The sequence below is a fragment of the Nelumbo lutea genome, chromosome 4, assembly GCF_056320005.1.
Source record: "Nelumbo lutea isolate HS-2025 chromosome 4, American lotus-T2T, whole genome shotgun sequence".
Classification (NCBI taxonomy): domain Eukaryota; kingdom Viridiplantae; phylum Streptophyta; class Magnoliopsida; order Proteales; family Nelumbonaceae; genus Nelumbo; species Nelumbo lutea.
The window spans coordinates 68,522,054-68,666,232 of NC_142687.1; the positions used below are offsets into that span (position 1 = coordinate 68,522,054).

The 144,179-nt window shown below is 39.7% G+C and overlaps 3 protein-coding genes, 1 non-coding gene and 1 pseudogene across 6 annotated transcripts; 4 read left to right on the top strand and 1 right to left on the bottom strand.

Annotated features, from left to right (window-relative positions):
• The first annotated feature begins 17,993 nt into the window (after window positions 1-17,993).
• LOC148860981 (HAD-superfamily hydrolase, subfamily IG, 5'-nucleotidase) lies at window positions 17,994-88,354 on the top strand. 2 transcript variants are annotated; one of them, XM_088940897.1, is made up of 17 exons: window positions 17,994-18,518; window positions 20,553-20,650; window positions 33,053-33,172; window positions 43,206-43,295; window positions 43,408-43,523; window positions 44,191-44,290; window positions 58,108-58,179; window positions 58,266-58,313; window positions 58,392-58,469; window positions 58,554-58,673; window positions 68,254-68,359; window positions 69,824-69,987; window positions 70,552-70,686; window positions 86,901-87,031; window positions 87,405-87,467; window positions 87,574-87,652; window positions 88,048-88,354. In XM_088940897.1, exons 1-17 carry the CDS (start codon window positions 18,236-18,238, stop codon window positions 88,135-88,137), a joined length of 1,893 nt encoding a protein of 630 aa, XP_088797023.1. In that variant the 5' UTR covers window positions 17,994-18,235; the 3' UTR covers window positions 88,138-88,354. The 2 variants fall into 2 exon arrangements, with proteins under 2 accessions (XP_088797023.1, XP_088797024.1); XM_088940898.1 differs by lacking the exons at window positions 17,994-18,518; window positions 20,553-20,650 and adding an exon at window positions 27,834-27,953.
• Window positions 88,355-89,875: 1,521 nt separating this feature from the next.
• LOC148860982 (two-pore potassium channel 5-like) lies at window positions 89,876-94,401 on the top strand. Its single transcript, XM_088982595.1, has 2 exons — window positions 89,876-91,519; window positions 93,996-94,401. Exons 1-2 carry the CDS (start codon window positions 90,483-90,485, stop codon window positions 94,162-94,164), a joined length of 1,206 nt encoding a protein of 401 aa, XP_088838721.1. The 5' UTR covers window positions 89,876-90,482; the 3' UTR covers window positions 94,165-94,401.
• A 2,856-nt stretch (window positions 94,402-97,257) lies between these two features.
• Window positions 97,258-103,135, top strand: LOC148860983 (uncharacterized; annotated as a pseudogene). Its single transcript, XR_016113000.1, has 3 exons — window positions 97,258-97,321; window positions 97,412-98,099; window positions 102,954-103,135. The product of XR_016113000.1 is annotated as an uncharacterized LOC148860983 (transcript).
• A 1,914-nt stretch (window positions 103,136-105,049) lies between these two features.
• On the bottom strand, window positions 105,050-105,156 carry LOC148860984 (small nucleolar RNA R71). Its single transcript, XR_016095324.1, has one exon. It is a non-coding gene; the product is annotated as a small nucleolar RNA R71 (small nucleolar RNA).
• A 511-nt stretch (window positions 105,157-105,667) lies between these two features.
• LOC148860985 (uncharacterized) lies at window positions 105,668-108,508 on the top strand. The gene is made up of 2 exons (XM_088983209.1): window positions 105,668-106,828; window positions 108,332-108,508. The coding sequence occupies exons 1-2, from the start codon at window positions 105,788-105,790 to the stop codon at window positions 108,374-108,376; spliced, it is 1,086 nt and encodes a 361-aa protein (XP_088839335.1). The 5' UTR covers window positions 105,668-105,787; the 3' UTR covers window positions 108,377-108,508.
• Window positions 108,509-144,179: the final 35,671 nt, after the last annotated feature.

Consider the following 144,179-nt stretch of genomic DNA (forward strand, 5'->3'; position numbering starts at 1 on the left):
ACCCTCGTAGATCTCGAAGGTAGGTGCTCTGAAGTTTTTTGGCCTTAGGGCCTGGAGGATTTCCAGTGCAAGTGGAGATTCCCGAGTTATGAGAGGTTGTTCGGATGAAGCGACTACCTGGCTAACAACTTTGTTGTTTGCTTTTCTATCTGTTATGCTCCCAGTTGAGTGAGCTGACTTTTCTTTGCGGCGTGATGAGCACGTCTTCTGCGGAGCCATTTTCCACTAAGTTGGGTGTATTAATATGTTGGTTACAGAATCTATGCGGCGGTTACGATTTGCCCGAATAACTCTAGGGCGTGCGGTGCAGTAGGCCGGTCTAACGATTAAGGTATTAACGCTCTGGAGATCTCGAGATGGTAACGCATTATCGGTTCAAGTCAACAAGCTCTCCTCATAGGTTGCCGTGTATTCCTGCAACTCGGCTGATCTCTAAGATAGGTCATCACGTGTTAGGGAACTTGCCGAGTTAGTTTGCTTACTCAGCGCTGAGGTGTTACTTGAAAGCCACATGTCATGAGGTGATTTGGAGGACTAAATTACCCCTCATCAGTGAAAGAATGGTAGGATCCATTGTATGGTTGCCAAAAAGGTTGCGGAATGGGTGGGCGAATTTCAAAAATTTCCTACCTTTCTTCCAACTGGGAATCGCATTCCCTTACTTTAGAATCAAATATTCAAGGATTTACTCGAACCAAACCAGACCATATCTGAACCAAAGATCAAGGGAATGGTTATACATAATACGAACAAACAAAATCTCCCAACATTGGTGTTCACGCCCAAAGAAAGATCCAAGATCTGCTCCCGCTGAAGATGACACAGCGATGGTGGGGCATAACCAACAGTGTACGTCTCGCGTACCGAACTCTTCACAAGAACTCATTGGAAGCTTACAGCATCGAACCAAATCAGCCTTTCAGCAAAGACTGATATCAAGAACAGGTTTCTTGATTTTCCCTTCAATGGAGTTTGAACTATGCAGCAAGGTGGCGGCGGCTGGAGGAGATCCCTAAGGTTGAAAGAGGTGTGAATGCAGTTTTCTGCTTAGGGGAGGTGAGATCCTATCTCAGATTGCAGAGAGTGTAACTGCCAAAACCCTAGGTCAAATTCTTGTAATTCTCTGTTAGGGTTTCCTCCTTTCTTAGTGATTAAGAAACCTCCTGATCCCATTAGGAGTTATCTCAATCCAAATCTGTATTTAGATAGGGGATAATATTAATCTTATTTGCAGATTATATCAGCTCATTCCCGATCTCATCAGGAGGTCAACCCTATCTGCAGATTTGCCCCCTTAAGTGGGTGATCATATCAGCCCAATTCGAAATGGGCTTTTAGGCCCAATAAGTATTAAGTGCTCAATAAGTTTTCAAATTGCTGCCCAGTTGGGCTTCTTTGTATGGTGTGGGACCCAAGCATTGATCTCCACATCAGCTACATGGGTTTGGCTCAGCCTTTGTTACAAGACTTAGCCGAATTCACTAGAAAACCCAGTGAACCCCTTGAGCCCATCACAAGGAACCTATGGGCCCAACACTTACACTAAGTGGTCCTTGGGCCAAGCCATCTTATAAAAACCCAGGGATTGTGGGCAGATGCAAGATTAGCCCATCAAGTATTATCCTAAATGGCCTTACACTTAACCTCTCAGCCCATAATGATCAAGCACTACCCGACAAGAGAAGACCTCTCCCTCGACTACAAGGAGCAGTGTTGCACTCTCTGCTCACATGAATCTCGGGATTTAAAACCATTTGCAAACAATTTGAAACCGTATATAAGTATGTATCATATATATAATTTTTGCAAAACAAAATTCCAACGATTGAAATCAATTGCTGGCAGTTTGGTTTCCATAAAAGAGAGTGCATCCCCGATCATTACTTTTGTCTGGCAAAGGGGCTGATCTTGTCACTATGATCACCCACTCAAAAAAATTCTCAGACTGTCCCAACATACCCAGGTTTTGACCCCCGCTAAGGATCTCACTGAATGGCATATCAAAGACAGCCCAATTCGACATTTAGTACAGTATCATAATCGAGTCTAGGGGTCAGGTGTAACTTTTCAGTTTTGCCCATCAATCTCTAAGGTCCAGGGCAATACTGGAAATCTGGTCCGGTTCAAAGATTCAAGTAATCTTACATTGCATGTGCCTTGGGTCTCACCCTGGTGACTGAGACAATTCACTCCAACACTTGGCAGCACACTAGTGTCAGCCTTGGCAGGATAAATCTCCCCAGACTTATCCAACGGCCGTAAATGTTCTAAACTAACATGAGTCTCATTAAGTGTCCAGTTTAAGGGTCTTACACAGAAGTATACTACACAATATGAATCAAACATTACTTTATTTATTTACACTAAATGTCAAAAGTACATCAAAACTTATTGGAGATAAGGGCATACAAAACTGTCTAACAATCAGTACCCATCTCCTAGGTGGGTACATAATTTTCCCACTTGGAGAAAGTTTTCAATACTTGAATGGGATAAAAATGCCTCTTTTAATAATGGATTTTTGTGGCTAAAATGATAATTTCCTTTTATTACTTGGGAAATAAAAGAACATGGATAAATACACTTACCTATATACGTATTTCCCAGAAAAAACCTACTCAAGTAATTACATTAACTCAAATAAATAACTTACAACGGGGCTTGAGAGTTATATCCAATAACTTGTATCAAATATGTTATTTACATAAAATTACTCTATACATGGACTTGACACAAAGTCCATTGAATCCGTTCCAATTTGATTCATTGAAGTAAGAACAGTTTATTAAACCACTTCCTAGAAGAATGTTCGTGTGGGCTTGCATTTGCGTATTACACAAAGAGGGCCTGTAGTACATGTAGATTAGCTGCTAGCTAGAATTTTGTCCAGTAGATGTTTTATGTAGTATAACACTTTAGGTGTTTATTTTAAACAGATGAAAAATCTGGATATACACTCCAAGTTTAATTAACAACAAGATGATCAGGTTTTTTATTTGCAAGCAATTACTCTTTTATAAAATTTGTTTAGTTAATATTTTTTCAGCTTATCAATTAATGAATCACAAAGTGCAGGAACTGGAAGTCGGCAACTGAAATCTCTGTTAAAGGTGAGTTTTCTATAAATACAATGAACGAATAGATAAAGGGAATAAAAGGGCAAAATTGGGTTTGCAAAAAACCTACCTTTCACATGTGTCACTTTGTAATGGTTCTTGACAGATCGATAACGGAAGGGAGATTTTTGTCTGATGACACTTCCAAACAAGGGTATGTTAAAAGGAGGGGAGGTTTCAGTATTTAGGGAAAAGCTTAAGGGAGGTTTAAGTCTTTTACCCTAAATATTACTCCTAATATGGTGGAGAACTCTTTCGTCACACCCATAAATATTTAAACAGTTCCATTGTTTGTACGTTTTCTTCTTATAAATTTTTTCAAAAATAAAGAGATAATAAAAGGATGAAGAGAAATTGGTATTTCTTTCATTTTTTTTCTTTTTTTAAATATGACAAGGCCTTTCAAATTTTGGTTGAAAATAAGCTAAACCCCAAAATAATCCTTGAATGTAATTAGTCAGGACCCATGCGACATGTAGTGGAAGCAACAATCGAAGAGTTAGATATGCTGACCTGGCTCACCAAAGCTTTTAAATAGGTTGGGCTTAACTTTTCGAACTTTAAGCTAGGTTTAGGCCAGAAAGCTCAAGCCTAACCTAAACTCAGGTTAGGCCTAGATTGAAGCCTTGATTTAAGTTTGACCTATCTTAATATGAGCCCTTCTAACATTTTATGATATACATATCTACATATTCTTAATATATTCTACCTAGAAAATGGATTATAAAGCTAATCACACTTAAGCCCAAACCCAACTTGAGATGTTGGATTAAGTTCGGATTGGGCTTAAGTTGGTAAGCCCGGGCTTAACCTTGAATTGGGCCAAGCTTGAGCTCGAGGTTTGAAACTTAGGGTTGGACTTAGGTTAACCCTCAACCCGATCCAACCTACCCAAGAATGAGCGTTGTGACTTTCCTAATGGTTGATCCAATGTTTTTTTTTTTTTTCAACAAATTTGTAGTATCATTTTATCTTCTACTATTTTGTGTATTTATGATAGAGTTTGATGATTTTAGTGATAATACTGCTAATTATGTTAAAATACTGTTAATTAATTAACGGTGGTTAGTGTTAAATAATAAATACTCCTCATTAATAAATACCGGTAATATTGGTAATTATATTAAAATACTGTTAATAAATATAGTAATTAATTAATAAATGCTCTTAAATAAAATACTAGTAATTAAAATTAATTAAAAATACAGTATCAAAAAATAAAAGTACTATATAAAAATCAGTAATTCATTAATTAATCTACTGTTAAAAAATAAAGTAATTAATTAATACATACTCTTAAATAAATTACTGATAATTAAAATTATTTAACAGTATTTTTTAAAATACTGTGTTTATTAAAAATATGACATAAAAATCAAAAGTATTATTTAATAAATACCATATTTTTATTCAATAAATACTGTATTTTCATTTAAGAAATATAGTAATTTTATTTATAAAAACTGTACTTTTATTTAATAAATACCATATTTTTATTCAATAAAAACTGTATTTGTATTTGATAAAGACTGTGTTTTTATTTAATAAATATAGTTTTTATTTAATAAATACAGTAATTTTATTTAATAAATACCATATTTTTATTTAATATATACTGTATTTTTATTTAATAAATATCGTATTTTAATTTAATTAATGATGTATTTTTATTTAATAAGTTATCATTAATTATCGTTAATAAGTATAGTAATTAATTATCGTTAATTAAATAAATAAAAATTCTGTTAAATCGGGTACGGACCGGACATGGGTCGTCTGACGCTCATATCCGATTAGAACCCAGTCCTTTAACTTGAATTGCCACGTCACATCAGTTAAATGGACAGGGTTGACCTATTCAAACGCGACCAATACCTAATGCGAAGATTGTCTTCTTCGCCCGATTTAACGGAAATAGTGTTCACTTGAAAGAGCGAACACGGAAACAGACCGAACATGTAAATGTGATTTACCGATCCAAAAACAGACCGACAATGGAAAAAAACGAACACAGAAAATAAAATCCTAATAACATTGCATTTAATAGACCGAAAAACAAAAAAAATATAAAAGAAAAGAGCATAGCTGTGATTCAAATGGAGCTTCAAGGAGATCTAATAACTTCAAGCCCAACGAATGATCGCAGGAGATTCAACGAAATTCAAAGAATGGTTTGGTTCAAGCTTCGGTGCAAAGATTTGTTTCTGTTAATGAGATGTTTTTAACTTGCCCTAAACTCGTGCGAAGGGAAAGACCTTTCAAAAACACATTAAAGTTGTGGTGAAAACACATTAAAGGGCTGAGAAATTTTTTATCCGTTCCCTCCCCTGCTTCGGCCAATACGATGAGAAAAGTTGGAGTTCGTTGAAAGGAAAACAACAATGAAGGGAAAAACTATTGTAGGCCCGTTTGGCAAATTTTTTTGAGTAGATCTTCTTGTAGTTCTGATGGTCAAAAGATGCAGTTTGAAGATCATTTGGCAGATGCATGTTTTTTAAAATGTAAAAGATGTGAGAAACTTGTTTGAAACTTTCCGAAATCAGCTTAAAATGAATTTATTGTGTCTCTTTGGTGTCATCTTTTGGCGGTTAGATCTTCCGTGTGTCAAATGAAAATAGACCGATTTTTTGTCTTCCCTTATAAACAGCCAAAGGGCCATGCGGAAAAATATGCCAAACGGGCCTGACATTTTTATAGAAGACTGAAGATTTGTAAGCAGATTCCTCTCATGGTTAGGGAATGCCAGGTGGGTGGACGATGGGCCAAGCAATGATGGAATTAATTGAGAGAGGAAAAAAGGCTAAAACAAAGAGGGTATGAGAGTTTACCATTACCATAATGAATAAAGGAGAGGCCATCTGATGTGGTCTGAGCTAATTTCAGTGGATTTTAGTACTTATATCAAGTTATTTATGTTTATTTCCCGAAGACTGAAATTCTGATACCTTAGAATTTTCAAGCTGGAAATAGTTTTCAAGTCTCCTCATTAAGCTTCAAAAATACTTAACACAACAAAAAACATCGCAAGAGTCTCACAGTACTTCTAGGGGTTTATAGTCTTAGTCTCAATGATCCCATAATTCCACCAATATAGTTTAAGCATAGTAGGATCTGCTCATGAAAAAAAGCACAGTAAGTCTATAAATCAATATTGATTAATTTAATATATTTTCAGTATTATTTTTTAATTATTTATTATTTTCATTAAAAATTATTTTGAATAATTATATATTTTTTATAATTTTTAATAATTATTGAAAATTAAACTATTTTTATTCATTAGAGACTAGACTATTAATTTAACTAAAATTAATTGTTATTATTTTTGTATTATAAAAAAATGTTAAAAGTAGTATATAAAATATAAATAATTATTAATTACTTAAAATTTAAAATATAAAAAAATGGTCTATTCTTATGTGTTTCTATTAATTTACTTTCGCTTAAGGGACTTTTCAGAACAAAATCAACTAATTATAGAGAGATAAAAGAACTAATGAGGAAGAACCTCTTCTGAAATCATGGAAAAGAATCAAGAAAATATCATTGCCTCTAAAACTAAAAAATAAATTCTTCATTTGACTTATGATAAAAAAAAAAAAATAGTGTCTTCATTTCATAATTGTGACTTACAATGTGTTTTTGTTATGACAAAAACTGCTTTGCAAAATAGTCGATACCAACTCCAAAGCACATTTTTTTGGCTGTTTAAAGTCAGAAAGCACAAAGTGAAAGCTTATCCAAATACAACTACAATTTTTATGAATTGCACAGAAATCAAAACATCTACTCGGAAATTAAGGTAAATATTGACATTATATAATAAATATAAATACATAAATGCAAATAGATGTGTAGTACTTGTGGATATGGAACCATTTAATTGATCGCTGTGAGCAATCATACTCACACGAGTTGGATCTGCTGCCTGCAAGATGGCTACCCACATTACCCACAATACATTAATACAGGCTACAGCCATACACATTGGGAACATGTTTCATGCACGGTAACATTCAAGCACAGGAACATCCGGCTGGAGTATATATATACGGCCTTCACAGAAATTAAGCTATGTTTGGTTTGAAGGAAAAGGTAAGGAAAGAAAAGAAAAGATTAAAAAAAATCAATGCAAGGGTTGTAAAAGTTTCTCTACCTTTTCCTACATTTTCCTTCAAACCAAACATGTATTGCTTGTAGAATCATTTAATTCATCCTTATATCAATTATACTCACACAAGAGTTGGATCTGCTGCCTGCAAGATGGCTACCTACATTATTCACAACTCTACAAGACATTAATATAGCCATACAGATTGGGAATAGAGTCCGACATGAACAATATTGTATTGGATTCAAATATACCCTGATTCGAATCCAATTGGATCCATTTGCATCCCTAATTCACAATCATTTGCAATCATATATTAAGAATACCTCCTTATTTGTATGTTTTTATTCATGGAGAGATATTTTCACACCACAGTCTTGTGAGGACTTAGTCCGAGTTCTTGTATGGGTAAATAGATGTCCACTTGAGAACCTGAACGAAATGGCCACATGTTCAGTTTTGTAGGAAAATTTAGCAATATATCCCACTTGATCTTTGATGATTTGAAGAATCGACTATTAATAGTTTTGATTTACAAGTAAACTCATGAAAGACGGTAAAAAAGAGACCAAATCAGCCTCCCACAATGTCCCATAGCACATTCCTGTCATATATGACAAGGATGTGCTGTGGGACGTTGTGAGGGACAATCTTATTGGGCGATGATTGTGAATTTGCGGAGTTGGCATATCTTGCTAACATTTCCAAGCAACATAATTTGATACCGCACATAATTTCACGGTAAAAAGGTGGACCCCACTGTGTATGAAATGTTATACTCGAATCATGTTGGTAGAGAGTTGGAAGGGAAGGTATACCGTTGGCATATATATTCGAATATACACCACCTCACATCGTAATTTGGAGACAGGATCAACTGGCCACATAGCGCACCCCACAGCGCATCCCCTCCGTGAATCGGCAATATTTCCCATGACAAGCATGGAAGACGTTTGGAGGGGGATAGCTGTGGCCTGTGGGGCGCCTGTGAGGTACGCTCTGTGGGCGACTGACTGATCCGATCACGTACTTTGGCTCAAAGAAAGAGTGGATGTCATTTTCACGCGGGCTGGTGGATTGTGCATTAATGTATTTGATCTGGGGATATGAATTCTCAATCGCGGCATATCTCCGTAGTAAAAAGCCAACCCGTTGTCGGATCTCTCATTCACCCATTTGTCTCATTGCGTTTGGACTGCTGCTCTCACCGCCGCATTTCACATTCATGTGGTGCCTTCAATTCCATTATTCAATTGCATTCTCTGATTCTTTTTCCAGCGAAGATAGAGTCAATTTATTAAGAAGAACAAAAGAAAGGATATCAGACATAGAGGAGAGATCAGATTCGCTCCTCACACCAACAACCTTACAGTGCATCGTAGCCTTACATTGAGAACATCTTCGATGTGTGAGGCGCGCTCTGTGATGAGGAGTAAATCCGAATTCCATTGAGAGGGGGCGTTGAGACTGAGTAACGCCTCTGAGCGAGATCGAAACTCAAAGTTACAAGTGTCTGGACTATTGCATTATGACGGAAACTCGACGCACAACCGGAGATGACTACTGACTAAACGCTCCAACGAGGAGATCGCCGGATAAACATCCATAGCTTCTACCGATTCGGCACTCATCGCAGTGATAACACAGGGCGCTTCAACACTCAACTCGGGTGTAGGAGGTGTATACGAGCGGAAGCAAAATAGCGGAACAAAGCTCCATACTAAAATTGAAAGCAAAAGCAAACTCGGCGCTGTGTCACCAGGTAAGTGCTCAAACACTGTCACATTCAATTCATCATCTCGAGAATCATCCAAGATAGAATTCTTCAACCACTCATTTACATTAGGAAATAAGATCCAAACATGACGGAAACAGAAGGCATTTCCAAAAGAGATGTTTCGTCGAGTCCACTACTTCAGGCCTTCATGGGTGCTAGTGGGTACAAATGTAATAGCCATAGCATGCTCTACCGTTCCACAAACCCCTTAAATCGGATTTTGTCCTCAACCGTGCATTGAGAATATCTGGTTACTTATTTGTTTTGTTCAGGGTAGATAATCCCAATATATACGGAAATGTGAGAATGGTGTGAAAAAGGTTTTATGGGAACTGATGTAACGGTTTCTAGTCACGTATCAATTTTTTGGTTAAGTACCTCATCAGTTCGTCTGCTCCCCAGAGGCCTGTGACTTAGGGGCTAAAGTGGAGCTCCCTAGCGTAGCGAGCTGCCTGGTAGCGAGCTACCTAGTGGCGAACTGTCTGGTGGCGACTGCCTGGTGGTGAGCTACCTGGTAGCGAACTGCTTGGTGGTGAACTACCTTGATGAGCTGCTTGGAGGTGAGCTACCTTGATGAGCTGTCTGGTGGTGAGGTACCTTGATGAGTTGCCTGGTGGTGAGCTACCTTAATGAGCTGCCTGGTGGTGAGCTACATTGATGAGCTTTGTTGCTCTTTTAGAGGCCTACAAGGAACCAAATGTCAGAGTACCCAGGGTGGCTAACCCATCGAGGTCACTCCGATGCCTAAGTTAGCACTTAGTGGAGAGTTGAGAATGATATTAGAGAATGAAAAAGCTAGAGAGCAGAGGTTACCCATCCTTCCTTCACCCCTGGGGGGTGAGGTCTATATATACTGAAGTCCTCGTGGGTTAGGTGGAGTAGTTCCTGGATTCTCGTTGTGATGGGACCTGCTTTCGTGTTAGGTGGGGATAAAGCCACCAACTGGTAAGGTTACCCATTTTCGCCTGACTCGGGGAGTGGGTGAGCTAATATAGTCGTTACAAGTCACAATCCCGTAAAATGTGGGGTATGGTGGTGAGCTCCTTGGGGTTGTTAGGTTGGCGCCTGTGTTAGGCCACCAGGTCAGTGCCTAGGCCAGGCTACCAGCTCGTGCAAATGCGAGGTCGCGCTAGGGCCAGGTTGCCAACTCGTGCCAGGGCCAGGTTGCGCCAGGGCCAGGCTGCCAACTCGTGCCTGTGCCAGGCCGCCTGGTGGGACACCATCAACTTAGCAAAGGCAAGTTGTTGTCAAAGTGGTCACGGGTGTCACCTAGTTGTTCTGAGGTGCCAGGTGTCATAATGTCATTGGAGGGCCAAATCCGCCATCATCATTTGCCCCCCACTCCCGAGCTTAAAGTAACTCGGCGAAGGGAGTAGATTTCTCCTTTTGGCCCGTAAGTCGATGAGCTCGTAAGTGCTGATTCAATTCCTTAGGCTCTGGGAGTGACTTATAGTCCACTCCTTGATTTTGCCCATGCCGAAGAGGCAACTAGGTTTTATGTGGTGAGGTCTCTGTGAGGTGTCGGGCTGACCAGGTGTCGGGCTTCCTATGAGGTGTCGGGCTGACCAGGTGCCGAGCTGCCTGTGAGATGTCAGGTTGACTAGGTGCCGAGCTACCTGTGAGGTGTCGGGCTAACAGGGTGTCGAGCTGCCTGTGAGGTGTCAGGCTGACCGGGTATCGAGTTGCCTGTGAGGTGTCGGGCTAACCGGGAGCCGAGCTGCTTGTGAGGTGTCGGGCTGACTGGGTACCGAGCTGCCTGTGAGGCGTCGGGGTCTCTGCCAGTTCAGTACTATAGCCCTTAAGCTCTAGGGGCAACTTATAGTCCACTTTTGTTGATTTTGCCCATGCCGACGAGGCGGCTGGGTCATGTGCAGTATTGTGGCCCTTAGGCTTTGGGAGCGACTCATAATCCACTCCTAAACTTTGACCATGCCAAAGAGGCAACTAGGTCTTTTAAGCAGTATTGTTGCCCTTAGGCTTTGGGAGTGACTCATAGTCCACTCTTGAACTTTGCCCATGCCAAAGAGGCAACTAGGTCTTAAGTGATATTGGCCCTTAGGCTTTGGGAGCGACTTATGGTCTCCTCCTGGACTTCGCCTATGTCGACGAAGCGGCTGGGTCTTAAGTAGTATTGGCTCTTAGGCTTTGGGAGCGACTTATGGTCCACTCTTGGACTTCGCCCATGTCGACAAGGCGACTAGGTCTTGAGTAGTATTAGCCCTTAGGCTTTGGGAGCGACTTATGGTCCACTCCTGGACTTCGCCCATGCCGATGAGGTGGCTGGGACTTGGTTGCCCATGTAGAAGAGGCAATTGGGTCTTAAGTGATGCGGAAGTCTTTTATCAGTTCGTCAGTTCGCGCCTGGGCCAGGCCACCAGGTCAATGCCAGTGCCAGGTCACACCAGGCCACGCGCAGGACGCGCCAGGATGCCAGGCCACACGCAGGCCTCGCCAGGCCACCAGGTGGGCGCCTTAGATTTATGAAGCGAGAGCTTTAGTTTCTTTAATTTTATAAAAATGAAAACTATAAAGCGAGAGCTTCAGTTTCTAAAAAGGTGAGGACTTAGCTTTTTGTAAGATAAGAACTTAGCTTTTGTAGGGTGAGAACTTAGCTTTTTGTAGCGTGTTCCCACAGATGGCGCCAATTGATGTAACAGTTTGTGGGCACGTATCAATTTTTTGGCTAAGTACCTTGTTAGCTCGTCTGCTCCCTAGAGGCCTGTGACTCAGGGGCTGAAGTGGAGCTCCCTAGCATAGCAAGCTGCCTGGTGGCGAGCTACCTAGTGGCAAACTGCCTGGTGGTGAACTACTTTGATGAGCTGCTTGGAGGTGAACTACCTTGATGAGCTGCCTGGTGGTGAGCTACCTTAAAGAGCTGCTTGGTGGTGAGCTACCTTGATGAGCTGCCTAGTGGTGAGCAACCTTGATGCGCTTTGTTGCTCTCTTAGAGGTCGGCAAGGAACCAAATGTCAGAGGACCTGGGGTGGCTAACCCGGCAAGGTCACTCCGATGCCTAAATTAGCACTTAGTGGAGAGTTGAGAATGATATTAGAGAATGAGAGAGCTAAAGAGCAGAGGTTACCCATCTTTCCTTCGCCCCTGGGGGGTGAGGTCTTTATATACTGGAGTCCTCGTGAGTTAGGTGGAGCAGTTCTTGGATTCCCGCTGTGATGGGACCTGCTTTCATGTTAGGTGGGAATAAAGCCACCAATTAGTAAGGTTACCCATTTTCTGCCTGACTCGGGGAGTGGGTGAGCTAATATAGCCGTTACATGTCACAATCCTATAAAATGTGGGGTATGGTGGTGAGCTCCTCGGGGTTGTCAGGTTGGCGCCTGTGTCAGGCCGCCAGGTCGGTGCTTGGGTCAGGCCGCCAGCTCGTGCCATGGCTAGGCTGCCAACTCGTGTCAAGACCAGCTACCAGCTCGTGCCAGGGCCAGGCTGCCAGCTCACGCTTGTGCTAGGCCGCCTGGTGGGACACCATCAACTTAGCAAAGGCAAGTTGTTGTCAAAGTGGTCACGAGTGTCACCTAGTTGTTCTGATGTGCCAGGGGTCATAATATCATCATTGGAGGGCCAAATCCGCCCTCATCATTTGCCCCACTCCCGAGTTGAAAGTAACTCGGCGAAGGGAGTAGATTTCTCCTTTTGGCCCGTAAGTCGATGAGCTCGTAAGTGCTGATTCAATTCCTTAGGCTCCGGGAGCGACTCGTAGTCCACTCCTTGATTTTGCTCATGCGGAAGAGGCAACTAGGTTTTATGCGTGAGGTCTCTGTGAGGTGTCGGGCTGACTAGGTGTCAGGCTACCTGTGAGGTGTCGAGTTGACCAGGTGTTGAGCTGCTTGTGAGGTGTCGGAATAACTGAGTGCCAAGCTGCCTGTGAGGTGTCGGGCTGACCGGGTCCCGAGCTGCCTATGAGGTGTCGGGCTGACTGGGTGTCGAGCTGCCTGTGAGGTGTTGGGTTGACCAGGTGCCAGACTGTTTGTGAGGTGTCAAGCTGACCGGGTGTCGAGCTGCTTGTGAGGCATCGGGGTCTCTGCCAGCTCAGTACTATAGCCCTTAGACTCTAAGGGGCAATTTATAGTCCACTTTTGTTGATTTTGCCTTATGCCTACGAGGCAACTGGGTCTTGTGCAGTATTTTGGCCCTTAGGCTTTGGGAGCGACTCATAGTCCACTCTTGAACTTTGCTCATGTCGAATAGGCAACTGGGCTTTTAAGCAGTATTGTGGCCCTTAGGCTTTGGGAGTGACTCGTAGTCCACTCTTGAACTTTGCCCATGCCGAAGAGGCAACTGGGTCTTAAGTGATATTGGCCCTTAGGCTTTGGGAGCGACTTATGGTCCACTCCTGGATGTCGCTCATGTCGACGACGCGGCTGGGTCTTAAGCAGTATTGGCCCTTAGGCTTTGGGAGCAACTTATGGTCCACTCCTGGACTTCGCCCATGCCGATGAGGTAACTAGTCTTGAGCAGTATTGGCCCTTAGGCTTTGGGAGTGACTTATGGTCCACTCCTGGACTTTGCCATGCCGACGAGGTGGCTGGGACTTGGTTGGCCATGCCGAATAGGTGATTGGGTCTTAAGTGATGAAGAAGTCTTTTATCAGTTTATCAGTCCGCCCTTGGGTCAGGCCGCTAAGTCGGTGCTCGTGCCAGGTCGCGCTAGGTTGGCACATGTGCCAGGCCACGTGCAGGCCGGCAGGCCGTGCGTTGGCCGCGCCAGGCCGCTAGGTGGGCGCCTTAGAGCTATGAAGCAAGAGCTTCAGTTTCTTTGAGTTTATTTAAAACGGAAACTATAAAGCGAGAGCTTTAGTTTCTAAAAAGGTGAGGACTTAGCTTTCTGGGAGAAGAGGACTTAGCTTTTTGTAAGATAAGAACTTAGCTTTTGTAGGATGAGAACTTAGCTTTTTGTAGCGTGTTCCCAAAGACGGCGCCAATTGATGTAACGATTTTTGGTCACGTATCAATTTTTTGGCTAAATAACTCATCAGCTTGTCTGCTCCCTAGAGGCCTATGACTCAGGGGCTGAAGTGGAGCTCCCTATAGTAGCGAGCTACCTGGTGGTGAGCTACCTAGTGGCGAACTTGAAGGGATAGGAAATCCATCATATGGACGCCCAAGATTGCGGAATAAAGGGGGCGGATTTCAAAAATTTTTTCTCTCCCTTCAACTGGGAATCGAATTCCCTATTTAGAAAATCATATTTTCAAAAATCATTCTTGAACCATAAACTGAATCAGATCTGCACCAAAAGGAGGAGAGAGAGATAATACCTGATACAGAGAAACAATATCTCTCAATGGAGGTGTTCGCGCCCAAGGTAGGATCCAAAATCTGCTCCCACTGAAAATGGCGCAGTGCAGGGTGGAGCAGAATCAACAGTGTTCTTCCTAAGAACTTGATCCTTCCCAAGAATCACCTGTACGGCTTGTGAATACAACTCCTACCAATCTTTTCTCCAAAAGATTGGAATCAAGATCCAATCTTGATTTCTCCCAAGCAATGGAAATCGAACTGCTAGGCGGCAGCTGCAGGAAGGAGGCGGCTAGAGAGTATTTGCAGGGTGCAAAATTCTCTCTTCTGTGATATCAGCTCTGAAGACAAGACTATTGCTGGTGATTGTGCTGGATGTCTAAAGGCTGCCGCCCCCTCTTCCTTTTATAGACTTAAAGAGATCAGCTCCTAATCCCATTAGGAGTTGCTAACCCAAATCATATCTGGATTAAAAGTCCCTTTAAGATAGGGGATAACCCTTATCTTATTTGCAGATTAGATCAACCATCTCCTAATCCAATTAGGAAGTTTCCAGATCTAAATCTCATTTAGATCTTGGACTCTCTGAGTGGATAGGGTGTGGGCCCAATCCTATTAGCTGATCTTATCTCAGAATTTGCCCCTTAAAGACTAATCAAATTAGCCCAGTTCGAAATGGGCTTAAGGCCTATTTAAGGTTATGTATTCATTTAGCCTTCCAAACTGCTGCCTAGTTGGGTTTCCTTGTGTGGCGTGGGACCCAAACATTGATCTACACAGCAGCCACGTGGGTTCAGCCCAACCTTTGTTACAAGGCCTGGCCGAATACACTGTTATGGACAGTGCACCCCTTGAAACCCATTAGATGGGCTCTATGGGCCCAACACTTACCCTAAGTGGTCCCTGGGCCAAGTCACCTTGTAACACCCAGGGACTCTGGGCAGATGCAAGATTAGCCCATCAGTTATTATCCTCAATGGTCTTACACTTAACCTCTCAACCCATAATGATCATACACTGCCCGACAAGAGAGGACCTTTCCCTCGGCTACAAGGAACAGTGTTGCACTCTCTCAAGTATGGATCCCGGGAATTAAAACCTTTTGCAAATCATTTCAAAACCATAATTTATATACTTTTATATCTCATATAAAATATATTTTGCAAAACAAATCTCAACGATTGAAATCGGCTGCCGGCAGTCTTGGTTTCCATCAGTGAGAGTGCATCCCCGATCATTACCTTTGTCTGACAAAGGGGCTGATCCTATCACTATGATCCCCTACTCTGATGATTTCTCAGACTGCCCCAACATACCCAGGTTTTGACCCCCGCTAAGGATCTCACTGATTGGTACATCAAAGACATCCCAATCTGGCACCTAGTGCAGTATCATAATCGAGTCTAGGGGTCGGGTGTAACTTTGAAGTTTTGCCCATCAATTTCCAAGGTCCAGGGCAATACTGAAAATTTGGTCCTGTTCAAATATTCAATTAATCCCACACTGTATGTGCCTAGGGTCTCACCCCAGTAGCTGAGACAAGCCACCCTAACCGACTTGGTGGCACCACAGTGTCAGCCTTGTCAGAAAAGGTCTCCCCAGACTGGCCCATTGGCTGTGAACATTCTAAACTAACACGAGTCTCATTAAGTGTCCAGTTTAAGGGTACATAAAAATATACCAAGGGAACATGAATCAAATATGCACTTTTATTCATTTACAATAAACTCATAAAGTACATCATTTTGATTGAAGCTAAGGGCATACAAAAACTGTCTAACAGAACTACCTGGTGCCGAGCTGCCTGGTGGTGAGCTACCCGGCGGCGAACTTCCTGGTGGTGAACTACCTTGATGAGCTGCTTGGAGGTGAGCTACCTTGATGAACTGACTGGTTGTGAGCTACTTTGATGAGCTGCCTGGTGGTGAGCTACTTTGATGAGCTTTGTTGCTCTTTAAGAGGCCTGCAAGGAACCACATTTTAGAGGACCCGGGGTGGCTAACCCGACGAGGTCACTCCGTTGCCTAATTTAGCACTTAGTGGCAAGCTGAGAATGATACTAGAGAATGAGAAAGATAGAGAGCAGAGGTTACCCATCATTCCTTTGCCCCTAGGGGGTGACGTCTTTATATACTGAAGTCCTTGTGGGTTAGGTGGAGTAGTTCATGGATTCCCGCTATGATGGGACCTGTTTTCGTGTTAGGTCGGGGTAAAGCCACCAACTAGTAAGGTTGCCCATCTCCACCCGACTCGGGGAGTGGGCGAGCTAATATAGCCGTTACAAGTCACAATATCATAAAATGTGGGGTATGGTGGTGAGCTCCTCGTGGTTGTCAGGTTGGCGCCTGTGTTAGGCCGCCAGGTTGGTGCCTGGGCCAGGTCGCTAGGTCACGCTTGGGCCAGGTCACCAGCTCATGCCAGGGCCAGGTCGCGCCAGGGCTAGACTACCAGTTCGTGCCAGGGCCAGGTCGCACTAGGGCCATGCTGGCAGCTCGTGCTAGGCCGTCTGGTGGGACACCATCAACTTAGCAAAGGCAAGTTGTTGTCAAAGTGGTCCTAGGTGTCACCTAGTTGTTCTGAGGTGCCAGGTGTCATAATGTCATTGGTGGGCCAAATATGCCCTCATCAGGAACCAAATCCGATTTCCTCAAAATGAAATTCATTCGGATACCTACTCAATTCTCTTAGGCTGTGTTTGGTTTAAAGGAAAGTTATACAAGGTTTGTAAAAGTTTATTTACCTTTTCTTTCCTTTTTCTACCTTTTCCTTGAAACCCAACATAGCCTTTGAGTTTTCTAAAAAAATCTCTCAAAGTTTTATAACAATGGGTCCTTTAACATCGTGTAATGTATGGGAGAGTTCTAAAGTAAAAAAAATGCAAATTCTTGTTTAATTTTGTTTTTGGTTTTACTTTATTCCTATTCATGCCTTAATTTACTTCATTTATATTACAACAGGCAAAATAAACTAAAATTTGAAACAAAAATAGGTCATAATTTACACTTAAATCATTTGCACTAACATGGTTTTATGTCAATGAAAATTCATTTGCATTGCAACCAAACACAACTTAAGGGTGATTTGAAATGGATCCGTTTAAAACCAGATCAAATAATCTGATTTGCCCTAAATGTTGTGTTTGGTTGCAGTGCAATTTTATTTGCACTAGTACAAATGCATGGGAGTGCAAATATAAAAAATGCAAATTCTGGTTTAATTTGTTTTAGATTTTCCTTTGTTCTACTTCATGTCTAAATTTACTTTATTTGTACTGTAACAAAACAAAATAAGATAAAATTTGGAACAAAAATAGTTTAGAATTTACACTCAAATCATTTTCACGACCATGATTTTGCATCGGTATAAATTTATTTACATAAATAACCTAATGCTCAGTTTGGAAGGAATACAAATACAAATATGCGGAGTGAAAAGTCTTGTATTTTGTATTATTTTCTATGTATTTATATTGTATATATTTATATTTGTATTTTTTCCAAGAGAGGAGAGCCTAAATCTCACAAAAAAATTAGTTATTTTATTAATATATAATATTTTAATTTGATTTATTAATGCTATCCTTTTTATGAATAGATTTATTAATGCTTTTTTTTTTCTCTTAATTTATTAATGATATTCAATATTGCAATCCAAAATTGATCCGTACTATATAAATCCAACGGATAGTATTCGATTCGAATCATATCTTTATATCAGATTCGGTTGCAGCACTAAATGCCCGACTTCAACGGTTGTTTATATTTTTAACTGGCGAAAATGCCCTCCAAAAGCAATGAACATTTCCCCCTAAAAAATCCGATATCTGAGACCAGATAGACCCATCGCACTCATCGCAGTGAAATCCCTCTCTCTCTCTCTCTCTCTCTCTCTCTCTCTCTCTCTCGGTATTCCACCAGCGGCGGAGAAATTTCCGGTGAAACCCATTTGCCTCAAAGCGCAGAGAGATCTCAGCAAGAGGATGGATTTTATCGAGGTTTCAAGTCGATTTTCAGTGATAGTTCAATTTCCCGTCTTAGTAAGGAGTCAACTTAGAAGTCCTGCCGCAAGACCGATTTATCATCTGCGTTTTGCTGCTTCAGGCTCAGCAAAGTCAACTATGGTATGTTCCTGCACTGTCGATGCAAAGCCGGTTAGTGGGGAAGTATTTTCGGTCACTTCATCAAGCAAGTCAGATGTTGATTATCTTGGAGAGAGCACGAAAGGGGACTTAAATGTTACGAAGGAACACTTAGAGGCTTTTGGTAACGTCCACTCTATATCCTTTAGCGGATGTTAGTTAAAGTTAAACAGAGTATTTCCTTTGTTCTCAGTTTGAGCACCTGTGCTTGTAACTTGTTATTTGTAATTTAATGTTGTCTTTTCATCATAAATGCTGATGCTGTTTATTTTCTCCCTTACTCGCGAACCAAGGAAAAATATACTTTACTCGGTAGCTTGTGAGCCTCTGGGCAATGTTTGCTCTATGAAGTAATACATGAAGTAATGAACTAATGGGGTTCCAGTCAACAATAAATTCTAGCATATTGACGATACCTTCTAAAAGTAATGGCTGCTACACAAGACCCAGTTATTAAACAACTAGACCTTTTAGAAGGATAGTCAGACCGGTTGTATGACCTCAGTATAGTTGATCCAGAAGAATGGGAGCAACTGAGAGTGAACTCAGGAAGGATGATGGACGTGATATAAGTTGCAACATGTTCTTGAAATTGTTCACTAAATGGAGTTCTAAAGTTGATATGTTGGACCAGAATAAACTTAATGGTTCATTTCGGACTTATCATCATTTAGGTGAGATTTGAAATATAGTTACAATCCTTTATATTTTCTTTCAAACTGATGGATAAAATTTTCTAGTTGATGTTTGGAAAGTATGTTATGAAGCTTTGTTGAGATGTAGTATAACTTTTTTTTTTTTCTTATTTTTCTTTTTGAACTTTTGTAATGATACTATTGTATTGCAGTGTTTTTTATTTTCAATCTATATTACACTGCATGGGGCAAGGCCCATGTAAATTTTTTGCTTTATTCGAAATTCATATCTGATCATATTTCCATTCTGGTCATCTCTATTTTGTCCATGGGTTTCTCTCTCATATTTAACAAAGTCATTACTGGTAAAACATGAGGCCTAATTAATTGAGAAAAGCAGAATTCTCCCTTTGAAATAGTTGATGAGAGATCTCTCCGAACTTGCTCGGCTTTAGTTTGATTAGTTTTGGGAATCCAATTTAGTAATGAGGCCTAAGCATTTCCAAGAACATTCATAAGTCATAAGCAAAAACTAAGAAATGCAATGAAGAGAACAGTGCTTGGCTTGGTTGTTTATTTTCATGTGGAGAGGTCTACTCTAGAAACCTCGAGTAGGTTAAAAGCAGAAAAATGGTTTCAAGCACATGAACTTAGCATAAAATAGATAACACATACAAAATTGAATCTCCGTTCTATTGTTTCAGGTTTATCTTTTTCTTTAATTGTTGTTCTTATGTTCTTCAATTTTTGGATTATCTCTTCAGCTTCGTTACACATTGTCCTACTTACCATTTTTTTCCTTTCTTTCCTTCTGTATTTTATTTTTTATTGAATTTCTGCAATCCTCTCTAAGTACTACAGTGGCCATCCTCACTACTATTTGATCTCCTTTTCACCCAATCTTCAGTTCTGCTTTTCTTGTTCTGGTGACCATTCAATCTCTTTAAATTTTGTCCAGCTTAATTTGTTGGGAAAGTTAATGCTAAGTTTCAACTAGCAATCTGAGGGCTTCGTAAACCTGCTTCCAGCTTGCTTAAGGCTCATTTCACCCATTTAACCAGAGGCTGTTTGGGTAGGCCCTACATCACCCCCTCAAATAAAAAAAAATGCCAAGATAACAAACAAAATGAACTAAGAACTTTTCTACATGACCATTATTTTGACTTGAGAGTTCCCAGCATTGCTTGTATTGCTTCATATGATATGTGTTTAATGAGTCAATTTAACCTCTTGGTTGTATTGCTTCATTTGATTCCAGGATGCATCTTCCAAATAATCTTTTGGTTGCCTAAGTTTTTGATGCAGTTGATAGTCCTTCCAAAATTTGTGCTATGCACTTCAGTCCCATAATAGAAGATGAATTATCTGGCATCGTACTTGCCTCTATGGTTAAGATTTTAAAGCGAAAATGTTTTGCCATGTATCTTTTTAACAATCAGGAGCAAAGAAGTTGAACTCTGTATATTTGGTAACCAGTTCCTAAAAGCTCAGCTATAATGCATGTTTTTAATATTCCTGTGTAGGTATTGATGGTCGAGCAACCTTAGAGGGTCCCATTGAGGAGATAGCCAGGGTGGAGGCAAAAGAAGCTGAGGATCTGCTTAGTAACTTAGGAATCATGGTATGATGGAAATTTTATCTTTCTTACAGCTGATAGGAAATATGTTGGATACATTTTTTTTTTTTCTATCAAAACCCCCATCTATGAATCCCACAAACACTCCTATTTAGAATTTTAATATATCAAATGTTAGCCATGCCATGTTGTTGAGGTACATGGAACGTTGATGAACGACTAATATGGCTGGTGTCTTCCACCATCTATCAGCCAAAGAGAGAGACCCACTTGTTAGAATTAATTCTCTTGTCACATTTTATCTTGCATATGAGTTTGCTTATATAAGTCCTCTTCTATCATTTTTCTTCTGGTGCAACATGTTACTTATAAGGGATACCTGCTAATGTTGCTTATTTCTGTGACAAAGTGACAAAAGAGTCCCTTTACCTCCTCATGGAGGTGCATGATCCCTAGTTCTTCAGAACAGGAAACTCTCCTACCATACCTCATTCTTATGGTTACAAATTATATTAATTATAAAACATTGTATTAAAAAAGTTCAAAGCAGGTTTTTTGAAGAAGAACCAACTAAACAGGTATCCTAGAGCACAATGGCTCATTGGAGTCCATAGTTGTCATGGTATATACACACACATACTACTATTAAAAGTGGAAATGAGGTATAGATTCTGGACTTTTCTTGACCAGAACACCTATTTTTGAATTTGTCCCTCATTATTATGAGGACAAAAATGTAATTTGAACTACTTTTTGAGTTCATCCTATTCCCTTACAAGTCCTATATTTAAGGTATTAACTTCCATTCCTTCTATATTTAAGGTATATTAAATGAATGAGCTTTGTGGACTTTTTCCTAACTAAAATACCCCCGCTTCTATCAAACCTTTGGGCTTGGCTACTTTCGTTGTTTGGGAGTAGTTGGAGTCTATTAGCAGAAGTTCACATGCTCTTCAACCATTCTACCTTTTATTGGCTTACACAAAAATAGGGAGAATTATGTGGAGATGTTCTCGTGCTGCCTTGATTTGGACTCTTTGGAAAGAAAGGAATATTATAATTTTTCAAAAAAAGGAAAGGAGCAGTCAGGAATTGAAAGACTGTGTGTTAAATAGGGCAATACCTTGGCTGAAGACCTTGGAAATCTTTCATCAATTTTCCTTTAATGACCTTTGAAGAAATTGGTTAGCAGTAGCGAGGTGTTCACCCCTAAAGGACAAATCAATTACAAGCTAGTTTCCTCCATCCGATGGCTCACTGAAGTTGAATTTTGATGGAAATAGCATGGGCAATCCAGGATTATCCAGAATGGGGGGTTGCTTTGAGAAATGAGAAGGGAGAGATTTTGTTGCTCTACTCAGGTCCCTTGGGAATTGGGGACTCCATCAGGGTAGAACTTTTAGCTGCTGTACAAGGGGTGCAATTTGCAAACCAACCGGGGGTACAACACCTAACAATCGAGGGGGATTCCAAAGTGGTGGTGGGTTGGTTGAAAAATCTTGAAGAGGCTATGTGGCGTTACAAGAATGAAATGAAGAAATTTAGTTGGTTGACAAGGAATATGTTGGTCACTGTATAGTGGGTGGGGAGATCAACAAATACTTTGTCATATGTGTTAGCTAAGCAATGGGTAAATAGGGAAGAATTGTTTTGGGCTCAGTTGTGATTCTTGCTTTTCTTTCCTAGTTTACTTGTAAGATTCAAGGAGGGGCTGCATCTTGCGCCTCTCCTTGGGATGTTGTATGAACTCACTCTAAATCTTCTTTTGAATTAATAAATTTATTATCATTCATCAAAAAATACCCCCACTTTTGAATTTGGTCCCTCTTAGACTACAAGGGCAAAAAACACAATTTGAACCACTACTTTTTATTTCATTCAATTCCCTCTCATTAAGTCCTATATTTAAGGTGTTATCTCCCATTCTCTCTCATTAAATCTCATATTTGAGGTATTTTTGTTTCTCACCAATAAATTCTACCAATTAAATCTATATCCAATAATTTTAACAATATAAAACCTATGTGTTTAAAATTGACTTGAATATGAAATTGTTCTTTGATAAGGTAAGTAATTCAATCATTTGGGTCAAATGGGTCAATCCCTGATGTCATAATTAAGTAAAAATTTAAAAGTAAATAATAATATAAAATTGCAAGAATACTCATTAAATCCTATATTTGTGGTATTTTTATTTCTCACCACTCTACTGGTAAATTCTACTAATTAAATCTAAATCCAATAATTTAACAATACAAAACTTATGTGTTTAAAACTAGCTTGAAAATGAAATTATTCTTTTGCCTAGGTGGCAGGTAAGTAATTCAAGAACCATCTTGGGTTAAATGGGTCAAACCATGATGTCATGCTTAAGTAGTAAAAAATAAAAAAATAAATAAAAAATACAAAAATATAAAAATTTTGGGCACGCCTTTAATATTATATATCCATCATACTAAACAAACAATAATTATAATAAATAAGAAGTATGAAATACAAAATTAAAAATCAGCTTAGAAACAAAATTGATTTCTTATTCAAGTAGTGGGTCAATATTCAACCTTTTAGGTCAAATGGGTTAACTCCTGATGTCATAATTAAATAACAAAATGTTAAAAAAGATATAAACACAAAATTATTAAAAAATATAGAAATTTTGTAGAAAACATTTGGATACATCTCTAATATTATATATTCATTATATTAAACCAAAATAAATGTGATAAACGTGAATTATTTTTATTAATAATGGAAATATAATAAAAATTAAAACTAACTCGAACAAAAAACTGTTTTTCCATTTAAGTGGTGTGTTAGCGGTCCAACCATTTGCACAAAACTGGTCAACCAATGATGTCATAATTTTTTTTTCAGAAAAGTAAAGTATAAATTGTATTAACTGAAGAAATATACAAGTGTGGTCCTCTGTACAAGAGTATTTTGTACAAGAAAAACCTTTAAGGGCCCCTGTTAGTGTAGGGGTATTTCTGTCTTTATACTTATGTTGAGGCTGTTGATCTGTAATATTATATTAGAACTAGTGTCCCTCACTTAAATAAGGGCATATGTGTCTTTTCCATTATATTAATAATATAAAAACATGTATGGCCAAATGGGAAAGGAACTTTTTCCCTAATTCGAACCAGACTTTTCTTCTCTCATTTTCTCCTCCTTTCTCTCTCTCTTTCTTCCTTCTTTCTTCCTCTTTCTTCTTAGCTGTTATCAGACTAACAGAACTCAAAGGCAGGCCAAATTATAACGTGGTATCAGAGCACAACTAAGCAACTCGGATCTGCCCAGATTTTGGTTCTCTACGCACTCAATCTAGGGTTTTCCCTTGACTTCTCTGCCATCGATTGGAGATAAGAGAAAGGGATGAAAAGGAGTGATCGCCCTCTTCTCTTGGAGGTTTCTATGCCTCCAATTGTGTCTTGTGTGGCCGGTTGCTGTGGTTTCTAAGATGCCCTCCCCTAATCGATGAAGAGAAGAGGGCTGATTCGTGTGGTGCAGTGGGTGTCTTGTGTGGACTGATTTTCTTCTCGTGTGGTTCGTCTTTCACGTGATGAAGTAAGAGATTTCTATGCATATTTTCTGTTATGAATCAAATAAAAAGTATGTTTCAGATCGTATGATGGGATTTCAGACTGTAGTGTGCTAGGGTTTATGTTGTTTTTTTTTGTGTGATTCGGAGTGGTGCTCATATAGTGGTGAGATTTCAGGTAGTCGTAGGGTAGGGTTTGTGGTGTAAAGAGTGCAACCTTCAGCAATAACAAGTGCTGAAACCAGTGTGATTAGTGTGATCAAGTAGTGTGCAGTGTGCCGAATTCAGTGATAACAGAATTCAGCAATGGGAGATAACAGTGATAGCAAATCTAATGTGATGATACCTACTGACTACCTGAATGTTCAAATGACCTCCATTAAACTGAATGGAGAGAATTTGTACCTTGGGCTAAATCTGTAGAAGTTTTTCTAAAGGCAAAGAAGAAGGTGAAACACGTAAGGGAGGAGAAACCTTCCACTGATTCTCATGAGTATGAAGATTGGGAACAAGAGGATGCACAGATTATCACATGGTTATGGAATAGTATGGAGCCCAAGATTAGTGTAAATTTCATGTTTCTTGACACTGCCAAAGAAGTGTGGGACCATGCTAAGAAGTTGTATTCTGGTCAAGACAATACAACTAGAGTATATCAGCTGTATCAAGAATACTTTAATCTGCAACAAGGCAATCAGAGTCTTGAGGAGTACTATGCTAGTATGAGAAACATCCGTAATGAGTTGAATGTTTATCACCCCTTCACTTCTGATGTCAAAATTCAGCAACAACAGAGAGAACAACTTGACGTGACTCGATTTTTGGTAGGGCTGAAATCTGAGTGTGAACCAGTACGGGCTCAGATACTAGGAGGGTTAGCTCTCCCTTCTTTAGAAGAGGTGTTTGCTCGATTTCGGAGGACTTCTATTGGATCTACTTGAAGGGATAGGAAATCCATCACATGGACGCCCAAGGATTGCGGAACAAGGGGCGAATTTCAAAAATTTTTTCTCTTCCTTCAACTGGGAATCGAATTCCCCATTTAGAAAATCATATTTTCAAGGATCATTCTTGAACCATAAACTGAACCAGATCTGAACCAAAAGGAGTAGGGAGAGATAATACCTGATACAGAGAAGTAGTATCTCCCAATGGAGGTGTTCACACCCAAGGAAGGATCCAAAATCTGCTCCCACTGAAGATGGCGCAGTGCAGGGTGGAGCAGAATCAGCAGTGTTCTTCCAAAAGAACTTGATCCTTCTCAAGAATCACCTGAACAGCTTGTGAATACAACTCCCACCAATCTTTTCTCCAAAAGATTGGAATCAAGATCCAATCTTGATTTCTCCCAAGAACTGGAGATCGAACTACTGTAAGTGGCAGCTGCAGGAAAGAGGCGACAAGAGAGTATTTGCCGGGTGCAGATTCTCTCTTCTGTGATTTTATCTCTGAAGACAAGGATGTGAATTGCTTGCTTGTGATTGTGTCTAAAGGCTGCCACCCCCTCTTCCTTTTATAGACTTAAAGGGATCAGCTCCTAATCCCATTAGGAGTTGCTAACCCAAATCATATCTGGATTAAAAGTCCCTTTAAGATAAGGGATAACCCTTATCTTATTTGCAGATTAGATCAACCATCTCCTAATCTAATTAGGAAGTTTCCAGATCTAAATCTTATTTAGATCTTGGACTCTCTAAGTGGATAGGGTGTGGGCCCAATCCTATCAGCTGATCCATCTCAGAATTCTCCCCTTAAGTGACTAATCAAATTAGCCCAGTTCGAAATGGGCTTAAGGCCTATTTAAGGTTATGTATTCATTTAGCCTTCCAAACTGCTACCCAGTTGGGCTTCCTTGTATGGCGTGGGACCCAAACATTGATCTACACATCAACCACATGGGTTCAGCCCAACCTTTGTTACAAGGCCTGGCCGAATACACTGTTATGGACAGTGCACCCCCTGAAACCCATCAGATGGGCTCTATGGGCCCGACACTTACCCTAAGTGGTCCCTGGGCCAAGTCACCTTGTAACACCCAGGGACTCTAGGCAGATGCAAGATTAGCCCATCAGGTATTATCCTCAATGGTCTTACACTTAACCTCTCAGCCCATAATGATCATACACTGCCTGACAAGAGAGGACCTCTCCCTCCGCTACAAGGAACAGTGTTGCACTCTCTCTAGTATGGATCCCGGGAATTAAAACCTTTTGCAAATCATTTCAAAACCATAATATATATACTTTTATATATCATATAAAATATATTTTGCAAAACAAATCTCAACGATTGAAATCGGCTGCTGGCAGTCTTGGTTTCCATCAGTGAGAGTGCATCCCCGATCATTACCTTTGTCCGACAAAGGGGCTGATCCTGTCATTATGATCACCCACTCAGATGAATTCTCAGACTGCCCCAACATACCTAGGTTTTGACCCCTGCTAAGGATCTCACTGATTGGTACATTAAAGACAGACTAATTTGACACCTAGTGCAGTATCATAATCGAGTCTAGGGATCGGGTGTAACTTTCCAGTTTTGCCCATCAATCTCTAAGGTCCAGGGCAATACTGGAAATCTGGTTCAGTTCAAAGATTCAATTAATCCTACGCTGTATGTGCCTAGGGTCTCACCCCGGTAGCTGAGACAAGCCACCCCAACCAACTTGGTGGCACCACAGTGTCAGCCTTGTCAGGATAGGTCTCCCCAGACCGGCCCACTGGCTGTGAACATTCTAAACTAACACGAGCCTCATTAAGTGTCCAATTTAAGGGTATTACACAGAAACATACCAAGGGAACATGAATCAAATATGCACTTTTATTCATTTACAATAAACTCATAAAGTACATTATTTTGATTGAAGCTAAGGGCATACAAAACTGTCTAACACTATTGAGAAATCTAATGTCTCAGATAGATCAACCTTTGCAGTGTCAAGGGGTTGTGGTGTTAGAGGTGGAGCTCGAGGAGCTTAGTCTGGCCGTGGTGGTAGCAATGGTTCGGTATATGGCCGGAGTGGTGGTGGTAGACCTACATATAACTGTAGTGGTGGTCGTACTGGAGGTAGAGATTCAGGGGGAGCCCGTGGTAGAGGACGTGGCTCGGGTTCGAAGAGGTGTACTCATTGTGGTATGGATGGACATACTATTAATTATTGCTATGACTTGCATGGTCCACCCTCAACCTGGGCCATTCATGCCATGACTAGTGACACCAGTTCCAGTTTCAAACAAGAGAATCGTTCAGCTGATCAGATGCCTCCTACATCCGCAGGTGGTCCCGGGAAGGAGATGGTGAGTGTTCCCCGTGATGAGTATGAGAGGTTTGTCCAATCCACATCTCAGCAGAACACGACTACTTTCGCACACTCAGGTATGGTTTGTTTGGCATCCACACCCAATCCCTGGATTATTGACTTCGGAGCCTCCGATCACATGACTGGAACTCCAGGTGTGTTTTCTTCCCTCTCTCATTGCTCAACATCACAATCTGTTACCCTTGCTAATGGTTCCACATTCTCCATTTGTGGTGTTGGTAATGTTGACCTGGACCCTATATCCCTATCCTTAGTTTTGTATATTCCTAAATTTCCGTTTAGCTTTATGTCTGTTAGTAAGCTGACAAAGTCACTTAATTGTTCCATTACCTTTTACCCTTCTATGTGTGTTTTTCAGGATCTTAAAATGGGGATGAAGATTGGTGGAGGGCATGAAGCTGGTGGGTTGTATTATCTTGACGGTGGTGGAAGAACATCAACAGCTCTTCAGTCATCTTTCTCTCCTCTCTAGTGGCACTGTCGATCTGGTCATCCTTCGCTGAAAGTTTTGAAATCTTTAGTTCCTTCGTTGAATTAACTTTCAGTTTTAGATTGTGGGTCGTGTCAGTTTGGGAAACACCATCGTGTTCCCTTTAGTTATAGGGTTGATAACTGTGTGTCGAGTCCTTTTTCTTTGGTTCACTCAGATGTTTGGGGTCCTTATAAAGTGATGTCATACAATGGATATAGATATTTTGTCATTTTTGTTGATGATTTTTCAAGGATGACGTGTCTCTATTTAATGAAAGAAAGAAGTGAATTGGTTACCATCTTCCAGAAATTTTATGCTGAGATTTGCAATCAATTTGGTGTTCACATTAAAATTTTTCGTTCTGATAATGGCCGTAAATATTTATCTTCATCATTTCAAGAATACTTGGACCAACATGGCATTATACATCAGACCTCATGTACCTACACCCCACAACAAAATGGGGTGGCTGAGAGAAAGAATCATCATCTCTTGGAAACAACACGATCGCTTATGCATCACATGAATGTTCCCAAACCCTTTTGGAGTGATGCAGTGCTTGCCTCTTACTTCTTGATTAATCAGATGCCCACGTCTATCCTTGATGGTCATTCCCCATTTACTAGCTTGTTTCCCACCTTGTCTCCGTTTCCTCTTTCTCATCGGGTATTTGGGTGTGTCTGCTTGGTCCATAATCTGCGCCCTGGGAACGACAAGTTAGATGTATGATCCCTCAAGTGCATATTCCTTGGCTATTCTCGGACCCAGAAAGGGTATAAGTGTTACCATCCTAGTTCTCGACGTTCCTTTGTGCGTGCTGATGATAACTTCTTTGAGTCTACTTCATTTTTCTTGGGGTCCGGTGATGCTTCTTCCTCATCACCTTCCCCTCTTCCACTTCCAGTTGCCGATTTTGTTCCCCTTGTTCCAGTCGTAACCAAGTCCTTGCCTCTAGTGCCACCACTTGTTGAACGCCCACCTATCCGTCAAGTGTATACACATCGCCCACGTGTACCGGTTGCTACTCCTCTGGCTCCATCACCGTCGATAGATCCGACAGTTGTCTCCACACCAGCCCTGAACCCAGTATCTGATTTTGATCTTCCCATTGCCTTGCGGAAAGGTAAACACACTTGCACCCTTCATCCTATTTCTAATCATGTTTCACTCACTCACCTTTCCGTCTCTCATCGCCAGTTTATCTCTTTGTTATCCTCAGTTGTTGTCCCTAAGGATGTCCAGGAAGCCCTTGCCTCTCCAGGGTGGTGTCGTGCAATGGAAGAAGAGCTCTCAGCTCTACTTCATAATCATACTTGGGACCTCACCGCTCTTTCTCCTGGGAAGCAGGCTGTCGGTTGTAAGTGGGTTTATATTGTTAAGTATTTGCCTGATGGTAGTGTTGAGCGCCTGAAAGCTTGATTGGTTGCAAAAGGGTACTCCCAAACCTATGGTATTGACTACATAGAGACCTTCTCCCTAGTTGCTAAGATAGGATCGATTCGTGTTGTGATCTCTCTTGCAGCTATGTGTGATTGGCCCTCTATCAGCTTGATATCAAGAATGCCTTTTTGCATGGTGATTAGCTCGAGGAGGTCTACATGGAGCAACCACTAGGGTTTGTTGCTTAGGGGGAGGATGGTAAGGTATGCAGACTAAAGAAGGCTATATATGGGCTTAAACAGTCTCATCGAGCATGGGTTGGTAGGTTCAGTGAGGTGGTAAAGAAGTTTGGTATGAAACAGTGCCAAGTTGATCATTCCGTCTTCAGTCATGACTCTTCGGTAGGAAAAATACTATTGGTGGTGTATGTAAATGATATTGTTATTACCGGGAATGCGGTAGGTTCAGTGAGGTGGTAAAGAAGTTTGGTATGAAACAGTGCCAAGTTGATCATTCCGTCTTCAGTCATGACTCTTCGGTAGGAAAAATACTATTGGTGGTGTATGTAGATGATGTTGTTATTACCGGGAATGATAAAATGGGCATTGACAGGTTGAAGACTTTTTTACAGGAACATTTTCAAACAAAGGGCCTTGGTAAATTGAAATATTTCTTGGGGATAGAAGTAGCAAGATCTAAGTATGGTTTTAATTTGTGTCAGAGGAAATATGTGCTTGATTTGCTGGAAGAAACAGGTTTGTTAGGTGCTAAACCAACTGAAACACTTATGGAAACAAATACTAGGCTGAGCAGTGCTAAACCAACTGAAGTGTTTGAAGACCCTGGCAGATACTGACGACTTGTAGGTAAACTGAACTACCTAACCATTACTCGGCTAGATATTTCATTTGCGCTTAGTGTGGTAAGTCAGTTCATGCAGAAGCCTCTGGTTCCTCATTGGAATGCGGTTCTAAGAATTGTGAGGTATTTAAAAGGGGCCCCTGGTCATGGTTTGATATACAAAAGTGGTGGAAAACTTGAAATAGAAGGGTATACTGATGTTGAATGGGCCAGTTCTATGTCTAATAGGCGGTCTATCATAGGTTATTACACTTTTTTGGTGGGTAATTTGGTGACATGGAAAAGTAAGAAGTAGACAATTGTGGCAAGAAGCAGTGTAGACGCAGAATATAGAGCTATGACACATACTGCTTGTGAATTAGTGTGGTTAAGGAACCTTCTACAGGAGATAGGATACAACGTTAATACTCCAATGAAGCTCTATTTTGACAATCAGGCTGCAGTTCATATTTCTTCTAATCCGGTGTTTCATGAAAGAACCAATCACATAGAGGTTGATTGTCACTTTGTGAGAGAGAAGGTGCTGAATGGAGTGATAGACACTGCATACGTTAATACAGGAAACCAGTGGGCAGACTTATTTACAAAAGGGTTGAGTTGGGGAAGATTGGACTACATATGTAACAAGCTGGGATTATATGATATATACTCACTAGCTTGAGGGGGAGTGTTAGTGTAGGGGTATTTTTGTCTTTATACTTGTGTTGAGGTTGCTGATCTGTAATATTATATTAGAACTAGTGTCCCTCACTTAAATAAGGGCACATGTGTCTTTCCCATTATATTAATAATATAAAAACATGTTTGGCCGAATGGGAGGGGAACTTTTTCCCTAATTCGAAACACTTTTCTTCTCTCCTTTTCTCCTCCTTTCTCTCTCTCTCTCTTTCTTCCTTCTTTCTTCCTCTTTCTTCTTAGCTGTTATCAGACTATCAGAACTCAATGGCAGGCCGAATTATAACAGCCCCCAAAAAATTTACATTCAAGAAAGAGGAAGAAAGGTCATCAGGACTGAAACATGTAAGAGTAGAAAGCCAAGCTCTCAACATGTCAACTGCCGAATTGATAACCACCTCCTCTAGATTTGATTTTTGCTAAAAAAAATTCTACTATTCCTTTCAAACCAGATTACCCACAAAACCGCTAGGGGGAATCACATCCCAGCAAGTTCTCCCTTTCTTGGACATTTCTTGCACCCTCCACCCAGCTAACAAGGCCTTCACATAATCTGAGAAGCACCCAACAACTGGAACAAATTTTCTGAAATGATTCCAGACTTTAGAGTAAAATTTGCAGAAAAAGGTCAGATGATTCACAGATAATTAAAATAGATAGAAATATATAAAATTACTAAAAGCATAGAAAAATTATGGAGAAATTTAAGTCACCTCAAATATTATATATTTATCATGTTAAACAAAGATAGGTAGGATAAACAAGATATTTTTAGAATTAATTATGGAAATAAAATAGAAAATCTAAAGTCACTGAAAAATGAAATTGTTTTTTTTTTTTCTTTCAACTTAAATGGGTTAACCCATGATGCCATAATTATATAATAACATTCAAAAAATAAATGGAAATAAAAATTGTAGAAATTACAAAAAAAGAGAAAATTGTGTACACCTCCAATATTATATATCTATCATATTAAACAAAAATAAGTATGATAAATAAGAAATATTTTTATTAACAATAGAAATAGAATACGAAATTTAAATTGACCAGTACACCATGTTTCATGGGTTTTGAAAAGAATAGGGGCTTTGCCCCTTGTTGTTGTTGTTGTTACTATTATTATTATTTTGTTAGGAAACAGTAACTTTCATTAAATTAAACTTAAATAAGAATACACAGCTTCAGTCCCTAGAGTTAAGGAATCTGACCCCAAAAAGAATTCATTATTACAGTTCAGCCCAGCATAATTCTCCCCTATTTAGCCCTTGTTTGGTTAATGTATCAGCCAAACCATTTGTTGACCTTTTAACCCATCTAACAAGTAAATCAATTTCTCTTGAAAGGCTTCTAGTCTCTCTCATGGTTTTCTTGTGAATCCTAATCCCCATACTACTTGTTTGTAACCACCCTATCACCAACTTTGACTCCTTAGGGAGCCACCCACCCTAATTATTTTTCCACCTGTTATTTTCCCTTTTTGGTATTCTTTATTTCTAGAAAATTTTATTTTTATAGAATTTGGCCTTCTTTAATCGCGAATATTTTTTTTTTGACATGTAGTTTTTCTATTAAATATTTGTAATATTATAATATTGTATTTGAAATATTGAAATTGGTAGATTTGAAATGCTTGTCTTTTAAATGTAATGATTGGCTATGTTTTGAAAGGAAGTTAATGTTATTACTTATTAGTAAAGGGCATTGCTTTATCTATCTATCTATCTATTTGTCTATATATATATATAATTCACATGCATGTGATCAGTTGCTTGTGCAACTAGGCACACTACTATTGCCTAGAATTGCCCACACACCTTGACAAATGCGCTGGAATCAAAGATTGGGAAGACAGACAGTCAAAGAATAACTAATGCAATGTGACCATAGTGATGTTAAATTTTGTTAAATTATCTAGTGATGTAGGTTTCTTAGGATTTAATTATCTGATCAGTTGAGCAGCTTGTATTAGCACTTATGGAGATCTATGCTTTATTCTCAAAAAAAAGTTTTATTTTGAGGTGTTCTCATTTCAATTTGCTGCATGCAATAAGTCTATTGAGATGTTCCTTCTCATTACCCTGTATATACTAGCTAGCAGTTATATTTTGAAATCTCTCTAACATTATTATTTCTTACTTGTTACCTATGAAGCGGTGCATACTTAATTGTTTTTTAACAATTAATTTTGGTATGCAGGATCCCTTCTCATCAAGACATTCTCCTCGTGGCATATTTTGTAGCCGGACGCTTAATCTTCGGTCAATCAGTGCTATTGGATATGACATGGACTATACTTTAATACATTATAATGTGATGGTAATCATTGTCTTTTTAAATACTACATAGAATTTCATTGTTATGTAAGTCTTAATTATTTGCATATGTACTGTTTTTGGTTCATCTCACTACAATCCAAGTGCCTAGGTGTTAGTTAGGTGGTAATTTTGACAAATAACACCTTCAATTTATTGGATATGGTTCATGTTAACATGTGCAATATTTTTAATTTTTTCTTGTTTTATATTGAAAATGCCAAAGGAAAGTTAATATTGATGAATTTTCCATATCAAGACATATTACACAATTAGTTTCATGAGGCCATGTTACTCTCTATCATAAAACATAATATTCCAAATTCCATACACAATATAGTCAACTGCATTCAAGAAAGCGACAAGACAAAATCACGAGTTTTCATATAGAAAGAATTCAAAGAAATAAGCAAAGCAATAAGTCAATAGCATAATTGATCCAAGTAAATGTGTATTACAACATACTGAATCCAAGACAAATAAGCAAAGAACTGACACATTAAATCCAGCAAAGAAGTATAAGAATCCAAGAAAATAAGTAATGGACATCATACTAATATAACCCATCATCATCTAAGCCATGCCTTAAATATATGGGGTTGGTTACATGAATAATGTTTAGCCATTCTGTTCTGTTAAAGGTTTAAAATATCAACATGCACAATACAAAAAAAAAAAAGGAAATGAAATTGAGGATCATGCATGTCAAAGGGTTGGCACTCTTTTTTTTTTTTTTTCTGTTTGATATTTACAGATAGGCTTATTAGGATGAGTATTAATAGTTCAAACTGTTAATATCTCTTAAATCTCAATATTTCGAATTTTGATGACTTTCAATACCAATATGATATGTATGATACTATGCGAACCTTGGTGCTGTTCAGTGTCACTATCATCATCATCCAAGCCTTATCCGAACTATATGAGGTTGGCTAAATCATTTCTTGTTCTGTTCTGTTCAGTGTCAATATCCATTGTTAAATTATTGGCGCTTAAATAATTTCTTATTACTTCCACACATGTCTTTTTCTGTCCGCTCCTAGCTGTTCTAGCCTCTTCAACTTGTAACAGATCACTTTTTCTAACACGTGTTGTAAATGGTTTTCTGTGCATGTGACAAACTATCTCAATCTACTTTCTCCCTTTTCTATCACCTATTGGAGCTACTCTTAGGTTCTTTCATATGACTTTGTTTTTATTCTCAACTCATGTTTTACCACTCATCTATACAAGCATTTGCATTTCTGCACACTCATTTTTTGGATATGTTGTTTCTTAACTGCCTGACATTCTGCTCCATACAAAATAGATGGCCTTACAACTGTTTTTAGAATTTTCCTTTTGTCCGAAGTGGTATTCGCCTATCATATAAGACTCCGGATGCATCTTTTCATTTACCTTATCCTCTCTCTCTATATATATTCCGTTTAGTACTAGTTATTTAAAAACCTCTTGTTTCTAATGCAGTTGCCAATAAATCTAATTTTGCATTTAATCCTTCACTACATCATTACTAATATATGTATATATCATATGATTTTTATAATACAATACTGTCGACAAGATATGATTTGCGGAAAATTTAGAAAGATTTGATTTGATTGATTACAGATTTGAATAAATTTAGGAAAGATTAGATTTGAATAAAATTAGGAAAGTCATATCCTTGGATTAAGGGAAAGATTTAATCAATCCCTAATTGAGAGAGATTCTAGGAGTAATTGAGAGAGATCCTAGGAGTTTGTCTCTCCTATCTTTTCTTAGTTTTGTATGCTCAACATGTTTTATCAACATATTATCAATACAAAAGTATTTCTTTTCTCTCCTTCATTTCTTCTTCTCTTCCGCTTTATTTTTCCACATGGTATCAGAGCCTTAGGGTCTGATCATGAATTTTAAGGCCGACATGGTTGGCTCTGGTTCAGCCTCTTCGGATGCTACCAGTGGTGTGACATCTTTGGAGGGAGGTATTCAGTCAGCGGCCATCTCCCTCTTTGAGAATTCTTTTCAAATTACCATTCACAAATTGAATGGAAAGAATTATCTTGAGTGGTCTCAGTCCGTGCGGTTGGTGATCGACGGCAAAGGGAAACTTGGCTATTTGAATGGCAAAGTAAAACCGCCAGCCACTGATGATCCAAAGTACAGGCAGTGGCATTCTGAAAATTCTATGATTATCGCCTGACTGATCAACTCTAAATGGATCCTGTGGTTGGAAAACCATTCATGTTCTTGCCGTCTGCTCGTGATGTGTGGGAAGCCGTTAAGGAAACCTATTCAGATTTGGACAATCATTCACAATTGTTCGAACTGAATACCTGAATGTGGAAGATGCAGCAAGGTAAGCGTGACGTAACTGCTTATTATAATGAGATGATGGCTGTTTGGCAGGAGCTGGATTTATTTGAAGAAGAAGAATAGGAAAGTCCGAGTGATAGTGCTCGGTACAAAAAGAAGATAGAAAGAGGTCGGGTCTTTGTCTTCTTGGTTGGTTTGAATAAAGAACTTGATGAGGTTCGGGACGTATCTTAGGGTGAAAGCCCTTGCCTACTATAAGAGAAGTTTTTTCAGAAGTGCGTAGAGAAAAAGCACGGCGGCAAGTGATGTTGAAGAATGTTAATGAAACAAAAACTGAGAATGAAGGGGTTTGCTCTTATGGCCCGAAGTGCAGACGTAGACGGAGATAAACGAGGAGGAAAATTGTAAAAAGCCATGGCATACTCGGGAAACCACTAGGTTGGAAGAAAAAATCACAGTGACAACAAGTTAGGGGGAGATGTCCGTGCGCTTCAAGTAAACAATTCTGATCCAGGGCAGCAATCATCCTCGGAGTCTCTTCCTTTCACAAAAGAACAAATAGAGCACTTATATATTAAATGTTTCAATCTCAAGCGTTGAGAAACTCTAACCCATCTTGCTCTCTAGCCCAGTCAGGTAATTATTTCACTACAACCATTGCTTGTACCAAATATAATGGCTCCTGGATATTAGGTTTAGGTGCCACTGGTCATATGACTGGCACTTCACAATTCTTCTCTTTATATACACCCTGTGCAGGGAATCAAAAGGTTAAAATTGCAGATGGTTCATTTGCTACTGTTGCTAGGAAAAGGAACTGTGTTTATTTCTCCTTTTCTAAATCTTAAAGATGTTCTACATGTTCCTAACCTATCATACAATCTCTTATCTGTCAGCAAACTAACCCTTGATCATAATTGTTGGGTTAATTTTTGGTCTTCTTGTTGTGAATTTCAGGATTTAACATCGGGGAAGATGATTGAGGGTGCTAAACTGGATGGTGGCCTCTACCTCTTTAATAAAGGATCAACCTTTGGAAGGCAAGACCGGCAGACTTGTTTCAACTCTATCTCGGTTTCTAGTGACAGTGAAGTTTTGTTATGGCATTATCGGTTAGGACATCCTAGCTTTTAATATTTAAAGCATCTATTTCCGAAGTTATTCATGAATAAAAATCATTCATGTTTTAAGTGTGAATCTTGTGGATAAGCAAAAAATCATTGTACTTTTTTTCCGTCCCAACCATATAAAAAATCAAAACCATTTACCATGATTCACAGTGATGTTTGGGGTCCTTCTAGAGTAACAACTCTTTCTGGAAAGCATCGGTTCATTACTTTTATTGATGATCATACTAGGGTCACTTGGGTTTTCCTTTTAAAAGAGAAACCAGATGCTGAAACTGTGTTTAAAACTTTCTATAACATGGTTCAAACACAATTTCAGACTCAGATTAAAATTTTTCGAAGTGATAATGGAAAAGAATTTTTTAACCATGTGTTAGGGGATTTTTTTTGTTGAGAAAGGAATTGTACACCAAAGTTCATGTAATAATACACCTCAACAAAATGGGGTGGCTGAAAGGAAAAACAAACATCTCTTTGAAGTTGCTAGAGCCCTAAGTTTTCAAACTAAGGTTCCTAAGTATCTTTGGGGAGAAGCCGTTTTAACAACCACTTATTTGATTAACAGTCTGCCTACACGAATTTTGGATTTTAAAACACCCATATAGGTTTTCATTGACTGTTTTCCAAACTCTCGGCTAGTGATAAACATTCGCTTAAAAATTTTTGGAAGTGTGGCCTTTGTTCATAACCATGATCCTAAACGTTCAAAACTTGATCCAAAAGCACATAAATGTATTTTTGTAGGCTATCCCACTAATCAGAGAGGTTACAAATGCTTTGATCTAGTTTTGAAAAGGATGTTTGTGACTATGGATGTCACATTCTTTGAAGGAACTTCCTACTACAGACACTCCCATCTTCAGGGGGAGAGCAACACTAGTGAAGATGGTCTTTTAGTTGGTTCTGATTTAATGTTTGAATTTGTCCATAATGATCTTCCTCACAACCAATTACCGAAAGAAAGTAAGGCAGAAAATACAAAATCAGTGGATACAAATGAATTAAATATTGAAAATGAACAACCTTCGGTGATGCCATCTCAAAATAAAAAAACTGAAACAACAGAGATGTGTGCGAAATAGTATAAAGGCCTTGTATATTCAAGGGAACATCTAGCACTGAAAAGGAGAGGCACTATTCTGCAACATCAACAAGAATCTGATCTGAGGGTTGATCATGAAATTCATGATAATTCTCCAAAAATACATGAAAATATTCCTCCAGGTAATTCTAATTCTTCTAATCAGCTTGATCTTCCCATTGCTCTTAGGAAAGATGTTAGGTCTTGTACAAAACATCCTTTGTCAAATTTTGTATATTACAAAAGTATTTCACTTTCATATTGTGCCTTGAGGAGATGAGAGCTTTGGAAAAGAATGCTACTTGGGAGAAAGTGGATCTGCTGGATGGAAAGACAGTTGTTGATTGTAAATGGGTGTTCACTCTGAAGTACAACTCAGATGGATCCTTGGAGAGATATAAGGCTCACCTAGTAGCTAAAGGCTTTACTCAGACGTATGGAGTGGACTACTCTGAAACCTTTTCTCCAGTGGTGAAACTAAATACAGTTCGAGTACTCTTATCTGTTGTAGCTAACCTTGACTGGCCATTGAATCAGCTGGATGTGAAAAATGGCTTTTTGAATGGAGACTTGGAAGAAGAAGTATATATGAAGCCTCCACCTGGTTTCACTGAGAAGTTTGGAACTAAGGTATGCAGGCTAAAAAAGTCTCTATATGGACTTAAACAGTATCCCAGAGCCTGGTTTGAAAGATTCACAAGGTTCGTTAAAAGTCAAGGATATAGTCAAGGACAATCTGATCATACTCTTTTCACAAAAAGATCCACTGAAGACAAGGTATCGGTTCTGATTGTCAATGTTGATGACATAATCTTGACTGGAGATGATATTGAAGAGATGAGCAGACTAAAGCAGAGCTTAGCCAAGGAATTCGAGATTAAAGACTTAGGCCAGATAAGGTACTTTCTTGGAATGGAAGTGGCTAGATCAAAGAAGGGCATTGTGGTTTTGTAACAAAAATATATTCTAGACCTCTTGAAAGAAACTGGAATGAGTGGATGCAAAACTTCAGACACTCCGATAGAAGTTAAGGCTAAACTTTTAGAAGTTAAAAATGGGGTTCCAGTAGATGCGGGTAGATACCAAAGGCTGGTAGGAAGATTGATTTACTTGTCACATGCACGTCCTGACATTGCCTTCGCTGTGAGCATGGTGAGTCAATTTATGCACTCCCCATACGAAGAACATCTTGAAGCTGTGTATCAAATTCTTAAGTATCTAAAAGGCACACCAGGAAAATGACTTTTCTTCAAGAAAAATGAGAAGAGAGGGGTTGAAGTGTATACAGATGCGGATTGGGCAGGCTCAATCACTGATAGATGGTCAGCTTCGGGGTACTGCACATTTCTTTGGGGCAATTTTGTTACTTGGAGAAGCAAGAAGCAAAGTGTAGTTGCTAGAAGCAGTGCTTAGGCTGAATTCAGATCAATGGCTCAAGGAGTGTGTGAGGTTCTTTGGCTAAAGAGGGTGCTAGAAGATCTTAAGAGACCAGTGAGTTTTCCTATGAAACTGTATTGTGATAACAAGGTAGCTATCAACATTGCTCATAATCCGGTTCTACATGACAGAACTAGACATGTTGACATTGACAGACACTTTATAAAGGAGAAACTTGAAGAAGGAATAATTTGCACTCCGTTTGTACCAACCACTCAGCAAGTTGCAGATGTTTTGACTAAGGGCTTGTTGAGACAGCCATTTGAACTTCAAGTTAGCAAGTTGGGCATGATATCTTTGCACCAACTTGAGGGGGAGTGTCGACAAGATATGATTTGCGGCAAATTAAGAAAGATATGATTTGTTGCAAATTTAGAAAGATTTGATTTGATTGATTACAGATTTGAATAAATTTAGGAAAGATTAGATTTGAATAAAATTAGGAAAGTTATATCCTAGGATTAAGGGAAAGATTTAATCAATCCCTAATTGAGAGAGATTCTAGGAGTAATTGAGAGAGATCCTAGGAGTTTGTCTCTCCTATCTTTTCTTATTTAAATTGTATGCTCAACATGTTTTATCAACATATTATCAATACAAAAGCATTTCTTTTCTCTCATTCTTCATTTCTTCTTCTCTTCCTCTTTATTTTTCCACAAATACATTAGAACAACATACTGCAATGTAATGTAATGTAGTGTAGTGCAAAATGTCATGGTATCTAGAAAATGCTTGCTGCCTTAATAAATATGGCCTTTGCTACACTAGAAATTACAAACCATGCTAATTGGCTTGAAATCCTTCAGATCCCTTGCACTTCCTATTTTTGGTTTTAAAGCAATAAATATGGCCTTCATTCTCCTTCAAAGGGAGTTAATTCAGAATATGTGCATGGGTTTTATGCAAAAAATTACCTCATAAATAGAGGGTGAAGAGAGGAACATGTGAGACCTGTTTGGTTGCCAAACCACATCAGAATGTGGAAGGGTACTGGGTGGTTTTGACTGCTGTAAAAAGGTACCATGCCTATACCTTATGCTTTTTTTAATACTTTTTTATTTTTCATATCTGTCATATTGTTTATATATCCTGCTGTTATTTTTGTGTTATTGAAGTCTAATGTTGAGTTGACTGATCCTTCACTCCTTGAGTCCTTGTGCCTGTTGGCAATGCACAATGGAAGCACATGTAATGCACTTAAATGGATCCTATAGATGACCTCAAACAGGTCTGTATTGGACGGTGGTAGCTGTACTCAATTAGAAATTTGGTTGCATAAGCATCATAGGGGGTGCTTAAGCAGACAGTTGGGCTTAGGGTCTGATATAGGGATCTATAGGGTGCTTAAGCACATGTATGTTCTATTGTTTTCTTTTGATGATCAAAGAAAAGGATGATGGTTCAAGAAGGGTGATACCTTTGAATGTCATGATCATCCAATCAGATCAATTCTTGGACTTGGAAATGTATTAGGTGGGATCTTGAATGGTCAGTCCTTCCAAAATACAAGTGCTTGGTTTATTCCATTGGAAGTTAATTCTTTGTCTCTTCTTCCTTCTTTCTAATATTTGATCTACATCCTTTGCTTAAAATTTGGGCAGATATCCACCTAGTACATTTTGGAGAGGCTTTTATGAAGGGATAGAATATCCATCACATAGACACCCAAATCTTGCGGAATGGACTGGGCGAATTTCAAAAATTTCTACCTTCTTTGTAGGGAATTGAATTCCCTATTTTAGAAAAACATATTTTTCAAGGATCAATCTCGAACCATTAACCAAACCAGATCTGAACCAAAAGGAGTAAGAGGGAGGATGTACCTGATACAGAGAAACAATATCTCCCAATGGAGGTGTTATGCCCAAGGAAGGATCCAAAATCTGCTCCCATTGAAGATGGCGCAGTGTAGGATGGAGCAGAATTAGCAATGTTCTTCCAAAAGAACCTGACCCTTCGCAAGAATCAACAGGATGGCTTGTGAATATAGCTCCAATCAATCTTTTCCCCAAAAGACTAATATCAAGATCAATTCTTGATTACTCCTGTAGAGAGTAGGAGATCGAACTACTGGATGTGGCGGCTGCAGGAAGGAGGTGGCAAGGGAGTATTCACAAGGTGCATAATTCTCTTTTCTTGTGATTTCAACTCTGAAGACAAGAGTTTTTGGGTTGCATGTCTAAAGGCTGCCGCCCCCTCCTTTTATAATCTTAAAGGGATCATCTCCTAATCCCATTAGGGAGTTGCTAATCCAAATCATATTTGGATTAGAAGTCCCTTTAAGTGATAAGAGATAACCCTTATCTTATCTGTAGATCAGATCAGCCATCTCCTAATCTAATTAGGAGGCTTCCAGATCTAAATCTTATTTAGATCTTGGACTCTCTAAGTGGATAGGGTCTAGGTCCAATCTTATCAGCTGATCCATCTTAGAATTTGCCCCTTTTAATTGACTGATCAAATCAACCCAGTTCGAAATGAGCTTAAGGCCCATTTAAGATTATGTACTCACTTAGCCTTCCAAACTGCTGCCCAGTTGGGGTTCCTTGATGGCATGGAACCCAAACATTGATCTACACATTAGCCACATGGGTTCAACCCAGCCTTTGTTACAAGGCCTGGCTGAATACATTGTTATGGACAGTGCACCCCCGAAACCCATCTTATGGGCTCTATGGGCCCAACACTTACCCGTGGTCCCTGGGCCAAGTCACCTTGTAACACCCAGGGACTGTGGGCAGATGCAAGATTAGCCCATTAGGTATTATCCTCAATGGTCTTACACTTAACCTCTCAGCCCATAATGATCACACACTGCCTGACAAGAGATGACCTCTCCCTCGGCTGCAAGGAATAGTGTTGCACTCTATGCTTATATGGATCCCGTGAATTAAAACCTTTTGCAAATCATTTTGAAACCATAATATATATACTTTTATATATCATATAAAATATATTTTGTAAAACAAATCTCAACGATTGAAATCGGTTGCCGACAGTCTTGGTTTCAGTGCATCCTTGATCATTACCTTTGTCCGACAAAGGGGCTGATCCTGTCACTATGATCACCCACTGAGATGAATTCTCGGACTGTCCCAACATACCCAGGTTTTGACCCCCGCTAAGGATCTCACTGATTGGTACATCAAAAATAGCCCAATCCGACACCTAGTGTAGTATCATAATCGAGTCTAGGGGTCGGGTGTAACTTTCTAGTTTTGTCCATCAATCTCCAAGGTCCAGGGCAATACTGGAAATCTGGTCCAGTTCAAAGATTCAATTAATCCTGCACTGTATGTGCCTAGGGTCTCACCCTGGCAGTTGAGACAGGCCACCCCAACTGACTTGGTGGCACCACAGTGTCAGCCTTGTCAGGATAGATCTCCCCAGACCGACCCACTGGCTGTGAACATTCTAAACTAACACAAGTCTCATTAAGTGTCCAGTTTAAGGGTATTACACAGAAGCATACCAAGGGAACATGAATCAAATATGCACTTTTATTCATTTACAATAAACTCATAAAGTACATTATTTTGATTGAAGCTAAGGGCATACAAAACTATCTAACATTTTCCAGAAGTAGCTGCACAGACAATCAAAAAGCTTTGCTTACTGAGATTTGCTGACATCTGGCAGTACTTGATTTGAAAATTGTCTGTTTGGAAAAGCACCTTAGGTGCAGACAGATGGGCTTTCCTGAAGCACTGCTTAGGGAAAAGTCACCACACTACAGCTTAAGCTATACCAAATGGGGTTGCATTGGTTTGATAAATCTCTTAATTGTGCATGTTAGTACTTTATGTGAGGTTTATTGTTATTACTCATAATTCATGATTGATTCTTTTACAGTCATATATGCCACATGTTTTTGATAAATGAAAACCACAAAGTTTACGAGTATCATTCACCAGTGCCAAATATGTGTTCACAGATCAAATGGCATTGGCTTTATTTTTTTTTTATGGAAGCAGTGCAGGAACAATTAGATTTCATCACCAGCTCTATATTAAGATTTGCTCTACTGCTTGTCTGCTTCTACTGCAAGTGTTTAAATGGGCAGTACAGGTCTCCATATGTTTGTGTCCTTGCAGGCTTGGGAGGGTCGGGCTTACGACTACTGTATGGACAACTTAAGCAGTATGGGTTTCCCAGTTGATGGACTTGAATTCGACCCCAACTTGGTAACAATATTTTTTTCTTTGTGCATGTGGAAGACGTTACGATTTTCAGACTGTTCGTAACTTTTCTAGAACTTCACTCCATGTTTCTTGAGCTCATTCTGCTCCTCTGCAGGTCATTAGAGGCCTGGTAATGGACAAAGAGAGAGGCAACTTGGTTAAGGCTGATCGATTTGGTTATGTAAAGAGGGCTATGCATGGGACCAGAATTCTATCCACTCGAGCTGTCAGGTGTGGTTTGAACCTTTTCACTTGAATAGTTGATAAGCATTTGGAGTTGCCTGTTTCTTTGCTAGAACAACAAACTGCAAATACCAAGTTATATGGTGCACATGCAGAAAATTTCATATGTCATTGCACCTACCTAGGAATCTCTTGGTAAAAGGTCCAATAAGATGATCTTAATCATCTAGGTTATCAGATTTATTGAGGTGAAGTACAGCTGGGTAAAAGAAATGCCAACTCACTTGCCGATGGGTTAGCCAAGCAAGGGGTGAATAGGGATTCTTTGTTTTGGGCTAATTTCTAACTCCTCTTTCTTTGTAATTTGCTGGTGGGGATTTAAGACATTTTACCTCCTCCCTCTCTTGTAATTAAATTTTCATATCTTTAATAAAGCTTATTGTTATTGATAAAAAAAAAGATTTATTGTATGCTCTGATAAGTACAGAAATGGCTAATATTTTATGTAGTTAGGAATGTCTGTTCTGGTTCTTCCAATTTTGGAGGGTTTTCAAGGTTACACATTTGCACTACCAAATGGCAGGTCCACTATATGCGTATGTCTTGTAAAGATTTTTCAGCACTGGACTGTCCTTATGGTGCATTTAATGCATCTTATGTTGCAAAAATGGTGCTGTATTTATTCTAATGGTTGTTTTCTCTCTGCATCTTGAAGTGAAATATATGGTAGGGAACTGGTGGATCTGCGGAAGGAGGGCAGATGGGAATTCCTTAACACATTTTTTTCTGTTTCAGAAGCAGTTGCATATATGCAGGTGTTTATCATTCTGGTCTGACTTACTAATTCTAATTGAACGTGTTTTTTTTTTGGAAACCTGTTCTATTCTTTTTCCATTTTGCTCTCATGTTCCTTAGTATGGTTTCTTTGTCTATAAATTTTAGCTGCTTGACTTGAAATGTTTCTGTTCTCGTCTATATTCTATTGCTTGTTGGCATCTTCCAGTTGCATTTGCAATTCCTCTCCCCCCTCTTTTATGTGTAATGAAAAAGTTATATATAAACATACCCTCTAAAAAAGCTTTAGTGTGCCGCCTCTACACCTTAGAAAACAAGTTAAACATAAAATTTCTTTTCTTTAAGTAGCTGAACCATGCATCTAATTCATCAAAAAGCTATTGGGTAACTCCAATAGAGGCCATCTAACTTTGTGTAAGTTAAAATTGAAAAATTTGGTGCTAGAAGGGAAGTAGCTTTCTAAACTAAAAGATTGGAATAGGGAGAAATTTGGTAGATTGGAAGAGCTAAAAGCCAAACTGTCAACCCAAATTGAGGACTTTGATTCAAAGGAGTATCAAAGGACCATGAATGTACAAGAAAGAGAATTGAGATGGAGGTTGAAGAAAGAATTAGAAGAGGTCCTCTGGAGGTAGATCTCCTAGAGAAAAAAATCTAGGCATAAATGGATCAAGGGGATGGGAATACCAAGTTCTCAAGCCAAACTGTCAACCCAAATTGAGGACTTTGATTCAAAGGAGTATCAAAGGACCATGAATGTACAAGAAAGAGAATTGAGATGGAGGTTGAAGAAAGAATTAGAAGAGGTCCTCTGGAGGTAGATCTCCTAGAGAAAAAAATCTAGGCATAAATGGATCAAGGGGATGGGAATACCAAGTTCTCTCATGCTGTGGCCAATGGGAGAAGTCATAGAGTTAATGCCACTTTCTTAGCTCTTATCTCTAAGAGATTAAATGTAAAACATCCTCAAGATTTCAGGCCGATTAGTTTGGCGACCAGCATCCATGAGATTGTGGCAAAAGTGCTACCGCTGAGGATTAAAAAGGTTCTTCCCTCACTCACTACTCAAGCTCAAGGAGCCTTTGTATAGGGTAGACAAATTATAGATCAGATCTTTATAACAAATGAATGTGTTAAGAAGTGTTAAGAAGATGTGGATTTGGGGATAGGTGGTGTAGTTGGGTGAATGGATGTATATAATCTTGTCATTTTTCAGTTCTAGTTAATGGAGGGGTTAAGGATTTTTTTCCCAGCATGTAGAGGGTAAAGACATGGAGGAGCTAATATGCAGTTGGAGGATAGGCAGAAATAATGTCCCGATGACCTGTTGAGAGTGTAAGTGCATTTATGTCAGTAGAAATTGCTGATAGCTGATTCAGATGAATTCCTTGTGAAGAAAAGTAGAAGCTGAAAGGTTTCATCAATAGAGAAGAGGAGAGAAGAACAAAAGAGAGTGGCTACCAAGAATACCCTTAGTAGGGCGGCTACTTTAAGTAGCTGAACAGTCACAACTTAAAATAACATAAACTAATGGGCCTAAGGCCCAATAACTTCCTAACTTAACAACTTAAATAAAAAAAATAAAAAGCTGGGCCCAATAACTTAAAATCGGCCCAAACTCAGCACTCTCCCTCAAGTTGGGAGTAAATGTCAAACATTCCCAATTTGCGTGGGTTGTGCTCCTGCTTGTTTCTTGCAACACCTTTTGTAAGAACTTCAACAAGCTGCAAATCAGAAGCGTATGGGAGACAAACTTCCCCTGAAGTCATCCTTTCTCTTATGAAATGTCTGTCCACTTCAATGTGTTTTGTCCTGTCATGCTGAACTGGGTTGTGGGCAATGTTAATTGCTGTTTGATTATCACAGTACAACATCATAGGTTCTTTTGCCTTAATACCGATTTCTCCTAACAAGGAATAGATCCAAAGAAGCTCTGAAACTCCATGTGCCATGGCTCTGTATTCAGCTTCTACACTTGACCTTGCCACAACTGTCTGTTTCTTACTTTTCCATGAAACTAGATTACCCCCAACAAGAGTGCAAACTCTTGATGTAGATCTCCTGTCATCAAGGCATCCTGCCTAATCAGCATCTGTGTAAGCCTCTAGCTTCAACTATCCATGGTCAGCAAATAGTATACCTCTGTTTGGGTGTCCCTTCAAATAAGCAAGAATCCTTTCAACAGCCTCCCAATGCTGGATTCATGGGGCATGCATGTATTGGCTCACCACGCTCACTGCATAGGAGATGTCTGGTCTTGTCATACAAAAATATAGCAGTCGCCCAACAAGTCTCTAATATCTCCCAATATCCTTTACCAGCTCACCTTCTAATGCATTAGTTCACTCAAGGAAGGAACTAGCAGCTTCAAAGCCTTGAAAGAGGGATGGCCAAGTCTGCAGTGCCATTGGAGAGGAGTAAGAGACGATTGAAAAGCCACTGGGGGACCACCACCATCAAGGTAATACCAACCACCTGCTTCATGCCCTCCACCAATCTTCTTCCCCATCTTGAGATCCTGAAACACACAAGAAGAAGAAGGATAGAAGGTTACAGAACAATTAAGGGACTTGGTTAATCTAATCTAGATAAGGCTGCTGTTGCCGAATTGGGTAGGATGAGATAAGAACAATAAGATAAGAACAAGCAAAATGGGCTAATCTAATCTAGATAAGGCTGCTGTTGCCGAACTGGGTAGGATGAGCATCACTGAATCACTACTGCTGCTGGCAGTGTAGCCTACTAGTGCAGCTGGTAGGCTACACTGCCAATCCGTCGTAGAACCTTGTAGGGCCCATAAAACTTAGGGCCCAGCTTCGGGGCAGCCTTGTGGCGCAAGGAGTGTTGCCGGTAGGGCTGGAATTTCAACCAAATAAATTGTCCTGGATCGAATGACAGTTCCTGGTGGTTCTTGTCATAGTGGAGCTTCATGCGGAGCTGGGCCTGCTGTAAGTGAAGGCGGACGCCGGCTAGGAGGGCGTCACGTTCTTGTAAGGAGTGATCAACTGCTTCCAAACCAATAGAACTCGGTTCGTAGGACAACAAGCGGGGAGGATCCCTGCCATATACGACGTGAAAGGGAGTCATGCCGAGGGAAGAATGGTAGGCTGTGTTGTAGCAGTACTCAGCCCAAGGGAGCCAATCCACCCACCGTCGTGGTTGATCGCCTACGAAATAGCGGAGATACATCTCGATTGTGTGGTTAACCACTTCCGTCTGACCGTTGGTTTGTGGCCAGTAAGCTGATGAGTAGGCCAGGGTGGTGCCTTGTAGCCGGAATAACTCTTTCCAGAAGGCACTAGTGAAAACTGGGTCTTTATCGCTGACTATGGATTCTGGTAACCCATGTAAGCGAAAGACATGTGTAAAGAAGGGCAACCAAAGTGGCACTGTACGGGTGTGATAGAGGAATGAAGTGGGCGTACTTAGAGAAGCAGTCGACCACCACGAAGAGGACTGATTTGCCACCTACCTTGGGTAGTCCCTCAATGAAGTCCATGGAGATGTCAGCCCAGATCTGTCGGGATGGAAAGGGGCTGAAGGAGGCCTGCCGGGTGCAGGTTTTCCCATTTGTGCTGTTGGCATGTGGAGCAATTCTGGACAAAATCTCGAATAGAAATCTTCATACCTCGCTAATGGAAATCAGTCCGAACGTGGTGTAGTGTTTTTTGAATGCCCTCGTGGGTGGAGTTATGGATGCTGCTGATGATGGTGGGGATCAACAGGCAGTCTAGTGGAAGATGGACTCATCCCTTATACAGTACCAACCCGTCTTGAAATGACCAATTGGGGTTGGCGGTGCCGGACTGGATCTTCTGTAGCAAGAGCGACCATTCCGGGGACTGTGGTGCTGCCTTCTTAATGTCGTCAAACAGAGAGATCCGAGGTTGGGAAATGCTACACAGAACCATCGCGTCTTCATCTCGCCTAGACAAGGCTTCAGCTGCACGATTTGAGGATCCTGCTTTATATTTCACTCGGAAGTCAAACCTGAGTAGTTTACTAACCCAATGCTGTTGAGTGGAATTGGTGAGACGCTGCTCTAACAGGTATTTGAGGCTGTAATGATCAGTTTTGACGACGAACGACCACCCCCACAAATATGGCCTCCAGTGCTGGACGGCTCGGGCTAGGCCAATTAGTTCGCGCTCATAGGCTGGAAGCTTTAGGTGCCGGTCGGCCAGTCTGCGACTGAAGAAAGCAATCAGGTGCCCTTGCTGCTGTAGTACGGCCCCGATACCCACTCCGGAAGCATCGCACTCGACTGTAAATTCGAGGGCAAAATTAGGTAATTGCAAGACAGGGGTGGAAGACAAGGCATTTCTTAGTGTCAGGAAAGCTTCATCTGCTGCGTCGTCCCACCAGAAGGAATTTTTCTTCAACAGGTTGGCTAACGGGGCTGCCAACACTCCATAGTTCTGTACAAATTTGCGATAGTAACCTGTTAAACCAAGGAACCCGCGTAAGGCCTTGGCTGATTGAGGTTTGGGCCATTCTTTTATAGCGTGAATCTTGGAACTATCAACTGTCACACCCTGCCCATGGATGACGTGGCCGAGATAAAGAACCTATCGCTCCCCGAAGGAGCACTTGGACCGTTTCAGGAATAATTTGTGTTGGTGTAGGAACTCGAAAACGGTCCTCAGATGGTGGACACGCTCTACCCATGAATTGCTGTAAACGAGGATATCATCAAAGAAAACTAAAACAAATTTGCGCAAATGGGGCTGGAATACCTCGTTCATTAGTGACTGAAATGTAGATGGGGCATTGGAGAGTCCAAATGGCATGACTAAAAATTTGAAGTGGCCATGGTGGGTGTGAAAAGCAGTCTTCTTCACGCCATCGGGAGCCATGCGAACTTGGAAGTATCCGGACCTGAGGTCCAACTTAGAGAAATACTGGGCACCATGCAACTCGTCCAGCAGTTCATCCACAACGGGATTAGGGAACTTATCTTTGATTGTCCGGTCATTGAGTTCTCTATAGTCAACACAGAACCTCCACGTTCCATCTTGCTTCTGAAGGGATAGGTTATCCATCACATGGACGCCCAAAGATTGCGGAATAAGGGGGCGAATTTCAATTTTTTTTTTCTCCCTTCAATTGGGAATCGAATTCCCTATTTAGAAAATCATATTTTCAAGGATCATTATTGAACCATAAACAAAACCAGATCTGAACCAAAAGGAGTAGGGAGAGATAATACCTGATACGGAGAAGCAGTATCTCCCAATGGAGGTGTTCACGCCCAAGGAAGGATCCAAAATCTGCTCCCACTGAAGATGGCAGGGTGGAGCAGAATCAGCAGTGTTCTTCCAAAAGAACTTGACCCTTCGCAAGAATCAACTAGACGGCTTGTGAATACAACTCCCACCAATCTTTTCTCCAAAAGATTGGTATCAAGATCAAATCTTGATTTCTCCCAAGAATTGGAGATTGAACTGCTGGAGGCGGCGGCTGCAGGAAGGAGGCGGCAAGAGAGTATTTGCAGGGTGCAGAATTCTCTCTTCTAGTAATCTCAGCTCTGAAGACAAGGATCTATGGATTGCATTGCATGTCTAAAGGCTGCCTCCCCCTCCTTTTATAATCTCAAAGGGATCAGCTCCTAATCCCATTAGGAGTTGCTAACCCAAATCATATTGGATTAGAAATCCCCTCAAGTGATAAGGGATAACCCTTATCTTATCTGCAGATTAGATCAGCCATCTCCTAATCTAATTAGGAGGCTTCTAGATCTAAATCTTATTTAGATCTTGGACTCTCTAAGTGGATAGGGTCTGGGCCCAATCCTATCAGCTGATCCATCTCAGAATTCGCCCCTTAAGTGACTAATCATATTAGCCCAGTTCAAATGGACTTAAGGCCCATTTTAGGTTATGTATTCACTTAGCCTTCCAAACTGCTGCCTAGTTGGGCCTCCTTGTATGGCGTGGGACCCAAACATTGGTCTACACATCAGCCACATGGGTCCAGCCCAACCTTTGTTACAAGGCCTGGCCGAATACACTGTTATGGACAGTGCACCCCCTGAAACCCATCAGATGGGCTCTATGGGCCAAGCCACCTTGTAACACCCAAGGACTGTGGGCAGATGCAAGATTAGCCCATCAGGTATTATCCTCAATGGTCTTACACTTAACCTCTCAGCCCATAATGATCATACACTGCCTGACAAGAGAGGACCTTTCCCTTGGCTACAAGGACAGTGTTGCACCCTCTCTACTATGGATCCCGGGAATTAAAACCCTTTGCAAATCATTTCGAAACCATAATGTATATACTTTTATATCTCATACAAAATATATTTTGCAAAACAAATCTTAACGATTGAAATCGACTGCTAGTGCAGTATCATAATCGAGTCTAGGGGTCGGGTGTAACTTTTCAGTTTTGCCCATCAATCTCCAAGGTCCAGGGCAATACTGGAAATCTGGTCCAATTCAAAGATTCAATTAATCCTACACTGTATGTGCCTAGGGTCTCACCTCGGCAGGTGAGACAAGCCGCCCCAACCGACTTGGTGGCACCACAGTGTCAGCCTTGTCGGGGTAGGTCTCCCCAAACCGACCCACTGGTTGTGAACATTCTAAACTAACACGAGTCTCATTAAGTGTCCAGTTTAAGGGTATTACACAGAAACATACGAAGGGAAAATGAATCAAATATGCACTTTTATTCATTTACAATAAACTCATAAAGTACATCATTTTGATTGAAGCTAAGGGCATACAAAACTGTCCAACAGCTTCGCCACCAACAGAATCGGCGAAGAGAAGGGGGAGTGACTTTTGCGTATGATTCCTTGGTTTAGCATCTCTGTACATTGTTTCTCTATCTCGTCCTTTTGTAAGTGAGGGTAGCGATAAGGCCGGACAACGACTGGTGCTGAACCCACCACCAAAGGAATACGATGGTCGCAAGCTCGGGGAGGGGGGAGGCCCTTGGGTTCCTGGAACAGATCTGAAAACTCGGCGAGAAATTTTTCCATGGCTACCGGTTCTGTCTGAAGTGCATGGACCTGTGGTGTCCTTTCTTTAACCCTACAACCGTGCCATGAAACTTGCTTTCCATTTAGGTGGAAGGTCATGGTGAGTGCACCGAAGTCCCACAAAATCGGGCCTAGGGTAATTAACCACTTGACCCCTAGAACAATATTGAACCCATCCAATGAAAGTACAAATAAATCAGCAAGAAACAGTTCAGAATTGACCTGTACCGGCACATTCTTACAAATTCCTGGACTATGAACTCTCTTACCATTTGCGACGGCTACCTGTAGTCGCGGTCAAAGCTCCATTGGCAGTTTTAACTGAAGGGCGGCATGTTCACTTATGAAGTTGTGTACTCCTTGAATCGACGAGAATGCGCACTGGTTGACTTGCTATCTGTGCTTGTAACTGCATGGTCTGAGAAATTTTAATGCCGGTGATCGCATGGAGAGAGATCTCTGGCTCGAATATGACTGGCTCTTCTTCCTCCTCCTCTTGTTCATCGATGAGGAGGCAAAAAAGCCTCTTGCATCTATGTCCTGCTGAGTAGAGGTCATCACAGTTGAAACATTGGCCTCTTGCTCGTCGTTCTGCCATTTCTGCCATGGTCAGACGTTTAATGGGTGGAGCGGCCATGTTGCTACCTGTACTTGTCATTGGTCTAGAGGCGGTGGTGGTGGGAGATTTCAGTTCTCGGCTGGTAGCAGAAGAGTGGGTCGTTGCTGCTGATCTTGGGGGTAGTACCCATGAGTTTGGTGGTCGACCCACATTAAAAATTCAGCGGTTGAGCTGCAGTTTGCGCTCGAACGCGCGGGCTAAGTTCATGGCTGTGACCAAATTTGGGGGATTCTACATCTTGACATCCACCCGCAGGGATTCTGATAGCCCTGCCATGAACATATCCACTTGTTGGTCCGGTCACACGGAGGATGTCCTCGCGAGGAGGGTTTGGAACTGTCGCTCATATTCAGCCACTGTGCCGGTCTGTTTAAGGTTAATCAGCTCACCCAGTGGGTTGCTGGTCAGTGGGGGTCCGAACCTAAGAAGGCAATAGGACTTAAACTGGGGCCAACTGAGCCCGGGTTCTTCTTGCTCTAACCGATAAACCAAAGTTGTGCTTCCTCTATTAAGTGAAAGTTGGCTAGACTTACCTTATCCTGATCATCTGTCCGTTGGTTCCGAAAAATTGCTCGCAGTGATACAGCTAGCCTAAGGGGTCTCCGTTGCCGTTGTATGACGGGAATTCCAGCCTGCTGTACTTGGGGACGACTGCGGTTCTTTGGCTAACGGACTGCTGCTCGCTGGAAGACTTTGGTAGATCTGGTTGGCGGCCATTGGCGGCTGTCCCTCCTTCAGAGTTCCCTTCTGTGCTAGAAAGGAATAGCTCCATCAGGCGTCGTAGCTCCCTCACTTCGTCTTTAATCTCATGAACTTTGGAGCTGGTCTCCACGAGTTGGTGCTCGAGGTCGTGGACCCTGGATGGTAGCTACTCCAGATCACCCACGATGCCTTGCTCTGATACCAAGTTGTTGAGGGCCAGGGAATAGGATCTCGTCACGGGTCGGTCCACGGGGAAAACCTCCTGTTTTCCCTTGGAGGGCCACTGCTGCCACCACCACTTCTACTTCCACGGCCACTCCCTTTAGTCACTACCAAACCAGATCTATCAGAGAAGGAAAAATGTTCCACCGGTTCAATGGATGTCCTCTTAAGATGGGCAAAAACTTCTTCTAGTGAGGGGAGAGCTTGTTGAGGGTCCAGGAATAGGATCTCGTCACGGGTCGGTCCACGGGGAAAACCTCTTGTTTTCCCTTGTTCCTTCCTACTCTTGATGAACCTATCTTGGAGTCTCTGGTGATTTGTTCAAGAGATCACCAACTCTCCTAACTCACTTCTTCAATTGAATATTCGATATCTCATTCAATAATGGGGTCTCCTTAAATAGGAGATTAGAAAAATCCTAATCAAAGGGAGTCTCCTTGCTGAATAGGGAGACTTCCAGTTCTATCTTGCTAAGGATAAGATAAGCTAATCCTAATCTGATAAGCTACTAACAAGATAAGAGATAAGAACAAGCAAAATGGGCTAATCTAATCTAAATAAGGCTGCTGTTGCCGAACTGGGTAGGATGAGCATCACTAAATCACTGCTGCTGCTGGCAGTGGGTCAGGTGCCTGTTGCTGCCGGCGGCGATGGTACGTCTTCCCGAGGAAGGTGTCCATAATAGAGCTAATCCCCCCAAATATCTCTGCTCTGACAGGCTCATACTCAGCCTTCAAGCCCACAAGAAACCTAGTCACATCAAGCTGTTCACTTTGCTGTTGTTGGATCTGGACATTTGATGTTAGAGGGTGATACACATTTAGCTCATTGCGGATGTTCCTCAAACTTGCATAATACTCTTCTAAGCTTTGACTTCCTTGCTTCAAATTGAAGCACTCTTGGTATAACTAATATACCCTAGTTGTGTTTTCTTGTCCAGAGTACAACTTTTTAGCATGATCCCAGATCTCTTTGGCTGTATCTAGGAACATGAAGTTCACACTAATCTTTGGTTCCATGCTGTTCCAAAGCCATGTCATTATCTGTGCATCATCTTGTTCCCAATCACTGAACCCAGGAAAATCAGAGGGAGGTTTCTCCTCCCTCACATGTTTTACTTTCCTCTTGGCCTTCAAGAACACCTCCACAGGTTTTGCCCATGGTACATACTTCTCACCATTCAACTTGATGGATGTCATTTGAACACTTAGATAATCTGAAGAAAGCATGATGCCGGTTTTGTTGTCATTCCCATCTACAGTTGAAGCCATCTCAATTATTTCACCTTTGAATATACACCACAATCTCACATTCGTCACAAGACTTATCTCACTTATGATACCACCAATTCCACCTTCTTCAACTGCACATTACACACTACACTCTAAAGCTGAAATCATTCAGTCAACACATCAACACTTGGACTGCACACCGCAGAACCATTTACTATCAACACACCACGGCTGAAATTACTCAGTCATTTCATCGAACACTTGTTCTTCATACTGCAGAACTGATTACACACAAGGTCTAGGGGTTCACTTTTAAGCATTTAGAATCATAGATATGTCAGCCACCACAACACAACCAACACCACACCACTGCTGTCGTGGACATCAGTAGTCTACTACTCTTCTTTCAGCACACATGCGAGCAAGAAAACAAAGGAACATGACTGATATGTGTATCAGTTTCACCCAGCACCACAACAACTAACTTTTGAAGCACAAAAAAAAAAAAATAGCATTCACAGTCCATTTCTGAACACAGGACAGCAGTGTCCATACCTGTATACGTCCAGCCCTCTTCGTACACTGAATAGAGGGTCTAGTATACCACTTCAACGACCACCACAACACCGACCAGAGACATTCTCACCTCCAGGTCCTCAAAATGACAACTCCTTTTCAGCCCTTTATCGAGTCTTCAATCAGGTCAGCTGTAGGATGATGAAACCTACTGTGAAGCTGGCGGCGAACCCAGGAAGAAGACAGCAGCAAGAAAACACGAGACGTTATTGCTCTGATACCATGTGAATAAACCCTAGTTGATTCTAGGTCAAAGTAGAGAAGAAGAAAGAAGAAAGAAAAGAGAAAGAAGAAGGAGAGGAGAAGACTGTTCGGCCAAACTAGAAGAGATGTAAAAAAAATCACTCTCCTAGCTGACATTCATAAAACTTGAGTTACAAGAAAGACAATTTTGCCCCTCATAGAAGATGGGACACATAACTTAAACTCAGATACAATCGACCTTTCACTTTCAAGAAGATACACCAGAATGACCAAAATACCCCTGACTCAAGCATTCTAACACCTACATTTGCTGGTTCACATACACCTAGTGCCTTTGCAAAATCAGGTACTACACTTGCATGTCATACCTCATCCTCTGGCTCTTGGATAATTGGCATGGGAGCCAGTGATCATATGACTGGTATGCGCTTCTACTTTACCACTTATAAACTATTTTTAAGGAAAGGTAAGGTTATCATTGCAGATGGATCTTAGACCCCAATCTTGGGTTTGGATGAAGTTAAACTTACCAACAACCTTTCTTTGAAATCTGTTCACTATGTCCCACAATTGCATAGAAATCGCTTATCAGTTAGCTCACTTACAAAGTCTCATAATTGTTTTGTAACCTTCGTTTTTTTTTATCAGTAAAGTAGAATTTATTTATTAATTTAAAAGTAGATTACAGTTACTTTGCTACTTTGCTTCTAGAGTACATCACTTTACAAAAGCTCCCATATTACATAGATAAACACTCCTCTGTTTGATACAACCAGTTACAAATTTTCCCAAAATAAAGTAGGCCTATCAACTCCCTATTTTGCTAGAGTATCTGCCATTCCATTTGCTGTCCTTTTAACCCACCCAAATGTAGTGTTAAAACTCTTAGCAAGAATGCCAATCTCCCTAAATGCATGTCTGTATTTCCATGGTGCTGCTTTTGCTTGCTTAGCCCAAAAGATGACCAAAAGCGACTCCCTTCCACTTCCAATTTTCTTGCTTCTAATTGTTCTGCTAATTTCAGGCCCAAAAGATAACCATGCTAGATGGGTGGGCAAAATTTCAAAAATTTCCTAATCCCTTTGGGAATCGAATTTCCTATGTTTTGAAAAACTGCATTTTTCAGGATCGGTCTTGCACTTAACCGGACTAGATTTGAAACCAATCAAAGAGGGGGATTTATACCTGATACAGATACCAAATGCAGATCCCAAGGTGAAAGTTCACACCCAAATCAGTCCTAAAACCAACCTCCATTGAAGATGGCACAATGTATAGGTCAAGCTGATTTAGCAACACAGTTAGCAAAATTGCAACCCAACTGCTTGGATTGAATTAGGGAAGTTGAGCTTGATATCCCTTGATTTTTTCTTGCAAAAATCAGAGGAAAAACTGATCTATATCAGTCCCAGATAGCTGAGGTCAAACTGGAAAAAAACAGGGAGACAAAAGGGTGCAGAGAACAAAAAACTGCAAAAATATGAAGTTATCTTGAACTGGTCCGCTCCTCTTTTATAATCTCTTATGGAGCTATCTCCTAATCTAATGAGGAGATAAATTATATCTGGACTCTAATTAGAGATATACTTTATCTTCTTATAAGATTAGGTGTTCCATACCATATCCAAACCCAGATTTGCCCCATGCCACATGACTACTTAAGTTGTCATGTGATAACTAAATTAATCATATTAATTATGGGCCTTAGACCCATCAAGTATAAGTCTCACGACCCTGGTATTTCATGGCCAACTTAGGCCTGATTTGTATGGCGTGGGACCCCACAATGACCTCACATAAGTCCACACGGGTTCGGCCCAACCTCTGTGGAAAGACTTAGCCGAATTCACTACTAAATGCAGTGAATCCTTGAGCACATCACTATGGGCCTAACATTTACACTTAAATGATCATTGAATTCAACCATCCTATGAAGACCTAAGGATAATGGACTTAAGTAAGATAAAACCCATCAGATAATCAGCCCTTTATGGTCTCTTATACTTAACTTCTTGATCCATAATGATCACAACACTGCCCGATAGGGAAAGACCTCTCCCCTGGCTGTAAGGTACAGTGCCATACTATCTACTTGGATGGATCTCGGGAATTAAAACCTTTTGCAAATATTTTTTCATAAAACATAAATATATATATATATAAAATATATATATATATATATATATATATATATATATATATATATAATTGAATTCAACCATCCAATGAAGACCTAAGGATAATGGACTTAAGTAAGATAAAGCCCATCAGGTAATCAGCCCTTTATGGTCTCTTACACTTAACTTCTTGATCCATAATGATCACAACATTGCCCGATAGGGAAGGACCTCTCCCCTGACTGTAAGGTACAGTGTCACACTCTCTACTTGGTTGGATCTCGGGAATTAAAACCTTTTGCAAACATTTTTTCATAAAACATAATATATATCATATAAATATATTTTGCAAAACCAAATCTCAAACACATTTGAAATCTACTACTGATAGTTTAGGTTTCCATTAGAGAGAGTAAGCCATATCATTCACTTTGTCCGACAAATGGACCTATCCTATCACTATGATCACCTACTTGGTTGAATTCTTAGACTGCCCCAACATACCTAGGTTTTGACCCTCAATGGATCTCATTGATTGCAAATTTCAAAGACAGCCCAATCCAATACCTAGTACAATACCATAATCAAGTTTAGGGGTTATGTGTAACTTTCCAGTTTTGCCCATCAATCTCCAAGGTCTAGGGCATAATTAGAAAATGGTCTGATTTTAGTATTTCATCCAAACACACACTGCATGTGCTTTGGGTCTAACTCTAGTAGTTGAGACAAGTTGCTCCAACTTCTTTGGCAGGACATCAGTGTCAGCCTTGGCAGGATAAACTCCCTAAGTTTACTCAACGAATGTGAACATTCTACACTAACACGAGTCTCATAAGTGTCCAGTTTAAGGGGTAATTATGCCAAAATCAATATGAAACAATAATGTACTTTTATTCATTTACAATAAATGTATCTGTACATCAATCTGATTGGAGCTAACACACTTAACCCAACCCATTGACACCCCTATCCCCCCACAAAGAAGAGAAAAAAAATACTTGTGAATATTGAGGTTTTTTGATTAAGATGTAATTTATCCAATTTATTTAACATGTAATGCTCTATTATTTTTTTTATCTTAGATTTTTGCAACATGCTTTTCATGTTTCTTCCTTCTTTAGTATAACTACCCAAACAACACCTTTTACTTAATGTAACATTATTTGTTTTTCAGATGGTTGACAGATTGGATGCGGGAGCTATACTACCAGAACTTGGTCCACTTGATTATAAAGGACTTTACAAGGCAATATACTGGGCAACTCTATTTTTAAATGGTGGTTCCAAATTCCATCTATTTCATCGCTTTTGACCTTTGACATGGTTTTTCAGGCCGTTGGGAAGGCCCTCTTTAGAGCACATGTAGAGGGTCAGCTTAAGGTAGTTTTTTGAAGCATTTCCATGATTAAATGTTTGGTTGCAAATCATGTACATAATTTGTGTGGAACATCCATGTAGAGTGAGATAATGTCTGAGCCTGAACGATTTGTAGAGCCTGATCCAGAGCTTCCTTTGGCACTTCTAGATCAGAAGGAGGTTTTCCTTTTAACTTATTCTTCTTGTTTAGCATACCAGCTTGTTTCATATTCTCATTCTTTGTTTCAATATCCTATGTGTCAGGCTGGTAAGCGGCTGCTACTTATCACCAACTCAGACTATCATTATACAGACAAGATGATGCAACATGCCTTTAATAGATTCCTCCCCAATGATATGGGTTGGCGAGATCTTTTTGACATGGTAAATAAATTGTGATTTTGAGCTTGAAAAGCCATAATATTTTCCCGTTTCTTGCTATTTTCCACTCACTATGATTTTAGCTGGATGAACCAAATTGAATATGTTTGTAATAAAAACCTTTGTGCCAATGAAAATTTTGAAAAATTTAGAAACTCATTATGTTTCTGGTTTTTTGTCAATTGTTCAGGTTTATTAATCATAAGAAAAGCATAGGCTGATATACAATGTATACACTGTTATGTACATAACATTTTTCTGTTTTTTGACATAGAAAATTCATTATGGAATTTGAAACTTCCCTTTTCAGTTTTCATTTCTGGTTTCTCCCATATTGGCTGTTGCTATCAGCAAAAACAGTAAAGGACATACATTACTGTACATGTGAAAACAGAAAATCTAAATATTTCGTTGCTAATTATTTAAATTGGAAAGATGACAATATGCAGATGAAATGCATTGCATTTTCTGAAATTCATGTGTTCAAGAAGATTTGATTCTGTCCTCTAAATCTGATATTAATTTCTGGTTACAGCAACAAAAAAGGAAGAAAGAAAAGAGGAATATAGTAGAAAAGAAGAAGATTGAGAAGAAGAGAAAGGAGAAGAGGGTTCGATGATTTCTCCTCTCTCACTAATCTTTTTTTAATCTAACTTAATTAGGGTTAATTACAAGTCTGCCCTTAAGTGGGCGGCCAGCTCATTAGTAACTTGAAAGAAATTAGAAAGAAGTTAACAAGGCTATAAAGAAAAGGCCCATTAATACATAACAAATAAAAAGAACACTACTTAACAAAAACAAGCACTAAGGCCCTTAAGTGGGCGGCCAACTCATTAGTAACTTGAAAGAAATTACAAAGAAGTTAACAAGGCTATAAAGAAAAGGCCCGTTAATACATTACAAATAAAAAGAACTCTACTTAACAAAAACAAGCACTAAGGCCCATTTGGCCCAGCCTCTCTACATTCCCCCTCAAGCTGAGCATAGATAATCATGCCCAACTTCCTTATATATTGTATCAATTTTCCTTTTGGAACACCTTTAGTTAAGACATCAGTCAACTTCTCTTCTGAAGCAATGAGTGGTAAACAAACTTCCCTTGAAGCAACTTTCTCCCATATAAAATGTCTATCAACCTATATGTGCTCAGTTCTGTCATGCTGAACGGAATTCTGTGAAATATTGGTAGCTGGCTAGTTGTTACAATCAGTGATTTAAAAGGCGCACCTAGGTGCTCAGGCGAGGTGCATTTTAGGGTAGGCGCCTCGCCCAGGTCCTAGGCCCAGCCCATTCAAAAGGTGCACCAGGCGTGCACCTAGGCGTGCGCCTGGTGCGCCTTGTGCCTTAGCCCAGGTGTGAGCCTTTTGAAAATTTGCCGCTTTTTCCTTTTTTTTGAGTTTGTCTGTTGGGCCGGGGGCTTTGCGCCCGGACCCCCATGCCACACCTCTCGAGGCCAATTCGCTTGTTCACCGAAGCTTCGAGAATCTCCCATTTTGGTAATGTTGTCTATTCATTCATCTTAATAAAATATCTTCTTAAAAGCAATTTAAACTATAAAATTATTATTTTTTGTGTGAAATCTAAGAATTTAAGACCCTAGCAATGGACTTGTTTGGGCTTCCCTCGAGGGGCGTGGCACAAAGGCGGCTCGTAGAATTAAGAATGTAATATGTCACATTAGCTACTTGATGCAATTGAGAAGAAAAAAAAGAGATTGTGGGTTTTATATACTTGAAAATGTTTTATATGTTTGATTTCATTTTTAAATTCTCATTTGAATATGCTTTACATATTACATTTATGTATTTTAATTTTAGGTAATAGTTTTTTTAAAACATTTATTTTAAAATTTAAGTTAATATTTTTATTAATATTATGTTTTATAATTTTTTGATTTTTTAGAATTTTTTGCATTTTTTGATTTTTTTTTCATTTGTTTTGAATTTTTAGTTTTTTTTTTTTTTTTTTTTTTTTTTAAGTTGTGCGCCTTACCTCAAAAAGGCGCGCGCCCCGCCTTGCGCCTTGCACCTTTTTTGCACCTTGCGCTTTTAAAACATTGGTTACAATATATCATAACTATTGGCTTCTCACAGTTAATACCCAAGTCTCTCAAAAGTGATCTAAGCCATAATAATTTTGAAACTCTATGTTCCATTGCTCTATACACTGCCTCAGCTGAAGATTTGGATACTATAGACTACTTCTTTCTCCTCCATGAGATAATGTTCCCTGCCACCAAAGCACACAATCCTGAGGTGGACTTCCTATCATCAATACATTTGGCCTAGTCAGCATCAGTGTATGCTTCCAACTCCATATGACCATGTTTAGCAAACAAATTACTTTTTCCTTGGAGTACCTTTCAAGTAACACAAAACCCTCTTTATAGCTGCTAAATGTGTATCTCTATGTGAATGCATAAACTGACTAATGACACACACTACATACGAAATATCTGGCTGAGTCATGCAAAGATATAACAACTTTCCAAGCAGTCTTTGGAACACTCCCTTATCAGACAATTGTTCACCATCAGTAGTAGAAATCTTGTGATTTAAGTCTATTGGGGTGGAGGCCAGTTTAGTACTAAGTTTGCCAATCTTTGTAAGTAGATAAAAAACATACTTGCGTTGGGAAATGAGGATACCATCCTTAGATTTAGCAACTTCAATTCCCAACAAATATCTGAGATCCCCCAAGTCTTCGATCTCAAACTCATTATCAGTAACCACGTTGTCAACATAAACAATCAAAAAAGTCACTAAGGACTTGCTCCTCTTAACAAATAAAGTATGATCAGGCTGAGTCTCTGTGTCCAAAAGAAAAAAGGACAGCCCAGAATCTCTCAAACCAAGCTCTAGGAGATTGTTTGAGACCATAAGGGGATTTCTTTAATTTATATGCCTTGATTTGTATTTCCTTCCCATACACCCTTGGAGGTAAAGACATAGACCTCTTCATGTAGGTCTCCATTCAAATTGGTGAAGTGGCCAATCAAAAGTAGCAGTTAGAGATAACAGGACTCGAACTAAAGTCATTTTAGCCACAGGAGCAAAAGTCTCCAAGCTATCAATAACATACATCTGAATATAGCCTTTAACAACCAACTGAGCCTTAAACTTCTCAATAGTACTATAAGAATGACACTTGATAGTGAACACCCATTTACAACCAACTAGTTCCTTCCCCTTAGGCAAGTCCACAATATCCCGAGTATGGTTCTTATGTAAAGCATTTAGCTCAGTCATCATAGCATCTCTCCATTTTGGTCTAGATAAGGCTTCTAGTACGGATCTGGGAATCACATGTGTAGAAACAGAGGTAAGAAAGGAATAATAGGTTGGGGAAAGAAGGTTATAGGATAGGTGTTTGGAGATGCAACGGGTTGTACACTTCCATTAGCCCTTCCGAAGGGCAATAGGAAGATCAAGGTTTGGGAAGGTATCAAAAGGGTTAGAGGACATGTGACCTCAATAGTGATGGGAGGTGCAAGAAGCTTTGTTGAAGGAGTGGAAACAAATTTCTCATACCTGAGTCTTTGTCTTTGGTACCACCTTTGGACAATTGGATGTGAAGAAAATGTGGGAGGATGAGCTGGAGGAGGGGGAGCATGAACATGTGAAGTAGACACTATGGGAGGGGTACAATAAAAGTAGATGACTCAACAAAAGACTTAATAGGAACTTGAAGAGGAACAACCGAGGACATAGCAAACAACTCCTCAGAATGCTCCCTCAAGGAGAAGTTCCAAAGAAAGGAATAGACTTAGCAATTGTGACATCCCTAAAAACAAGGTGGGTGCCATGTATTGGACCAAAACAACAATATCCCTTCTGTGTGGAGGCATATCCTAGGAAGACACACTTGTGTGCTTTGGGCTCATATTTGTGTCTTAGATGGCTATGAACATGCACATAACAGGTGCACCCAAAAACTTAGAGAGGAAGAGAGAAGAGATCTTCATCCGGAAAAAGAAGGCTAAAGGGGGTTTTGAAACCCAGAACTTGGGAAGGCAAACGATTAACCAAGTATGTAGCAGTAACAACATCCCCTTAAAACTTAATAGGAACATGAAATGCAAAGAGGAGGCTTTTAGCAACCTCAACCACATGGCGGTTCTTCCTTTCCTCCACTCCATTCTGTTGTGGAGTGTAGGAACAAGAACTCTGATGAATAACCCCAAAGGCATCAAAATAGATGAAGGTTCTTCTCAAAATATTCTTTGGTGTTATCAGTTCGGAATATTTTGATCCGAGTGTTAAACTGGGTAAAAATAAGTTCATGAAATTTTTGCACAATAATTGGTACTTAGTCCTGGGATCTCACAAGGTAAAATCCATGTATAGCGAGAAAAATCATCAATAAAAAGGATAAAATACTTGTAACCCCATATAGCAGATAAATGTTTTTTTTAATCAGTAAATATGTATTTTATTAAAATTCAGATTGTAAGTAGTTTATACAACTTGATGATGGGACTGTTTATCCCCTTTAATCACTCTGTTCACCCCTCATTACAGTGTAGCCCAAAATAATTGTTGTCTTAACGCCCCTTGTTTTGCTAATCCATCAGCTAGCACATTTGCATTTCTTCGGACCCATTCAAATTCAACCTCAACCTCCTTTGCAATCTTCTCCACTTCCCTAATCACATGTTTAAACATCCATGGGGTGTGGCTGCTATTTGTTGCCCATGACATGCCTGCGCCCTAGTTGTTTGTCTAGATTTACCCCTTGTAGTAATGCCAATAGTTCAACCTTTAGCGAGTTTCCGTTGCCAATTGGTCCTGAGAACATACCCAATATCCTCCTGTCAGAATTTCTTAATACTCCTATTCCTGAGATGTCTGGATTTCCATATGACCACCCATCAAAGTTCAGCTTTACTTTATTGCCTTCAGGTGGTTTCCACTCCAGCCTTACTTTATCTCTTACTCTCGAAGGTTGTGCTACTTCGGACCATGATCTCATATAGCAGATAAATGTTATGGCCCCCATACATTAGAGTGCACAATATGGAAAGGAGAAATTGATCTTTTGTTCTTTTATTATTCACTTAATAGGACTATCTACAATGTTTTGCAAGTTCACATGACTCACAATGAAGACTAGACAAAGATATTCCCTTAAACATATCGGGAAACAAATGTCTCAAAGTAGAAAAAAGTAAATGAGCAAAAACACAAATGACATAACATGAATCCGTCAATTGACTCTGATAAAACAGACTCTAAAGCTACTTCATTAGGTGGTTCAAGACTTCTATCAGGTGTATCTAGCAAGTATATTCCATTCGCCTCATGGTTAATTCCAATCATCCTCTGAGATTTCAGGTTTTGGAAAATACAATGAGTAGGAAAGAAAGTTATGCTACAGTTCATTGATTTAGTCATGATACTAACAGATAATAGGTTGGTATTAAACTTAGGGACATGAAGAACAAATGATAAAACAAGGGTATTAGAGGCTTTAGTATCTCTTTTGCTAGAGATGGGAGCAAGAGGCCCAATATAACAGGGGATATCTGATGCATATTTGCTACACTAGCAAGTGCACTAGCCGCACAAGTAATAGAGTGATGAATAGAGTGTCGTTTCCCACGAGGACTTATGTAGCAACTACTTGTAGTATATCAACCTACTCTTATCTGATTAGCCGAATTGTAAATCTAATGGAAAACTGAAATCCTAACTAGAAAACTACCTCTAACATGTTGGATCAAACACCTTGCAAGCAAATTGAGAAGACAAGCTAACTATGCACATAATTGATTCAGCAATTAGATCTCTAGGTCATTCGATTAGATTAGGATTCAGCCTTGGTTTGGTGAAATCCCAAGGCAATGAACAACATCTCTCAAGCGTATGTTCATTCTATGCATGAGTGATGATTCTTCTATCTCTAGCAAGAATCTAATCTCCATGTATGCATTAAGATCTAGAAATTCTAGGGCATCATATCAGATTGAATGATCACCAACCGAATTGTGCAGGTTATCTCTAACCTTGCACTTAATTCGGTTCTTGATTAGCAGATCCGAATTTCTAGACTCTTTCTCAAGCAATCTAAAAACTCCAAGAAAGAAGAACAGTTCGACCAAACAGAATTGAGATTGCCTAAATTCTTTCTCAAGCAATTTAGACATTACAATGATTAAGTTCAATTCGGCTAGCAGTTCTAACAATTAAATTTCTAATCAAGAAACATCAAAATTGAATCTAATCCATTTGAATAACCCTTGAGAACTAATTACAGATCTGAATTTACATGAAACATCATTCAATTACAGCAAGAAAGATTGAATTAATGGAGAAAATAAACATGAAAGCCCTAGTTGAATTCGATTACCACTTGTGCAGAAATCAAGGAAGAAGACAACCTAGATTGATCTCTTCTAATGGCTTCTTCTTCAAATTCAGAATCAGCTTCTTCTTCTCTTGAATATTCTTGAATCTTCTCCTTTCTTCTCCTCTCTTGCGCCTATCTTTCTCTTCTCCCCAAAAGGTTTTTGACCCCTTTTCCCCTCTTCCTCTTCTCCTTTTATAGCTTTCTCTTCAGCTCTTTTCTCTCATCTAAAAAGTTCTCTCATCTTGAAAGTCCTTCAGCTTCTCTTGATCCTTCTCGAAGTTGCTGCCCCTAGCTTCTTTTGGGCTGCTCTTGAGCTGCAAATGGGCCTCCTCCTTGCTGGGCCAAATAGACTCCCTTGGAAGGCTGCGGCTGGGCTCTCTCTTTCGGCTCTCCCAAAGAGTTCTGTATGGGCTTTAAGGGCCGAATAGCCCTCCTTTGACCTTTCAGCTGGGCCTTGCTCCCAGCTGGCTGTATCACCTTCAATTTGGCCTCCTTTAGCATGGTTTTATGCTCTTTTTCCCTAAACTTGTCCCCTTTGACAATTTCCTGAAATCAAGCTCAATTGGGCTAAGAATTCACACGAATCAGAATCAAAACGATGCATAAACACCAGAATTTATATGTAAATTGTGCACACATCAATATCTTCTCTCTACTAGAGAGGAGTTGATACGAATTAAAGAGGTTAGATATGCTGGTCATATGATTTGATGCACCGGAATCAATAATCCAAGGGATTTTATAATTACCTAAATAGTAGCATGACTTTTAGAAACACGAGTACCCGAGTGGGAAAATGTGGATGAAGAGGTGTTGCCTGAAGAGTTGGATGCTGCAACAGTTGTCTCCAAATGATTAATTAACCTCTTGTACCTTTCAAAATTTGCCTTTACTACTGTCATCTGCTTCTAGTTGATTTCTCTTCAGTTAACCTATTTCCTCCTTCAGGTACTATAACAACATTTGCATTCTTAGGCTTCCCTATCTGACCATTCTTCTTAAGATTATTGTTATTGTTGTTTCGAAACCTTTCTGAGAGAAGATTTTGATAAAGTTTTCAACAAGTATCCTTAGTATATTTCGGTTTCTTGCAGTATTCACATATCACTTCTTTCTTCTTATTCTACCCTTTTGGATTTATCCCAACATGTGCAAAATGCTCTAAAGGTGGTCCTTATAATTGTACTTGCCACCTACTTTCTTCACTACTCACCATTGGATATGTTTGAGCAAGAGTGACTTCATCTTTGGCCAGAATATTCTACCTAGTAATGTCAAACTCAGGGGTAAGTCCTGTAAGAAACTCAAACATTTTGTTTCTTTCTACCAGTTTCCTTAATGTCTTTACATCCTTGGTGCTCTCCCACACAACTGTCTCCATAATATCAATCTCCTACCACAGTGACTTTAACATGGAGTAATAAACTTTCACACTCTTCAAGTTTCTTCTTATTGCTTGTGAGATACCCCGATTTACCTCTATTGCAAACATAAATCTGTATAGATTGTGCCTAGGCTCGGTAATTTGTTCCATCCAATTTAATTGTAGTCACACCAATCGAAAAGGAATCTACTGTACCAACCCTCGGATATTGGAATTTGTTTTATCTCACTTCCAGATTACTCCATTAATAAAAAAAAATCAAGAAAAATAAGTTTTTCAGTGTTTATGGACCTAACTGAGGTTAGTCCCATACCCAAAGGTTCAAAAACTAGGGTTTCACTGTACCCAACTGCTTGGGAGAAATGGAGAAGCAGACACTCCTACTAGAGCTCTTCAAACTCCTTCCAACCTCAACCGCCCACTTTTGGAGATCAAAAGGAACCCCCAAGTCTTGAGCGCGACACCCAATCCTTCTCTTTAACTTGTAACTAGAAATCTTTAGTTGGTTAGGGTTTTGGGCAAAAAACAGCAGCTTCACTTCTTGGCAATCTACAACTAGATTTTGACTCTCCAAACCCTTTACCAACTAGGCAAAAAGTCATCTGATTAATCAGAAACTTATCTCTCCATACACTTCTAATCGAAGGGTGTATGGGAAAAGGAAGAAGAAACAAAAAAGGAAGGACTGCTCCAATACCAAGATGTGATTCTGTCCTCTAAATCTGATATTAATTTCTGATTACAGCAACAAAAAAGGAAGAAAGAAAAGAGGAACACGGCAGAAAAGAAGAAGAGAAAGGAGGAGAGGATTCAATGATCTTTTCTTCCTTCTCACTAATCTTTCATTTATCTAACTTAATTAGGATTAATTACAAGTCTGCCCTTAAGTGGGCAAACCCTTTACCAACTAGGCAAAAAGTCATCTGATTAATCAGAAACTTATCTCTCCATACACTTCTAATCGAAGGGTGTATGGGAAAAGGAAGAAGAAACAAAAAAGGAAGGACTGCTCCAATACCAAGATGTGATTCTGTCCTCTAAATCTGATATTAATTTCTGATTACAGCAACAAAAAAGGAAGAAAGAAAAGAGGAACACGGCAGAAAAGAAGAAGAGAAAGGAGGAGAGGATTCAATGATCTTTTCTTCCTTCTCACTAATCTTTCATTTATCTAACTTAATTAGGATTAATTACAAGTCTGCCCTTAAGTGGGCAGCCAGCTCATCAATAACCTAAAAGAAATTAAAAAGAAGTTAACAGGCCCATAAAGAAAAGGCCCATTAGGCATTAACATATAGCAAATAAAAATAACACTACTTAACAAAAACAAGCACTAGGGCCCATTCGGCCCAGTCTCTCTACACAAGATAATGAAGATATTTGTGAAATTGCTTGAGAAAGACCTTTTAGTCACTGTTTTAAAAGTCAAAAGGACAACTATAGCGCAAGGGGTTCCTAGAGTCTGAAGCACAAGGAGCAGGGTGAGGTGTATGCTTCAATGAAGTGAGGTGACACCTTTTGCAAAAGAAACGTAAAAAACTTAATATACAAGAATATGTTAGTCTAAATTCTGGAAGAAATAAACATTTCAAACATCCTATTGTTTATTTGATTGGTTAGAGTATCATGTTATTATCACAAAGGTTGTAGTCTTGCATGTTCAGGCCCTACATAGGCTAAACTGTTTAAATAATAAGCATCTTATGTAGAACCTAAAAATATTAGTAAATTACGTATTCAACATCAAATTGAGGCAAGGCATATCCCACAAATTGAGCTTCACCTGTGATCCTAAATGTGCCTTGGGGTGCCTTTTATCATACTTCTTTTAATCTATTTGTTTTTATGTAGGTCATAGTCTCAGCAAGGAAGCCAGAGTTCTTCCAAATGTCACACCCAATGTATGAGGTTGTCACTAGTGAAGGTTTAATGCGCCCATGCTTCAAGGCCCGCCCTGGTGATTTCTGGTTTATTTTGTCATGCATACTTTTTTTACATTTCCCCTGAACTTCTGATATAATGTCATACTCTCATATCAATACAATACCTTACCATTTCAAAAAGAAGAAATCAGGAAACAATACAACCACTATGACCCTCTTTCCTTCAAGTTGAACGAAGATCGGGGATAACAGATAATTGTTCGTACATATCCCTTCACTGAAAAATAAAACAAAACAATAGGAAGTGCTGAATACCTTCTCTAGCTACGTTGTCCTTTGTTGGTTGTCTTGGTACCCACGTGAATGAGCAGTTCATCCCAGTTGCTAAAGATTTGGCTTCCCTTATTGGGTGTCTGAAGATCCAGTGGACTTGAGCTAAAGAATGCATCCAGTTGATGACTATTCTGTTCTACTTGGGAAGGGGAAGGAATACAAAAACATTTTTGAGAAGGAAAGAAGCAGGCAGAGATGAAGGAATGTGTAACAACTAGGTTGACATATTGGGTTAGAACAATGGACATTTTTTCACAATTTTCCTTTGATGATATATGGAGGAACTGGGGCTAGGTGGAAAAAAGCTCTTCAAAAAATAAATTGTCATCTTCTTTTTGGTCACCTCCTATGGAGAATTCATCAAACTAAATTTTGATCGAAGCAACCATGGCAATCCGGGTCTCTCTAGAGTAGGGGGTGTATTTAGAGATAAAGAGGATCATCTTTGTTCTTAGGACCACTTGGTGTGGGGAACTCTATTAGGGCTGAATTACTTGCTGTAATTCAAGGGGTGCTGACAGTAAAGGACTTGAACATAGACAAGTTGATTGTTGAAGGGGATTCCAAGGTGGTGATAGGATGGTTAAAAAAAGATCGGCTAATGGAATGGCTGATAGCTAAGCAAGGGGTTAATAGGGTCATTTAAATTGGTCTCAGTTGTAATCTTTTTTTTTTTTTATGATGTTATTTATGTGTGAGGTTTCTTCGATGTTTGTACTGCTTGCATATATTGATGTTTGTTCAATAAAATTTAAAGTTGCTTATCAAAAAAATCCCCTTCTACTTGAATTTCCTTCCATACTTGACTTGTGATAAAGTGATCCCTGCACCAAGGCTGTAATTTCTGCTCTAATAAACTGCCCTGCACTTATTGAGCTTGATTTCTTTCTGAGTTCCTTCTGTCACTTGTTATTTCTTTATGTTCTCTCCTCTCAATGCTATTGATCCTTTGATTCCTTTCTAATGATGCTTGGTTCAACATGCATCCAGCATATATGAAATATGACTATCCCTGTTTGAACTTCATCGATAAGTTCCATGATGTTGAATGTGCATATCTTCAGCTGAATCTGGAGAAGTTTTGACTAGGGCCTGCAATTTTCCTTAGAAGGATGAGAGTCATGATGGTTTTTATGATGAGATATACTGTTTATTGGCTAAGAAAATGTTTTAACTATTTTCATTTCTCATTATTTTCTCTACAGGGGCCTTGTATTCTGGGGGAAGTGCTCAGATGGTTGAGAGTTCCCTCAATATTCATGGAGATGAAATATTATATGTTGGTGACCATATTTATACAGACGTGAGTCAATCAAAGGTCCATCTACGATGGCGAACTGCACTGATTTGCCGGGAACTGGAAAAAGAGGTTAGACCATATATTTCCTTTTGTCTGATGATCTATGAGTCACATGTTTTACATGTGCTATGTCCTTTGGATTAATAAAGCAGGTCCTATCATTTTTTTTTCTATGAATAAAGAAGATTTTATTACTTTGAAAGATAATGGAGAACTTTGAACACATACAACAGCCCATGGAGAAGTGCGAGCTACAGTTCCTATCATTTAGCTTGCTTGAAACTACAAGTATGATAAATTTTATTCCTTGTTGAAATTCAACTATTACCATCACCAAGAAGCAAAATATTTTTAAAAGACATTCTTTTGAAAATATTGTTACAAATAGGTCATGCATGTCCTAGTGTAATTGTAATGTCAAAGAATTTAATACATAGGAGGTGCTTTTGTCTAATTGTCTCTTAAAAATACTTACTGTTTGATAAGTATCCCCCTTGTCAATAGGATATCCTCAAATCATTTTCCTCATTTTTGTTTCCTTCTCTTTTTCTTCATTGATTATTTTGACATCTCAAGTCTATTGGTTCTAATTGACTGCTTTGCTTCTTGTGCTGTTGAAACTTAAAATTTCAGTACCATGCTATGATTCATAGTCGGGATCATCGAGTAGCACTTATTGAGCTTATAAATCAAAAGGAGGTTGTAGGGGATCTTTTTAATCAGCTTCGCCTTGCTTCACAACGCCGGACAAAAGGACGCCCTGCTCAGGTGATAATAAGTTATTTTATGTTATTTTCTCATTGTTCTAATGCTTATCTTTTTCTATTTTTCCTTTCATTTAGAAATATTCCATTATTTCATTGTTCTGTTAGTTTATAAATTATCTCAAATACTTAAAAGAGATGGTATATATAGGGGTGATTGCTTGGTGTAATGGTAAAATCTTGGGCTGACAAGTGTGAGTGTGGATTTGACTATGAGAATAGCCATTTTTGTGCAAAAAAATGCCCAAGGTTAGGACCGTATCTACCCCCCCCCCGAATAGTAGGACCAAGAACCAACATTGGGTAATGGCCTTTTTACTTAAAGAGATGGTATGTTTACAATGCAACTATTACAAGGAATAAATGGCATTTCAGAAATTAAAATGTATTTAGGATCTTTCTTGTAATATCATCCCTATTATGGCCTGTTTTGTAATTTAGGTCTTTCTTCTCGTAATATGAAAAAGCATCTTTCTTGTTGGATATAGTTAATCAATGTGTTGAAGCCCTAACTATGTTCTCTTCTTCCTCGTTCTTTTCTTTATTTCTTCTTGTTTTTGATCGAAAGAATAGAAAGTATGTATAAAAATATTTTGTAGAAAGATAGGGGCCATACAAAGGAAGCATTAAGGATAATGCATTGGGTGAAAACTATTAACAGAAGAAGAGAGGAGAAATAAGGAAGAAGAGAAGGGAGAGAGAGGAGAGAAGGGAGAAGAGAAGATAAAGGTTTTGGAGTCAACTAACTGACTGGCAGCGCTAGCTTATATTATTATATATAGGGCGACCATAATTAAAAGGGAAAAGACCCTTATGCCCCTACTTAGGTTAAAGTTCATAAACAATGATAAAAAACTACTTTAACCAGACCAAACAGACCATAACTTAGCAGAATACAAACATAAAAAATAAACATTCTATTGGAATGTTAGCTTTATTTATTATGTTTGTATTCTGCTGAGTTAGTGTCCGTTTGGACAAATTAAAGCAGTTTTTTCTTTGTTTTTTATGCTGTAACTTAAGTAGGGCAACCATAATTAAAAGGGAAAAGACCCTTATGCCCCTACTTAAGTTAGAGTACATAAACAATGATAAAAAACTATAACCAAACCAAACAGACCATACCTCAGCAGAATACAAACATAAAAAATAAAGTAAACATTTTGTTGGAATGTTAGCTTTATTTATTATGTTTGTATTCTACTGAGTTAGGATTCGTTTGGACAAATTAAAGCAGTTTTTTCTTTGTTTTTTATGCTGTAACTTAGATACCTCAAGAAGTTCCCAAGAGCTGGTTTGCTTTTCAAGAAACATGGGCATTTGAAAGTGGAGTTGTATACAGATGCTGATTGGGCAGGGGCAATCGATGACAAAAAATCTACCAGTGGGTACTATACCTTTGTGGGAGGAAACTTAGTCACTTGGAGAAGTAAGAAGCAAAGTGTAGTGGCTAGATCTAGTGCTGAGGCAGAATACAGAGCCATGTCTCATGGAGATGCTGAAATGGTGTGGATAAAAATTTTGTTAGGAGAGTTGGGCTTTGCAGTAAACCTATGTCACTCTATTGTGACAACAAGGCTGCTATCAACATTGCTGCTAACCCAGTCCTCTATGATAGAACAAAACATATTGAAGTGGACAAGCATTTTATTAGAGAAAAACTTGTGAGCGGAGAAGTGTGCACTCCTTATGTTAGTTCAGAGGAACAACTTGCAGACATCTTCATGAAAGGCCTTCAACACGTGCGGCATAATAATTTGACAAGTTGGGCATGATTGACATCCATGTCCCAACTTGAGGGGGAGTGTTGGAATGTTAACTTTATTTATTATGTTTGCACTCTGCTGAGTTAGGGTCCGTTTGACAAATTAAAGCAGTTTTTTCATTGTTTTTTATGCTGTAACTTAAGTAGTGGCATAAGGGTCCTTTCCCTTCTAATTATGGTCGCCCTATATATATTAATATAAGCTAGCGCCGCCAGCACTGTAGCAAACTCCAAATCTCTCTCTTCTCTCCTCTCTTCCTCTTCTCTTCTCCTACCTCTCTTCTCCTCTGTTCGGCTGTTAATACATTCAAACACTCCCCCTCAAGTTGGGACATAGATGTCAATCATGCCCAACTTGTCACACAATCTATTATGTCACACATGATGAAGGCCCTTCGTGAAGATGTGTGCAAGTTGTTCTTCTGAATTGACATATGGAGTGTACACTTCTTAGCTCACAAGTTTTTTTCTAATAAAATGCTTGTCCACCTTAATATGTTTTGTTCTATCATGGAGGACTGGGTTAGCAGCAATATTGATAGCAACTTTATTGTCACAATAGAGTAGCATAGGTTTGTTAACTACAAAACCCAACTCTCCTAACAAGTTTTTTATCCATATGATTTCAACAACTCCATGAGACAGCTCTATATTCTGCTTCAGCACTGGATCTAGATACTACATTTTGCTTCTTTCTTCTCCAGGTGACTAAGTTTCCTCCCACAAAGGTATACAATACCCATTGGTAGATTTTCTATCATCGACTGCCCCTGCCCAATCAACATCTGTATACACCTCCACCTACAAATGCCCATGTTTCTGGAATAGCAAACTAGCTCCTGGGAACTTCTTAAGGTATCTAAGGATCCTTTCTACAGTTTCAAAGTAAGTTGTCTTAGGGTTATGCATGAAATGACTAAGGGCACCCACTACATAGGCAATATCAGTTCTAGTCCTAGACAAATATAAGAGTCTCCCTACAAGTCTGTGGAACTTCTTCACATCTTTCAAACACTCCCCTTGATTGTCTCCTAGCTAATGGTTAGGTTCAATGGGTGAATCAATTGGTTTCATCCCTAACTTGTCTGCGTCCTCTAATAGATCTAGTACATATTTCCTTTGGGAAATAAAAATTCCCTTTTGAGAGCGGTCGACTTCAATCCTAAGGAAATAGCGTAAAGGGCCTAGATCTTTCACCTCAAATTGTGTGGCTAGGAATTTCTTCAGCTTTTGTATTTTAGTCTTCCAATCGCTTGTGACCACTATGTCATCAACATACACAATTAAAGCTACAATTTTCCCTTCACCTTTCTTCATAGACAAAGCATGATCTGGCTAGCATTGTTTGAACCCCATCTGTTGTACAGTTAAGTGAAACTTACTAAACCAGGCCCGAGGTGATTGTTTCAATCCATATAATGATTTTTTTAACTTGCACACCTTCTTCTCACTACCTTTGGCACAGAAGCATAGAGGTTGAGTTATGTAAACCTCCTCCTCTAGGTCACCATTCAAGAATGCATTTTTAGTATCCAACTGGTGAAGTTGCCAGTCAAGATTACCTTTCAGTGAAAGGAGGATTTTGATCGAATTCGTCTTGGCTACTAGAGCAAAGGTCTCTACATAGTCTACTCCATATAATTGTGTAAACCCTTTGGCCACCAATATGGCTTTGTACCTTTCTACCGAACCATCAACCCTATGCTATACTGTGAATACCCACTTGCATCCCACTGGTTCCTTTCCTTCAGGAAAATCCACCAACTGCCAAGTGCCATTTTTGTGTAAGGCATTAATTTCTTCCTTCATTGCATTTGTCCATTCAGGTTTGGATAAGGCTTTTGCCACATTCTTAGAAATAGAGACACTGTTAACAAAGGAAAGGAGCACACGATATGAAGGTGAAATATGACCATAGGACACAAAGTGAGAGATAGAGTGATTAAAAGTACAAGATCTAACACCCTTTCTCTTAGCAATAGGAACATCAAGATCATTAATAGTAGGGGGATCACAATCAAGAGGTTTAGGAATTTCAATGGGAGCAAGTGTACCTTTCTCTACATAGTCTACTCCATATACTTGTGTAAACCCTTTGGCCACCAATATGGCTTTGTACCTTTCTACCGAACCATCAACCCTATGCTATATTGTGAATACCCATTTGCATCCCACTGGTTCCTTTCCTTCAGGAAAATCCACCAACTCCCAAGTGCCATTTTTGTGTAAGGCATTAATTTCTTCCTTCATTGCATCTGTCCATTCAGGTTTGGATAAAAATTTTGCCATTCTTAGGAATAGAGACACTGTCAACAAAGGAAAGGAGCACACGATATGAAGGTGAAACATGACCATAGGACACAAAGTGAGAGATAGAGTGATTAAAAGTACAAGATCTAACACCCTTTCTCTTAGCAATAGGAACATCAAGATCATTAATAGCAGGGGGATCACAATCAAGAGGTTCAGGAATATTAATGGGAGCAAGTGTACCTAGTTGACGAGGAGGATCTGCCACTAGAGAGTTTGATGATGTTGGTTGCACAGTTTTAGGTTCCAAGGCTCTTGAACTTTGCTGGCTCTTATGGAGGCAAAGAAAGACACAAAATGGAGGAGGATCAAGAAGCAGAGGTAATTGAGTTTGAGTATGGGTATGTTTCTCCTCCTCAACCCTACTCTCCCCCTGAGGAGAAATCGAGAAAAAAGGTTGACTCTCAAAGAAGGAGACATCTATGGAGACATAGTACTTGCGTGATACAGGATCATAGCAACGGTAACCCTTTTGAGATAAAGGGTAACCAAGAAACACAGAGAAAGACATGAAGATCAAGCTTACCACGAGTAGGAGACAAATCATGAACAAAGCAACGACACCCAAAAACACGCATTGGAATAGGGGACAAAAGTTGATGTGGGGCCTTATACTCTAGCAACTGAGATGGCATACGATTGATGATATATGCAGTACACATAACAACATCCATCCAAAAGCATTTCGGAACATTCATATGGAGTAATAAATCATGAACTACTTTGAGAAAATGATTTTTTCTTTCAGCAACACTGTTTTGTTGGGGTGTCCTAGCACAAAAGCTCCGATGAAGAGATCCACACGAAGCAAAGAACTCCGTGAGATCACTATGGAAGTACTCTTTTGCGTTGTCCGATTGGAAGATATGAATCTCAGTTTGGAATTGAGTGAAAATCATGTGTTGAAAATCTTTCACAATCTTTGGCACTTCCCCTCTTGATCACATAGGATAAACTCATGTATATCTAGAGTAGTCATCAATCAAAGTAATGAAATACTTATATCCAGTCTCACAATGTAGAGTAACAGGGCCCTAAACATCAGAATAGACATGAAAAGGAAATTCAGATTTTTTATTTCTTAAAGAAAAAGAATTTCTACAATGTTTGCTTAATTGACATGTTCAACACTGCAACTCACTAACTGACAAAAACTTAAATAACTCAAGAAACATAAATTTTAAAGACTCAAACGAAAGATGACCAAGACGATTATGTCACAAATAGGCTTGATTCTCACTAAATGAACTTAAGGACTCTAAAGCCACAAGACTGGCTTTGTTCTTCAACACATAGAGACTATCCACCATGCTTCCTCTACCAGTCGTCTTCCCCGAGGCTAGATCTTGAAACACACACACGAAGAAGGAAAGGCCATTGAAAAATTCAAGGAGTGGGTAATATTGCTAATGGAAAGTAAATTGATAGGAAATTTAGGAATACGCAACACATTAGAGAAGGTAAGACCAAGAGGAAGGGAGATGGTTCCTTGACTAGCTATGGTGGAAAATGACCCATCAGCCAGTCTCAACTTATCTCTCCCAGAGAGGAGGTTATATGCCTGGAATAAATTTGACTTACCAATCATGTGGTTTGAGGCTCTAGAGTCAATTATCCAAGGGGAATTAGATGTATGAGATGACATATGGAAAGTTGTGGCAGTGTTACCTAATGTAGACGCAAAGGAGGTAGAAGGAGTAGTGCTAGAGTCCTAGCGAAGTGTCCTACCATATAATTCCATGTAGTCACGAAAGGAGTTGATCTCTTCCTTGGGGTCAGAACCAGAGTGTCGCTCCTAGGGTACCATGGGACTAGTCTCTTGAGATGCCATATTTGCTGAATTATATTTCTTCTAACTCTGCTGGGTTGGCTTCTTACTCGGATCAAATGCTGATTATGCTGATTTCTTATTCAATTCTTGAGCTCATTTAGGCTTGCCATGAAGATCCCAACATGTGTCTCTAATGTGCTTGGACTTCTGACAGTGAGTGCACAAAGGCTTATCTTTGTCATCCACTCTCTTTTGTGAATCAATCTTTTTAAAAGAAATTCCGACATTTAAATTTGTACCCCCTCGGACAGCTAGTGCAACCGGCTCCCCCTCTATACAATTCATCACACTTCTTCTACTCTCTTCAGATTGAACGAAGGCATAAACTTCTTGAATTGAAGGTAAGTTCTTACTTCTTAAGATTTGTACCCCCATGGATTCATATGTAGGATTCAGCCCAAAAGAAAAACAAATACCTGTTGTTGGGAAACAAGTGACTTGTTGCCTTTGCATCTTCATCACACTTCTAATTCACATTTTGATAATGATCCAGTTCCTTCCAAATTGATGTCAGATCTGAGTAGTACACCAAGAGACTTCTCTCCCCCTGCTTGCAAGTGGAGGATTCAGCTTTTAATTGATATATCTTTGCATAATGCCTTTGCTCTAAATAGGTAGATTTGGCTTGTTCCCATATTTCACAAGCTGTTTCAGCCCATATAAATGTCTTCCTTGTGGCAGCATGGAAACCAAGAGCCATGACATCACCATGCTATTTTCTTGGTACCATCTATCATGTTCAACACTTCTAGTCTTTGGTTCCTTCACTTTACCATTAATATACCCTATTTTCCCTCTACCAATATGTAAAGTTTAATTCCCCTAGACCATTAAAGGTAGTTCAGTCCATCAAAGGGGATTACAGCCATGGGGAAACTCATATCCATTCCCCCACTCATTCCATTTTGACCTCTTGAAATTCCAAAAATTGCAGATGTCTCAGAAGACATGATTCAAACACTTTTCAGATCCTACACACACCTTATGTCCCTCCTGACACCAAGAAACAGTCCTAGAAACACACCAAAGATGCAGCCCACATGCACACACTGCAATCTGGACACAATCTGAATACAAACCAGCTTTGATTGTCCAAAAAAGAACAAGATTTTAGGTTGATTTCAGTGCTGTACTGCCCTAACAGTCACACTCCACCAACTTCCAGACCATCCAAACACATCGACCACCAGGAGGGGTCATAAAACAGTACCGTCACACAACAAATGTTAAAAAACAGGCCATCCACAACATACAGGTCTTCTATTTTCAGGTATGGGATCATACAATCCATAAAAAAGAGGTTAGAACCTCACAACTTCTCTGACGGCATTCAGCAGTCTTCATTCATTTGCTTGTACCAGTCGTAGGTCTGATACCAATCGTAGGTCAGCCTTTCTGACCTACGTAGGTCAGCCTTTCTGATCTCAGTTGAAAAAGACAGCAAGATAAGGAAGAGAGAACTTGTTCGATCTGCTCTCAGACCTAGTAGAACCGCTCTGATACCATATTAACGGAAGAAGAGAGAAGAAATAAGGAAGAAGAAGAGAAAGGAGAGAGAGGAGAGAAGGGAGAAGAGATGATAAAGGTTTTGGAGTCAACTAACTGAGTGGCAGTGCCAGCTTATATTACTATATATAGGGTGACCATAATTAAAAGGGAAAAGACCCTTATGCCCCTACTTAAGTTAGAGTACATAAACAATGATAAAAAACCACTTTAACTAGACCAAACAGACCCTAACTCAGCAGAATACATACATAAAAAATAAAGTAGGCATTCCAACAAAAACTTTGCTAGAGTTTGATTGCTTTACTACAGATGATATTGTAAGGAATTGGTTGAATATTGCAGAATCCTCAACATGTGAGTAAGATCAACCATTGCAATTGCATGGACACCATCTATTACTACAGCCATGCCCTATTAAGGGCATCTATGTAATTTCATATTGTTTTTTTTTTAAAGATCTAATAAAAGATTGAATTGGAGCTGGAGAGAGCTATGATTCTCCTTCTTTTCACTTTTCTTCTATCTTTTCTTCTTCTTATACTCTTATTCCTCTCTTCTCCTCTTTTTGTATTTTCTTGATTAAACTCAATACATATTGCTGATATAGTTTTCTTCTTAGTATCAAAGCAAGACCCCTTCTCTTAATATAGGTCTTTCTTTCAATGGAACTTGACAGTTTACCTCATGTCTTAACCACCTTATGATTATCCTTACCTTCAACTATAAGTTTTTGTATCTCAGTGACTTGCTCAATTTTAGTTCTTGAAGTACTACCATTTATTCGGCTTATATAGTCCTGAGTAGCAATCACCCCTCATGGTTTTAGAAAACTTCCTCAATACCTAAAGCTCCAGGATTACCTAGACTTCACCCATAAAAATTTAGTTTTAAAAGATTCCTTGGTGGTGGAGACCAGGTGCCTAGGCGCCTACATAGGCGTCGCCTTGACAGCTATTCTTGAATAAAGGCAATGCTTTGATCCAATGCACTACATTTATCATTATATTTTCTATTAATGTTTCTTTAGTAGAAGCTACATCCCTAAAATTTCTTGTGCTCCTTTTTGCCAAATGAGCCAAAAGCTAGCAGCTTTTGTACTTCTCCAAAAATTTTCCCTCTTCTTTTGGGTTGTGAGAAGACAATGTCCTTAAAGGGACTTTCCATGTCATTTGGAGCTATCCACTATTCCACTTGCACCCGAAAAGGTCAGAAGAACATTTTTATTAATGTTTTAAAAGATTCCTTGGTGTAGACCAGTCGCCTAGGCGCTTGCATAGGCGTCGCCTTGACAACTATGCTTGAATAAAGGCAATGCTTTGATCCAATGCACTACATTTATCATTATATTTTCTGTTAATGTTTCTTCCTTTTTGCCAAATGAACCAAAATCTAGCAGCTTTTGTACTTCTCCAAAACATTTTTCCTCTTCTTTTGGGTTGTGAAAAGACAATGTCCTTAAAGGGACTTTCCATGTCATTTGGAGCTATCCACTATTCCACTTGCACCCAAAAAGGTCAGAAGAACATTTTGGCCTTGTTAGTGATTTAAAAGGCTAGGTGCATGCATAGGCAAGGTGCATTTTAGGGTATGCACCTCACCTAGGTCCGAAGCACAAAACTTTCAAAATCTACATGCCTGGTGCACCTGGTGTGCCTTGTGCTTTAGCTCAAGTGTGTACCTTTTGAAAACTTGTGCATTTTTTTTCTGCTTTTTTATGCCCTAACCAATCCCCTCAAGGCAAGCCCAAACAAGCCCATATCAGGGTCTTAAAATTCTTAATCCCTATAGGAAAAGGTTTTATAAATTTAAGTGTCTTCTAAAAATTTATTTTATTAGGATGAGTGAATGAACAACATTAGCAAATATGGGGTTCTCTCCGCTTTGGTGAGCAAGCGAATTAGAACTCCGAAAACCCCATATTTGCTCATGTTGCTCATTCATTCATCCTAATAGATTCCTTTCCCTGGAGAGCCTTTCAGATAGAACAAAATCCGTTCTGCTGCTGCCATATAAGTATCTCTAGGAGCATGCATGAATTGGCTAATGCAACTGACAGCATACGCAATATCTGGTCTAGTAATGCACAGGTACAGGAGCTTCCCAAGAAGTCTCTGAAAAACCCCTTTGTCTTCCAACAGAGTTCCATCTGTAGCTGAAAGTTTGTGACTCATATCAATGGGAGTTGCAGCTGGTCTTGCACCCAGTTTTCCAGTTTCAGACAATAAATCAAGAACATATTTCCTTTGGGAAATAAGAATCCCATCCTTGGATCTAGCAACTTCTATGCCAAGGAAGTATCTCAACTCCCCCAGATCCTTAATCTCAAATTCTGTACCGAGGAAAGACTTAAGAGCCAGAATGCCTGAGGTATCATCACCAGTCACTATAATGTCATCAACATACACAATGAGATACACTGCCAAAGATCTACTTTTCTTCACAAACAGAGTATGATCCGACTGTGTCTGAACATAGCCGAATTTAACAAGTGCAGCTCTAAATCTCTCAAACCAGGCTCTAGGAGATTGTTTGAGACCATAAAGAGATTTCTTCAATCTGCATACCTTTCCTTGCATATCTTTCCCATACATCCCTGGGGGAAGGCACATGTAGACTTCCTCATGTAAGTCACCATTCAGGAATGCATTCTTTACATCTAACTGATAGAGAGGCCAATCAAAGTGAGCTGCCAGAGATAAAAGAACCCTCACAGATGTCATCTTGGCAACATGGGCAAAAGTCTCCAGGTAGTCAATCCCATATGTCTGTGTATACCCTTTTGCAACAAGCCTAGCCTTGTACCTCTCAATAGTTCCATCAGCCCTGTATTTAATGGTGAAAACCCACTTGCACCCAACCGGATCCTTCCCTTCAGGCAAATCCACCACCTCCCAAGTATCATTTGCATGTAGAGCATCCATTTTGGTTTCCATGGCATCTCTCCATTTTGGAATCCCAAGAGCTTCTGAGACAGACCTAGGGATGGGGTTAGAAGCAACAGAAGAGAGATAGGCAAAGTATGAAGGAGAAAGCAGGTCATAAGAAAGGTGTTTGGAAATGCAGTGTGCAGTACATTTCCGCTTCCCTTTCCTAACAGCAATGGGGACATCAAGGTCTAGAAAAGATGATTCCAAAGGAGTTGAAGCAGTACCTGCTATCTCATCTGTGATTGGGAATGTATGAGCTTCATCTGTTATAAGGGAAACCACTTGCTCACTCCTGGATCTCTGCCTTTGATACACTTTGGGATTATGGATAGGGCAAGGGGGTAAAGAAATAGGGTCCCCTGGACAAGAGGTATGAAGTGATTGATCCTCCTTTGACTCATTTGGTGAGGATATAGGTTTGTCAAGAGACTCAACTGGGACAAGAAGAGGAAGAGCAAAAACTTGTGACAGACTCTCCCCCTGTGGACAAAGTCCATCCTGAGAGGAACTATAAAAAGGAGAAAGTTCATTAAAGGTAACATCCATAAAGACATGTCGGGTGCCAATCTTTGGATCAAAACATCAATAACCCTTTTGTATGGGGGAGTAACCAAGGAAGATACATTTGTGGGCTTTCGGTTCAAACTTGTGTCTTTGCACACTTGGAATGTGAACATAGCAGGTACAACCAAACACACGAAGAGGAATTGGGAAGAGATCCTTGTCTGGATAAAGAAGACTGAAGGGGGATTTAAACCCTAGAACCCTGGATGGCATACGGTTTATGAGATAGGTAGCAGTAAGTACAGCATCACCCCAAAATCTTGTGGGAACATGTGAGGCAAACAAAAGGCTCCTTGCAACTTCAACAATATGTCTATTTTTCCTCTCAGCAACTCCATTTTGTTCAGGGGTTCTAACACAGGAGCTTTGATGAATAACCCCCATGTCTGAAAGATACAAGGATAAACTCTTCTCAAAGTACTCTTTTGCATTGTCAGATCTGAAAACCTTAATTCTGGTACCAAATTGAGTTAGAACAAGCTCATGAAATTGCCTCACAAGTCTTGGGACTTCATCCCGGGATTTCATTAAGTATATCCAGGTGAATCTAGAGAAGTCATCAATGAATAAGATAAAATATCTGTAACCCCCCATAGAGGATAAATAGTATGGCCCCCACACATCAGAGTGCACCTCACAGGGTAATTTTTTCTACAATGCTTTGACAACTGATAGGACTCACAATTGAGACTGGACACACTGACTTCCTTAAACAGTTTTGGAAACAAATGGCTTAAAGCAGAAAAAGGTAAATGACCCAACCGACAATGACTCAACATAATTTGACTAATAGACTCTGAAAAAGTAGAACCAAAAGCAACATTCTTGGGATGATCAAAGCATTGGCCAGGGGTGTCAAGCAAGTATATTTCATTCGCTTCATGGCCACTCCCAATCACCTTCTGAGACTTCAGGTCCTGAAATACACAGTGAGAAGGGAAAAATGTTACACAACAATTCAATGATTTGGTTAGGCTACTTACAGATAACAAATTGGTATTTAATTTTGGCACATGAAGAGTGGAAGGTAAGAGTAAGGAGTCTGTAGCCTTGACAGTTCCCTTGCCGGAAATAGGGGCAAGAGAACCATCAGCTAAGGTGATTTTGTCATGGCTAGGAAGTAAATCATATGAAACAAATAAAGTGGAAATGTTGGTCATGTGATCAAAAGCACCTGAGTCTATGATCCAAGGGGTTTTGTGTTTACCTGAGGTGGATGCATGGTTAGCGGAAGCCCTTATACCTGAGTGAGCAAAGGCAATGGTGGCTGAACTTCCAGAAGGGATGGATGATGAAGATGCACCTTCAAGCTGACTGATCATCCTTCCAAACTTCTCATATTCAGCTTTCATGGCTGCCAACTGTGCACTGGTAGATTCAACCTCTATATCTGTGCCTGTGGCTGCATGTGCACTTCCTGTCTTTCTACTATCATTCTTCTTCTGGAATCTGATAGGTACAAGATTGGGATGCAACTTCCAGCACTTGTCTTTTGAATGTTTCGGCTTCTTACAATATTCACACACCACTTCTTTCCTTCTTGAGCCACTGTGAGTTTCTGTAACCCCTTCGGGTTTAATTCCCATATTTGCAAAATGATCATTAATACCAACTCCTTGAACCTGCACTTGCCTTCTACTTTCTTCACTGCTGACCAGAGTATATGCTTGTGACAATGAAACATCTTCCTTGCACAAGATGTTTTGCTTTGTAATATCATATTCAGAATTGAGCCTTGTCAAGAACTCAAACACCCTATTCCGTTCAACCAATTTCCTATATGTTTTAGCATCCTTAGGGGTATCTGAAGTCACAGCCTCTATCAAATCAATCTCTTGCCATATAGATTTTAAGATTGAGAAGTATGCTGCAAGTGACTTCTCCCCCTGTCTTAGATTTTTCACATCATTTCTCAGTTTGTAAGCTCTAGCAACATTCAACTTCTGGGAATAAGTCTCTGCAACACTATCCCAGATCTCTTTAGCCGAATTCATCCATAGATATTGTTGACTGATCTGTGGCTGCATTGAGTTCACAAGCCACCCAATCACAGTGTAGTTTTCTTGTACCAATCTCTCATAAGATGGATCATCCTCTGGAGGAGCTTTCTTGCTCCTAGAAATAAAACCCCATTTTTCTTTGCTACAAATATGGATTTTCACTGATTGTGACCAAGCTAAGTAATTGGTCCCATCAAGCTTGACTGTAGTTACAGCTAGCATAGAATCGGTTGGGGTTCCCAACATCTGCCCATATTCAGCAGTATTCTTGTTTTCAAAGTTTGAGAAATCCATTATGCAAAGTTCGGTGATAGTTCTTTTCTTTTTTGTTTCAGCCTCCAAAAGACACCCAGCAACCTCCAAACACAAGATATTTCTGATTCTAACAGCCGATGTCCCAAGAGGAAGACAAAAGAAATACAGTCCTTGAGAGACCTTCTGTCGAACACTCAGTGTGCAATACTTAACAGCCCACTGTTTACTGTTTCAACCTTCAAAGTATAGGGCACTGTTTACTATTTCAGCCTTCAAGAAGGGCCTGGAATGAAGATGAGACTAATACCTCTTAGTTTTAATAGTCTCAGCGACTTCCCAACCCAATAATCAGCCGAATAGGACCTCCAAAAACAACCCAGAAATTTCTGGGTAGGAGCAGTCCAGCAACAGTGGCCGAATGAAGCAGTCTCAGCAGCAGTGATTCCAGGGGTATTTCGGCTACTTGACAGTCCATAAAAGAGATAAAAACAACCCAAAAATCTTTGGATTAAGTTAGACCAGAGGATAGCCGAATAGTAGCACTGTTTCCAAGGAAACTTCGGCCCTTTTAACAGTCCAGAACAGTGAAAAATTAACCCAGAAACAACTGAGCAAAGACTTACAGTAAGAGAGTCTCTGGTTTGTACAATAAACCAGGCCGAACACTTGTCCTCTAGGATGACTTCGAAAAACCCTTTTCTCCGATTTTAAATCAGGCAAAGCAACTTGTTCTCTGATTTTTCTTGTTCACCGAACCCTTCTCCAAGTGTGTAGAAGCTTGGGAACCCTCCAATGACCTCCAAGAATCAGGCGGATGACTGTAAACTCTCAGCCCTAGAACCTCTTCATGTAGTTGGCTGGACTAGAACCACATGAGGGACACGCCAAGCAGTGGCCTGCTCTGATACCAAGTTGAAAAAACAGTCCTAGAAGTAGGGACTGTGTTTGAAACAAAGGAAACTAGCAAGATAAGATTAGAGAAGAAGAGAGAGCTGCAGCAAGGAGAGTTAGAGGATGAGAGTTTCGAACATAACCTCCCTCTAACTCTCTAATACACTTTTATTAAGTTAATCTTTTAGTAATTACAAGAGAGGTCCTTAGTTGGACAAGAAATTACAAAAAGAGGAACATAAAAGAGTATGGGCCCAGAATAAGGCCCATTACAGAGAAGAACATAAAGATAACATACAGTAACAGCCTATGGGCCATTCGGCCCATCTTCTCTACACAAATGTTTTGCATGTCCCTAAGCTTCCTATAAATCTATTGCCCATTAGTACCTTTAATATGTCTTTGAACTGCAGTGTAACCTTCTTTCTTCACTCTTGTGTGTTTTAGGATTTGAGTCAATTAGTCTGTTGAGTCAGTCAACTTAAAGCCAAGTTTACTTGTGGCATAACTGTCTTGATCATTTGTCATTTGAGTCTTTGAAATTTCTATTAGCTACTTTGTTTAAGTCCATTTCAGTATCAAATTTGCAATTTCAAACATGTCAACTGAGTAAACATTGTAGAACTTTTTCTTCCCATCGTAGTATTTTGATGTTTGGGGCCCCATTACTATAGCCTCTAAAGGTGAGTATAAGTATTTTATTAGTTTGATTGATGACTACTTTAGATATACTTGGATCTATCTTGTACATTTCAAGGAAGAAGTTCCAAGAATTGTAAAGGAATTTCAAGTAGTGGGCTAATTCAAAATAAAATACTTATGGTTCTTCGATATGTGAACAAACCGTTACAGAAGCTCTACAGCTGGCTAGGGAATTGTGCTTGACATTCGCATCGATGCAATGATCGGCTAGGCAAGGGGTGAATAGAATAGATTTGTATTTGGAGATCATCCCCCAGGACGGTTATATGCAAGTATATATATGATATTGGGGCTTAGCCTATCTCTCAATGGAGGTGTTTGACATGTCTTGTACTAATAGTCATTTTGTTTCCATACATGAATAAATTTTCTGGTTACCAATAAAAAATGTCTTGTACTATAATCAATTGGAGTGAGAGACTCTTTGAGGGCTGAGGTGTTAGCAGCTTTGGAAGGGGTACAAAAGGCCAAAGATCTTAATGTCAAGAAATTGATTATAGAGGGAGATTCTGTGATCGTAGTGGACTGGCTAAAAGAAGACACCTCTAAGATGTGGAGTTACAGTAATGAAAAGAGAAAGTCCAAATGGCTGATCAAGAATATGGAAGTTCAGTATACTTGGGTAAAGAGAAATGCCAACTCCTTTGCCAATGGATTAGCTAGGCAAGGGGTTAATAGGGTTTCTGTGTTCTGGGCTCAGTTATAATTGTTGTTTTCATCAGTTTGGGTGCATTCCCAACTTCTGGGGAGTTAAGATACCTTAGCTCCTCTTCTTTGTAAGTTCACTACTATTTAATGAAATCTGTTGTTATTGATAAAAAAAAAAAAGTCCAAAATGAATATAAATCCTGAATCATTGACAAGGATGACTCCTTTGTAGAGCTGATGTACATGATTGACAACATTCCTGCATTTGGGAAATGGCTCCAATTCTTCTTTGCATTAACTTGATCTTGGTAAAGACGTGGAAAATATATAGAAATTCATGTTGCTTTTGCTTAATTTTGAAAATTTAGCTTGGCTTGTAATATCCTAATTCAATATAAATTGTTATCCCCAAAATGAACCATTATCTATTGCCTGTCCTGGCTATCTGGCATCTTGGGAGGGGGATGAGTGGATTCAGATGTCCCATCTGGCATTCTCATGCTTGCCAGCCTGATACTTTACCATTGCACCATGCAATGACGACATCAGTCTTCAGCATGGGAAGAGCTGTTTCTTTCTTGCTTTCATTTGGGGGATGGTGTGTGATTCCATTCACCAGCATAAATAAGTGCTTTTCAAAACCATTCTGAATATTCATCCCTGTGAGGGTTCTCAAACCCAAATTGTTTTACCATGGTCATGAGACAGATCTTCTGTTATACATCCTAGCTTTGATTTTACTTTTCATACTCTGGTCTTTGGTTTTACATTCCTTTAGAACTGGAAAGCATTTGCAATTAACAATGTTTCTTCCAGACTCTTGCTGCAACTAATATGGATGATCAGGAGTTGACAGAAAGCATGCAAAAACTGCTTATTGTAATGCAACGTCTGGATGATAAAATTGCTCCCATGTTAGAAGCAGATGGAGAGTACTTCAATGAGAGGTAAGCCAAGTCTGGAACCCCATGAATAACTGGTAAGCTTGACTTAGTGTGCTTTCATTTCACGAGTCACACAAATGGTTAAATTTCATATATGTTATGTAATCATGTTACATAATGTTGATTAATTAGTTTCCCTAATATAAAATGTGACTTACATGCTGCTGAGTAACCAACTCATGCACAGATCAGGAAAACATGACCCAATCATATTTCTAAGTTGAGCAGAGCCATTTGATGCCATGGACCATGATTCAATGGACCTATCAGTACTTAATTCATCGAAATCATGAGTTTATATGCTGACTTACCATCTTTTCTGATAGTTGTACTGGAAAGTTTGGCTCATGGAGCTCTCTAACATGATGTGTATCAGGTGGGGTTTTCTCTCACGTGCTGGTTTTTGGGATAAAAGTCACTTGATGAGACAAATTGAGAAGTATGTGGTTATGATTGACATTCTCCAATCTGGAATTTCTTCCATGTCTTTCATTTATTCTTTCCCAAATGTTAATTTTGGTTTCTCCTTTCCCCTCCATTTGCAGATATGCGGATATATACACCTCTAGAGTTTCGAATTTCCTACATTATACACCATTCATGTATTTCCGCTCTCAGGAACAGGTAAACCAACCATGCTTTTCTTGAATTTTCAACAGGCTGGCTTCTTTAAGTCGAATGGATTTTGAACTGAATTCATGACGAGGAAAATCCAATCAGAGTATTCTTATTTTGTGTCTCAGTGAACATGCTAGAAACATCTGTTATTGTGTAATATTATCTAATCATAATGCTGGCGATTTCCAATACATGGAGTGCAAAACCACTGAGAAATATTAACCTTCACAAATACAGATATCACTGAGAAATATCTGTTATTGTGTAATATTCTCTCCTGATTTATCAGGAAGTACGAATGCATAATATTAACCTGTTACACTTCCATTAAACTTCATCTTTGCATTTTAATTTCACCATTTTTTGTATGTACATAATAAGATCTTTTTTACCTGTTGCAGATGCTTGCACATGATTCATATTACTACTATCCTCCACATCTAAACGGATTTGTAGTTGATAGTCCTAGCAAATCTCCTCAAGAATTATAGATTTGGAGTACGCAAGTGGTAGTGGTGATGATTATGACATTGAATTGAATGCCATATTGATCACTCGTGAAGGGCACTTGGAAACATTTTATCCATATTGTACATATTCTTATTGTATATGTGGCTTATTTTGTAGGTGGCATTTCTTATGCTGCATTTTATTGTTTGCATAGAATCTATGGCATTTCTTATGCTGCATTTTATCGTCCTTGGATCCCTTTCATGATGACCACTCATGAACTCTCTAGGTTGGATGTGTATCAGATTCCTACACCAGGAATTCTTGATGGGCACGTAAACACTTTCCTTCATCTACTTGCTTATTTAAGCATAAATGAATAGCTATGCATACGGATCAATGTTTTTATCTGGGTTTTATTGATTTAACCGTCAGGATTGCTAATTTCTTGCAACAGTGAGCCAACCAATAGTAGGCAGGAATGGCAGCGGGACGGATTTGGGGAGGGTTTTGTAAATTTTATATCCTATTATTCATCTCCCTATACCTTCCCAATCCGAATCCTCCCCAACCCTACCCTTCTTGCATTTTAGAGGGGTAATTCAGATTGACAGGTTGGGTCCAAAATCCGCATCTAATTTATCCATCTTCTTAGGCCTCCCAACCCATACCCTCAAAACCTTTGGTGGTTGAATTTTCAGAATCCCTATCCTCCTTGCAAATGAAAATGCAAAACCCTTACTGACCTTACCCTTTCCACATTTAAGGGTGGGGTAATTCGGGTTGGTGGGTTGGATCCAAAATTTGCATCTAATTTTTTATTATATATAAGCAATTGATCAGTAAAATATCATGAACAAACATCAACATTTCTACTTTTTTGATTAAAATATGTAAAAATACATAATCTATTAATTATCTTTCACATGAGATGCAAAATATTATTAATTCAACACCCAATACATAAGTTCATATCCCTTTTAACAATGTATGAATCGTGAGGGTTGGGATGCTCTAGCTTAAAACTGTATTGTATATGGGTTGGAAAATTCCAAAACCTGTCCCCACCTCGAAACCCATTTTTCAAATAAAATGCCACGCCATCAAGGTGGATAATAGTAGAAATTACCATCGCCAATGGTAGGTCTTGAGGTTCTGTTTGGTTTTAGTCAAAATTGGAATCGGAATGACCTGTTCTCCATAACTGTTTGGTTCAGGCTGGAATCGGATTCGAAAGCTGATTTGGCTGAAATAAATTCTCATTACTAAGGGAGGGAATGGCTATTCATACAAACAGGGAATGCCATTTCACCAAGAATCCAAATCTTCCAATTCCACCCAACCAAAACGGTTGGAATAGGAATGAATTCTAAACCCCTATTCCAACGAACCAAGTAGAACTGGTTGACCTTCTATCATGGTTTTCAAAACTGAATCGGACCCGAAAAATCAGGAATCGGTCACGTTTTACCCTAGAATCATTATTTTCCCAAAAAACCATTGATTTGGTCAGCAACCACTGACCCAGGCAGTCAAACTGTACGAATCATTCAATGGTTTGGCCTTTTATTATTTTTTTTATTTTTTGTTAGAATGAACATCCATTCAATTCAAACGGTCTGATCATTTGACCCGAGAACCGGACCCCAAACGGTTTATTCTTCGGTTCGATTTTAAAAGCCTTCCCTTCTATAAACCAGTTCACGGATCGAGCTAAAAATTAAAAAAAAAAAAAGAAAAGAAAATCTGCAAGAGATTTTTGCAACTACACCGTGAGATCAACGAAGCGTTATCTCGTGAATGTGCAATATACTGCTATTTGCCCCTTTTTATCAGACACCACTTTTGGAACGATAAGTTATAATGTAATTTAATAATTTTGTGCAATATACCTGGCCTTCTTTTGGTATTTATTTGCGTCACCATGCAAAAGTCGCCCAAGTTTCGAGTGGGGATTGCGTATTTTTCATTTCCATCATTTCATTTTCTAATGACTAATGAGTAATGAGTAATGACTAATGCTTTTTGTCCTGTGTTATTTACTCATTTTTAAAAACAGAAGCCAGACTCGGAAATTGATGGCCAAGACTTCCAGGTGTCCATTCCCATTGTTTTTGCGACGCCATCTCCGGCGATTATTGACCTGAATATTCCACGGAATAAGAATAGCCTGACCCACAAGCAAATCTCAATTGCTTGTTCTCGTTAACCATCTCCATCTATGATTTTTTTCCCAGTTGGAGCCTTTTAATTGATGGCTCTACTGCTGTTGGTTAACTAATTGCTGCTCTGTTTATCAAGATTCTTCTACCCTTCCTCTTCTCCTGTGATTGTTTTCCTTTTCTTTTTAAAAATTTCAGAAAATCTTGAATGCGTTTCGAATTGGATGGATAGTGAACCGCTCCTCCACTCCCAAATAAACCAAAATCTTGTCAAAGATGGAGAAATCTCATTCGAGAGTCCTCAATCACTGAAAAACAAAGTCACCTTGGACTTGGAAGAAATCGAAAATCAATTTGGTGATATCGTCTCTATATCCTCTTATCAGCTCGAAGGACCTTCAACGGAATTCGAACCACCGGATGCCCGTAAAAAGGCCGGTCTCCACCGCTCCAAGACAGCCCCGGCCATGGCAGTCATGCGAGACCTAAAAAAGAATCAGACCCAGATGCAGGAACCACAGCTCGAGTCCAGTTCGATCATCAGACAGGCCTTGTTCTTCCTCCTAGTCTATCTCTCTCTCGGCGTCTTAATCTACTCTTTCAACCGCGACCTGTTCTCCGGCATCGAGACCCACCCCGTCGTAGACGCGCTCTACTTCTGTATCGTCACTATGTGCACGATTGGCTACGGCGACATCGCTCCTCTGACCCCGGCAGCCAAAGTCTTCGCTTGTGGGTTCGTACTGGTGGGGTTTGGCTTCATAGATATATTGCTTAGTGGGCTTGTGAATTATGTCCTTGACTTGCAGGAAACCATGATCTTAACGAGTATTCAAGTCGGTGGAAGCCACAGAGATGGTGGGTTCTCGGCCAAGGACTACATTTTTGATGTTGAGAAGGGAAGGATGAGGATCAGGATGAAGGTGGGTCTGGCATTGGGGGTGGTCTTATTGTGTATTGGCACAGGGTTTATGTTTCTGTGCTTTGTGGAGAATCTGGACTGGGTTGACTCGGTTTATTTGGCGGTTATGTCTGTTACGACAGTTGGATATGGGGATAGGGCCTTTAAGACTTTGTCCGGGAGGTTGTTTGCTTCGGTTTGGCTTCTCTTGTCCACCCTGGCGGTGGCCCGGGCATTTCTGTTTTTAGCGGAGGCGAGGATTGATAAGAGGCACAGGAGAATTGCCAAGTGGGTTTTGCATCGGGACATCACAATTGAGGACTTGCTTGCAGCTGATGTCAATAACAATGGCTTCATCAGGTTGGGTCTTCTGTTGTCATTTTCTTCTCTTTTTCTCCACTAATTTGATTTCCACATATTTCATGTTTTCAGAAGTTCAGAATTCTGGAATCATACTAGTTCAACCTGAAGTTCTTTCTGGAATCATATGGTTATAGTCTATCAATTTCAGTTTCTGGTAGTGATAACTATCTTCTGGTAATTTTGCAAAATTGGACTAGCGTAGATTGAGTTAAAGTGACTGTATCTTCCAGAGGGCTCTGACTGTTGTTTAATTTTTGCAAATTTGTTTGATTTTAAACTCTTTAGGTCCTTTTTATGGTGTTATTACTTTTGATCTTAAAAGAGTGCTGTTGGGTCTTCATTGGTGCCAAATGGTAATTGTAGTAGTTGAACTTTAGACTTCGGAGCAAACAGCAATCTTTTTTCCCCAGTAAATTGCTACGTGGCCTTATATCAATGCAGTAATATTGTGTGTTTGAATAACATTCTTGTGTCTTTTTATCTGTTCTTTTAATTTTTGTACTTTATTTTGACTTGGAGAGTTTGGTATAAATTTTCTGTCTATTGATTCTGATAGTAAAGCCTATTTTGTTACCTCTAGCAAGCAAATCTCTGCAGACCCAAGCAAATTATGTTGAAGATATCCTCAGATAGGAAGCCATTTCTTATGTGTAGTTTTGGAATGATTCTCATTTTCTGGCATCAGCAATACCTCTAGAAGTTTCCTGGTTATCTGGGACAGATCACAGGTGCTTCTGAGACATCTTGATCTGGTGGGAGTACTTATCTTTAAGAAATTGCCCAAATAAATTGTTAGGCCACACCATCTTAAATTGAACAAAATTCAGCATATTGCTGAGTTGAAAATATTGTATCAGCATTAATGTTGAGATGCCCAGTACAAACATCTATGCTGGATGTTTCCTTCTGTCTCTTTATAGCATGACTTTGTGTCTTTCAATTTTTGCATCAATGCTGTACTTGGAAGTTGAGGGTTGACAACTATGACCAGAGCATGAAATACTTCACATTTTTCTGTCTGCATTTTAAGCATTCTAAGTGATTGCTTTTGGAAAAATTAAAAAAAGAAGTATACCCAGTGATTTGGATTTCTGAATAGGCTCTTTTCCAAAACTTTCACCATATTTTTCCAGAGCAAATGATTTGTTTCTAGGTGTTACAATAGTGGTTATCAACAGATATTGGTCAGATGCAACCGACTGTGATCTGAGATAAAGAATGCAGTATTAACACTTTAACAGTAGGAAACTAACAAATTTCAAAATATTATGCATAATTACAAATGGCCTAGACTAACGAAGGTATCTTATTCAACTAGTTTTTACTTGGATGGATTTCCATCAGGTTATAAATGTTTATGTAGAAAATAGAGAGGTATTGAATCCCAAAATCCTCTATATCATCACAATTGTTTACTGAAATAGAAGATAGTTGATCTTCTGTCCAAGTGGTTAATTTTCACTCTCATCATCATACAACAATTAAGTTTCTTGCCTCATGACTTCTGCCTTCAGGAATCAGACTTATTTACCAAAAAGGTAAAAAGAAAAATAATCTCTTACTCTATCCACGAGTGATAAGTTTACAAGCTTTAATCCTTAGAATTTGTGATTTTTTTGAACTTAAAAAAGCATTAAACATAGAACATTTAAATTCAACCACAACCAATTCAGTTTCCATTTTATTAAGAAACTGAATTTAATAACTCACCTATGAAATATAGGGCATCTTTTACAACCAATGTTTGTATTGCACAGGCACCACTCCAATGCCTTGGATTTTGCTTAACCTGTGCACTCTCCCATGTGATGGACCTTGGCACAAGTTGGGCCTCTTAACTATTTTAATTATGGTTTATCCTTGCAACCTGACCCAACCAAATCTACAAATGGGAGAGCTTAGAACAATTACACTTGAATGAAGTCTGCAAAGCACAATATTTACATCATAAATTATATTGGCATCCATATATGGCTCTAGTAGGGGCCATTATTTGGAGTATGAAGGTTGGTTGTTATCAAGTCCACTCCCAAAATCCTGGATAGCTGGGACCATATATGTCTCTAATTTTACAAATGAAAGTGTTATTTATCATTTGAATGGTTTAGCAACAATACCTCATGCAACCAGGGTTGTATGGATCCATTAGTCTTCCTAGAAGAGATACTCTAGGAAAAATTGTTGAGGATTAAATAATTTTATTTTAACAACTCTTTAACTTGATATTTTCTGTGACAGTTTACCATGCTTGGTTATCTTTGTTGTAAGATCTCTCCTAGTAGTATCCATAGTATAGTTGAACCATGTTCCCTGCTAGGCTATCTAGATACCATTTTTTTCTGTTTTACTCCATTTCTGCTAAAAGCATGGATTAATATTGCTTTTAATGTATAGTTTATCTTCCAATCATTAATTAACTTCTTTTGTTATTCAGTCCTATTAGAAAGACCTCTAATTCTCAATTTTCCTACAGTAAATCTGAGTATGTAATCTACAAACTCAAGGAGATGGGAAGAATTTGTGAGAAAGATGTATTACAGATCTGCAATCAGTTCAACAAGCTCGACCCCAACAATTCTGGGAAGATAACGCTGCCTGATATATTGGAGAGATACAGATATGGGGAAAAATTGGAGACGTAAGTGAAGGTTTGAAGGGTGGTATATGTATATAATTTTCCAATGACATTTTACCTAAGTTGCATATGGCCTGTCAATGTCATTTGATGATTGCAACTTAAAAACGAGAAAAAAAAGCATTCATTGGAAGCAAATCAAATTGTAAATGAGCATGGGTTGATTCATTGTTTGGAAGCAAATCAAATTGTAAATGAGTACGGGTTGATTCATTATATTCTTTTTAATCTCTCTTTTATGCTACAATTGGACTTGTAAATGATTTCAATGCTTATCATGCATTGCTGGAGCTTAGTCATCTTAATTAGGATATCGATTTTGAATACGGTGAGTGTAAAGTGGCAGCATAATTTGACTCTCATTTCTTTACAGAGTCAAACTAAGGATAAGTGGTCTGCTCATGCAGAGTAATTGGCAATTGCACAGTACTGATTGGTGACCAAATAGCACATGGCCTCACTGTTTTTGTAGTTCAAACTTCAAAGTACAACACTTTGTTGAGGAAATTATTATCGTTATTGGTAAGATACTAAGATCATCAAATCTTCCATAGGGGGGCCTATTTTTCCAATGTAAGGATCGTTGTGCAAACTTTGGGTCCTAGACTCTATAATTTCTATGTAAAAATTGTTGGAAGGGTTAGAATCCATCATATGGATGGCCAAACCATGTTAGATGGTTAGGCAAATTTTCAAAATTTCCTAATCCTTTTAGGAATTGAATTCGTTATATTTTGTAAAATAAATATAACAAATATATTATATTTATTATCAGATTTCAAACACAGTTGAAATTTACTATCGACAGTTTAGGTTTCCATCAGAGAGAGTGTAAACCCTATCGTTCACTTTGTCTGACAAAGGGGCCGATCTAATCATTAAGATCACCGACTTAGGTGAATTCTCATACTGCCCTAACATACTCAAGTTTTGACCCTTAATAGATCTCACTAATTGGCATATCAAAGACAGCCCAATCAAATACCTAGTGTAGTACCATAATCAAGTCTATGGGTTATGTATAATTTTTCAGTTTTGCCCATCAATCTCCAAGGTCTAAAACATAACTAGAAAATGGTATAGGTTCAATGTTTCATCCAAACCACACTGCATGTGCTTTGGTTCTAACCCTAGTAGCTAAGAAAAACTACCACAACTTCTTTGACAGCACATTAGTGTTAGCCTCGATAGGATAAATTCCCCAAATCTATCCAATGGCTGAGAACATTCTAAACTAACACAAGTCTCGTAAACATCCAGTTTAAGGGGTAATTACAGAGAAACAAACCAATGTCAACATGAAACAATAATGTACCTTCATTCGTTTACAATAAATGTATATGTATATCAATCTTATTGGATTTAAGGGCATATACACTATCTAATAGATGTATCTTTTAACTATGCTCATAGAAGAGAGGGCTTTTAATGAAACGAGCTTATGAACAGAGATAATACAAAATAGTTTCTTTATTTAACTTAGAAAGTAAAGAATAAAGTCGACATGCAAATAAACATATGAAGGGTAGAAGAGGGCAATCTGGATGAGTTGGAGTATGCACATGGGGCTAGGCTACCTATCAGGAGTGGACACACCATTGTTTACTATGACCCCATCTTTACTGGGCACTGCCGTGTTTATCCGTGATATGTAGCTGAGCCCGGTGTGCATGAATTTCTCTCCGGCCAATCCACTGGCTAATACAAAATCGTGCCCACAAATACTCACTTTTTGGTGAGGAAGGAAATTTCTTGGAACATAAAGAAACAAAACTTCAAACACATGAAAAAGCTAAAAAGCATGGGCTACCCCATTACGGTTGGAGAAATCATTTGAACTAAAGCTGGGTATTCTCTAAAAACTGTAATATACAAAAAGAACATCTTTGATATGCCCTTATTTTCTGCTGTTCAAAGCATCAGAATAATCACTTTCAAAAACACATTCTGCTAAGTCACTTGCCTCACCATCTGCCAGAATATTCTTTGACCTTGGATTGTAAGCAAGACCTGTGACAAGCGTTTTTTTTTTTTTTTTTATTTATTTATTATATACACTAGACCAATGTTGTCAGATTTGAAGAGAACGTACGAACATTTGGATCACTGAGCAAATGGTCTGATCGTTTGGTTAGACCGTTAGACTTACTTCTATAAGATATAAAATTATAGAAATAAAAATAAGAAATATTAGCCTCCATAGAACAGTAAATCATCGTGAGAGGCTTAGATATAAGACTACATAACACCATTAGAGAATCTCTTTAAAAACTTAAAACACAAAAGAAAGTCTGTAATGACAAAAGAACCCTTATTTCTATTAATCAACAAAACATTCTAGGTTTTTATCGATCTCTCCACCGCAGAATTCAAATTTTCGTCTACGGTGGCTCAAATTACAGTATCAATCGGTTCATAAATTGGTTTTTATTTTCTACTCCACCTCCACTACATGTCATCAATATACTTACCAAAATGCCCCTCATATTTAATACATGCTAACGTGCTGGAGACTTCTTCCCAAAATCTCTGTCCGCTTCTTCGTACCTGCGTTTTGAATCCCACGATGGAATCCCCTACAAAATAGCTCCCTAACACAGTGAGGAAAGCTGAGGAGAAATCGGTGGATCTGCAAGGGAAGCGAGCGACAGTATATGCTAAGGACTCAAAAGGTCAGTCATATTCGCATATTCGAATAAATTTTTTGCATAGCTTTCTAATTCAAATACAAAATAGAGGCTTCGGCCCATTCTTCCTCTTCTTCTCTATAAATAAATATAGAATGTTACTTTCAAGTGAGGAAAAAATAGGACAAATTTTCAATAGGTATCCTGTACTTTAGGTGGAATGTTAATTTAGTACCCAAATTTTAAAATGTGATAATCTAATACCTAAACTTTGGCAATATAATACCCAATTCAATTAAAAGACAAAAAGACTTAGGGCCCGTTTGACAGGTCTTTTTGAGAAGATCTTTTTGCAGCTCTGATAGTCAATAAATGCATTGAGCTTTTGACATAAGATTTAGACAACCCGAAGATCATTTGGCAAATGCACATCTTTCCATGCATCGTTTCGGATCTTTCCGCATAAGATTAAAATGTGGAAAACGCAGGAAGCTTCATTTAGAGCTTCCCAAAATCAGCCCAAAATGGGCTTCCCGTGTTTTTACTATATCACATCTTTTGGCGACAAGATCTTTCACGTGCCAAATGGAAATATACCAATTTTTGGTCTTCTCAACTTGTAAGCAGCAAAATACTGCGTAGAAAGACACAAACGGGGCCTTAATTACCCATCACACTTGCATTTACCTAAGATTTTGAAAACCAGCTTCTCACGCCCACAATGTCAAGCAAATGCGCCACTGGACCAGATCTCCTCCCCAAATCTAACACTAACACACTCCTCTGTCTCTTTTCCGTCGTTTGAAAACATTGTCCCCACAAATCCCGCCACCCCAACCTTCGGGTGCGATTTCCTCACCTCAACGAATTCCGGCGAGAATGGCTTCTTCCGGATTCCTTCATAAGAGGCCGCTAGTTCAACCAGCAATGTCGTTGGAGCTTCGTTCTCTGCCAATCGGAGATAAGTTAATGGAGAAGGTGAGAGGAATGGACATAAACAAAGACCGTCTTCGATTAGACTGTTTGATTCCTCCAGTGATGCAAACGGATCCTAGGGATGGGATTTCGGTTGAAGACGCACATAAATTGCTTAGTCTATCACGGTTGGAAATGTTAAAGTCAAAATTGAGACAGATCCAAAAGAGTTCTATTCCATATTCGGAATTTGTTCAGATCTGTATGGAAGGTTGCTCCAATTCCGATCTGTATGGAAGGTTGCTCCAATTCCGATCAAGCTTTGGAGTTGGTGAAGATATTGGATCAATTTGGGACCGTTATTGTTCTAGGTGACTGCGTCTTCCTCCGGCCGGAAGAGGTGAATATTCTTTTCCTTTATTTTTCTTCTTTATTTTCTCTTTTAGGTTAATATTCTTTTACAGCATCGAGTTTAATCTATTCATGAACCTCTAGACAAGAAACCTTAGCAACACACATTTGCTACAAGAACTGAAGAGACTTTGAGATGATTCTACATAGCAAGAACTTGGCTAGACTTATAGCTAAGTTGCTACCATGAGATTAAGAAGAACCACGATCATCAGCATCAACAGAATCGTCATCAATATAGTCGACCTTAACGACAAGCAAGGTCTTGGCGTCTACTAGATTGTCGCATTTTGTAGTTTGGATACTAAACTGGCACTCGACCTGAAGTACAGAGTACCTATCGAGAATTTTCTCAAAAAAAAATAAAAAAAAGATTGGATCGTATAAAGTTGATCCTTCTATGTGGAGAAGATGATGGGTAATGTTGCTTTTTAGAGTGCGCTTGAAGACTTCAAGCGAATATTGTATTAGAGTATCGGATCAAGAAGACGATGAAGGAAGGGGAAATCCATCATATGGATGGCCGAACCGTGCTAGATGGTTGGGCAAAATTTCAAAAATTTTCTTTTACCCTTCAAGGAATCGTATTCCCAATTTTAGAAAAACTACATTTTTCAAGGATCATTCTTGCATCAAGATGGACCAGATCTGAAGCCAAAATGAAGGGAGAAGTATACTTGATACGGAATCCACAAGTGTAGCTTCCAAAGTGGTAGTTCACGCCCAAAGAGTGTACCAAAACCAGCTTCCACTGAATAAGACACAACTTCAATTGAAGCCGGTTCAACAACACAAATTTTCAGCAAAAACTGTAACCCAACAGCTTGGATCGAGCAAGAGTGGTGAGTACGAATGAATATGATATTTTCTTGCAAAAATCAGAAATCAAAACTGATCTTTATCAGTTCAAGAACTAGAGGTCGAACTAGGGTTTGTGAGTGGCAAGAGTAGAAAGAGAATTGAGAGCGGATTGACAACTGGAGCAATTTTCCCTAAGCCTTAAGGATCAACACTCCTAATCTAATTAGGAGTATCCTAATCCAAATCTTTATTTGGATTTGGACTCTTTAAGTGGATAAGACTTATCCTCTTCTCTTAATTATTGATCCAAATCCATATCCATACCCATATTTGCCCATGTCACTTGATTGCTTAAGCTGTCATGTGATCACTTGATTAATCTAATTAATCATGGGCTTTAGGCCCATTAAGAAAGTGACTCACGACCCTATTTAGTTGCTGGCCCATTTGGTTCTCTTTGTATGGCATGGGACCTCAACAATGATCTTACATAAACCCATATAGATTCGGCCCATCTGTTAGACAGTTTTGTATGCCCTTAGCTCCAATCAGTTTTGATGTACTTTTGATATTTAGTGCATGTTTGATTCATGTTGTGTGGTATGTTTCTGTGTAAGGCCCTTAAACTGGACACTTAATGAGACTCGTGTTAGTTTAGAATGTTCATAGCTATTGGATAAGTCTGGGGAGATTTATCCTCCAAGGCTGACATTGGTGTCTGCCAAGTGTTGGGGTGGCCTGTCTCAGCCGCTAGGGTGAGACCCAAGGCACATGTAGTGTAGGATTACTTGAATATTTGAATCGGACCAGATTTCCAATATTGCCATAGACCTTGGAGATTGATGGGCAAAATTGGAAAGTTACACATGACCCCTAGACTCGATTATGATACTACACTAGGTGGCGGATTGGGCATTATTTGATATGCCAATCAGTGAGATCCTTAGAGGGGGTCAAAACCTGGGTATGTTGGGATGGTTCATGAACCCATCTGAGTGGGTGATCATAGTGACGGGATCAACCCCTTTGTCGGACAAAGGTAATGATCGGCAAAATTTATATATAAGATATATAGACATATACAGTTTCAAAATACTTGCAGGTGGTTTTAATTCCTAGGATCCATGTGAATAGAGAGTGCAATACTGTTCCTTGCAACCGAGGGAGAGGTCCTCTCTTATCGGAGCATTGTTTGATCATTATGGGCTGAGAGGTTGAGTGTAAGGCCATTTAGGGTTATACTTGATGGGCTAATCTTGCATCTGCCCACAGTCCCTGGTTTTTATAAGATGACTTGGCCTAGGGACCACTTAGTGTAAGTGTTGGGCCCATAGAATCCATGTGATGGGCTCAAGGGGTTCATTGGGTTTTCCAGTGAATTCAGCTAAGCCTTGTAACAGAGGTTGGGCCAAACCCATGTGGCTGATGTGTAGATCAATGCTTGGGTCCCACGCTATACAAAGAAGCCCAACTAGGTAGCAGTTTGAAAGCCTATTGCGCATTTAAAACATATTGGGCCTAAAGCCCATTTCGAACTGGGCTGATTTGATCAGTCACTTAAAGGGGCGGATCTGAGATTAGGTCAAGCCAAAAGGATTGGGTCTTAACCCTATCCACTCATGGAGATCAAATTCAAATTAGAATTTGAATATGGTAACCTCCTAATAAGATCAGGAGTGGGCTGATCTAATCTGCAGATAGGATTAAGAAGACTCCTTATCCAAATACAGATTTGGATTAGGATAACTCCTAATGAGATTAGGAGGTTTCTTAATCACTGAGAAAAAAGAGGAGAAACCCTAATTTCGAATTACAAGAATTCAGACCCTAGGGATTTCGTAGAACATTTTGCAGCTTTGAGATAGGATCTCATTGATTAGGTTTTCTGTTTTTTTTATTTCTTGATTGAAGATGTCGGCGACGTGGGAGATTCGTAGATATGACTTTCGCAATCTGCGTTTTGCAATTTATGAAACTGCAACCCTACGTTCTAACCTCTGTTTTGTAGGTGGATTTGGTACAAATAGTCCCGTGTCTGATTTATGATTGTCTATAATCAGAATTATTAATTTCAGATCTTTCTTGAATTGAAAATTAGTTTTCGGACCATTTTGGACCAGATTGGACCAAAACTGTTTGGACCGAATCTAGGGTTCGAAGGAGAATGTTTTCAATCCTGATTTCTCCCACCTTCAGGTCTAAAACTAACGTTCAATTGTAAAAGTCAATTTGGCCCAACCTGTAAAGCACAATTTTAAAGAGTTAAAACTGCAAAAGCCCAGTTTGTGTGAAAGTTATATGGGCCGAACTGCTAACTGCCATTCAACCCATATACCTAGATAGTGTTAATTGTTAACATTATGAACTTTTAATGGGCTTGTTAATGGAATTTACAGTGATTGATTGATTGGATCAATTCTTCCATTGCATGTGATGTATGAATGTATGATGTGTTGCGACCATGGGCCATAAGCACTTGACTCGTTATGATACGACAGTGGCTCTTGCGCACACCATGGCTAAATGCACATCATTGCCATGGTGCCTCTTGCGGTCATTAGATGACCCCTCCCTTCATAGTGGGCCCCACAACCCTGAAAAGGGATGCGTGCAGAAACCCTAGCCGATTTTGGGCCATTAGAAATTTGACTTTATGAAAGTTAGTGGGAGCCACTTTGGTTTGACCTAAATTAACTAGGGCGTAATTTTAGTTTCCTCCAACAATATGAGTGCATGTGATAGGGAGATTCATGTGATGAACTCTCTAAAGGCCTTTCGTCATTAGCACGATGATGGGTCATTCATTAATGAGGAAATGCACCATAAAATTGAGTTATCCATTTGTTGTTGGATTTGTCAGAGTGTTTCATAAGATGATAGGGGCGTCATAGACCGATGTGGGAGGGGCTTCACCAGAAAATGGGAACTCTCTCACGGTACCTCGGCGTAACCTGAATATGATGGGTGAGCACTCATTGGACAGAAATGTTTACCCTAAAATGGCTATGAACCTTGTCTGACAGAGGCCAAAGGGAATACTCATACGATGAGTGGATGTGATCCTTCATAGAAAGGTGGTGGGGTTATGCAGCTGAAACAGTTGGCTCCATGCACCCTATGTGGTTTCCCACATTTCCAGAGACATTTTGCCGTCTCCGTCACTGAGATAGGAGGAGAGAAATCTCAGAGATGAATAAATGGAAATGGAACATAGATTAAAAGCCATATCTATGTAGGTAACATGAATCAAACTAAGGTTGTAGACTAACATTTTGTTGTTTTACCAGAAAATGGCAAATGGTCAATTTGCAAAGCTTCTCGACGATAATAAGCTTAAGGGCCCGAACTATGCTGATTGGTACAGAAACCTTATGCCTGTCCTGATTTTAGAAAAATTAGATAAAGTGGCAAAGAATCCTGCATCTGAACGTCCAACAGACAGGGCTTTAGAAGCCCGAAGGAGGGACTTCCAAGAGTGGGAGGAGAAAAACTCCCTAGTCCGCTGCTATATCACACCCTCTTTAGATAATCCGATACAGAGGCAGTTCGATCAGATCGAACTAGCCAAAGACATATTGGATAGTTTAAAAACTATGTACGACGAGCAGAACCGTTCTACTCGCCAAAAGGTCTTGAAGCAATTCATGACCGTGCAGATGACCAAAGGGCAGCAAGTTCATGACTATTGTCTCCGGATGATGTGTTACATAAGCGAGCTGGAGGCCTTTGGGAACGGGCTAGATCTGGTTACACAGATAGACGCCATTCTTAACTCCTTGCCTCTGTCCTTCAATCCATTCATTATGAACTATAAAATGAACAAGCTGAATGTCAGCGTTCAAGAGTTTCATAATATGTTGCAACGAGCCAAATAACTGATTAGGAAGGATGAGCCGATTGTCATGCTTGTTGAAACTAGCAAATTTGGCAAGAAGAGGAGGGTGATGAGAGTAGAATTTATCATATTTTTATCCTCAATTATTCTGTCTTTTATACTAAATTAGCATCTAATTGGACTCATATCTCTTGTATTTTGGTCCAGGGTATGAAAGAAGGCATCAAGAGCAAAGACAGACAAATCGGATGGATTTTCACAGTTTTGACATCGTTCAGTGATCTGGGCCTAACTCGCGTCTCCGAACTCCAAATGGGCTACTAGAAAGATAAGAGAAAAATCCACAACTTTTATGTTTTGGGCTTTCGCAGATTTGGCCTTCATCGAAGTCAAATCCGCACCCGAAGTCGGGGCAATTTCGTAGGAAGGTCCAATCTGCAGCTGAAGCCCAACTCGCAGAAAAGCCTGACTGAAGCCCAATTTGTAGAGGAGGTCTATTACAAATCCAAGAACAAGAAACTGAGAAGAGTCATTCCAGATCTAAATTCTTGATGTAATCTTAGAAAGATAAAATGATTGAGTTCATTAGATAAAGAGATAAGAATAGGACTTTCTATTCTTGTAAGATAAACTTCAAGAGGAAGTAGGAGACCACCCCCTCCCCTTAAGCTATATAAAGGAGGGGAAGGACTAGCTTTAGGCATCACTGAAGGACTTGATCACTGAATCATTCAATCATTCAACTTATGATTTGAATCAAGGAGCAAAGAGCAATCAGTCAAGAAGGGTTCAAGAAAGGTTCAAGAATTCAAGAAACTTCAAGAAGAGGAGATCTCAGCACCATGGGCGAATTCAAGAGATCTTTCTTCCCCTTTGTTTGTTTTAATTCTTCCATCATGATCTGATTTATTTCTTGCTAGGGATATGGAAAGCCTAACCATGTTGATGAATATATTTTTATTTTCTTGATTTATCAAAGATTGTGATTTCCATATAGTCTATGAATTATTGTGTTTAATGCAATTAAGAGCTTGGCCACCTCTTAATTGATTTGGGTTATGTGAATGAATTGAGAAAGGAATTCACATAATTGATAGAATAATTCATAGTGTGAATTGAATGGTATATATATATATACATGATTCATATGAATTTAATGGTTTTTTTGGACTTAATGCACTTTTATCTTGAGAGCTCTACTCGAGAGATCGAAGGGTTACCTGATGGGTGTAGGTTTAGTATATCTCGAGACAGAATATTAAATAAATTTGTAAAAATCTCAGCTTATGGGAATATAAATTAGTCTTAGATTATTGGACCCATCAATATTCATTACATTGGTTAGGTGGACCAAAAGTTCTAGCGATTTCATCATTGCATATTCGGTTAGTGATCACCTTTGTTTCCATTTTCTCTTTGTTCCAGTTTTTATTTTCAGTAGTTCTTGTTTACTTAAATCTAAATTTTGACTGTCCAAATAATTAGGGAAGACTATGATTCTAATACTTATTTTGTTAAATCCCCGTGGGAATGATATTATTATACTACTTGATAACTAGTGCACTTGCTAGAGTTATATATTTATAGCTATCAAGTTTTTGGCATCGTTGCCGAGGATTTAATCCTAAAATAATATTAGAATTTGTTAACCTTGATTAATTTGGACTTTTTATTTCCGTTATTATTTTTATTATTATTCTCCTATTTCTTTTTATTTCTGTTATTATTTTTTATTTTTATTTGTTTTTTCGAAATTTTTTGTTAGTTCAGATTTACTAGTGCATGACACGCACTAGACAGGAAGGGTTAGCTGAATTCGATCCAGAAATTGAAAGGACCATTCGCTTGTTGCAAAGGGCCAACAAAGGAAAATCAAGAGAAGATGTTGTTATTTGCGAACCAGCCATAGAGATTGAAGGAGAGATGGCAGAAGGAAATCGTACATTCTTGGATTATGCTTGTCCAAACATTGATGGGGCGACATCCAGTATTTGCAAGCCTACCATCCATGCCAATAATTTTGAAATAAATCCTACAATAATTCAAATGATCCAAACTAGTATTCTGTTTAGTGGGTTACCAAGTGATGACCCTAATGCACACATCGTTAACTTCCTTGAAATATGTGATACATTTAAACACAATAGAGTTAGTGATGATGCAATTAGGCTAAGATATTTCTTTTTTCATTGCATGATAGAGCTAAAGATTGGCTCAACTCACTCCCTACAGGAAGCATCACCACTTGGAATGATTTAACCCAGAAATTTTTGGCTAAATATTTCCCACCCTCCAAAACAGCAAAATTAATTAATGATATTACCACTTTTGCTCAATTTGAGAGGGAGTCTCTATATGAAGCATGGGAAAGATTCGAGGAGATGCTTAGGAGGCGTCCTCACCATGGAATGCCAATTTGGCGACAAATACAAACCTTTTATAATGGCATTACCTCCTCTAATCGATCCATTATTGATGTAGCCGCAGGTGGTACAATCATGAGAAAAACTCTAGAGGAAGCATATGACTTAGTGGAGGAGATGACATCAAACAGCTACCAGTGGAGAAATGATCGAACCAATCAGAGGGGAGTACACCACATTGATTACTTTGCATCCTTATCTGCGCAAATAGCCAATTTAAATAAAATACAGGATAACTTTAGTATTGCAGCCATGAATACACCATCTAGCATCTCATGTGATTTATGTGGTCAAATATGACATATTAATTCTGATTGTCAATTAAATAGTCATTTTATTTCCCATGAGAATGCTAATTTTATTTCTCATGCTGGTAGGACAAATTACAACCCATATTCAAATACATACAACCCAAGGTGGATGAGTCATCTCAACTTCTCTTGGAGCAATAATCATCAAAAGGCACCCATGGGATTCCAACCACAACTGCCCCCACAAAAGAAAAATAGCAATCTGGAGGAGATGATTTCTAAGTTCATCAACACTGCTGAAGCAAAATTCCAAAGCCATGCAACAGTAATTAAGAACTTAGAAGCTCAAATGGGGTAGACTGTGAGCATGTTATCAGAGAGGAAAGAAGGAAGGCTGCCCAGCAACATAGAAGAAAATCCCAGAGAACATGTGAACGCCATAGCCGTAAGAAGCAGGAAGGCAGTTGGCGAAATCCAAAAAGAAGACAAGAAAGCTGATGAGGCCAATCTACAAAAGGAAGATGAGGGAAGTACACCTAAACTGAATTTACATGAAACTAAACTCCCTATCCCCTACCCTAGAAGAATTTTGAAAGCTAACTTAGATAGACAATTTGAGAAATTTTTAGAAGTTTTCAAAAAAATACACATTAATCACCCCCTTCTTGATGTATTGTCAAAGATGCCAAAATATGCCAAATTCTTGAAGGAGGTGATGTCAAATAAAAGGAAATGGGAGGAATGTGAGATGGTAAATTTGTACAAAGAATGCTCAGCCATCCTCCAAAATAAATTGCCCCCAAAGCTTCAGGATCCAGAGAGTTTTTCTATACCTTGCACCATAAGGAGAACTGGATTTGAAACAGCTTTATGTGATCTTGGTGCTAGTATAAATTTAATGCCCTACTCTATTTTTAAAAGGCTGGGATTGCATGAACTAACATCTACCACTATTACCCTACAGTTGGCCGATCGAAGCATTAAATACCCTAGGGGAATAGTGGAAGATGTTTTAGTTAAAGTAAGGAATTTCATCATCTCTGTTGATTTCATTATGTTGGATATGGAGGAGGATAGATCGATGCCATTAGTTTTAGGGAGACCCTTTCTTGCTACTAGTGATGCTTTAATTGATGTGCGAAAATGTCTACTTACCCTTAGAATCAATGGTGAAGAAGTGGTGTTCAATGTATTTAAAACCATGGAACATCCCAACACAATTGAACATAAAATTTATGTAATCAATAGCATTGATGTTGGTGCAGCTGAAATGAACACATCTAAATTAGATGACCCCTTTAAAAGCTACATTATTAATTCATGTAAAAACATGCAGGTAATGGAGGAAGAGGTAAAGAAGGCGATGAACTATTTAGAGGACGACCAAGAAGGGTTGATCCAAGACAAGGTAATGCTCATTATATTCCTAATGAGAAATCGTTACCCTCTGTTTTGTAGGCCCCTATTTCAGATCTGAACCCGCCCATGATGGATGAAAGGGGAGCACACCGAAAGCTACAACCAAGAGAGTTAGAGGATCTGATTCATGATAGGGAAGTTTGTTTTTCTTTTTCCTTTTGCTTTTAGGTTATGTTTAGGTTGTGATAACAAAAAAAAAATTAAAATTAAAAAATTAAAAAATTAAAAAATTAAAAATAATAAAAAATTAAAAAATAAAAAAAATAAAAAAAATAAAAAAATAAAAAATATTTTTTCTTTTGTTACTTATGGTTGTGTTTTTTTTCCTTTCTTAAGACCTTAATCATAGATAGCAGGGAAGTCCTCTTAAATCTCTCTCGTTCTTGCTATGTAGATTCCATACATTGAGGACAATGTAGATCTTAAGTGTAGGGGAGGATTAAGGGGTTGATAAAATTTTTTCGAACTCTAGTATGCTTTGATCATCACTTTTTAACCTTTCCTTTTGAAATTTCTGCTCCTTAGAGACTTGTTTTTGAATAATTGCAAATCACCTTGAATCATGTGCTTAGGCAAAATAGACAAGAAAGGATGCAGGCAAATCTAGCTGAAATTTTGGGCTATGGAAGGTATCTCAGTAGTTTGAATGATCAACGGGCAAAATGCAATATAGAGTTGACCCTTGTGAGCATTTGGTTTCTATCGGACAAATAGAGGTTGATTATTCTAGAACTTGTTTTGTTAGGCATGTTGAGACCACGATAATGAGTTCATGTATTGGAACGTGTTATAAAAAAAAAAAAAAAAAAAAAACTCGTGTGAGATGGAGCATAAAATGCACTCACATCGAGAGAAAAAAGAGTTAGTGTGAGATGGAGCATAAAATGCACTAACAGTAAAAGAATAAAAGGGTTAGATGGAGCATAAAATGCACTCATCCCTAGATCCCAAACCCTAATTCACCTATTGATGCATTGCACTCATGATAAGTGGTGGAGATGCGATACATAAGCGAGCTTAGGGTAATAATATTCCTTGTTTCGTTATGAAGAATCATGGGAGGGTATTTTTTGAATCTTGCCACATGTGATTATGAAAACAAAGATGGCTTACTCTAGCCCTAAATTATTCATGCAAAGAGATGCCTGCTTCCCTTGATTTTCGATCTCACTTGGGGACATGAGGATTGGCGATTTAGGATTATTCTTGGACAAGTTAAAAAGGAAAAGAAGTGGATGAAGGGAAGAAGCATGGATACTGATCAAGGCTTGCAGGAGGACAAATACCCTATTTAGAGAAATCCAAAACAAATCTTATAGTTTGTTCCTATTTTAATTTTGTTTTGAGTTTTGTCTTGCCCGAGGACGATCAAGAGTTTAAGTGTGGGGGATTTGATGAGAGTAGAATTTATCATATTTTTATCCCCAATTATTCTATCTTTTATACTAAATTAGCATATAATTGGACTCATATCTCTTGTATTTTGGTCCAGGGTATGAAAGAAGGCATCAAGAATAAAGAAAGACAAATCAGATGATTTTTCACAGTTTCGACATCGTTCAGTGATTTGGGCCTAACTCGCGTCTCTGAACTCCGAATGGGCTGATTTAAGATCCACTGGAAAGAAAAGAGAAAAATCCATAACTTTTATATTTGGGCTTTCGTAGATTCGGCCTGCATCGAAGTCAAATCCGTGCCCGAAATCGGGGCAATTTCGTAGGAAGGCCCAGTCTGCAACTGAAGCCCAACTCGCAGAAAAGCCTGATTGAAGCCCAATTCGTAGAGGAGGTCTATTACGAATCCAGGAACAAGAAACTGAGAAGAGTCCTTCCAGATCTAAATTCTTGATGTAATCTTAGAAAGATAAAATGATCGAGTTCATTAGATAAAGAGATAAGAATAGGATTAGAATAGGACTTTCTATTCTTGTATATATAAAGGAGGGGAAGGACTAGCTTTAGGCATCACTGAAGGACTTGATCACTGAATCATTCAATCATTCAACTTATGATTTGAATCAAGGAGTAAGGAGCAATCAGTCAAGAAGGGTTCAAGAAAGGTTCAAGAATTCAAGAAACTTCAAGAAGCGGAGATCTCAGCACCATGGGCGAATTCAAGAGATCTTTCTTCCCCTTTGTTTGTTTTAATTCTTCCATCATGAACTGATTTGTTTCTTGCTAGGGTTATGGAAAGCCTAACCATGTTGATGAATATATTTTTATTTTCTTGATTTATCCAAGATTGTGATTTCCATATAGTCTATGAATTATTGTGTTTAATGCAATTAAGAGCTTGGCCACCTCTTAATTGATTTGGGTTATGTGAATGAATTGAGAAAGGAATTCACATAATTGATAGAATAATTCATAGTGTGAATTGAATGGTATATATATATATATATATATATATATATATATACATACATGATTCATCTGAATTTAATGGTTTTTTTGGACTTAATGCACTTTCATCTTGAGAGCTCTACTCGAGAGATCGAAGGGTTACCTGATGGGCGTAGGTTTAGTATATCTTGAGAGAGAATATTAAATAAATTTGTAAAAATCTTAGCTTATGGGAATATAAATTAGTCTTGGATAATTGGACCAATCAAAATTCATTACATTGGTTAGGTGGACCAAAAGTTCTAGCAATTTCATCATTACTTATTTAGTTAGTGATCACCTTTGTTTCCATTTTCTCTTTGTTCCAGTTTTTATTTTCAGTAGTTCTTGTTTACTTAAATCTAAATTTTGACTGTCCAAATAATTAGGGAAGATTGTGATTCTAATACTTATTTTGTTAAATCCCCATGGGAATGATATTATTATACTACTTGATAACTAGTGCACTTGCTAGAGTTATATATGTATAGCTATTAGAGGGCAAAGAGAAAGCCCCAAAAAAAGGCCACTAAATCTAAGAAACAAAAGAAAGACAAGGCATCCGATGCCTGTCACTTCTGCAAGCAGGCTGACCACTGGAAGAGGAACTGTCCTACTTACCTGGAATATAAGAAAGGTAATTTTGAAACTTGTGTCATAGAGATTATTCTGTTAGTAACTTCTGTGTCCTGGTGTGTTGACTCCGGGGCTTCAACTCATGCGTGTTATTCACTACAGGGCTTCAAAGTAAGCAGAAGGCTGAGTGAAGGGGAAGTGACATTTTACTTGGGGACTTCTGCAAGTGTTGCAGCTACGACGATAGGAACCCTAGAATTAGTCTTTAGAGAATGAATACTTGTACTTAAGGATTGTCTTTATGTACAAAACTTAAGAAGAAATTTGATTTCTATTTCTAAACTGTGTGCTGATGGATATACTATCTATTTTAGTAATATGATTACTATTAAAAGGAACAATAAATTCATCGCATACAGGGAACTGAAGAATGGTGTCTATGTTCTACATCATTCTTTAGAAACTAACTTAACCGAAACTACATCGGTCGTAATCCCCAAGAAAAGTATTCGTGATATAATTAGCTCCACGGCCTATGGCATTACTGACTTGGCCATATTGGTATTGACTGAATCACAATGTTGATAAAGGATGGTCCTTTAGATTTTCTAACCGTAAAAGATCTTCCCACTTGTGAGCCTTGCCTCCGAGGTAAGATGACAAAAAGACCACTTAACGGTAAGCCTGAAAGATGTACATGCACGCTTGACCTTATACATACTAATGTATGTGGTCACCTGAGTGTTAGGACTCATAACCAACACATGTATTTCATCACCTTCACCGATGATGACTCACGATATGGTTACGTGTACCTAATGAGACAGAAGTCCGAATCCTTTGAAAATTTCAAGGAGTTCAGACAAAAAGTCGAGAAACAGTTAGTAAGAGAAATTAAGGCCCTTCAATCAGATTGAGGTGGCGAGTATCTCTCTGATGAATTCAGGGAATATTTGAAGGGCAACAGGATAATATCACAGTTAGCTCCTCCCGCAACACCACAACTTAACAATGTTTCAGAGAGGAGGAATAGGACATTGTTAGACATGGTCCGATCACTTCTCACACGCTTGGAATTACCCACATCCTTTTGGGGATATGCATTAGAGACTGCTATCTACGTGTTGGATCATGTTCCAACCAAATCGGTTATGAAAACTCCATACGAACTTTGGATCGGAAAGAAACCAAGTGTTAGACACTTGATGATTTGGGGTTGTCCTGCGCACGTTAAAAGAACGAGCACGGACAAGTTGGAGTCCAATACCAACCGTTGCTTATTTGTAGGCTACCCAAAGGATTCGGTGGATTATCTATTCTATGACCCAAATGAGCAGAAAGTGTTCTACAGTCGAAATGCCTAGTTCTTAGAGACCGATTACATCATGCACCCCCATCGTCAGGAAATAGTTCTTGATGAGGAGAGCCCAAGAGCAGTGGGAGGTGTCCCACAAGTATCAGGTAGTGACCAAACTAGAAGATCCACCGGGGTATCCAGGCCACCGGTCCATTATGGTTATGACCAGGATAGTTACCTGGTGGAAGCCTTGACTGGTGAGGAGGATCCCGTGACTTACTCGAAAGCTATGTTGGACCTAGATTCCCAGAAGTGGGTAGAGGCCATGAGAGCCAAGATGGACTCGATGGAGGCCAATGGAGTTTGGACTCTAGTACATCCGCCCTCTAGGGTAAAAGCAATCGGTTGCAAATGGATCTATAAGAGGAAGAAGGGCCCCGATGGAAAGATTGAGACCTACAAAGCTCGTTTGGTGATGAAAGGGTATACTCAGAAAGAAGGCTTCGACTATGAGGAAACCTTTTCGCCCGTGGCCATGCTTAAATTCATTAGGATCCTGCTAGATGTAGTAGCATACCATGACTACGAGATTCGATAGATGGATGTCAAAACCGCGTTCCTGAATGGAGATCTTAGTGAAGATATCTACATGTTGCAGCCGCAAGGCTTTATTGCTACTGGTCAGGAACACATGGTCTGTAAACTTAACAGATCCATATGGACTTAAGCAATCTTTTAGGAGTTGGAACATCCGTTTTGACTTTGCAGTCAAATCATTTGACTTTGAGCAGGAATGTTGACTTTGGTCACTTTCTTGGTGTTGTATGTGGACGATGTCCTACTCATTGGGAATGATGTAGGAATGTTGGCTTTGTTCAAGGTGTGGCTTTCGCAACAATTCTCCATGAAAGATCTTGGAGAAGCTTCCTATATACTGGGTATTCGACTCTATAGAGATAGACCGAAGTGGATAATAGAATTATCCTAGGTTGCTTACATTGACAAAATTATCAAAATGTACAGCATGGAGAACTCCAAGAAAGGAAACGTTCATTTTAGGCACGAAGTCACTCTCTCCAAGAAGATGTCTCTCAAGACTTCTGAGGAGATTGAGGGCATGAAAGACATTCCCTATGCCTTAGCCATAGGGAGCATCATGTATGCCACGCTGTGCACTCGCCCTAACATTGCTCAGGCAGTGAGTGTCGTAAGCAGGTTTCGAGCCAACCCAGGGCAGGAGCATTGGACTGCTGTGAAGAACATTGATGAACATATAATTTATCTATAATTTATGAGGACTTTGCATGGATTATTATGTCGGTTTTATTTAATTTTTCTCTAATTTAGCTTAATGCTAAGAAAAGATTTTAGGGGTAATTAATCCAAGAAAAAAAAGGCAAAAGGTAAGAAAAGATGGACCAAAAAGGACCAAATTCATCCGAGCCCGGTTATGGAAGCAAGAGAGAGCACTTAAGCCCAAGAAGTACAAGTTGGTTCCTTGAAAAAACCCAAGAAAAAAAAGCCTAGCAAAGAGTCAAATTTTTCCCAACAAAGAAGGCCCATTCTTAGTCCAAAAGAGCAGCCTAGAGTGTAGCTATCATGTGCTAAGAGGGAGCCTAAGTGCAGCCTAAATAGCAACTCAAGAGAACTCTAGGGGCGACAACCCTTAAAGGCTTTCAAAAGAACTCTAGAAAGTTCAAGAAGGGGGTGTAATACACCCCATTCTAGAGGCTTCAAGAAGGGGCAAGAGCCCCCTTGAAAATCTATATAAGAAGATTTCTAGAAGGGGGGAAGGTATCCAATTGCTTGAGAGAAAGGCTCTCCCACTCCTAGAGAATTCAGATTGGCCGAATTGATCTAAGCTTGGAATTCTTAGAGTGCTTGAGAAAGACTTTAGGAATTCAGATTTATTATTCAAGAACTGAATTACATGCAAAGTTAGAGATAATTTACACAATTCAGTTGGTGATCAATTCAGATTTGAATTGATGCCTTAGATGTGTTTGAAGAAATGCATGCATGAATGATTGATTAGATTCTTGCTAGAGATAGAAGAACCGCCACTCATGCATAGGATGAACATGCACTTGAGAGAGGCTGTTCATGACCTTGGGGTATACCAAACCAAGGTTCAATCACAATCTATTCGAATGATTCAATTTGATTGATTGCTAAATTCTAAGATTAACATTAACTGATTATTCTTCTAACCTGAATTGAAGGCAATTGGGCCAATAATTTAGATAGATTTTAGTTTAGGATTTTTAGCTTTGGAATAAAGTTTTGATTTATTGTTGATTAGATAAGAAGTGCCCAATTTAGTATTGGTAATTGTTTCCTAAATCCTCGTGGGAATGATACTCTATTCACTACTTTACTTCTTGAACATCAAACATACTCAAATACCTTCGAAGGATAAAAGAGTTTTGTCTGCTTTTCGACGGTAGTTCACTACAAATTATGGGGTATACTGATGCAGATTTCCAATCGGATGCAGATGATAGAAAATCTACATCTAGGTACGTTTTCATGATAGGATCGTGTGTTGTTTGCTGGAAAAGTAGCAAACAAGGGTTCACGGCAGACTCCACGACCGAAGCCGAGTACATTGCCACAAGTGAAGCTGCCAAGGAAGCCATGTGGATGAAAAAGTTCATTCACAAATTAGGAGTGGTTCCGTCCAGCACACCACCCATTCTGTTGTTGTGTGACAATAATGGAGCGATCGCCTAGGCTAAGGAGCTTCGAGCCCACTCGAAGTCAAAGCACATCGAGAGGAAGTACCATGTACTGCGAGAGATTGTTGGCAGAGGGGACGTTCTGATTTAGAAGGTAGAATCAATAGATAATGTGGCAGATCCATTGACTAAGCAACTCATACAGAAAGTGTTTGAGAAACACGTGGAAAGCATGTGGCTTCGACTTATACCATATTGGACCTAAGTGCAAGTGGGAGCTATTACACAATTTAGTATGCCCTTAGCTCCAATCAGTTTTAATGTACTTTTGACATTTAGTGCATGTTTGATTCATGTTGTGTGGTATGTTTTTGTGTAAGGCCCTTAAACTGGACACTTAATGAGACTCGTGTTAGTTTAGAATGTTCACAGCCGTTGGATAAATCTGGGGAGATTTATCCTGCCAAGGCTGACACTAGTGTGCTGCCAAATGTTGGGGTGGCCTGTCTCAGCCGCCAGGGTGAGATCCAAGGCACATGTAGTGTAGGATTACTTGAATCTTTGAACCAGACCAAATTTCCAGTGTTGCTCTGGACCTTGGAGATTGATGGGCAAAACTGGAAAGTTACACCTGACCTCCAGACTCAATTATGATACTGCACTAGGTGTCAGATTGGGCTATCTTCGATATGCCAATCAGTGACATCCTTAGCGGGGGTCAAAACCTGGGTATGTTGGGACAGTTTGAGAATTAATCTGAGTGGGTGATCATAGTGATAGGATCAGCCCCTTTGTCAGACAAAGGTAATGATCGGGGATGCACTCTCTCTGATGGAAACCAAACTGCCGGCAGTTGATTTCAATCATTGGAATTTTGTTTTGCAAAATTTATATATAAGATATATAGATATGTACGGTTTCAAATTGTTTGCAAATCATTTTAATTCCTAGGATCCATGTGTGTAGAGAGTGCAACACTGTTCCTTGCAGCCGAGGGAGAGGTCCTCGCTTGTCGGGCAGTGTTTGATCATTATGGGCTGAGAGGTTGAGTGTAAGACCATTTAGGATTATACCTGATGGGTTAATCTTGCATCTGCCCACAGTCCCTAGGTTTTTATAAGATGGCTTGGCCCAGGGACCACTTAGTGTAAGTGTTGGGCCCATAAGTCCATGTGATGGGCTCAAGGGGTTCACTGGGCTCTCCAGTGAATTCGGCTAGGCCTTGTTACAAAGGCTAGGCCAAACCCATGTGGCTGATGTGTAGATCAATGCTTGGGTCCCATACCATACAAAGAAACCCAACTAGGCAGCAATTTGGAAACCTGTTGAGTAGTTAATACATATTGGGCCTAAAGCCCATTTCGAACTGGGCTGATTTGATCAGTCATTTAAAGGGTTGGATCTGAGATTAGGTCAAGCCAAAAGGGTTGGGTCTTAACCCTATCCACTCATGGAGACCAAATTCAAATTAGGATTTGAACGTGGTAACCTCCTGATAAGATCAGGAGTGGGCTGATCTAATCTACAGATAGGATTAAGAAGACTCCCTATCCAAATACAGATTTGGATTAGGATAACTCCTAATGGGATTAGGAGATTTCATAATCATAAAGGAAAGAGGAGAAACCCTAATTTGAATTACAAGAATTTGAACCCTAGGGATTTCGCAAAACACCTTGCATCTTTGAGATAGGATCTCAGAAACCCTAAAGAAGGAAAAAGTAGTTCGCCATTATGTTGTAGAGGGCCAAAGAACTGATAAAGAAGGATGAGCCCATTGCCATGCTTGTTGAAGGTGGCAAATCGGGCAAGAAGAAGCCTTAGAAGAAAATTTGCAAGCCCAAAAGGTAGAGGAAGGACAAAGAATCAGATGCTTGTCACTTCTACAAGTAGGCCGGCCATTGGAAGAGGAACTTCCCTTAGTATCTGGAGACCAAAAACAAGGTAATTTCGAATCCTTTGTCATAGAAACCAATATGTTGGTAATTCTGCTTCCTGCTATATTGACTCTGGGGCTTCTACTCATGCATGTACATTGCAGGGGTTCAGGACAAGCAGAAGACTGAGTGACGGAGAGGTGATTCTTTACTTGGGGACTTCTGCAAATGTTGTAGCTACAACCATAGAGACTGTAGAATTGTATTTCAAAGAAGGATCAATTACATTAAAAGATTGTCTTTATGTACCCAATTTGAGAAGAAATTTGATTTCAACTTCAAAACTGTGTGCGGATGGATATTCTGTTCTCTTTAGTAATATGATTACTATCAAAAGAAATAACAAATTCCTCGCATACGGAGAACTTGATAATGGTCTCTATGTTCTCCATCATTCTCTAGAAACAAATATAACTGAAATTACGTTGGATAATAACCCCAAAGAAAAGAACCATGATACAGTTAATCCCACGTGCCTGTGGCATTACCGACTTATCCACATTAACATAGATCGCATTACAAGGTTGGTAAAGGATGGTCCTTTGGATTTTCTAACCGTAGAAAATCTCCCAACCTGTGAACCTTGCCTTCAGGGTAAGATGATGAAATGGCTATTTATGGTAAGCTTGAAAGATTGACCGGCACACTTGACCTTATACATATTGATGTGTGTGGTCCCATGAATGTTAGGACACGTAATTAACACATTTATTTCATAACCTTTACCGATGATTACTCACGGTTTGGTTACATGCACCTAATGATACATAAGTTTGAATCTTTTGAAAAGTTCAAAGAATTCAGACAAGAAGACAAGAAATAGTTACGGAGAGAAATTAAAACCCTTCGATCGGATCGATGTGGCAAGTATTTCTCTGACGAATTCAATGATTACTTAAAGGACAATAGGATAGTATCACAACTAGCTCCTCCTGCTATACCACAACTAAACGGTGTGTCAGAAAGGAGCAACCAGACTTTATTAGATATGGTTCGATCACTTCTCGTATACTTAGATCTACCCACATCATTTAGGGGTTTTGCATTAGAGACTGCGATATACGTGCTGAACCGAGATCCAACCAAATCTGTTCTGAAGACACCCTATGAGCTTTGTATCGGTAAGAAACCAAGTGTAAGACACTTGAAGATTTGGGGTTGTCCGACACATGTAAAAAGAATGAGTGCTTACAAATTGAAATCCAAGACCAACCGTTGCCTATTTGTAGGTTACCCAAAAGGCTTTGTAGGGTATATGTTCTATGACCCAGGAGAACAGAAGGTGTTTTGTAGTCTAAATGCCCATTTCTTGGAAGATGATTACATCTTGAACAATCATCGTCAAGAAGTTGTTCTTAATGAGGAGAGCTCAGGGGTAGTGGGAGATGTCCCACAAGCTCCAGTTAATAACCAACCTAAGAGATCTACCCGGGATTCCAGGCCTCCAGTTCGTGACTTAGTTGAAGCCACGACCAGTGAGGAGGATCTCATGACTTATACAGAAGCTATGTTGGACATAGATTCCATGAAGTGGGTAGATGCCATAAGAGCAGAGATGGACTCAACGGATACCAATGGAGTCTGGACTTTGGTAGATCCGCCCCTGGGGTAAAAGCAATTGGTTACAAATGAATCTATAAGAGGAAGAAGGTCCTCGGCGGTAAGTTTGAGACCTACAAGGCTCATCTTGTGGCGAAATGGTACACTCAGAAAGAAGGAATCGATTATGAGGAAACCTTTTCACCCATGGCCATGCTTAAATCCATTAGGATTCCACTTGCTGTAGCAGCATACCATGACTATGAGATTTGGCAAATGGATGTCAAAACTGCGTTCCTGAATGGAGATCTTTCTGAAGACATCTATATGCACCAATTGCAAGGTTTCTTAGTTGCAGGTCAAGAACACATGGTATTTTAACTAAACCGATCCATATATGGACTTAAGCAAGCTTCTCAGAGTTGGAACATCCAGTTTGATTCTACTGTCAAATAGTTTGACTTTGAACAAAATCCGGATGAGCCCTGTGTTTACCGGAAAACCTGTGGGGATAAGGTTACGTTCTAGGTTCTGTATACAGATGACATTCTACTCATTGGGAACGATGTAGGAATATTAACTACGGTGAAAGTGTGACTTTCACAACAATTCTCCATGAAATATCTTGGAGAAGCCTCTTACATTTTGGGTCTTTGAATCTATAGAGATAAATCGAATTTTGGATCTAGCAATTTTTGTTAGACAGTTTTTGTATGCCCTTAGCTTCAATCAGAATGATGTACTTTATGAGTTTATTGTAAACGAATAAAAGTGCATATTTGATTCATGTACTTTATGAGTTTATTGTAAACGAATTTGGGCTATCTTTGATGTATCAATCTATGAGATCCATAGCGGGGCTCAAAACATGGGTATGTTTAGATAGTCTGAGAATTCATCTGAGTGGCTGATTATAGTGACATGATCAACCCCTTTGTCGGACAAAGGTAATGATCGGGGATGCACTCTCACTGAGAATTCATCTGAGTGGCTGATCATAGTGACAGGATCAACCCCTTTGTTGGACAAAGGTAATGATCGGGGATGCACTCTCACTGATGGAAAGCAAGACTGCCGGCAGTCGATTTCAATCGTTGAGATTTGTTTTGCAAAATATATTTTATATGAGATATAAAAGTATATATATAATGGTTTCTAAAAGGTTTGCAAAGAGGTTTTAATTCCCGAGATCCATACAAGTAGAGAGTGCAACACTGTTCCTTGCAGCCGAGGGAGAGGTCCTCTCTTGTCGGGTAGTTTATGATCATTATGGGCTGAGAGGTTAAGTGTAAGACCATTGAGGATAATACCTGACGGGCTAATCTTGCATCTGCCCACAGTCCCTAGGTGTTACATGGTGGCTTGGCCTAGGGACCACTTAGGGTAAGTGTTGGGCTCATAGAGCCCATTTGATGGATTTTAGGGGGTGCACTGTCCATAACAGTGTATTCGGCCAGGCCTTGTAACAAAGGCTGTGCTGAACCCATGTGGCTGATGTGTAGATCAATGCTTGGGTCCCACGCCATACAAGGAAGCCCAACTGGGCAGAAGTTAGGAAGGTTAAATGAGCACATAAGCTTAATGGGCCTAAAGCCCATTTCGAACAGGACTATTTAATTAGTTAATTATGGGGCGAATTCTGAGATAGATTAGCAGATAGGATAGGGTCTTGACCCTATCCACTCAGAGAGTCCAGATCTAAATGCGATTAAGACCTAAAAACCTCCTAATGAGATTATGAGAAAGATAATCTAATTTGCAGATAATATAAGGGTTTATCCTTATCACCTGAAGAGAAGGCTGATCTAAATATGATTTGGATAAGTATCTCCTAATTGGATCAGGAGCTGATCCTTTAGGTTGACAAAAGAAGGAGGGGGCGGTAGCCTTTAGATGAATGAGATATTCACATCCTCTTGAGTGCTATAAACACAGAAGGAAGAATTAAGCATCCCTTCAAAATTCTTTTTTGCCACCTCCCTGTTCTTGTCGTCCTTGTTTACCAGTTCGATTTTCAGCTGTGGGAGAAGTCTAGATTCGATCTTGACATCAGTTCTTTGAGAAAGAATCGATAAGAAGCTGTGCTCAAGTGCAATCCTGCTATTTCTTGTGAAGGACAGAGTTCTTGGAGAAGAACACTGCTGAATCTGCTCCATCCTGCACTGTGCCATCTTTAGTGGGAGCAATCTTTGGATCCTTCTTTGGGCGTGAATGCCTTCGTTGGGGGATACTATTTCTCCGTATTAGGTATAATCCTCTCATACTCCTTTTGGTTCAGATATGGTTCAGTTTATGGTTCAAGAATGATCATTGAAAATATGATTTTCTAAATAGAGAATGCGATTCCCAGTTGAAGGGCCAACAACTGTCTTGAAACAGTTCATGACCGCACAATTGACCAAGGGCCAACAAGTTCACAACCATTGTCTTCGAATGATGGGATACATCAATGAATTGGAGGTTCTTGGATCCGGGCTAGACCTTGCAACCCAGATAGATGCTATCCTTAATTCTTTGCCTCATTTCTTCAATCCGTTCATCAAGAACTATAACATGAACAAGATGAATGTCAGATTGCAAGAGCTCAGCAATATGTTGCAAAGAACTGAAGAACTAATTAGAAAGGATGAGCCTGTAGCTATGCTTGTTGAAGCTAACAAGACAAGAAAGAGAAAGAGGAAGGCAGAGAAGCCTCAGAAGAAAGCCACTAAGGGCAAGAAGCAGAAGAAAGACAAAGCATCGGATGCCTGTCACTTCTACAAAAAGACCGGCCACTGGAAAAGAAACTGTCCTGCCTACCTGGAATACAAGAAAGGTAATTTTGAAACTTGTGTTATAGAAACCAATCTGTTGGTAGCTCTTGCATCCTGGTGTATTGACTCTGGGGCTTCAGCTCATGCGTGTAACTCACTGCAGGTAAGCAGAAGGCTGAGTGAAGGAGAAGTCACACTCTACTTGGGGACTACTGCAACTATTGTAGCTGCGGCCATTGGAACCGTGGAGTTACTTTTTAGAGAAGGAACTATTGTACTAAGAGATTGTCTTTATTTACAAAATTTAAAGAGAAATTTGATTTCTGTCTCAAAACTGTGTGCAGATGGTTATTTTGTCTTCTTTAGTAATACGATTACTATTAAAAGAAATAACAGATTCATCACATACGGGGAACTGGAGAACGGTCTCTATGTTCTACATCTTTCTCTAGAAACTAATATAACCGAAACTACGTCGGCTGAAATCCCCAACAAGAGAGCCCGTGATACAGTTAATCCCACGTGTCTGTGGCATTACCGACTTGGCCACATCAGTGTTGACCGAATCACAAGGTTGGTAAATGATGGTCCTTTGGATTTTCTAACTGTAGAAGATCTTCCCACCTGTGAGCCTTGCCTACAAGGCAAGATGACGAAGTGACCATTTAACGGTAAGCCTAAAAGATGTATAGGCACACTTGACCTAATACATATTGATGTATGTGGACCCCTGAGTGTTAGGACATGGAATCAATACGTGTATTTCATCACCTTCACAGATGATTTTTTACGATATGGTTACATATACTTAATGAGACCCAAGTCTAAATCCTTTGAAAAGTTCAAAGAGTTTAGACAAGAGGTCGAGAAACAGTTAGGGAGAGAAATTAAACCCCTTCGATCAGATCGATGTGGCGAGTATCTCTCTGATGAATTCAGGGACTACTTAAAAGAAAATGGGATAGTATCACAATTAGCTTCTCCTGCTACACCACAACTTAACTGTGTTTTAGAGAGGAGGAATAGGACCTTATTGGATATGGTCCGGTTGCTTCTCATACACTCAAAGTTTCCCACACCTTTTGGGGTTACGCATTAGAGACTGCGATTTACGTGCTGAATCAGGTTCCAACCAAATCTGTTTCGAATATTCCATATGAACTTTGGACTGGAAAGAAACCAAGTGTCAGACACTTGAAGATTTGGGGTTGTCCAGCACATGTTAAAAGAACGAGTGAAGACAAGTTGGAATCCAAGACCAACCCAAAAGGCTTTGTAGGTTACCTATTCTATGACCCGAGTGAGCAGAAAGTGTTTTGTAGTCGAAATGTGTGATTCTTGAAAATCGACTATATCCTGGACACCCATCGTCAGGAAGTTGTTTTTGATGAGAAGAGCTCAGGAGCAGTGGGAGATGTCCCACAAGTTCCAAGTAGTGACCAACCTAGGAGATCCACTCAGGTATCCAAGCCACCAGTCCGTTATGGTTATGACCAAGATAGTTACCTGGTGGAAACCTTGACTTGTGAGGAGGATCCCGTAACTTACGCGGAAGCTATTATGGACATAGATTCCTAGAAGTGGGTGGAGGCCATGAGAGCAGAGATGGACTCAATGGAGACCAATGGAGTCTGGACTCTACTAGATCTGCCCTCCAGGGTAAAAGCAATCGGTTGCAAATGGATTTAAAAGAGGAAGAAGGGCCCCGATGGTAGGGCTGAGACCTTCAAAGCTCGTCTGGTGGCGAAAGGGTACACTTAGAAAGAGGGCATCGATTATGAGGAAACCTTTTCGCCTGTGGCCATGCTTAAATCCATTAGGATCCTGCTAGTTGTAGCAGCATACCATGACTATGAGATTTGGTAGATGGATGTCAAAACTGCATTCCTAAATGGAGATCTTACTGAAGATATCTATATGCAGCAGCCACAAGGCTTCATTGCTGCAAGTCAGGAAAACATAGTATGTAAAGTTTATAGATCCATTTATGGACTTAAGCAAGTTTTTAGAAGTTGGAACATCCATTTTGAATCTGTTATCAAATCATTTGACTTTGAGTAGAATCCGGATGAACCCTGTGTTTACAGGAAGTACAGTGGAGATAAGGTTACATTCTTGGTTCTGTATGTAGATGACATTTTACTCATTGGGAATGATGTAGGAATGTTAACTACGGTGAAAGTATGGCTTTCACAGTAATTCCCCATGAAAGACCTTGGAGAAGCCTCATATATACTGGGTCTTCGACTCTATAGAGATAGATCGAAGCGGATAATAGGATTATCCCAATCTGCTTATATTGACAAAATAGTAAAAAAATATGGCATGGAAAACTCCAAGAAAGGAAATGTTCCTTTCAGGCATGGAGTCACTTTCTCCAAGAAGATGTCTCCCAAGACTTCTGAGGAGATTGATGGCATGAAAGACGTTCCCTATGCCTCTACAGTAGGGAGCATCATGTATGCCATGCTGTGCACTCGTCCTGACATTGCTCAGGCAGTGAGTTCAGTAAGCAGATTTCAGGCCAACCCAAAGCAAGATCACTAGACTGCTGTGAAAAACATACTTAAGTACCTTCAAAGGACAAAAGATTTTTGTCTAGTATTCGACGGTAGCTCACTACAGATCCAAGGGTATACAGATGCCATTTCCAGTCAGATCCAGATGATAGAAAGTCTACATCTGGATAAGTTTTCATGATAGGATCGTTTGCCGTTTGCTGGAAAAGTAGCAAACAGGGGTCCACTACAGACTCCACAACCCAAGCCGAATGCATTGCTGTAAGTGAGGCTGCCTTATGAATGAAAGTGTTCATTCCTGAATTTGGAATTCAGCACATCACCCATTCCATTGTTGTGTGACAACACTGGACCTACGGGAGGATGATGTTAAGAGGTAGCATCAGAGGAGAATGTGGTAGACCCATTGACGAAGCTACTATCACAGAAAGTGTTTGAGAAACATGTGGAAAGCATGAGACTCCGACTTGTACCTGATTGGACCTAAGTGCAAGTGGGAGCTGTTAGATAGTTTTTGTATGCCTTTGGCTTCAATCAGAATGATGTACTTTATGAGTTTATTATAAATGATTAAAAGTGCATATTTGATTCATGTTCCCTTGGTATGTTTCTGTGTAATCCCCTTAAACTGGACTCTTAATGAGGCTCGTGTTTGTTTAGAATGTTCACAGCCAGTGGGTCGGTCTGGGGGGACCTATCCTGACAAGGCTGACACTATGGTGCCACCAAGTCGGTTGGGGTGGCTTGTCTTAGTTGCCAAGGTGAGACCCTAGGCAAATACAGTGTAGGATTAATTGAATCTATGAACTGGACCAGATTTCTAGTATTGCCCTAGACCTTGGAGATTGATGGGCAAAACTGGAAAGTTACACCCGACCCCTAGAGTCGATTATGATACTGCACTAGGTGTCAGATTGGTCTATCTTTGATGTGTCAATCAATGAGATCCTTAGTGGGGGTCAAAACTTGGGTATGTTGGGACAGTCTGGGAATTCATTTGAGTGGGTGATCATAGTGATAGGATCGGCCCCTTTCTTGGACAAAGGTAATGATCAGGGATGCACTCTCATTGATGGAAACCAAGACTGTCGGCAACCGATTTCAATCGTTGAGATTTGTTTTGCAAAATATATTTTATATGAGATATAAAAGTATATATATATATATATATATATATATATAATGGTTTCTAAAAGGTTTGTAAAGAGGTTTTAATTCCCGGGATCCATACAAGTAGAGAGTGCAACATTGTTCCTTGCAGCCGAGGGAGAGGTCCTCTCTTGTCGGGCAGTGTATGATCATTATGGACAGAGAGGTTAAGTGTAAGACCATTGAGGATAATACCTGATGGGCTAATCTTGCATCTGCCCACAGTCCCTGGGTGTTACAAGGTGGCTTGGCCCAGGGACCACTTAGGGTAAGTGTTGGGCCTATAGAGCCCATTTGATGGGTTTCAGGGGGTGCACTGTCCATAACATTGTATTCGGCCAGGCCTTGTAACAAAGGCTGAGCCGAGCCAAAGTGGCTGATGTGTAGATCAATGCTTGGGTCCCATGCCATATAAGGAAGCCCAATTGGGCAGCAGTTAGGAAGGTTAAGTGAGAACATAAGCTTAATGGGCCTAAAGCCCATTTCAAACTGGGCAATTTAATTAGTTAATAATGGGGAGAATTCTAAGATAGATTAGCAGATCCTATCCACTCAGAGGGTCTATATCTGAATGTGATTTAGATCTTGAAACCTCCTAATGAGATTAGGAGAAAGCTAATCTAATCTGCAGATAAGATAATTGTTTTCCTTATCACCTAAAGAGAAGGCTGATCCAAATATGATTTGGATAAGCAGCTCCTAATTGGATCAGAAGCTAATCCTTTAGGTTGACAAAAGAAGGAAGAATTAAGCATCCCTATAGAATTCTTTCTTGCTGCCTACCTGTTCTTGCCACCCCTGTTTGCCAGTTCGATCTCCAGCTATGGGAGAATTCAAGATTCGATCTTGACATCAGTTCTTTGAGAAAGAATCGATAGGAAGGTATGCTCACGTGCCATCCTGTTGTTTCTTGCGAAGGACAGAGTTCTTGGAGAAGAACACTACTGAATCTGCTCCATCCTACATTGCGCCATCTTCAGTGGGAGCAGTCTTTGGATCCTTCCTTGGGTGTGAACACCTTCGTTGGGGGATACTATTTCTCCGTATCAAGTATAATCCTCTCATACTCCTTTTGGTTCAGATCTGGTTCAGTTTATGGTTCAAGAATGATCATTGAAAATATGATTTTCTAAATAGGGAATGTGATTCCCAGTTGAAGGGAGAGAAAATTTTTTGAAATTCACCCCCTTATTCCGCAATCTTTGGGCGTCCATATGATGGATCTCTCATCCCTTCAATTTTAACTACTGAAAATTAAAGATAAAGGAAATAAAAGCAAAGGCAATCAATGACTGAACTTGCAACGATCTAATTGAAAGCGCCAGGACTATTGGTCCACCTAACCATTCCAATGAACACCAATTTATTAAATTAACCAAGATAATTTATTATTTTCGTGAGCTGAAGTTTTTCCTAATTTATTTAATATTCCCTTTCAGGATATATCAAACATACTTCTATCAAGTAACCCTTTAATTCCTCTATTAGAGTTCTCGAGATAGAAAGTGCACTAAGTTCTATGAAAAACCTGTATCATCAGATGAATCATGCATATATATTCCTATATACCATTCGATTCACACTATGAATTACTTAGTCTATTATATGAATTCCCCTTCCGATTCATTCACATAAACCAAATCAACTAAGAGGCGGCCCAGCTCCTAATTGCATTGCGCATAATAACTCATAGACAATATGAAAATAAAAACAACTTGGTTAATAAAAATCAATCCATGGTCGTGATTAGGCTTTCCATAATCCTAGCTACAAAAAAACTAGATCATGATAAAGGAAATTAAACAAACAAGGCACAAGAAAGAACTAATGATATCGCCCTTGAGGTTGAGATCGGTGAGCTTGTCTTCTCCTTGTCGCCGTACAGCCCCTTGTTTGTCTCCTTCTCCTTTTCCGCCGCCTTCCTTTGTCTGTTCTTTTCTTTTGGAACTCTTCTCTTTATATAATACTCGAAAGATAAGGGTTCCCTATAGGTTATCTCCTATAGGATAGGATTTGAATTCTTCTAAACAACTTCCTCTTCTCAGCACAAAAATAGGAATCCAGATATGGATCAAATAGGAATCCAAATATGGATCGAATCTGCCATCTTATCCTTCCAAAATAAAAGGAAATTCTTGGGGTGAATCCACCTGGCAATTCGCTCCTTTCTTTGTTTGCCGCCTCCTTCCTCTCTTCACTTTTACTTGCGCCATAGATTGAGATTTCTACCAATTGGTATTCAATTCTTCAATTCCAAGCCCATCGTACCTGCATCATTAATTTGGCTTCATTGAATATGAAATTTAAATAGAATTTGTAAATTAAGCACAATTTCTATCAAAATTGAAGGGAATTATCTACAATTAATATACACACTTTGCACTTTATCACATTTGTTATAGAGGAAGGCATTAAAAGCTAGTCAGAACAAAACACTAGAAGAAATTCAAGACAAAACACTTAAGCTTATTGCAAAGCACAATCATAACACAAACATAGATATTCTTTAGAAAGCATTTTAAAATTATTGGTAAAAATTTTCAAGAACTTGATAGAGGTTTAGTGGTTGATATAGCGTAATTGCTCTTTTGAGAGGTGAGAGACATCCTTCCATGTAAGAGCACTCTACCCTTGAAAACTCTTGGTAAAACACTCAAGGCATCCAATGAGAATGCAAAGTGTTGTGCTTTTAAATGTGTAACAATGTCATTAAGATGCCCATGAATGATTAGCATGATTTCTTAAATTACTATTTTCATATATGTTTCTTAGGGAATGAAGGGGAATTTCAACGCAATGGTGTGATCTTCAAAGGTTATGAGATTCCCGGTGTAAGCGGGGTAAGGCTTGGTTGGGTAGCGGTCTCTTTGAAAGATGGAGAAAGGTCCCATGAGTAAGGAGACATGGGGAATCTCTAAGGATGTGGGAATAGGAGAGCCAGGGTGTACTCGGGGGGTATTGGATGACAAATGCTTAGGATCAGATGAATCCCAGTATGAGGAGGATCTCTATTTATGGAGGAGATCCCGAGACCCTATAAAAGGTAGGAGATGAAGGCATTTGTGACGAATCAGGATCGACTTGCCATGTTCTCATGAGGATCTCATGAGGATTCTCAGTCAATTATAAAGTGCGCTACTAGGGTCTTGCCATGTGTCTCATGAGGATTCTCTTGAGAATCAGCTTTCCTTTTCCCCAAGATCCCCATTTCTCATGTGTGCTACTTCTTTTTGTGCACTTTATTTAATTGATGTGGCATTTGATGATGTCAACACTTTGCGATTAGTGTCATGTTAGCCCTACGTGGTGTCTTGTGGCATCTTTTGATGATATGCGTTCCACGTGGCTATTGTTCCATGTGTGCCTCGCCACGGGCTCAGCCCAGGTTTCTATCATTATGGTTCGTGAGTGTGTTTATGTCATCAGTTTATCGTAAACCTTGGTGGACGTGGGTTCACCGCACGCTCAAGTTGGCTTGAGGATGGGTTTGATCAAGGTTTTCCTTGGTTTGGGTATCAAGTAGGCCCAGTGGGCCATGGGTTTATCATGGTTTTATATGGTATACATTGTGAGTTCATCACAGAGTTGATGGTGTGTTGCAAGTTCATCGTAGGGTTGATAGTGTGTTGCAGGTTTATTGTAGCATGGGGATTGACTATGGGTCATTCGTACACAACTTTGCAGTGCTAATCTTGATGTTTGATGTTCTCTAAGGGTTTGAGTGAGTACTTTATACCTACATTAGCCCCTGCTTATCGTTAAGTGGGAGCTTATCGGGAAGCACTTTGTTCTTTCGTATTGCAGGTTGTCCGACGTTGGGTCTGGTAATTTTTTTGTTATATAGCTTTGGCTTTGTAATGGTTGTTTCTTGCATTCTATAGTTTAGCCCCCTGTCTTTTGGTAGTTTGCCTCCTGTTGATGGTTAATGCTATTCTGTATTTGTGCGTTACAACCCCCCTGACCCTTGACAAGAAGGAAATTGACAAAAGGCACTATGAATCACCTTGGTAGGTGCTGCTTCCTGATAGTATAAGTGTTTGTGTTTATTGCATGGTGTTGGTTGATGGCAGGTGAATTGTCTGCTGTCATCATTTGCCATTAATGGGCATTCGAATTGGGTGATGACCATGCTACGACTTTGATCATTATTTATCTTGTTTGTTGTAGTATAATGAATGTCGCATGTGTCATTCAGATGTTCTATAGCTAGATGGTGGCAACAAATGCCGCATTATGTCTTCAATTAATGCGGCATTGTGTCCCACTTTTCGAAATGTGCATTTGTGGATTATTTCCTGTCGCTTTTGTGTGACGTTTCATCTAGGCGCACCTGTTCAGCTTCCTAGCTACTTGGTTGTAATTCTTCGGCCTGTGGGATGAGTTGTGCTTTAAAAAGGGCAGTGTGCATCATTAGTTTCCATCTTGCCCACTTGCACTTGTCTACTCGCTGCATCTGCACATTTGTCAATTTCTCCTCTGTTCGTGCTTTCAATGATGGCTTTCAATCAATAAAGGGCATAGACGAGGTTAGGGTTCCTAATGTCCCCCACATAATGAATGTTGCCAAAGCCATTGGGCCCACAACATTGTCTTCGGAAAAATCCTCTCTTAAGAGACTAGAAAACAATTCAGAGGTTATGTTTGTCCATGGGTTGCTCGTGAAGTATTTTAATGAGAATGACGTAGCTCCTTTGGGGTATGAGGTTGTGGATTGTATTCTTGTATAGGGCGTCTGTTCGAATGACAAGTTTTCGATGATGAAGTCTGGCAAAATTCGCAGTGGCGATTATTTGAGGTGGTTGGTTACCCCCTTCGAGCTTCCATCTGTCGTTGTCGGTCTGACTTTAAATACGCTTGTGACGATGATGCATGATATCATGAATCTCCTTGTCGATCAGCTATCATGGTTCATCCTTGTGCAATGGATGAAGATTTGTGATTGTTTTGATGTTATTGGTTTCTGTGTAGGGCATAATGAGGAGCGTGTCGTCTTGCTAGCGCACGTGTTTTGGAAGGAGGTCTTGAGGATTCACCACTAGTTTTTGGCTAGTCTTTGAGGGACGTGTGTTTTCATATCAAGGTAGTTGAAGCGAAGCTCACTAAGGTCACCGAGAAGTTAGAGGTTCTCATGACTGAATGCACTCGTCAGCGTGAGTTGGTAACGGAATATGAGGCAGAGGTGGGAGAATTGAGGGCACTTAAGGCTCGAAGGCCCCGCTTGAAAATATAGTGTCAATGATGGAGGAGTGGGATGCTTTATGAGATTTGTATATTTGGTTCTTTTTGTAATTATTTTTATTTAATTCTGAATGAAGTTGCTTGAAAATATAGTCACTGCTTTCTAGTGTACTTAATTTACTGTCCTTTACATTTTTTGTATTCGTAAGATCTAATTACGGATATCTCAGGTCTATTTAATTCGACCATAACCGAGTGACACTGATAAGCCTATATTTGTACATATTTTCATACCTCTAACTTGATGATTTTTGGTAATAATATTTTTGGAATTAGCATGGTATTGCATTAATTATGATGAATTTGTTTTGCAAGATGATTTGGAGCTTAAATGTGCAATTTTAAGGAGGAGTTCGATTTAATTGATCAAGATAATCATAGAGGAAGGACCATGCAGCAATGATGCTCCATGATGTAGCTATGAAGGAGAGAATCCGTTGAAATCGGATTTGATATGTATGCACAAAAATCAGGAAATTTCCTGTTTTGATATAGTTCCCATATATTTGGGCATAACTTTCTGTCTACAACTCAGATTGAGGTGATTCAAACTGCTAATTAAAGATAAGAGATAGAGATACAATTCTTGTGTTTATCACTCAACCTAATTTCACTGCCAACCTAGTGCAATTCGAGCTACAAGTTTCGGGTTTGGCAATTGGCAGGCAGAAGAGATAGGAATTCAACTGAGATAAAGACTAAGAGACTTAATTTATGTTGAATTAGGAATCTACATTGAGAAGCAATTGAGAGGAGACTGCACTATAAAAAGGACCATAGGCTCAAGGCAAAGGGGCTCATCCTTAGAGAGAATTCAGTAGAGAAGAGAAGTGGAAGCGGTCTCGGCACATTAGAAGAGAAGAGGAAGCAATTTCAGCACGCTAGAGAAGGAAATGAAGAATCTGAATTCAAGAGGGAGAAAGGCTTAGCTGCTGCACTCATCTTCTACCTTCAAAGGCTAAAGTTTTCTTGTTATTCTATTCATTCTTTGATGTGTTCTCACTGTGTTTCCCCTTTAATTTTTTTGAGTATGTTGAATATAATGATGTCTAGCTAAATTCTCTTAGCTATGGTTTAGATGGATTTTGATCTTAAGATTATATAGTTATTTGTTTAATTCAATTCAAGACTTTTATTATTTGCATGGGGAATTTTTATTGCTATGCTTAATGCCTTAAAAGAATTGGCCAATCTTTCAATGATTTGATGATTCATGCATGACTGACGAAAGGATTGTTATGAATTAGATCCCTAGGCAATAAAAATCGCATGATAGACTATGATATCGAAAGATGATTAGCTCATGTGTGGGAATCAAGGAAGCTTAGTGAGTTAAATCCCCTTCTATGATTAGAGGCTTCCAAAGAAATTAATGCTTATTTTTCCTTTTGACAACAATTTAGAAATTTGATGGTAGGATTGGATTAATAAAGGATTAATATGACTTGAGAAAGCTTAGGGTAATTTTGGTCTTGAGTTGGACTAAATAGGTAATTATGTAACTTTGATTTAATGAAATCTAAACCCTAGCTTCATTCATCCATCAATTCAGTTTTTATTAAGTTCTTGGATTTGCATTAATTCTTTTAGTTTTTATTTATTCAATTGATTCACGAGTTCAACTTAGGTTAGTTTAAAATTGATTTGGTATTGTGATCTAGTCTCTGTGGGATTGACACTTTTCTCATCATTATACGCACATTTGACTAAGGTATACTTGCCTGAATTAACTATGCATAAATCACACAACAGACACCAATGGTGTGGTGGCATTTATCTTGGATTGAATGACATTCCCTCCAGTTCACAGACTCGTTTATGTTGTTGTCTTCCCCTGGATGTGGGTACAAGGGTGATTAGCCAAAACATTGTTGTTGCCATGCTCTATCTGTGTTTTTCAGCTTCCCTAGTGAATCTGGGTGTAGTGGTTTTGTTGTTAGTCCTTCTCGAACTGTTATTCTAGTAGGGAAGGAAGGAGCTGGCATTATTGATGGCTGTGTAGGGGAGGACCCCCTCTGTGTGATGATTGGATCAATTTCTTTTTTTTTGGTGTTTGTCTCTTGTCGATAATAGGTGGTTTGGCCTCCTATCGATATTCTATAATTAATAGCGACTGAGAAGGTCTGTTAGTGATGGCCGCATGGTAGTCATTGGTAGTGGCTCTTTGCTTGTTACTCCAAAAATAAATGCAGGTCAGTCGCATGGTAGTCATTCGGATGTTGTAGGATTCAGGTCTGCTTATTAGACTCATGGATTGCTACATGGGTCTTTTTGGGAGGGAGGGTGTAAAGTACATGGGGCATTTGTTGGAATACTGTTGTTGTCGTACTCACATATTCGTCGGGGCCTTTGGGGAATTCACCATCATGGTCAAAGATGTAGCTGCCCTGTTGGCCTTACCCATTGGGGGTGTTGTGTCTGCCCACCATCTTCAGCATATTGAGTCTATTCCTGCTGACTATAAAGAGTTGTGTGATGAACTTCTTCATGAGATCGTGGCGCTCAAAGCGCAAGAGGATTGAACCACTTTTTGGGGGAAGATGTTCCTTGACCATTGGTTGGAGTTCTGGTTCAAGACCCATGGTGCGCGGGATGTAATGGCAAGAGGTGTAGATAGTCAATGCCATCTCGTGACCTTCATTCTCTACATTGCATCTTGCTTTCTTTTCCCTAGTCCTCCCAATTATGGTCTGTGCGCTTCTTTGGTACCACTTGCTATGCTTGTCACATTTGGCCATCAGCTTCCTATGGCCGCCTCGATGTTCTTGGGGTATCTCTACGAACAGCTGGATGACATTGTGCAACAGTTAGTGGACCCGAGCTATGCAACACTGTGCAATAGTTATGCGAGCGATTTGAACTCGACGTCACCCTGTGTCGTGTTTCATGTATCCGGGTTCCCGTTGCTACTCTACATGGAGAGGAGGTCGATGACAAGGTTTCTAACATTTGCAGAGGGAAACGTTGGCTTCAAGCTTCTCGTCACAAGAATTCTAAGATGGCTGGAATCAGCATGAGGTTGGCTTCACTAGATGGGTTTGAATGGAGGACGTATGCTTGCCCAGTTCGCAATGTGATTCCCTTTTGTGTTGGCATATCTGTTCCTATTGGCGGTGACTAGCAATACACGATAGATATCAACAACCCTGTTGTGGGTACGATCCGATTGGTCACATGGCTTCAGGTGTTGGCTTATCTAGATTGCTCAGGTGAAGTGAAGGGAAGGGAGATCCATCATATGGATGGCCGAACCATGCAAGGTGGCTAGGAGAAATTTCAAAAATTTCTTTCTCCTTTCCAAGAATCCTATTCCCTGATTTAGAAAAACTACATTTTTCAACGTTCGTTCTTGAAACAAACCAGACAAGATATGAAACCAAGATTAAGTGAGGGTTATACCTGATATGGAATCCATGCAAGTAGCTTTCAACATAGGTGTTTATGCCCAAAGAAGTCACCAAATCCCACCTCCATTGAATATGACATAGCTTGGGATGAGGCATGATCAACAAAGCAATTCTTCAGCAAGATTTGCAATTGTTCAGCAAGGATCACGTAGGGGATGTGAGCACAACTTCAAATCAGATTCTTCAAGCAAGAATCAGAATAAAAAACAATTCTTGATCAATCCAAGAATGGAGATTGAACTGGGTAGGGTGGCAAGAATAGAGAGAAGAACTGGATATGCAAAATTGTTTGACAGAAGGATTTCAACCTCTATTTATAACCTCTTTGGATCAGCTTCCTAATCTAATTAGGAAAGGGTTCTTTGATCCAAATCTTTATTTGGATCTTAACTCTTAAGTGGATAAGACATATCTTATCCTCTTGCTGATCTAGAAGCAGATCTAAACTCAAGTTCACCCATTATAAATTAATCTAATTAATCTAGTTCAAATTGGGCCTTGGGCCCATTAAATCATCAGGCTCACTTCCCTTTGAATTTGCTAGCTAGCTTGGATCTCTTTGTATGGTGTGGGTCCCTAACATTGATCTCCACAAAAGCCATATGGGTTCATCCTAGCCTCTATTACAAGGCCTGGCCGAATTCACTACTGAGGACAGTGAACCCCTAAGCCCATCAGTATGGGCTCTTAACAGGCCCAACATTTACACTAAATGGTTCCTGGGTCTAGCCACCTTATGAAGGCCCAAGGACTATGGACTTAAGTGAGATTTGCCCATCAGGTCTAAATGGTCTTACACTTAACCTCTTAGCCCATAATGATCAAACACTGCTTGACAAAACTATCTAACAGCTCCCACTTGCACTTAGGTCCAATCAGGTACTAGTCGGAGTCTCATGCTTTCCACGTGTTTCTCAAACACTTTCTGTGATAGTGGATTTGTCAATGGATTTGCTGCTTTTCCAACAAACAGCACACGATCCTATCGTGAAAACATATCCAGATGTAGACTTTCTATCATTTGGATCCGACTAGAAATTGACATTTGTATACCCTTGGATCTATATTGAGCTACCATCGAATAATAGACAAAACTCTTTTATCCTTGAAGGTACTTAAGTATGTTTTTCATAGCAGTCCAGTGCTCCTGCCCTGGGTTGGCCTGAAATCTGCTTACTACACTCATTTCCTGAGCAATGTCAGGACGAGTGTACAGCATGGCATACATGATGCTCCCTACGACAGAGGCATAGGGAACGTCTTTCATGCCATCAATCTCCTCAGAGGTCTTGGGAGACATCTTCTTGGAGATAATGATTCCGTGCCTGAAAGGAAAAATTCCTTTCTTGGAGTTCTCCATGCTGTATCTTTTGACTATTTTGTCAATGTAAGCAGATTGGGATAATCCTATTATCCGCTTCGATCTATCTCAATAGAGTAGAAGACCCAGTATATAGGAGGCTTCTCCAAGATCTTTCATGGAGATTTGCTATGAAATCCATACTTTCGCCATAGTTAACATTCCTACATCATTCCCAAATGAGTAGAATGTCATCTACATACAAAACCAAGAAGGCAACCGTATCTCCACTGTACTTCCTGTAGACACAAGGTTCATCCGGATTCTGCTCAAAGTCAAACAATTTGATAGTAGAGTCAAAACGGATGTTCCAACTTCTAGAAACTTGCTTAAGTTCATAAATGGATCTATTAAGTTTACATACCATGTTTTCTTGACCTGCAACAATGAAGCATTCCGGCTGCTGCATATAGATATCTTTAGTAAGATCTCCATTCAGGAATGCAGTTTTGACATCCATCTGCCAAATCTTATAATCATGGTATGCTGCTACAGCTAGCAGGATCCTAATGGATTTAAGCATGGCCACAGGAAAAAAGGTTTCCTCATAATCGATGCCCTCTTTCTGAGTGTACCCTTTCACCACTAGATGAGCTTTGAAGGTCCAAATCCTACCATCGGGGCCCTTCTTCATCTTGTAAATCCATTTGCAACCGATTGCTTTCACCCCGGAGGGTGGATCTACTAGAGTCCAGACTCCATTGGTCTCCATTGAGTCCATCTCTGCTCTCATGGCCTCCACCTACTTTTAGGAATCTATGTCCAACATAGCTTCCACGTAAGTCACGGGATCCTCCTCACTAGTCAAGGTTTCCACCAGGTAACTATTCTGGTCATAACCCTAACAGACCGGTGCCCTGGATACCCGAGCGGATCTTCTAGGTTGGTCACTACCTGGAACTTGTGGAACATCTCCCATTGCTCCTGAGATCTCCTCATCCAGAACAACTTCCTGACGATGGGTGTCCAGGATAAAATCGGTTTCCAAGAATTGTGCATTTCGACTGCAGAACACTTTCAGCTCACTTGGGTCATAGAATAGGTAACCTACAGAGCCTTTTGGGTAGCCTACAAACAGGCAATGGCTAGTCTTGGATTCCAACTTGTCTGCACTCGTTTTTTTAATGTGTGCTATACAACCCCAAATCTTCAAGTGTCTAACACTTGGTTTCTTTCTGGTCCAAAGTTCATATGGAGTATTCGGAACCAATTTGGTTGGAACCCGATTCAGCACGTAAATCACAGTCTCTAATGCGTAACCCCAAAAGGATGTGGGTAACTCTAAGTGTATGAGAAGCGACCGGACCATATCCAATAAGGTCCTATTCCTCCTCTCTAAAACACCATTAAGTTGTGGTGTAGCAGGAGGAGCTAATTGTGATACTATCCCATTGTCCTTTAAGTAGTCCTTGAATTCGTCAGAGAGATACTCGCCACCTCGATCTGATCGAAGGGCTTTAATTTCTCTCCGTAACTATTTCTCGACCTCTTATCTAAACTCTTTGAACTTTTCAAATCATTCAGACTTGTGTCTCATTAGGTACACATAACCATATCATGAGAAATCATCTGTGAAGGTGATGAAATTCATGTGTTGATTCCATGTCCTAACACTCAGGGGACCACATACATCAGTATGTATTAGGTCAGGTGTGCCTGTACATTTTTTAGGCTTACCGTTAAATAGCCGTTTTGTCATCTTGCCTTGTAGGCAAGGCTCAAAGGTGGGAAGATCTTCTACAGTTAGAAAATCCAAAGTACCATCCTTTACCAACCTTGTGATTCAGTCAACACCGATGTGGCCAAGTCGGTAATGCCACAGACACGTGGGATTAACTATATCACGGGCTCAATTCTTGGGGATTTTAGTTGACGTTGTTTCGGTTATGTTAGTTTCTAGAGAAGGATGTAGAACATAGAGATCGTTCTCCAGTTCCCCGTATGCGATGAATATGTTATTTCTTTTAATAGTAATCATATTACTAAAGAAGATAGAATAACCATCTACACACGGTTTTCAGACAGAAATCAAAATTCTCCTTAAATTTTGTACATAAAGACAATCTCTCTGTACAATAGTTCATTTTCTAAAAAGTAATTCCACTATTCCTATGGCCGCAGCTGGAACAGTTGTAGTAATCCCCAAGTAGAGTGTGACTTCTCCTTCACTCAGCCTTCTGCTTACCTTGAACCCCTGTAGTGAGTTACACGCATGAGTTGAAGCCCCGGAGTCAATACACCAGGACGCAGAAGCTACCAATAAATTGGTTTCTATAACAGAAGTTTTGAAATTTCCTTTCTTGGATTCCAGGTAGGCAGGATAGTTCCTTTTCCAATGGTTGGTCTTCTTGCAGAAGTGACAGGCATCCGATGCTTTGTCTTTCTTCTGCTTCTTGGGTTTGGCAACCTTCTTCTGGGGCTTTCTCTTTGCCTTCCTTTTCTTACCCGATTTTCCAGTTTCAACAAGCATGGCAATGGGCTCATCCTTTTTAATCAATTCTTCGGCCCTTGCATCATATTGCTGAGTTCCTACAAGCTAACGTTCAGCTTATTCATGTTGTAGTTCATGATGAATGGATTAAAGGATGGAGGCAGAGAGTTGAGAATAACATCGATCTGTGTTACCAGATCCAGCCCGGATCCAAGAGCCTCTAGTTCGTTGATATAACCCATCATCCGGAGACAATGGTCGTGAACTTGTTGGCCCTTGGACATCTGCGTGGTCATGAACTGTTTCAAGACATTCTATTGAGTAAACAATTCTACTCTTCGTACATTGCCTTGAGGCTATCCAATACGTCCTTGGCAAGTTCGATCTGATCGAACTGGCTCTGAATTGAATTATCCAAGGAGGCAATGATATAGCAGCGGGCAGGATTCTTGGCTACCTTATCCAACCTTTCAGAGGTTAAGACAACATAAGGTTCCTGTACTAGTCGACATAGTTTGGGTCCTTAAGCTTGTTGTCATCAAGAAGCTTTGCAAAAGATCCGTTTGTCATTTTCTGATAAAAAAGCAAACATCAGTCCACAACCTAATTTGATTCATATTCATTACATAGATATGGATTTTAATCTACGTTTCATTTCCATTTATTCCTCTGATATTTCCCTCCTTTCTCAGTGGCGAAGACTACGGGTTGTCTCTAGAAATGTGTGAAATCACATAGGGTGCATGGAGCCAATTGTTTCAACTGCATAACCCCACCACCTTTCTATGAAGGATCACATCCACTCATCATACGAGTTTTCCCTTTTGGCCTCTGTTAGACAAGGTTCAAAGCCATTTTCAGGTAAACCTTTCTGTCCAGTGAGTGCTTACCCATCATATTCATGAACGCCAAAGTACCATGAGAGAGTTCCCATTTTCTGGTGAAGCCCCTCCCACATCGGTCTATGACGCCCCTATCATCTCATGAAACACTCAGACAAGCCCAACAGCAAATGGATAGCCCATTTTCTGGTGCGTTTCCTCATTACTGAAGGACCCATCCTCATGCTAATGATGGAAGGCCTTTAGAGAGTTCATCATATGAATCTCCCTATCAATTGCACTCATATTTGCTGGAGGGAACAATTATTACGCTCTAGTTTGATTTAGGTCAAATTAAAGTGGCTCCCACTGACTTTCATAAAGTCATATTTCGGTGGGCCTTAATTGGCTAGGGTTCCGCATGTAACCTCTTGATGAGGTGTGGGGCCCACTACTGAGGGAGGTCATCCAATGACCAAAAGGGACACCATGGCAATGATGTGCATTCAGCCATGGTGTGGGCAAGAGCCACTGTCGATTAAGCATGGGCCAAGCACTTATGGCCCATGTACGTAGCACATCACACATCCATACATCTCATGTAGGGATAAATTGATCCAATCAATTAATCATTTGTAAGGCCCATCGGAAGCCCGTTTTAAATCCATAATATTAACCATTAATATTATCTAGGTATATGGGCTGAAGTAGGGTTACCCACTTCGGCCCATATAGCTTTATACTTTGAAGTGGGCTTTTGGCAGTTTTAACTATTTAAAACTGGGCCTTTACAGGTTGGGCCAAATTAATCATTTAATTAAACATCAATCCTCAGGCCCATTAGTGGGAAAAATAGGGCTGACTTTCAGCCTTGATTAAACCCTGTTTGAACCAATCTTGGTTCGAATGGGTCTAGGGTTTGATCTTTAATTAAATCTTTAATTCAAGAAAATAATCTAAAATTAAAGAACTGATAAAACAAAAACAAGAATTAGTCAAATAGGGCTATTTGCACAATCCATCCTGCAAAACAGAGGTTAGATCACAGATTGCAGTTTCATAAACTGCAAATCGCAGGTAGCGAATGTCCCATCTGTGAAATCTCCTTCCATGTGCCGCCATCTTCGATCCAAAATAAAAATAAATAGAAATCCTATTTCTATTGATGATTACATCAAATCGAATACCTATAAATTGAGTCTAAAAAAAATATTTACAGACCAAATGTAATAAATAAATCAAGAAACTGCAAATCTTGCAGTTTTCCCTGCGCAAACCAAGAATTCGATCTCCTCTTGTACGAACAGCCCATAAATCAAGAAAATCATAAAGAACTATTCTAAACAATAATCAGATTTATGTAAAATAAATTTCAGATTATTTGCCCATCAATTTTGGGAACAAATTTCCCAAATCCCATATTTGCGCAAATTGGGTAGAACGCCTTATGCCCATTTGCGCAGGTTCAGATCTAAAACAAATTGATTCAAGATTTGAACCATGGCTCTGATACCACTAAAGGGGTGAGAGATCCATCACATGGACGCCCAAAGATTACAGAATAAGGGGGCGAATTTCAAAAAATTTTTCTCTCCCTTCAACTAGGAATCGAATTCCCTGTTTAGAAAATCATATTTTCAATGATCATTATTGAACCATAAACTAAACCAGATCTAAACCAAAAGGAGTAGGGAGGGATTATACCTAATACGGAGAAACAGTATCTCCCAATGGAGGTGTTCACGCCCAAGGAAGGATCCAAAATCTGCTCCCACTGAAGATGGTGCAGTGTAGGATGGAGCAGAATCAATAGTGTTCTTCCAAAAGAACTTGACCCTTCGCAAGAATCAACTGGATGGCTTGTGAATACAGCTCCAATCAATCTTTTCTCCAAAAGACTGATATCAAGATCGAATCTTGATTACTCCTGTAGAGAGGAGGAGATCGAACTGCTAGAGGCGGCGGCTGCAGGAAGGAAGCGGCAAGAGAGTATTCATAGGGTGCAGATTCTCTCTTCTTGTGATTTCAGCTCTGAAGACAAGAATGTGGATTGCATGTCTAAAGGCTGCCGCCCCCTCCTCCTTTTATAGACTTAAAGGGATCAGCTCCTAATCCCATTAGGAGTTGCTGATCCAAATTCTGAGAGGATTGGTATCTGCTCACGCTCAAAGAATTGGTATCTCCCAACGTCGGTGTTCACGCCCAAAGAATACTCCCAAGATCTGCTCCTCCTGAAGATGACGCAGTGATACTGGAACAGAACCAGCTGTGTTCATCCTACGAACTTAATCCTTCACAAGAATTTGATGGAAGCAAAGAGCACCGTACACAATCAGCCTTTCAGCAAAGACTGATATCAAGAACACCTTCTTGATCTTTCCCTCTCAGAGAGATCGAACTAGGTAGTGAATGGCAGCGGTGGCTGAAGAAGAACTCTAGTGCTGAAGTTGGCGTATTTGCTTTTCTTCTCTCTGAAGGGATAGGATATCCATCACATGGATGCCCAAAGATTGCAAAATAAGGGGGCAAATTTAAAAAATTTTTCTCTCCCTTCAACTGGGAATTGCATTCCCTATTTAGAAAATCATATTTTCAAGGATCATTCTTGAACCATAAACTGAACCAGATCTGAACCAAAAGGAGTAGGGAGGGATTATACCTGATACGGAGAAATATTATCTCCCAATGGAGGTGTTCACGCCCAAGGAAGGATCCAAAATCTACTCCCACTGAAGATGGCGCAGTGTAGGGTGGAGCAGAATCAACAGTGTTCTTCCAAAAGAACATGACCCTTCGCAAGAATCAACTAGATGGCCTGTGAATACAACTCCAACCAATCTTTTCTCCAAAAGATCGAAAAGATTGGTATCAAGATCAAATCTTGATTTCTCCCAAGAACTGGAGATCAAACTGCTGGAGGCGGCGGCGGCTACAGGAAGGAGGTGGCAAGAGAGTATTCGCAGGGTGCAGAATTCTCTCTTCTTGTACTCTCAGCTCTGAAGACAAGAGTCTGTGTTGGTTGCATGTCTAAAGGCTGTTGCCCTTTCCTCCTTTTATGGACTTAAAGGGATCAGCCCATAATCCTATTAGGAGTTGCTAATCCAAATCACATATGGATAAGAAGTCTCTTTAAGTGGTAAGGGATAATCCTTATCTTATCTGTAGATCAGATCAGCCATCTCCTAATCTAATTAGGACGCTTCCAGATCTAAATCTTATTTAGATCTTGGACTCTCTAAGTGGATAGGGTCTGCGCCCAATCCTATCAGCTGATCCATCTCAGAATTCGCCCCGTTAATTAACTAATCAAATTAGCCCAGTTCGAAATGGGCTTAAGGCCCATTTAAGGTTATGTATTCATTTAGCCTTCCAAACTGCTGCCCAGTTGGGCTTCCTTGTATGGTGTGGGACCCTAACATTGATCTACACATTAGTCACATGGGTTCGGCCTAGCCTTTGTTACAAGGCCTGGCTGAATACACTGTTAAGGACAGTGCACCCCCTGAAAACCATCACATGGTCTCTATAGGCCCAACACTTACCCTAAGTGGTCCTTGGGCCAAGCCACCTTGTAACACTCAAGGACTATGGGCAGATGCAAGATTAGCCCATCAGGTATTATCCTCAATGGTCTTACACTTAACCTCTTAGCCCATAATGATCATACACTGCCCGACAAGATAGGACCTCTCCCTCAGCTTCAAGGAACAGCGTTGCACTCTCTACTTATATGGATCCCAGGAATTAAAACATTTTGCAAATCATTTTGAAACCATAATATATATATACTTTTATATCACATATAAAATATATTTTGCAAAACAAATCTCAACGTTTGAAATCAGCTGCTAGCAGTCTTAGTTTCCATTAGTGAGAATGCATCCCCGATCATTACCTTTGTCCGACAAAGGGGCTGATCCTATCACTATGATCACCCACTCAGATGAATTCTTAGATTGTCCCAACATACCCAGGTTTTGACCCCCGCAAAGGATCTCACTGATTGGAATATCAAAGACAGCCCAATCTAATACCTAGTGCAGTATCATAATCGAGTCTAGGGGTCGGGTGTAACTTTCCAGTTTTGCCCATCAATCTCCAAGGTCCAGGGCAATACTGAAAATCTGGTCCAGTTCATAGATTCAATTAATCCTACACTGTATGTGCCTAGGGTCTCACCCTGCAGTTGAGACAAGCCACCCTAACCGACTTGGTAGCACCACAGTGTCAGCCTTGTCAGGATAGGTCTCCCTAGACCGACCCACTGGCTGTGAACATCCTAAACTAACACGAGTCTCATTAAGTGTCCAGTTTAAGGGTATTACACAGAAACATACCAAGAGAACATGAATCAAATATAAACTTTTATTCATTTACAACAAACTCATAAAGTAAATCATCTTGATTGAAGCTAAGGGCATACAAAACTGTCTAACACTCTATAGGGTTTCTGAGATCCAATCTCAATTTGTAGGAGGAGGTTTTTTGAAACCTTGGTTCAAATTCTAGTAATTCAAGACTAGGGTTTCTCCTCTTTCTTAGTGATTAAAAACCTCCTAATCCTTTTAGGAATTATCCCAATCCAAATCTGTATTTGGATAAGGAATTATCTTAATCCTATCTGCAGATTAGGTCTGCCCAGTCTTAATCTTATCAGGAGGTTACCAGATTCAAATCTTTATTTGAATCTCAAATTCTCCTCTTTAAGAGGATTATAAAATCAGCCAGTTTGAAATGGGCTTTAGGCCCAATAAGTATTAAGTGCTCAACAAGATTTCAAACCGCTGCCCAGTTGGGCTTCTTTGTATGGCATGGGACCCAAGCATTGATCTATACATCAGTCACATGGGTTCGGCCCAACCTTTGTTACAAGACCTAGCCAAAGTCACTAGAGAACCTAGTGAAACCCCGGAGCCCATCACACGGACTCTATGGGCCCAACACTTACACTAAGTGGTCCTTGGGCCAAACCATCTTATAAAAACCTAGGGACTATGGGCAGATGCAAGATTAGCCCATCAAGTGTAACCCTAAATGACCTTACACTTAACCTCTCAGCCCATAATGATCAAACACTGCCCACAAGAGAGGACCTCTCCCTCGGCTGCAAGGAACAGTGTTGCATTCTCTGCTCCTATGGATCTTGGTAATTAAAACCATTTGCAAACAATTCCAAACCATACATATCTATATATCATATATATAAATTTGGCAAAACAAAAAATTCCAATGATTGAAATCAACTGCCGGCAGTTTGGTTTCCATCAGAGAGAGTGCATCTCTGATCATTACCTTTGTCAGACAAAAGGGGTTGATCCTATCACTATGATCACCCACTCAGATGAATTCTCAGACTATCCCAACATACACAGTTTTTGACCCCCGCAAAGGATCTCACTGATTGGCATTTCAAAGACAACCCAATCCGACACCTAGTGCAGTATCATAATCGAGTCTAGGGGTCAGGTGTAACTTTCCAGTTTTCCCCATCCATCACCAAGGTCCAGGGCAATACTGGAAATTTGGTCTAGTTCAAAGATTCAATTAATCCCACACTGTATGTGCTTTGGGTCTCACCCTGGCAGTTGAGACATGCCACTCCAACACTTGGCAGCACACCAGTGTCAGCCTTGACAGGATTAATCTCCCCACACTTATCCAGTTTAAGGGTCTTACACGGAAACATACCATACAACATGAATCAAACATGCACTTTATTTATTTATATTAAATGTCAAAAGTACATAAAAAATGATTGGAGCTAAGGGCATACAAAACTGTCTAACAGCTCCCACTTGCACTTAGGTCCAATCTGGTACAAGCCGGAGTCCCATGCTTTCCACGTGTTTCTCAAACACTTTCTATGTGAGTGGCTTTGTCAATGGGTCTGCCACATTATCCGCTGATGCTACCCTCTGAATTAGGATGCCCCCTCTACCAACAATCTCCCGCAGTACATGGTACTTCCTCTCGATGTGCTTTGACTTCGAGTGGGCTCGAGGCTCCTTAGCTTGAGCGATTGCTCCATTGATGTGCTGGATGGAACCACTCCTAATTCGTGAATAAACTTTTTCATCCACACGGCTTCCTTGGCAGCTTCACTTGCGGCAATGTACTCAACATCAGTCGTGGAATCTGCCATGGACCCCTGTTTGCTAATTTTCTAGCAAACAACACATGATCCTATCATGAAAACATACCCAAACATAGACTTTCTATCATCTGGATCCAACTAGAAATCGACATCAGTATACCCTAGAATTTGTAGTGAACTACCATCAAATACCAGACGAAACTCTTTTGTCCTTCGAAGGTATTTGAGTATGTTCTTCACAGCACTCCAGTGCTCTTGCCCTGGGTTGGCTTGGAATCTGCTTACCACACTCACCACCTGAACAATGTCAGGGCGAGTGCACAACATGGCATACATGATGCTCCCTACAGATGAGGCATAGGGAACGTCTGTCATGCCCTCAATCTCCTCAGAAGTCTTGGGAGACATCTTCTTGGAGAGAGTGACTCCGTGCCTGAAAGGAACATTTCCTTTCTTGGAGTTCTTCATGCTATACCTTTTGAAAATTTTATCAATGTAAGCAGCCTGGGATAGTCCAATTATCTGCTTCGATCTATCTCTATAGAGTTGAAGACCGAGTATATAGGAAGCTTCTCCAAGATCTTTCATGGAGAATTGCTGCAAAAGCCACACTTTGACCGAAGTCAACATTCCTACATCATTCCCAATGAGTAGGATATCGTCCACATACAACACCAAGAAGGTGACCTTATCCCCACTGGACTGCCTGTAACATAGGGCTCATCTGGATTCTGCTCAAAGTCAAACGATTTGACTGTAGAGTCAAAACGAATGTTCCTACTCATAGAAGCTTGCTTAAGTCCATATATGGATCTATTAAGTTTTACATATCATGTGTTCCTGACCAATAGCAATGAAGCATTGCGGCTGCTGCATGTAGATATATTCACTAAGATGTCCATTCAGGAACGCGGTTTTGACATCCATCTGCCAAATCTCATAGTCATGGTATGCTGCTACAACTACCAAGATCCTAGTGGATTTAAGCATGGCCACAGGTGAAAAGGTTTCCTCATAGTCGATGCTTTCTTTCTGAGTATACTCTTTCACCACCAAATGAGCTTTGAAGGTCTTAACCTTGCCACTGGGGCCCTTCTTCCTCTTATAGATCCATTTGCAACCGATTGCTTTTACCCCAGAGGGCAGATCTACTAGAGTCC

Excerpts from the sequence above, each read along its gene's own strand:
- LOC148860982 (XM_088982595.1), top strand. The coding sequence starts at position 90,483 with ATGGATAGTGAACCGCTCCTCCACTCCCAAATAAACCAAAATCTTGTC. Across the intron at positions 91,520-93,995 it reads AATAACAATGGCTTCATCAG|TAAATCTGAGTATGTAATCT; the intron begins GTTGGGTCTTCT and ends ATTTTCCTACAG.
- LOC148860985 (XM_088983209.1), top strand. The coding sequence starts at position 105,788 with ATGTTATCAGAGAGGAAAGAAGGAAGGCTGCCCAGCAACATAGAAGAA. Across the intron at positions 106,829-108,331 it reads AAGGGTTGATCCAAGACAAG|GGTATGAAAGAAGGCATCAA; the intron begins GTAATGCTCATT and ends ATTTTGGTCCAG.
- LOC148860981 (XM_088940897.1), top strand. The coding sequence starts at position 18,236 with ATGGATTTTATCGAGGTTTCAAGTCGATTTTCAGTGATAGTTCAATTT. Across the intron at positions 44,291-58,107 it reads AAGCAGTTGCATATATGCAG|ATGGTTGACAGATTGGATGC; the intron begins GTGTTTATCATT and ends TTTGTTTTTCAG. Across the intron at positions 70,687-86,900 it reads CAAAAGGACGCCCTGCTCAG|ACTCTTGCTGCAACTAATAT; the intron begins GTGATAATAAGT and ends TGTTTCTTCCAG.